We start from the raw sequence: 143,587 nt of genomic DNA, 5'->3' as shown, positions 1-143,587 counted from the left end.
GCCGGGGACATCGCTGATCATCCTGCGGAAGTGCAGGGAGGACATCTGAGGCTAATGGTCTCCCGTCGTGTGTCTCAGCACCAGCACTTTGCCCCACATCTGCCATATCAACAGTGCACGTGTGTGTGTGTGTGTGTGTGTGTGTGTGTGTGTCTCTGTGTGTGTGTGTGTGTGTGTGTGTGTGTGTGTGTGTGTGTGTGTGTGTGTGTGTGTGTGTGTGTGTGTGTGTGTGTGTGTGTGTGTGTGCTTTTTTTCTTCAATCTCATCTGGACTGCGCGTTCAGAGGTCGGATTGGGCATGTTCCCACGTCCTGGTGTCCCAGCGCACTCCTCTTAAATATAATCTCATCACAGAGCTCTTAGACAGATGGTTGCGTGTGGCCAGTAATGTTTATGGCGGGGACGGGGAGATGGGAACAAACTGATTTTAGTAAGTGGTGGTTGGAGCGCTTCTGTGCAAGGTGCAGTAACTGGAGGAAAGGTCAGACTCTGTCACACACGTGCTCATTGGCTCTTCTTGTGCCAATGCAAATATGGTCCCATTGTGTGTATGCAAGCACCATGAAATAAGGGTCACTGTCACATGTGTTGACGAATATACACGTAAAGGAAACAAAGGTCACTGTGTACAAAGGACAGTTACAGCTCATTTCTTACTGCCTGATTCAGCTAATGATTGCTGAAAATCTAAGCTAAGCTAAACGTGTCGTTTACAGAGGTATTCATAAGAGGCTGACAAGCTGATTCTAAACTTAAAAGATAATCCTGATACATCTTGTGTAAGTCCATGATTTTAAATCGGGTCCACCAGTGAAATCAAAAGCCAAATACCAAACTGGGTTAATAAATATAGCATTAATGTGAAAGTAAAGTCTTTGTGAGGGATCCTACAGAGGATCAAATTCTCATAGCCGTCTTGTTAAACACTGCAAAGAAACACTACTGAAACACTATATTGGCCTGGATGTCACGGCAGCGCACACAACAACCATGCAGATATCTGGAATCAATAATACAAACAGAACTGCAAGGCGTTAGTCTCCGCCTGTCTAACAACCCTTCCAACAGTATTTTTTGAAAATGAAGGTCCTCTCACTCGTGTGTCGACAAGGGCACATCCTCCAGGTGCGCTCTTATCCAGCTCCTCGGCTGCGCGCCTTAAAATAGACCTGACAGGGCTTCACCAGGGGGCCCTGAGGTCAGCAGAGAACTGTCCTAATATCCCCTCCTCTGGCACAGCCGAAAGCAGAGCTCGAGCTACCGACACGTCCATAACTTTAAGCAGGTACTTTCAACCACACCAGCAAAATAAAATAAATATATAAATAGAAATACTTGTTCCCCACTGATATATTGTGTTGCCAAGACAACCAGCAGATATGTCTCAAGAGGACACAGAGATGTCACATCTCCGTTGTGTACTCTCCCTGCAGTCCTGTGACTCCCACTGAACCGGTGCTGCAGATTCACATCACCAAGAAAAATCCAGTTACAGCTGTGAAATGAAAAGGTGACAGTTGCAGCTTGACGAGAACAATAGCATGATTCTCGTTCCGCATGGCTGCTTAATATAAGGTAAAAGTGAGTACAGCTTCTGAAAAAAGAGATGTGATCTTGCACACAACAGTTTATTGTATGATGGATGATGTGCGATCAGAAATTATTAGCGAAGCTGAACATTAGACGCCGTCACTGTAGAAAGAGTTGAATGAAACTGGCACGTCTATGTCTGTGGATGTCACTGCACAGCAGTACGGATGAGTGACTTAACTCCCTCCCACGCATCACTAGCAGATCTGGAGGAAGGTTAAACAGAAGTATGAAGAATGCACAGCTGTTCTATTCTGACGCCTCTGCTCTGAGTCCAACCGCTCAACCTGATTGCATTGTGCCTCAGTTTCAAATCGGATGAAATACGATGACATGTGTTGATTAAATGTGTGAACACAAGGAAAATCTTGTTTTCTTTCTGTCCCCAAGATTAACATGGTCTTTGGAGTGCACCAGTCATCTCTTTCTAAGTTTGGAAAAGCAGAGGTCTTAAGTGGAAATGTTGGATCCCAGCACTTTTTTCAGCAGTCATCAGCTAAGCATATTTTTGGCATGAAAAGGCTCAACAATAGGAGGGCACTTTATCGGGGGCACACCTCCATATTCCACAGGAGTAAGTCAGACGCAGACAGAAACGCACAGTCAGAGCGCAGTATATAGAGCAGATCAGTGGGAGAGCGGGGAGAAGTAGAACGTTATAATAGAGCTTGAGATGTATCAGGGAAGACAGCTGCGAGTGTGATGGAATCACTGCGGGTTACGAAATGCCAGTTCACGTGATTGGAGACAAGGCAGTAAAGGAGATGACAGGGTTTCAAGGATGGGAAACAATTTATGCAGATAAAAAGACATCATTTCAAATAAACAGGCCCCTCACAGTGTAAATCTAGGATATTACAGCACAGGATGAACAAAACAAATGAGACACGGTCCTACGTTCAATTCAATGTTACTTTAATACATTCATATATTTAAACCAAAAATGCATCATATCCATAGGCAAATGTTGATTAACTGGCAACCATAATGGCAGTTCATGAGGTAGACAGCTCTAATGGCAAGGCCTGCAGTGAGTTACCTTTGTATGCACAGCAGATAAATACATCTGTGAAGATTGTGAAAAGCAAATTGCATAAGTTATGTGCACATAACACTATCTACATACAAGACATATTCGAGGGGTCAGAATGTTTTCAGTCAGACTTGTGATTTCTCAACTGTTCCCAGATGTTCTTTAGCTTTGTTGGGTGAGCTCAAGACTGTGTGCTAAGAACTGTATCATTTGGCCTCTTGGTCTGTATAGTGCAAGTTCACAATTTTCATCTTTGGTTAATCTCTCTCTCTCTCTCTCTACACGCCCCTTTTGGTACCCTCTGATTTTAGCTTAGCGCACAGACGACACTAAACATTCACTTCCTGATTATCAGTCCAAATAGGCCGTAACAATAAATAAGAATCCCTCAAAAAAGGACTGCTCCTCATTTTTAAATAAAAGCCAACAAACAGTAAAAACTGATTATAAAAGAATGGTAAAAAGAAATCTTAGGTCAATTCTTTGTGCCTTGGTAAAACACAGAATGCTGAAACATGGAAGCATCAATACGGTATGGTTAAAAGTGACCAAAAGTGAGCAGTACAAATGTAAATCCCCACATGAGAAATAAAAAGGTCAGATTAATATATTAATAAACAACTTTCACATGTAAACAAGTTTTGCACAGTAGAAAATGAAGATTTTGCTCCCTTCTCACCTGCTACCTATCCATCTTCTTCCTACATAAAACTGATTCAGACTTTTCCCAAGTTAAAAACCAGAACCTTTCATTCTAGAGACTTGGTATCCACAGTGGCTAAGTACCAGGCTAAATCAGATCACATTACCCATTCTGATTGAATAACCCTGTGTTATTCCACCTAAGAAACATTCTTCAATTTTCAAGTGTGTAAAAACAGGATAACTCATCTAATAAAAAAGACAAACAGAGGAATGAAAAGATAAAGAAATCCTCCTGGGCAAACTCTTGGAGCAAGGCTTTCACTGAAACCGCATGGCAACACTTTCAGGCACAAGCTGTGATGGTGGGGCAACAATAAAAAGACTGAAGTACAGGCGCACAAAAAAAACGTAAGACTGGCAGAAACACATCAACAGTCACTAAGCATCAGATACACAGACAAGCATGGTGCTGTGGTGCTCTTCCAATGTGAAACAGTCCATTTGTTCCAATTGGAAGTTAAGAGTTCAGTGGTGATGGTTGTAGGTAGTGCGAGTGACAGCAAAATGAATCATTTCAGAGTGATTGAGTAGTTTAAGGTGAAGTGTTTGGTAGATGCCACATTGTCAAGGCACAACAATCAGATGTATGTGAGGTCTAACAGGGAACTGATATAACAGACAGTAGGAGCCACTGTATCAGTGTATTGTACGTGTCTCTTTGTGTGGAACACTGGTAATGACCCTGAACTAGAATGTTCTACCAAAATCGAGTTGACGTATATCTGGAGAAAAGACAACCATTACGTAGTTTCTCTTCACAATGCCAATGACTGAGCCTTGAAAAATGCCTCTCATTTAAAAGCACGGGTGATCTCCATGTGGATCCACTGTGAGTTTCAGCGGGTCCTCTGAGTTTACCAAGCATGTGAATGGGACATTCATTGTCATTGCTGCCGCCGGCTTGTGTTCACAACATTCACTATGATTAAAATACTGATTGACAAAGTTCACTTTCAAGCTGGAACGACAGAATAAAAACCTGCATGACGGTTCACTTCTGAATGGCTGATGGGAGATTAAAAAGGAGTACAGTCTTTGATGAGTCAGAACTAAAGAGACTGGAGGATCCTTGAGAATGTGCTAGGAAAGGCACATTTTCACCACGATGAGCAGAGCAAAGCAGTAGTAACAACCTTCTAGGAAAAACCCTGAGACAAAATGTATATCCCACACGAGATATACCAGAACCTGGGGACAGGACCAGGTTTACAATCTTTCAAGAAAGCTCACAGTGTCCGTGTGAGTCCTTTGGGAGTTCATAGCAAAACAAAAAACAAGTCATTAAAGTATTGCGAGCTTACCAAAAGCTGCTCTAAAAGAAATGTAAAATCTCCATGAGACGCAGTCTACGAGCAACGGTGAGTCAGTTTTGTCGGCCCTCCCTGTGTGAAAAGTAGTGCAGTGCAGGGTGAACGTCAGAGCCACGGCCATTGCCCAAATGTCAACATATCCACCCGCTCCGGCCATTTTGGTCAGCCTTCATTCTGCTCGTCATTAGCCTCGTGGAGAAATAAAGGACCTCCTGTTCCCTACTGTCACTCCACCTGTCACTGTCAGATGTGACGTCCGGTGAGGAAGTAGAGGGGCCGGTCCTCGCTGCAGTTGGCCGTCTGGAACTCGTCGCGCAGGCGGAACTGCCACTCGTCCTCCAGCTCCAGACGCACAATGGTCTGCCTCAGGGAGCTGCGGTCCTGGCAGATCACACAGAGGGTGGCTCCTACGCAACCACACAGACATACAGTATTAGCTTCAGAAAAGACCCGTGTTCGACTCAAACGCAACCCCACACACATACAGTATTAGCTTCAGAAAAGACCCGTGTTGGACTCAAACTCTCGACCTTAGACATGGGAGATAGGCGTGCTAGCAAGGAGGCTAAGACATATGGGTGCTAGCATATGTCGCTAGCAGGTCCCTCTTAAGGTGACAGGAAGTGAGGTTTACTCACTGCACAGCTCTGTTCGCGCTGGCTACCGTTACATAGCTACATACACTTACATTCGTTGCTGTTATATGTACAGTAATTTAACATTCAACAGTTAGCAGTTATGGGGAATGCTTTCAGGCCTTGGTAAGACTCGATGTTTCATCCTCACCTTTCATGAAGTGGAATTTCTTAAGGAGTCCGGACACCACAAAGGAGTCACACAAGTAGAGCAGCAGCCCACTGAAGACCAGGCCCTGAAGGTCCAGGTTTACGGAGTGAGGCCGCGAGCTCATGTAGCACACCGACACCTGAACCAAAACACCAATCACAGACTCAGTGAGACATTGCACAACTCTACCACTAATGGAGACCTATGGTTAGCTCCACTGGGCCACCCCCCCCCCCCCACGGGTCGCGCAAGAGTCTGCAGGTCTCACCTCTGGGCCGAGGTTGAGGTAGCTGTCGATGGACAGCACGGGGTTGCTGGCGTTGTGGACTGCCTTGGGGAAAAGCCTGTGGCTGCAGCTCTGCAGGAACTTCTCCAGCAGGAACTGGGCCGGGGCGGCCAGCAGCGTGTGCTCGTGGTCAGGGGCACACACGTACTGAGAGGCGCTGATGGGGGTGGAGCTCTCCAGGCCCTGCAAAGGGGGGAGAGATGGGCGGATTTAAGAAATGACCTTGATCAAATGGCATCTGAGATGTTTTATTATATGGTATCAGAAATGTTTGCAACTCTATATTAGAGTAGATGTCGGTGTGTATGTATGTTTGTTTGAGTGTGCGTGTGAGTGTGTGTGTGAGTGTGAGTGTGAGTGTGAGTGTGAGTGTGTGTGTGTGTGTGTGTGTGTGTGTGTGAGTGTGAGTGTGAGTGTGCGTGTGCGTGTGAGTGTGCGTGTGCGTGTGAGTGTGCGTGTGCGTGTGTGTGTGTGAGTGTGAGTGTGTATGTATGTTTGTTTGAGTGTGCGTGTGAGTGTGAGTGTGAGTGTGAGTGTGAGTGTGAGTGTGAGTGTGTGTGTGTGTGTGTGTGTGTGTGCGTGTGCGTGTGAGTGTGAGTGTGTGTGTGTGTCTGTGTCTGTGTCTGTGTCTGTGTGTGTGTGTGTGTGTGTCATGAGACCTCACCATGAGTTTGGGTTTGATGAGGAAGTCCTTGTGCCCTCCGAAGGGGATGTGCTTCTTCATCAGGCTGAAGTGGTTGAAGCGGCAGACAAGAAGCCCACTGCTATTGGCCCTCAGGTTGAAGTCAACCTCCTCACTGGTGTACCTGTGGAAGAGCAGAATGTAGCAGGGTCACGGAGGGGTCAAACCAGACAACAACACACATAGGCACATCTGTTTGCATATACACACTCTTTGTCTCACACAAACACAGGCAAACCTGCTTGCATACACTCACACTTGCACACATGCAAACCGACATGTATCAGAGTTACCAATTCACACTTCTGGCAACTTTTGTTAGCAATCATTACATGTTTATTTTGTACTATTGATGACAATGCAACATTTTTGAACTTGGCACTCCACAAAAACACTTAAAATACGGCAACCTTGTATACCATAGACAAATAAACTGGGTGTGCAAAAATACATGAGTGAGGGTATTCAAATATGCCACAAGCCATTACTGCGCTTATGAAAATAAACCACGCTCACCGGTTGAGGTCATACTGGACGTTCTGTGTCAGGTCCACGTTGAGCATGATGAAGTCGTGCAGGTGGCACCGGGAGAAGGGCACGGTGGTGGGCCGCAACGCCAGGCCACTGCTCCACTTGCGGACGCCACACATGGCGTACATGGCGATCTTGGGCGTGGCCTCCATGTGCCTCAGCACGGTCTTCAGGGAGACGCTGGTGACCTCAGGAGCGCTGCGGGGGAGGAGGGGATGAGAGGAGCGGGATGAGCTGACACACAGACACACAATATACGTACACAGTGCATATACAAGTATACAATGTATCGCATGTGTGTGTGTATGTGCTGTTGGGTTGTTGAAAAATCTGTCAGTATTTATGAATTGTTTATGTAACTGAATGGATGTGCACACACATGTACAATAACAGGACGGGAAAGCACAGGAATGTATGTATGGTGTCCCTACCCGCTACTGTCATGAGAATGTATGTGTGTTGTCCCTACCCGCTACTGTCTTGAGAATGTATGTATGGTGTCCCTACCCGCTACTGTCTTGAGAATGTATGTATGTTGTCCCTACCCGCTACTGTCTTGAGAATGTATGTGTGGTGTCCCTACCCGCTACTGTCTTGTGCGTAGTGATGAGCGTTCCACAGCACGCAGGAGTCGTCCATCATGAGGATGAAGGGCCAGACGTCCTGCCTTCGGACCCCCTGCTCCTCCTGACGGTTGCGCTCCAGCTCCAGGTTGTGGTAGGAGAGCTCCTTGATCATGAAGCGGGCCGCCCCTGGAGCACAGCACAGCACAGCACAACACAGCACAGCACAACCGTCAGGCTTCCATGGCTTTATATGACAGTGACATTATGGCAGTCTGCCCATGGCAATTCATCTTCAATAACACTATTTGACCGAAAACAATATGAATAATGCTCACTGAATGAATATGAATAATGCTGTAGACAGGGATGTTGAACCTGACAGACAGTCCCCTGGTATGATGCGGAGGTGAACACTCACCCACTCCAGAGCTGTTGAACATGGCAGGCAGCACCAGCAGGATGTGGTTGGGCCAGTACTTCCTGTAGAGGGGCATTTCGTACTGCTTCACCACCAGGATGTGCAGATGGTCGGCTCCCTCCATGGCATGGTAGATGTTCAGGAGGCCGTGCTCCTGTCGTCCCGTGGTGGGCGTGAAGATGGGGCTCTTAAGGCTGGGGTCCTGTGGAATAACAGACATTCAAAACAACCATGAGAAAGTGTTTCCATAAAAAAGTTCCACGTTGGTGGAACAAACTGCCTAGTACTACCAGAGAAGGGGCGTCCCTCTCTACCTTCAAGAAGCTTTTGAAGACCCAACTCTTCAGAGAGCACCTCCCTTCCTAACTGGCACCTTGACTAGTGCTTAACTTGCACTTCAGCAGTTACATTCCTGCACTTCTTTTTCCTTTCTAGGTCGTTTTTCTATTTCTTATGTAAAGTAGTATTTAGATAGATAGATAGATAGATAGATGGATACTTTATTAATCCCGAGGGAAATTTATTTATTGTTACACCAGGTGTTTTATTGCTCTTAGCTTGACTGTTCTCTCCCTTGTACATCGCTTAGGACAAAAGCGTCTGCTAAATTACTAAATGTAAATGTAAAATGTAAATGTAAAAAATATCTTAGTGGAGAAAGGTGTACGGATTCATTGTGAAACTTGATTTGGAGGATCTGTGTGAGGACTATGAGAGCAAGTCTTTGCTGTGGCCCGCGGTGGAAGCTGGGTCCAGTGGCACACACGCCCACCTTGTCTGAGAGCAGGGGAAGCCGCATGCTCTCCAGGTGGCTGCCCTCCTGATTGAAGATGAAGTGGCGCTCCTTGGCCTTGGGGATGATGAAGTGCAGCTGCACCTCCTCTCCCAGCATGGAAGAGCAGAAGGTGAAGGCATGGAATGTGCAGTCCGAGAGCTGAGGGCAGAGAGACAGGCACACACGCACACGCACACACACACAAACACACACACACACACACACACGCGCACACAAACACACGTATGACTCAGAGTGGCGACACAGACTCACAACCTGCTGAATCACTGGAATGTATCGTACTGGGAGTAAGGACGTTGTAATCGAGGTACACACCTGGGTGGCAGGGCCGGCCTCACAGTAGTGGTGACAGTGCTCACAGTGGTGAAAGGCATTGTGGGACGCATATGGGCTTAGTCTGATGGACACCGTGTCCCTTTTGGCAGGAGTTTCATTCACAGTTTCAGATTTCAACCCTGCACACAAACACATACAATTATAAGGTCATTACAAAAACCAAGCCCCTTACGCAGTTCGCCAGGGAACCATGTAAAGTGGTGGTGAACAGACAAAGTGATGCCTTTGGGTTGAATTACATGGATGTAAAAGATCTTACAAGACTCTCAATTTATTTGGCCATGACTTCCAAATTTTGAATTACCTTTCGGTTTGTTAGCCATTTTTTCAGAATATAAAATACTGGAGTGTCTGAACTTGGGGTCACGGGAGTAAGGGTCGAAGGGCATTTTCCTAATGTCCTCCATATCCGGCCACCTGGTGACGGTGGCGGGTATCCCATCTGCCACCTCTGCCAGGTCCTCTTCCAGCTCCTCCTCGTCGTACACGTCCACCTCCAGCAGGCGGATCAGCATTCGGAACAGGATTCTTAGGAACTGCAGGTAAGCTCCTGTCTTCCCCACCTACAGGGGAAAGAAGATGGAAGAGAGAACAAACCATCAGAGAACAAGAGACGTAGGACAGCTGGACAGGAGCTGCTACACAAAACACGGGAAGGGAGCTGAGGCGAGCAAAAAGCACTGTTTGACTTCAAATGTTTATGGAAACAAAATCCAAACAGACAATTAAACTGCTAGATATATACAGAAAAAGATATTTCACAATGTATTTATTACCACAAATGGTGAATGAGAATGAGAGGTGAGAGAGAAACTATAATGGTGATGAATTCCAGCAATGACAGCTCCAGCAGCTCTACCAGCGGAGGTTGCCATGGTGTATAAAGCCCATGCTGAGACAGAGGGAGGACTCTTACCTGTGGTGGTCCACTCAGGAGCAGGCGTCTGGGGTGGGGAGCGGCGGGGCCCTCGAAGTCTGCATGGTGCTTCTTGGCACAGGTCCACTTGCGGTAGTAGAGCGACTGCTCCAGCCCGCTCATGTGGTGGGGGATGGGTGGCCGCAGCGGGCTGCTCCAGGTGAGGTAGGCGTGGGGCAGCAGGGTCGTGGAGCTGGGCTGGTCCTGGGCGCCCGGCGCCAGCAGGGAGTACGCGGCCCGGGAGAGGACGGCCGTGCGCGGGTAGAGGTGGCTGCGTCCGGGGCTGTACCGCGCCTGCGTGGACTGGCTGGGCCGCTGCACAGTGTAGGAAGACGAGGGGGAGGAGGAAGAGGACGAGGAGGAACAGAAGGAGAGGGGACCCGGAAGGGGGGCCGAGGACGGGGCCTGGTGGGAGTCGCACTCCTCCTTGACCCGGTGGGGGGTGCAGCTGGCCTCCGCAGTGCCGTTGCTGCCCGTCTCTGTCAGGGAAGAGGAGTGCGAGGAGAGGGAGGCCTTCTGGGAGGTGTCGGGCATGCCAGAGGAGCTCACGCCATTCTCAGTCAGGGAGCCTGAGAGAGAGATGCATAGATGGACAGATAGATAAATAGAAAGAGAGAGAGAGAGAGAAAGATTAAATTATAAGACTTCATTTCTTTGTCACTACCTTTCCTATATGTCTCCAGATCTTAGAAGTAATCTTCACGATGTATCACAAGAAGTCATCAGTGATAGCAGATTGTTTGTGAACTAACCTGAAGCCCTCGTGACTGCGCTGCCATTGCTGTGCGGTCGCTCCAGGTCCATCTGCCCATCATCGGCAGGGCCGGAGCCCTTCTCCTCCTCCGGCTCCTCCGGGCTCCTCTTCCGGGGCTCCGGGATCACACATTTAGTCACGTAGGTGCAGGCCAGGCCCACCTCCTGCTCCAGAGCCGTGCGCGTCAGGTAGCTGGAGTCAATCAGACGCAGGTCACAGTACTTCAGGGACCTGCAGGGAGAACACATCAAGTTAATGTTCTGTTTGAGACCAGCCACTGCATTACAGGCACCATGCTCCAACAGGATCCGTGTTCCAACAACCATGATCTGTACTGCATGTGTACAAAGTGCATCAGACAGAGAATAATAGAGAAAACTGCCAAACATGAAGGTTATGGTGATAGTGGAGAGAGTGAAAGTAAGTACCTGGGGAACGTCTCCCCCAGCGGGTCTTTCCCTGTGAGGATGACGATGCAGGGCAGGCCTTCCAGGTCTTCATACGTCTGCGGCACCCAGTCCTCGTTCTTACAACCCTGCCAGGCCTGCCAAACACACAGTACATTAAGCGACTTCTAAGCAACTTAAGTGTCCAGAATATGATTTCATTAGTGGCCCGTGTAAAACATCTTGAGATTCATACAAATAATTTAGCCCTGAAAATGTTGCTTGTGGCTTCCAAAGCACACGTAATGACTTAACGACTCATTACCTACTTACCGACCTGTTTTTTTTTTTTTCATTTAAATACAGCTTGCACTGAAGTGCCGCCTAGATTTGTGTACCGTAAGTCTCCAGCTTCTCAGCGCATCCCTTAGCCCCCCCCCCCTCCTCCCTCCCACACACGTGCTCTTACCCTGAGGCGGTTGCAGAAGTGCCTGGGCAGGATGAGCTCGGTGGCGGGGTTGCCGAGCAGCACAGCGAAGCGGTACTGCAGGCCCAGCCTGTCGCGCGCATCCTCCAGCCGCTCGCGCGCCAGCATGGCCAGCTGCAGCGAGGGCACGCGCACCAGCAGCATGTGGCCGCGCCCGGAGCTCCCGCGCCCGGGGCAGCTGATCAGGTCCTCCACCATGGTCAGGGTCTCGGGCGTGACGTGGTCCCGCAGGGAGGGCGCCACCGTCAGGGCCATCATGGCCTCTGTGTACTGCTGGATGAGCAGGTAGCTGCGGATCACCATGCTGTGAAGATGGGGGTGCCTGGAAAGGACAAAGCAAAATTATATGATGAAGAGAATTCAGCTAACTATTAATGAAACATATCTATTACTGTCGATACGACCATAGAGTGGAGAGTCTGTGCAATATACACTACTGCAGAATGAAATAATGTACTGTGGACCACAGTCACTCACTCACACTCACTCCCTATGAAGTACACACATGGTGTGAGTCATGAGAGCCTTTGAATGAAGACCTTTTCCCCCTGGGGTGACTCACCTCTCCAGTAAGGTGTTCACCATCCTCTCAAAGGCATCGTCACAGCGGAGGATGGGGCTGGCCACACCCCACTGCAGAGAGCTGCTGTAGTCACTCAGGCCAAAGTAAACTAGGTCTTTGGGAGAAGGCTCGCCCTGAAAGCAACAAGAAGATCATATACATTAATCTCTCTGCACAAATTATATGCTTATATCAGTCTCAAAATGAGTATGGAAATAAACAACTTAAGATATAAATTTAAATAAAAATGACTTAGTTACTTTTTTTAAAAGGACTATATTTAACTGTACTAGTTTGCAAGGTACTAGTACTAGTTTGCAAAAACATACATGAAAATCGCAACTGTGGCATAAAGTCTTCCACTAGGTCAGTTGTGTCTCTTTTATAAATGCTCGGACAACAATATGAATTTCCACCACTAGGGTGTGCTAAACATCAACAACAGCCATTCCATCATCCCTGACAAACCGATCAGGGGCCATTTTAACTCCCTCTCACTGTACATCTTGCCATTCAAGGCAGACACCACCAAACTGGTCTTGGATCAGTGCCAGGTCAGATTGTGTGACTCACCAGGCTGTCGCGGCCGGGCCAGTGCACCTCGTTGTGGACGCTGATGCGGGACTGGCGTGTCTGCAGGGTGTGGGGGAAGCAGCTGACCTGCAGCACCAGCAGGTTGACCGCCTCCAGCACCTCCTGGCAGTTGACCACGCGGTCGGCCAGGCCCTGCAGCTCGCCGTGGCGCACAGACCCAGAGAGGGCGCTAGAGAGGCAGACACATCACCCAGGGTTAGCGAGTCAAACAGAAAGATAGTGAAAGACGGTGAGAAAATACACACTACTGTGCTATTTTATTAGCTAAATCAGTCACAAAATGTCACAAATGCCACATAGTCGTATGTATGTTTTCAACTGTGCCCTTACCTGTTTAGGTCGACATGAGAGTTGTCATGGATGAGGACAAACAGGGTATAAGGGTTCTGTTTCACTTTCCTCATGAAGGCCTCCATTTTAGTATGAACATCAGCATCCAGACGCACCACATATTTATCTGATTTCTGAAGGGCAGAAGTAGCGTCCTCCATGCCAAGGTCCACCAAAACACCTGAAAGACATGGACCAGATCAGTACGATGGAGCTGACACTCTAACACTGCCCAGAATTACTATGACGGGTATTGGGATGTCAGCTAGAGCAGCAAGCGTGTAAACGTCTGGCCTGACCTGATTGTCTGATGCGCTCGGTGGTCTGATGCATGAGAACGTGGGAGGGCGGCACCAGCACGAGGAAGTCCACCTTGCAGAAGCGCCCCAGGTCGAGGCTCTGGCTGCCGGAGTCGGCGATGGAGCACACCTGGGAGAGGAGGCTGCGCGCCACGCTCAGCTGAGGCGGGAGGATCTGGAACACCTCATTCAGCAGGTCTGCCCAAAACAAGAAGGCCGCGCTCACGTTAGCAAACACACAGGCACAGGCTAGGCTAGTCAGCCATTTCCAAACAAAGCTGCTTAACGGATGCTGATGCATATTTACAAATAAAGCTTGCAGACATCAAAGTTAAGTCATTAAAATAGACATGCTTTGTGAAAAGTTGCAGTTTGTGATAAGTAGGCCTGTCCTTTCAATTACATTTGTCTTTGAAAAGTCAAAACAGTGTACACATTCTTTGCTGTCACTGTTAAGAATAATGAATGCTGTTACTGCAGTTTGTTCTTTTCTATGCACTTTGCCAACCATCATTTGCCATTTATTTATGAGACAAATATAGTTGGTCTAGTGTTATATGATCAGGGGCTGCAGTCTGACCTGTATCTGAGGCTGGAACCATGGCAACTGCCTCCTGTGAATGGATGTAGTCCGTGACATCTCCCTGAAAGGGCTGGATGACCTGCTCCTTACGCCGACGCTGGTACTTGATCAGCTGCTTCTCCAGATTGTCCCCTACAGATGATACATTTCCAATTCATTTTCACTCAGTCCAGTGACTGTCATGAACGTGACGTATTTGTTTGAAAGTTGTGTGAGCACTGAGGTTTGAACTCGGTGTTAATGTGTCTGTGTAATGGCCCACTGACCTGAAGAGGTGCTTCGGAAGTGTGCGGCCAGGCCGCTGACTTTGCCTGTGATGAGTTCGTAGCTGATCTCCTTCAGGAACTCATTGGTAGTGAGCATCCCCTCAGCCAGAGCTCGAGCCTGGTATTTTCCTGAGAAACACCAAAAAAAAAGTAAGTTAAAAAGTATTTAGACTGATAGGTATTGTTATTTCTCAGTCTACTGAATCCCAACAATCCCACCAACACCAATCCCTAGATCAACTCTAATTTTTCAACCCCTATTTAACCTTCAGCTACTCAAAGACACTTTGTACCACTCAAATCCGTGCTGTATTTATCCGCGCGTCATATGAGACATGACACAGTTGACCAGTAGAGAAAGCCTACTTACCCAGCACGAGCACGCAGAACTCGTTGCCGCTCATCTTGGAGGCACAGATAATCAGCATGTAGTTTGGCAAGCACTGCTGGTGAGGGCCCTCGCACAGCGAGCGCAGGGACTCCGAGATGCCCTCGCCCAGAGAGCTGTGTGTGACCAGGACCTGCACGGTGCCGCCGGACACGCTGGCCTCCACGCGGGCCAACCAGGGCAGCTGGGCCGGGGACACGGAAGGGCCCGGGGGCCCACACAGCATGGCCTTCAGCACGATCTGCTCAAACTCCTCCCGCAGTGGGATCTGCTCTGGGCCTGTGGCAGGGAGAGAAAGAGATAAGAGAGAGACAAGTCAGTGGCGGAATACACACCAGGACACAGGCTTTCGGATTAAAGGTGAGCTCTCGGAAGAAACACAAGCCCCACTCTACTGATAGCTTTAATGACCTTGACCGTATTTGTGCGCACGCAGAGATGTGGTGTCTGCACACAAACTGATGACCTCAGGAAAACCTAACATGAGTTAATCTCAGACACAACACTGAATTGACTGAATTTACATAGTATGTATTACTTCAATACTCATTCGTTAAGGTCACACATTTTCACTTGCTCGTGAACATAATGATTGCAATGATCATGCAGCTAGAACTAACTGTGAATTATAAACAACAGACAACTGAATTCACTGATTTATTTCACTTCAGGACTGAGCTGAGCGAACAGACCTCTGGTCCACTGTTCGTATTCCCATGTCAGTGAGATTGGTTTTATTCACCGACACAGGTCAATACTGGCAGAGACTGGGGAAAGCCGGACAGAGGCTCAGGCTCGGTCCCACGTCAGATTTGGCAGAGTCAGCGTGCAGTGTTTGTTTTTTTGCTTGTTTACCTAGACGGGCAAGGTACTGTAAGGTGAGCAGGGCCATGGTTTCCACGGTGAGGAGCTGGCTGCTGGTCATGCCGAGGTTCTCTAGGGTCTTCTCAGGCAGCTGGCTGCCCTTATAGCAGCTCACCAGCAGGGGGCTCACCACGATGTCTCCCACATTGCCATAGAAGTATGGTAAAGTGCCTTGGCCTGAGAGGAAAACAACATGATCACTTAGCCCTCTGTGTGCTATTTCACTTCAGATCAAATGAGCATAAGCAGTACTCTAGTAGTGAATCTAATATATTTAGACTTATTCTTTAAGAAGACACCTTAATCCAGAGCAATAGTATAAGAATGATGCTTTATTAGTTTGTGTGGTGATAACACTACCAGTTGAGCTACAGAAACAGGATTTGAGCTCCCTACCAATGAGGATGACGGGCCGGACTCCAGAGATGTTGAGCAGGTTGTCGGGGACAATGACGGTTTCTCCTGCCGTGACTGGCTGGGGCTGGATCACCCCAGACACAGATAGAGACTGGGGACTGGCCAGCGCCAACACAGAGCCTGCCAGACCAAAAGGAGAGGAAAGTCATGCCTCTGGAGAAAGAGGAATACTGAGAGAAGAAGACTGATATCAAGAAAGCAGCACACATGAAATAGGAACGTTTGCCAAACAAACATTAAAGGCGGCGCCTCCACTCGCATGCATCAGGGTCAGTATATCAATACGTGGTTACTGAGAGGTTACTGTTGTGTCACCTATGAGCCCTTAGTCGACCCATCTCCCCTTTGACCCATTCGCTCAGCCAGTGTGACCTCCGACCCTATTGTCACCGTAGCAACATATAAATTACTCCTGATGGGAGAAAATGTCAAAGTCCTCTGTCAATGTCACCCATGAGACAGGTCAACGTGTGTAATCTAATTCAAGGCAAGGCCAGCAAACGAGCTCCATGGAAATGCATGCACAGTGACTGCATCTCCTCCACTCTCTCACTCTGTCCCTTTATACCTGACAGGCTACCACAGTCTGTGAGACACTCCATAAAGATCACCATGGCTTGGCGCACACATAAATGACCTTCCAGATTAACAAAAGAAACATTGTCACCTTCACATTCAAAGCTTTCCTTTGCAGAGGGCACACAAGCAACAAACAGCTGTTTACAGCTGCAATATCCTGGGATGTTGTATAACCATATCCCATCTGCTTAGCAGCTTTGATTCGTAAAAATGTCAAGCAAGGTGTTTTTTATATATATACGTGTGACTAAATAAGTACCTATTTTCCAGTAACAGACCATCAAAAATCAATTTTAAGGTGCCATATGTAGTTTTCTTTGTCGCAATATAGACATGTGTCTTTACTAAATGCAACCACGACGATATAAACAGTACAAAGATGTTTTCCAGCATTCCAGTATTAATGTATTATTCATCCTCATTTATTATATGTATCCAAATTCATCCTGTGTTTCCACTTTCCATTTTTGAGTGCCTTAAGATTATACACATACACAATACAAAATACATAAAATGCATACGAATGTTAGGAAAACACTGTATCATATCATGGCTGTGTTATTGTTGCAAACCTAGACATATTTGTATTTGCCCTCTGACAAAACAAGCCACCTAGAGCAACTTCAGGGAGCCACTGAGACGGCTGAGCACCCTAGGGCAACAGCTCTTCCTGCTCACCTGGACCACAGGCGAGGGGTCGGATGGCTGGGACCGGGACGGCTGTGGAGGGGACGGGCACCACTGACGCGGGGTGCCAGCTGCGGTGGCGCTTCTTCGGGGGACCGGAGGACATGGCTGAGGAGGCTATGGGGAGAGGAAAACGCAGCCAAATGATCCAGCGGTCAGTACAGTCTTTATGGCTCTGTGTTCATGGGAAATGAACCATGCACCATCTCACTGTGAAGCGTGTGTGTGTGTGTGTTCGTGCCCGTGTGTGTTTGGGGCTGTGTGTGGACTCACCTGGGCTGTCTCCTGGTTCCACGGGGCGGTAGGTCAGTGGTGGGATGCCCAGTGGGGGCAGATGGGTGGGGCTGAGCTGCACAGGCCTCGCCTCGACACCCAGGCCATTGGTTAAGCCATTCACCCGCAGAGCAGTGGGAACTAGTCAAAGCACAAGCACACACACACACACACACACGCACACACACACACACACGCACACGCACACGCACACGCACACGCACACAAACACACACACACACACACACACACACACCCACACACACACACACACACACACACCCACACACACACACACACACACACACACACACACACACACACACACACATACACACAAACAAATGTAAAACAGAGCAACATAAATATAACAGAGGAAGAGGATTCTAGAAAGCAGTGAGTGATTGATTTCCTAACCCTTCACAGGCCTATTGATAATGAACTGCAAAGGCACTTTCACATTTGATATTCCTGATCCATTCATTATAGAACACATTGATTGTTGCCTGTCAATCTCAGGGAGTAGCAAATGTGCTAATGGATGGACAGGCCTTAAAAACTCATTACAGGGTTTTTCCTGGGTACTGATGTCAGCGTTTCTCCAAGCTTAAGGAGCACCTAATCCAGATGACCTTCAGCACACTTGCTCCATCTGCCCAACTAGGCAGCCAAGTCCACACACACACACACACACACACACACACACACACACACACACATACACACGCAACCAGGTGCGGCCCTGAGGTCGGGAGCATAGGGTGACTCATTGGTGTACATTTAACTGATTGCAAAAAACAATGTAACACCTTCCCTCAATATTAGTTGTAGCATTTTTAACACTATTATTTTCACCATTGTGATTATTATAAAAATGATGAGATGGGATTTAATAATGGCCATGTACTTTTTGCGATTCTGTTCAGTTCAGTATGATCGTAAATTAAAACTATAAAGCCAGGATAAGCTCTTTGTACCTATTGGCAGTGTCTTTGTACCCTGTGTGGCCAGTGGTTTGATGAAGCTGCCCTCTCTGATTAGGTCTTGCCCTCCAAAGTGCCCCGAGGATCTCGACTGGAGCCGGGCTGGGGGGGAATCTGCAGAACCAGAGGGGTGCGTTTGGCAGTTAGACATTTGTGTGCGATCTTATGAACACTGTACATAAGTATGTAGACAATAATGATACAACAACTTAACAGACTACCTTCCTCAGAGGCAAAATATGTACTCTAAAACAGACAGGCATCTAATTTTCTTTCACAGGAAGAGTCAAGCTGAAAACCCATTTGGTGACCAATGAGGTAACCAGCATTGTCTTTACAACACAACACCACAATGCCTGTCAGTCTTTCAGCCAAGACTGTCGTGTAAACAGAAAGGGCCTAAAGGCAGATGTCCCTGATAGCACATGGAGAGTCCCCCTCCCCCACCCCTCCTGAGGGAACATGACCCCACTTGAGCTCAAGCCCACGCTATCTGCATCACTGGCCACCTAGCGAACCCCACTGGGCTTGTGGCCCTGCTTGCGGGACTCATCGGGGGCTAGGGGCTAGATAGAGTCAGCATGGATGGAGGTTGGAAGGGAGATAAAATGGCTGCCTGACCTGTGCTGGAGAGCGGCGAGGAGCTGTGGCCATTGGTTCCTCCATTCTCTTTGCTGCTCAGCGAGGAAGAGGAGCTAGGTTTGGAGGAAGAAGCACTGCTGGAGAACTGCCTCGTCTTACAATCTACAGACCGAATGAAAAGAGGAAGAAAAAAACTGTGATTGGCATTTGACCCCCACAGACTACAGGAAGTGGAAGGATGCGTTTGTGGTCTGCTGCTGAATATACCTTTCCAGCAGATTAGAGGTCCTTTGCACAGAGCACCCTGAGAATTCTTCACCAGGTAGTATTTTAAGTGCTTCTGCTTCTTGGGCTGAGTGGCCAGCTTCAGGTTAATGTGGTTGGAGAACTCAGTAAAATACCGGAAGCCCTTCTCACCACAGCCCACGCAATTTCCCGAAAATCCTGCAAAAGACGAAAACATTTACTTGGAAAAATGTAAAACAACCAAAGAGTTGGCAAAAAGCACCCTTCTACAAATACGTGTAAAATACACAAACACGGACTGCAAACATCGTTTTTTTTTTTTTTTTTTAAACTAGCGGGTAACCCTTTGCAATGTAATGGGTGAATGGTCTTTTTGCAGCAGCCTGCTTGTAGGTCCAAAAAGGATCTCACCTAAAAGTGCATTTTTCCCATTTTCGTCTGGAAGGAAGCGCTTGTCCACCGCACAGACCAGTATGTGCTCTGGGACGCTTGGGGACTTAGCCCCCACCAGCTCAAATCCAGGGGGAACGTCGATCGCCTCCATTGTCATGGAGACCAGCCGCAGGTCCTTCCCTGCCTGACAGAAGCCTGGTGAGATAAGAGGTTTGAGTCAGCACAGCACATAATGATTTCACTCTCAATCCTTCTGACGCAGAAGAAAGGCTGAACAAATCACTCCATTTGTTTCCTGCTGATGAAATGACTTTCATTGTAAGTGTAATGCAAAAAAAAAAACATGAAGGACATTAAATCTCGTTTCCTTGTACAACCTGCTCATGTACTCAGTATATACTCATCGAGTATATGATTTTATTTCTCTAGTCTCCACAGTCTATGACAAACTGTAGCTATTTTATATTTTACCTACACCAATATAAACTGTCCTCTCATCTCCATGTAGTACATTTCATTTAGTCATTCAATAAAGTTGCACAGTGCCGTAATCTGACATAGTTAAGCTGGGAGCAGCAGCTGGTTGTCTGTGGCTATGAAAGAGAAAGGCAGATACCGTCCATGAGGCAGCAGCCGTCAGGGGTGAGGCCCTGCAGGAAGGGCAGAGGCGGGCTGCTGCTGTCCGACTCGTCCTCGTCTTCCATGTCGTCCATGTCAGGAGAGGCCTGACTGTTGACCAACAGAGAGCCGTTGACCTCTGCGGACCGAAAGCCCAGCTCGCCTTTGGCTTTAATGTCTGACCAAAGTCCAAAGGAAGAAAAGATTTAGTGCATAAGGCTCGGTTGGTGTGGAAAGCAAAGAAAGCACAGTTGTGACTACTAAACCGTTTTTATTACATGAAATAAGCTGTTTGCATTATTTGTATAGTTTGGGTCATAATGTAGATAATAGGATTTGTTTCACTTTAAGTGACCCAAAGTATCATTATTTAAAATAACAGAACTACCTTACAGGTCTGGGCTTTGCGGATAATCATTTATCATTTGAATGAAGAGGACAAAACCATCGCTGACTCACCCTCTGTGTTGCTATGATAATGGTCTGGCTCCAGGTAAAGCTGTGTGAAAATGGGCTGTGGGTCGCCACTGCTCGACCGCAATGAGGCCTCGATGGAGTTATGGAGAGCCTCCTCAAAGCGAGCTGACTTCAGCTGCCCTGCATACGAATTCCCCATGATCTGTAACACAGAGCAGAGCCGCATTTTAAGCTTTAAACTTTAAACTTTATTCAACCCTTTTTTATCTCAATGTAAATAGACAGAACTAAAAGTAATCTATCGGTGCACTGTGGCCACTCTTTCATCACAGTGTCAATATTTATCCTGAAATAGGGATAATTTTGTGGGCAGTATAACACCACGTTGGTGTTGAACAGATAGATTAGACCACTGTCTCACATCTCAACCCCCCCGGACTCTCCCTCATCTTGTGTCCCTTGACCCTTCACCCCACCCAGGACCGGACACACTCTCTCGGACATCTGCTAGGGAGCGCTTAGAGAGTCGGGGGCCGTGATTGGCCGGCTGCAGCAGGTGGCAGCTGGACAGGGCACGGGGCACTCAAGCTCCCATTCAAACAGGACAGAGCACAGATAAAGCTAATAGACCGCAAAGCTGCTACTGAACTCAATGACACACACACATTGGCACATGCACACACTCATTCACACACACACACACACACACACACACACACACACACACACACACACACACACACACACACACACACACACACGGGCCCTAGGTTGAGGAGGAGATGGCAGTGCATGCGCACTGTTGCACAGAAAGGAGATAAAGTAAAGGTGTTGTCGAAGGCACTAATTGGCCAGAGCCAGGCCAAAGTTAATGAGTGAAAGGTTTGGTTAAAGCTGACCAATACCAATGTTGAGCAATCCCTTTAAAAGGAATGTGTCAGATGAGATTACAATGTAAGATGGGGTTTTGGACAGTGTTTCCAGGAGTTGAAGATAGATTAATTAACCTATAACATTTGCTCCCGCTTCCTTGCTAATACAGAAACACGTAGGCATAATACACTGAATTAAAATAAAGGGAACATAATATTTATTTGCCAGATAAATCAGAATTGGGCAGTAATGGTTTGTGATTGCCACGTTAAAATTTTCTTTGTCAGAGATTTTTCTTTTACCACGCCTATTCAAAATCCACGCCTCGGCAGAAAATTTAATTTATCGCCAAGATAACTCATCCAGGCAGAATAGGCTGTTTAAGGCAAAATATTTCCATTACTTGGAATTTGGCCCCACGCATAAAATCGCACTAAAGGACTGGTTTCATTAGATTAGTGTCCTTGAGGTCCAGTTGACCAGAGTTAGCATAAAACAGACTGAAGCAACAGGCCGTACACATCAGCTGTCACAGAAAGAGCAACATCCCGCCAGTATCATCCTCACAGTTATCCTCACAGGATCCCTTGACTGTTTGAATGGACGGATAGAACAGATTCTAAAGATTAAGTTTCAGTGTTTTGGACTGGCTCGAATTTATCAATAAACAGCCTTAGCAGAAAAAAATACAGACCCTCCCAGTTAGCTAAAAGAAGCCATCTAAAACGCCCCAGGAAGAAGAGACACACCGGGCGAGATTAAGGGACTACTACTCTGCTTGGCCAGAGATAAGAGGCTTAAGGAAGGGAGCTTCAGTATGTCTTAATGAACCAGAACTGGTTGGGCAAGGGACACAATTGGGCTGGGCATCTGTAATTAGTCTTGGCCCCACAAACAACAGACAACATTAACTCTGAGGTGGTGACTAACTATGTGCTGTAGCTTTGAAAAATAAATAGATGTAGGTTGTAGGATGTTTAGGCACAGTATTTTTGGTAAATGAGTCATCAGAGGAAGGGAACTCTTAATTATCCTGTAAGCCTTTACTTACCTTGTGTTTGTTTGCTGTTTTCTCAGATGGGAAGAAGCCGGTTCACCTCTGCTCCATGGTGGCTCAGTGTTCAGCTGGAGAAACGTGTGGTGTGGCCATTACGCTTCGCCTCCGTGCTCCTCACCTACACACAGCAGAAATCAGCAGCCCTTAGCAACAACACCCAAATACTTATGGACACATACACGGTTCATATCCTGGTCAGTCATTGGTATTAAATCCTGTCCTGGCAACACCACAAACTTTAGTCAGGCTGTGAACATAAATCGCAATAAATCATATTTGTTGGGCTACTCAAATGAACAACATACTGTCATTTTACAAATACAGAAAACTCTATAGTATTTTGGGGGGAAAGTAAATTCAGCACAATGCACATATCGGTCACAAATACCAGTGAAAGGGAGATTGATCATTTGCATTTAGCATTAACATAGATGTGGCTGTTTGGGTTTGATGCAACAGATTGTTCCAATCCTTGACATATGTCGCTGTTAACCGATAAGGGACAAAGATGGGTTATGTGATAGCATGGAAGTGTGTTCACAAAACGGTCTGCAGTCAAGTCCCTTTGCCTCCAACTGTTAGTGGTGACTGATGCCCCCCCCCCCCCTGCACACACAAGCTGGTAACAAATCTCCACAGAGGTGACCATGCAAGATTTTGCATGGGTAGAAATTGGATACAACCCGATCTGGACTGAGTGCCTGAATCCCCCATGAGGTCACGGAGCCGAGTGTGCACACAGTGTGACTCGAGAAAGGGCTCGTCAAACTGAACAACAACTAATTAAAGACTGAAAGGGGAGAGGCCGTTCCATTTAAAATCCAAATTGAGTGAAGACTGAAAAAATGAGATGAGAAACAAAAATTGCATCTGCCTCATTTCCTGTCTTAACTCTGTACTCTTGTCTCCTCTTGACTTTAATGGATTTGTGGAGCAGCAGTATGCAGTATAGCATGCGCGATGTGGATGAGGAGGTGGTATGAGGAGCTCTACGTCAGGCTTAATGAAGACCAGGGCACTGCCTTAAGGTCTCTGGGGTCTTGGATTTTCCTGCTCTCATTTAGTCCATTCTGTAAATTGCTCACATTCCTTCTCCCCTTTTCTATGACATAAGAGTACACACACACACACCGAACAAACACACACCACACACACACACACGCACACACACACACACACACACACACACACACACACACACACACACACACACACACACACACACACACACACACACACACACACACACACACACACACACACCACACACACCGAACAAACACACACCACACACACACACACACACACACACACACACACACACACACACACACACACACACACACACACACAGCCCCTTGTGGGAGATGAGTCACCCAACAGCCAGAGGGTCACATGTAATAAAACTTGACACAGGGTCACTGTCCAAACAGCCAAGATACCCCAACAAATCAAATGATTTGATTGATCCAAGAAAGATCTCAGCAAACAGAGGTTCAAGGCAGGGTTCAGTTAGCTTCCTGCTCTCGTGCAGCTCAGGAAAATAAAAGAGGTAGTAAATGTCTTCTACAGATCTGCTGAGCATGGAGAAACATAAAAACACATGGCATTTCACATCGCATGCATTCAACACTATGAAACAACACCGGAGCAATTGCCCAGAAACAGTAGCAAACCTTGGAGAGAACCACCAGAGAGAGAGAGAGAGCAAAGAGTGTGTAAAGGACTACATGGCAGGGGGAGGGGGCGTATGCAAAAAAAGGGCTAACATCTCTCCATGTCAGTCTAAATGAGGCGCTAAAAGCCAGGGCCATCACAACAACACGAGGCAAAAGGTAACAAATGACAGATAAACTAACATAGCAGTCCTGTACCTTCACTGCTTGTGTGGAGCTCACTCTACACAGCCCTGCTTCAGATCCCGAACAAGGAAGAGCTCCTGATTTGAGTCGATTGGTTAAATCCCATAGTCCACAGTGGCAAATTAGTCCTTGAAAAAATCCCCGAGGTCTGTGTTGCTGAGCCTCCTTAGGCCTGTACTAAATCGCTGGGTTTCTGGTCATGATATTCCTCAGTTTGGGCTGCGACGTCTCCTTCCTTGTTCCTGGAGCCTCAGCTGCAGCTCCTCTCTCTATCTCTTTCTTTTACCTGCTCCTTCTCTCTGTGAGTGTGTTTGTGTGTGTGTGACTGACTCCTCCAGTGTGACTCTGTCTCTCTCCAACACACACACACACACACACACACACACACACACACACACACACACACACACACACGCACACAAACAGAGAGACCCTCCCCCACACTTAGTCCCCTCCCTCCTCTGGCCCATTTGCTCAGAGAGGTAGGCTGCCCTCCCTGAGGACTCATTCATCTTGGCCTGTGCTGACCCCCTACAGTGACAGATGCTCTGATGGAGGGAGCCACGCTGCCAGAGCTGCCCACAAAAAGGGAGGAGAGAGTCGTGCAACAGCCAGCACACTCTCGTGGCAGTGAAGAATATGATACTCTTCAAACGCATGAGACTGTATGTATGGGTCACAGTGACACAGACGGAGTGTAGCCGTGTCACTGTGACCCAAACGTGTGAGATGGTTTCCAACAACGGGACACATTTTCCCATCTATCCCTGGGACCTCTCCATTTTGTGTCCCTCCCTCCCTCCCTCCCTCCCTCCTCTTTTTATTGGGGCCAATATAAAGGTAGGGCAAACCCATGGTAAACTGGGGACACTTGGTCAGGAATGTGGGGTAAAGAGACTATACATTTTGTCTCTTGCCCTGGCCTTGCAACACCCCACACAATCACACAGACACACACACACACACACACACACACACACACACACACACACACACACACACACACACACACACACACACACACACACACACACACACACACACACACACACACACACACACACACACACACACACACACACACACACACACACACACACACACACACACCTCCCTTTGGCCAAGGATTGACGATTCACCGAGAATTTACCCCTGCTATAAATACCAGAGCAAGGGCTCATGTGGTCAAAATAAATAAACTGGAGTACGTCACAAGTGCAAGGGAAGCTGCTCCAAGCAAGCAGATTCATCATTTCCTACGGCTGGCTATCCACAAGGGACTATCAAGGCGCTGGACAGGGCAAAGGGCTCAGAGGACAATTGCAGCATGATCAGTTTCTGTGCTTCAGGCACGCACGCCTCATTATTCATGTTCATTTCCGGCGACAAAATATTGTGACTCAAAAAGGCAGCCCTGTCACAATGTGACAATGATGTATGTACATAGGGAACATTATCAGAGCTGTTATAAAACATTTAAGCTCATATATTCATGACAAAATATATACAATAATACAGCAGGGTGTAAATAGGGTTGTCACCCATGGTAGACATTGCAGTGAAGGGCTACCACCTCATCAGCCCAATCATGGCAAGGTAGGTAAATAAATACACACTGTAGATGACAGATTTAATCAGCCTGGTGGGGATCCTGTTTTGACTGCAGCTTCATAGCACACTTTGTTAATTATTGATGGTGGCCACAAAAAAAACCCAAATCTGATTACTTGACACTAAGACACAAAGTGCAGCGACCTTCCGGATACACCCAGAGTGAACCCTGCAGTTCATTTCTCTGTTAAACAAGGTCCCTGAGAATCTGACAAGTAAACAATGAAATGGCCAGGTCAACACATAGTCACTACACAGCAACGGAAACAAACCCTTAAGGCCTGGCTTCTCCCGAAAAGTTCAACACCAGAAGAAGAAAAAGGAATTTTGTGTTCAGTGCTTTGTATTCAGTAGCTAAACGCCATTGTAAAAATCTCTGGTAAAAACAGGTCAATGAAATTGCAAATGCAATTCATTTATTAATTATTTACAGTTTTTCTCAATTGCTAACACACATTTTTTGAAAGCATGCCTCGTTTCCTCAAAACTCTAAACACAAATCCCAAAACCACTCACACAAAATGCAAAACCCTTTATACATCCTGCAAAAGGCAACTTTGCTTTCAAAACAGTGTTATGTCACCTCAAAAGGGTACTTTGTTTTCTAATGACAAACACAGCCCATTATATGAATAGACATTCTAAGCATCGATTGAACACTGATGTGCTCAATGGAAAACACTACTATGAAATGGGAAAACACCAGTATGAAGGCCTTATCAGGAACATTATGTTACTATACGCTTACTCCTGTAGTAAAATATAACTGTATAATGTTTTTACGCAAATATAAAACAACACACAAATATACAGTAACAACTAAAATATTTCTTTATTTTTTCCAAAAGTGCTGTAGCCTATACATCACAGCAAACACAAATGAATGTGTAAATGATTTGCACAGAACAAACAATAGGATATAGGCCAGTACAGTCAACAAAAAAAAGAAAGAAAAATGTAAAATAAAAAAGGACAAAAAACTACTGCATCCTGTTCTAGCTCAAGACAATATTGACAATGTGCTATCAGAAATAGACCTACACAGTGTTGTGAATGTTGTTGCATTTTGTGTGAGTGGTTTAGGGATTTGTGTTTAGAGTTTTGAGAAAACGAGGCATGCTTCATGTGTGTAAGCAATCGAGAAAAACTGTAACATTGGATTGGATTGCAATACAGTACAGTAATGTGTCAGTGCTGATAGGACGCAATCAGTTGTGAAAATGTATATGACTTACTTGCACATAGTCATAGCATAACTGTTTGACTGTCGGAGTTTCTGACAAAAGGCACCCTGTACACCTGCTTTATTCTCAAGGTGTTCCGCCTTAGAACACAGTCCACTGTGGCTAGGCTCACTGTATTGATGTTTAGGAATTAGTCTTGGTCATCAATGGTTGCACTTTGTATTTGTTTACGTAATTTTACAGATACAGTACAATGGAAAATACAAGAATACTATGCTCCTGATAAGGCATTCAAATTAGTGTTTTCCTGTCATAGTAGTGTTTCTTACCTATTCCCTCTTCTGAATGTCCAGAGAATGGATGCAACTGAGAAGCGGCTTATATTTGGTTGAACCCTCTGGCCAGCCTCCTGCATGGTCAAACCATGGTTGACCATATGGTTGACCACAGTGGCCCGAATCTCATCAGAGATAATGGCTCTCCTTCTTACTCTTTCTCTTCATCATCTTCCTCCTCCTCCTCCTCCTCCTCTTACTCTCACTCCTCTGCCTTTCTGATCACCTCTCACTTCAATGTTGCCATCAATTGTTCTCCAAACCAGGAGCTAACCTGTGGCCATCATATTGCTAAAGCTTTGATTTCAAATTGCACAACAGCCTTTGAAATGGAAGTTTTGCCAATTGAATAGCAGTGTGTTCTGTCTGAACACAAGGAGGTTTTGGCATTGGTGAAGTGTGCAAAGTAGAGAGGATGGTGTTTAGTGTTTTGAAGAAAGTGTGGTTAACAATTGAAATTTGTGTCTAAAGCAGATAATTGTGTGTTGTGAGTTGAAGAAAGTGCGGTAAACAATTGAAATCTGTGTCTAAAGCACATAATTGTGCTTATAGTTTAGCAGAATTGGTTTAGGGAGTTGGCACATGAGTTACAGGTTGTGGTCATTGTGCCATAAGTTCCAGTTTTTGAATGAAATCAATCGAGAAAAACTGTAACTTAAAAATACATCCACATGAAACTTCTTTATATTGCACTGCAACTGACTCACACGGCAGTGCTAAAGGCCCTCACCACAGTTTTGTTTAAACTCCCCCCCAAAACAAACAGATACCATATTGGTTTAAATTAGGCCACGCAGCTCTTCTCACCCAATCATAAATTGCTGGATGGAGCTAAACGAGTAAGCCAGCCAGCTTTGGACAATAACATCCCCCCCAATGAAGGGCTCAATTAGAGCCACTCAGTCATCAATGCAGCCATTTCAGCTAATCTTGTGTCTTTGTCAGATCATTGTGCTGAGGAGAGCTGTGAAGTTTCCAGTGCAGAGCGCATTTGGACCACACATGTCACATTTGTGAAAGGGACCTCTCCACTATACTGACAAGCAGTGAAAATCAAAGACTTAGGCAATAAATGTTTTGCTTAAATATAAAAAAATACCACTGCTTCTTCAATTGAGTTTGATTTACTCTAGATGTTGCTAAAATGATGATATAAAGCAATTCAATTATTAGTAATAAGTATTATTCTTTTTATTATATATATATATCAGAAAACCACAAGTAACTAATTCTGGCTTAGATTCATGACAGAGCAAGTTCAACTCTTTTTTGAGGAAGAGGTGCCATTTTGATTTATCTGGCAAGCCCCTGACTTTGACACAGCCCGGGCTAAATAGGTCTTCTGAAATGGAGAAAGGGTGCAAAAGAGGGGTTCCCCATGCTGAAAAGAGGTGGCCCTGAAAGACAATGAAGTGAGTGAAAGAGGAGGTCCGCCTCCTGTCCCATCCCTCACCGTGGATCTTTGAGCCCCCCCCACCCCCCCACCCCCCCACCGGCCCGGACAGCCACAAAGGGAAGCAGCTCTTCCACCGCCACCTGAGAAAAGATGTGTCATGGGGAGGCTTCTGCTGGCCCGGCTCTTTCTCCCAGAAGAAAAGTCTTTCAGAGAGAGAGAGAAAGAGAGAGAGAGAGAGAGAGAGAACACTGCTATGTCTAACCCCCCCACCCCCCCCCCCCCCACCCCTCAAGAGTCTCCCCTTTTCAGAGTCTCTCTCTCTGTTGTTTTGCATTGAGCCACGCTGTTGACTCATTGTCACAGTCTGCTACCAATGCTCTTAAAAAGGAAGAGGGCAGTTTCAGGAAGGTGGCTAATATGGAAGTGTAATTTCTGAGAGCAGATGTAAGGTGTGACAACAACAATGTGATTTTGCCCCCCTTTTCTATGGGATGACATATAAGCATCAGGTGGGTGGGAGGAGAAGAGAGAAGAGGAGAGGCGTGAAGGACACAGGCCAGGATGGCCTTCAGAAGCTCTCACTGTCCGCGTCAGGATATAAAAAAAAAAACCTGAGCGGCAGCTGCCTCTGGGAAACAACAGCGGGAACAATGCAGACGGCGAGCGATGAGATGTAAGAAAGAAAGAAAAAGAAAACACTTCCAGTGTTCCCTTTTCTACTCCCTTGCACCCGGGGCCTGATAGGTGCCATGTGTCGAGAGCACTGGAGGCCTGGCTCAGGAGGCCTGTCGCCTGCTGGCAGCGTGACTCAGCGTGACTCTCATTCACCTTTAAAAGGCCTCTCAGGAGGACCGCCTGCCGGGAGACCTGAAGTGCAAATTGAGGAACCGCCGGCAGCAGGTCGGCAAAAAATGAAAAAAAAAAAATACAAGGATGGTCAGCACTTCAGCTGAATGTCAATGCTCAAGTCAGCAAGAGCAGAGAGAGAGAGAGAGAGAGAGAGAGAGAGAGAGCTTGAGGGAGGGATTAGCCACAGGAGCATAAAGGAGGGGGGGAGGAAGGAGGGTTGACTCAGGGTTTAAGGGGGTGGGGGACAGAGCGAGAAACAAAAGGAGCATTTGGGCAGATGAAGAAGTCATCATCATTAAGCCCCTGGAAGTTTACTGTCCAGTTATAAAACCCATTTCAGAGTGACCGGGGGAGGGGGGTGGGGAGAGGGGGGGGGGTAGAGAGGGCAGCGGTGGGTCTCGGAGGTGCGGTCACAGCGCTTCAGGGGAGACTCTGCCTCTAATTCATTAGAGGGGAACAGCCGGCCTTTGTGTGTGCTTCGCGCTGATTGGAGGCCTGACCTTGCCGCACACCCTGGAAGAGCGGATGGGTTTAAGGGCAAGGCATTTAACCTTAAACTAAATCCTGCGCTGAAATAAAGACTCAGCACCATTTATTAACAAAGGATCCTAAACAGCCTTCAGGAGGCACTGAGTATAATGAACACGGGTCAGATCAAGGTGGCTGTAGAATTATATCACGTTATTTAGACCTCAAAAGAGAGAGATATTCTGAGTCTGAGTTTTTTTATAAATCTGGCTGATTTAGCAATCCTATCAATAAATGAGTAAATTAAATCAGAATGAATCGACATTTTTTTTATTTAATTACCAAATAGAATTGCGTAGTGATGAGAACAGCACCACAGAAGAACAGCCTAGTTTGTGTTCCACATGGCAATCAAAAAAGAGCACCTGGAGGAACTTTCAGAAGGAGATTAAACGGTGACATTTACCATGGAAACACTGAAGTGGCCAAATCTAATTCTTTTTTTATGTAACACTTTAAATAGCCTGAGACACGTGCTGTTTCTAACCCCTGTGATTCGATCGAGATGAAAACAATGAAGAAACAATGGAGATGCACAACCACAGTATATTCCCAGACCCATCTATCTGAGCATCTATCCAGTTGAATAAATAGAAGGAGCCACGAACACAGTGCCATGTGATCAAGGCAGGGTCATAAAGCCGGAGACCTGTGAGTGAACCCAACTCTGCATTTTACAGCTGAGAAAAGGGCTGACCGCTGCTCCGCTCAAGACCAAAACAGAAGAGAAGAAGAAGCCTGATGTGTTTATGGGCAAAAGGGGCTTCTTTTGAGTTTCAAAGAAAGGAAAATGCAAACAGCAGACACATAGTTTACACACAAATTTGCAATTCGTGTGACAAATGTTTTCTTTCGATACAGATGTGCCAAGAAAGTCAATGATTCACATGTTCCCCGCAAGAATCTGAAACTCATAATAAGCTTATCCGTGTTTAATATATTCACACATTTTCTGTTAGCATTTGCATTTCTGTACCATGTTAACATAGAAATATGTTTCCCTCCTTGTAATAATTTCTAAATGTAGATCACCAACACACACACACACACACACACACACACACACACACACACACACGCACACACACACACACGCACACACACACACACACACACACACACACACACACACACACAGACAGACTGACACACACACACACACACACTTACACACACACACACACACACACACACCACACACACACACCGAACAAACACACACCACACACACACACACACACACACACACACACACACACACACACACACACACACACACACACACACACACATACCTCTACCTCCTTTATGGCATGCTTGACCAGTCTGGTCCACTAGGTTCAAATGGCTTTTCAGACAGGCCTATTGGTTCTGGTGCATAAAGAGAGGTACTCTTGAAAGCTATGCATCAAGTCAAGAACACATTACCAAAACACTAAAGCGGCTCAAGTGACGGGAGCAGCGAAGGGTCGTCCGCTGTTCCCCAAATCCCAGCTGAATTCTCCTGTCTCAGCTCATTTTTCAGAACATCCAGAATCAGAATCAGAATCAGAACATCCATACCAATAGAAGGAGAGGTGAGCGTGCTGGTCTACAACAGTAGACTTAAAGCAGCAGTAAGGAGTTTTGGTCTGAAACTGGTGAGCTAACTACCTAAAAGGTAGTTCATTCAAAAACCGTGCAGACACTACCAACTGGCCAGTGTGCACTGTTAAAAGCTCGCTAACATGCTAACCGGTGTCTTTTGGCAATCTACTTGCCAATATCGTGCAGTGAAAGCTTTTTGTAAATTTTCACATGGTTAACACAGAACTACCTGGAGCATGTCCTGGATGGCTAGTGGAAATGATACCTTCACACGACCATATAGATCATCAAAATGTATTTGAAGATGATACCAAAACTAGTTGCCTGCAAAAACATACCTCAAAAAGTGGCAGTGTTACACAGTGTTGCTTTAAGGAAGAAAAATTATTTGTTCTTCCTTTATTATCTCTGAAGACAAAAGTGAGCTGGTTGTAACGATTCCATCTAATGACCTTTTGTGGATATCCCTTCCTACTGTGTTATTGTATTTTTGAGTATTGATGTTGTTTAATTATGAGGACTAAATTGCCAATAATTGATTATTTGCAGACAGATGGACCTATATTAACATTGTTTCCTAGAACTGTATTGATGGTTTTAAAAAATGCTTTCAAACAAAGGGTATGAAAAACAGACAAACACAAAAAACAAAAAAAAACAAAGACATTTCCTTTTGCATTTCCACGAAAGCGCTTAGCCGTCGATTTGCCGATCTGTAAAAGAAAACAAAGAAGGCCTCCATTCACTAGCAAGAGCATGTTGAATACACCAGAGTGACACAAAGACAATGATGTTCCCTGATGTCCTGAGGAAAGAGCCCCTTTTCCTGCCACTTCCTCAGTGGGCACTCAGCTGCATCCATCATGCCCCTCTTCCTGACCCCGGGCAGCCGTGCTGCTTCAGCGCTGGAGGCAACTCGGCTGGGGGTGGGGGCTGTTGCCCCTGGAGACAGGATGCACACTCCAAATCCCATCCACAGCCACCGACCCCCGCCCACACACACCCTTCACTCCTTGACAATTCAACTTAGGAGCAGGGTGCAAAGCAATAGGCAGTTCCTATTGTCCATAGTGGGCGCGTGTGCACACGTGCGCACACACACACACACACGCACACACGCACACACGCACACACGCACGCACACACACAAACACACACACACACACACACACACACACTGAAGTGACATTAAGTCCATTTGGAACTTTGAGCCTTCATTAGAGCATTGATCAGGCGCTGAGGCCCTGGGCTCCCAGCAGATGTGTCCCCGTGGCTTGTGAGCTGTGTGTGTTTGTTGCATGTGGCGAGCGGCTCAATGCGGCTTGTCAATGGGGAGATAAAGAAAGCAGGAGGTGGCTGTTAATTACTGACTGGGCTAAGGGCGGCTGGCTGGAAAATGAACCACCAGCTGGTCAACACCGTTGACACACACATCTCATCGTTCACGGTTCCAAACACATAAAGTAAAAAGAAAGCACTCGAAAGCTGATGTAGTCTAATGTTTCACAGAATGGTATGTGTTGGGGGGGAGCTCCCAGAGCTATGGGAGACACCAGCAGCCAGTGGCTGGCTCTCAGTGGGCTTATCTTGGGTGGGAAGGCCGTACGCGGTTCGCCCTCTGCTATCCCAGGTTAATATTTGTCCTTGTACTTATCTGTGCCCACAGGCATAGTGTTTGGATCCTCCCTTACAAACAGGGAACATGGAACGTGTAGACAAAATAGACAAGGTGGAAAACAGCCAAGGAAACGTGGGCTTTGGAAAAACCATGGTAGCACAAGGACAGTTTGAGCTTATCCTGACAGAGAAGGTTGTTTTAAAGCTGCAGGAACACTCCCACACGTCGGGGTTGCCATGTTCCCTGCTATCATTATTATTTAGTGATCGTCCAAGTGTACCGTTGTAATGATTGCAACGGTAGAGCACATCATCCTGTAAGTGGCTCCATCAGCAGTTGCAGTGCCTGTGGTATGGGACTATGCATTTACAAGGGCAGACACATACACAAGGAAACCATGGAAACTGAACCCTTCTGTTTTATTTGAAGAGATAGCGTGTTCGACTCCACGTACAAATAAAAGAGAGAGAGAGAGAGAGAGAGAGAGAGTTAGCGACACCAATAGGCTGTAACAGCGTGACCTGTTTTGGGAGGAACACACAGTCCTGCTGAAGGCTAGACTAGGCTAGGCTTGGCTAGGTCCTGGTCACCATGGCCTTGGACAGTCTGTCACAGCTCAGAGTGAAGCGACTCCTCTGCAGTCCAAGGCCTTGGCAAACCAGCGCCTAAGTGACCTTGGGCTTCAGCACACAGAATGAACTAGGCAGTGTGTTTGTGCATGTGTACGGCTGCGCACTGAGTGGGTAAGAACTAAAGAGAGAATGAGAGAGAGAGAGAGAGAGAGAGAGAGAGAGAGAGAGAGAGAGAGAGCGAGAGAGAGACAGAGATGAGGAGGAGGATATGCAAGGGCAGTTAAGCACACATGAACACAAACAACAAAACTGTTATGTTCTCCAGGACAGGCACAGAAGAGAGCCTTCTCTGAGCACTTCCTGAAGCCTGCCTGCATATTTTGGCTGATGTCAACATGTTTGTCAAATCTTCCAAGAGCCACCAAGGAAAAATGCCATTTTACAGGGATGCGCCCAAACATAACACTGATCCCCTGAGCACTCCAGATATCCATCCCTATTTTACTATTTTAAAGTTGTTGAAGCTCTTTCACTACGATCCTTTGAGAACCTTAAGTCACATCTCCCTCAGACACACTGCAAAGACCCATACTTACATACATACTTAATCATCAAGTCATTTTAAAAGTCACATATGAATATAGTTTCTAGACAACCATGTCCCTTTAAAATAAACGATGGAAGTTCAACTGGCAACAGACAGCATAAATAAATCAGAATACTTTATATGAGAGAGCCTCCAGTGATAGACGCAGAGGAAAAGCAAATATTTACCCTGATCTGTGTGGTTCTGGGAGTAATACAAGGACAAATACAACCTGCCTACAGATACATTCTGTAATAAACTGGCTACAACTAAATTACTTTAGAAGCAAGTAATAAAGATATGTTAGTAATGAAGTTATTAAAGCCTAGCAGATAGGACACATTTCCACAGAGAATGTGATTTTAGTGGCTCTTCAACAATGAGACACATGAGACATTATCTCTACTAAGGAGATACACCTTCAGCATTAAGATGCACAGCATCTAAAAGACTTTGTAAGAGGTCTGGCATTCTATAGGGATAGGTGTCCTGCGAGCTCAAGGGCTGTCGTCTCACTCAACAAAAAGTGTAACAATGTAATCAGCCATGTTAATCACATTTGCTCAACTCTGTGCTCCCCTCCCACCCGGGGGCAAGATGGCCGCCTCATCCTTCAGCGTGACATCTCTTCCTTCAAGCTGAGCTGCTGGCAACCCCCTGCCTTGTTCGGGACATGCTTCCTGACAAGTGACTGGAGGCCAGGTTAGATAAGTCCAGTCCACCCCCCCCCCCTGATGTGACGCTAGTCTGGAGGGAGAACGGATGGGCACCCAGCTCCTGCAGATAAGGCATGTCCTCCATGCTAGGGGCCTGAGTTAGCCTTGCATCTATCAGTGGAATGACCTGTGTGTACAGAAATGACCTCACAGCTGTGACCTTTGTGCAGGTGGTGTGATGATTACAGAGCGGGTCTAGCAACACCAAAAGCCCATGAAGCACACAAGCATTCTGGCAGAAACTGCACGGCCACACTGTTCTCTGAGCCAACCAAGGATGACGGGGATCCGCAAATAGTTCATGTCTCTGACTAATGTTATCTCTTTGCGCCTCTCCCAGTCTGTGTTTGTCCTTGAGGTCCTATAGCTACTCGTTAGAGATGGGGGCTTTCCTCCATGGGAAGGAGGCTGGCAATCAGGTAAGTGCAGAATTTGAACGAAAATAGCAACAAACTAGTTCACCAGGAATGTGGATACACCTCAAAGCAGGACAACCAGAAACGTGAAGTGTAGCCCCCGGCGTTGGCTCGACAGCATAGGATGTCATCCATTTGAGCCCCATGCATGACAAAGGCCTTCACGCCAGGCTGCATTTGCCTGTGGTAGTGCTGCAAGCATAAAACCAGGCCCAACCTGTGAGTGTTGCACCTCATTTCTGGCCACGTCATAAACACCTGAGTGTGAAGTACACTCACACCCAAGTGTGCAACTCCATGGTCAGGCATTTGTGTCAGGCGCTGTGATGAGGTGTTTCTCCATCCAAACATCATTAAAAGAGGCATACAGACGAGGAAGACATACCTTTGTTTCAAGGTCATTAGGTAGAGGCTAATATTTGGCCTACAAACATCACTAGATTCTACTCTAATTACTAATCTTAGTGGGGGATCTGTCCCAAATCACGTGAAATCATAATGAATTCAGAGTCAAGTTCAATATACTCGACTCATCTATAGTATGTATACATTTGTAAAAATCATTTCAAATCACTGATTAACAATAATAATGTATATGTTCCGTTTCATACAGACATATGCAGTTTGTTACACCAAAGTCCAAATTATGTCATTAAAAATAAATATGTTTATACGTTAGCTCTTCAAACTGCTACAAAAATGTTGCCACTAAAGCCTAATAAACATGACACATTTCAATAATGTGTTTCTGTGATCTCTGGACTTTGGACATGTTGGTAAAATGTTTTATTTAAAATAAAAAAAAAGAATGCAACCAAATGGGCATTTATGTAGATAAGTCTAGAATACTTTTTCCTTGTAAATGAAAACACTTCAGTGAAAGTTGTGGAGCCTCTATCACAGAATAGAACCAAATGATACTGATCTTCAGCCTTCACAAAGGTCCTCACAGCGAGAGTAAAGCATAATGAAGAAATGTCTCCCAATGCGTGTGTGGCTGAAACAAAGATGTTACATCTGATAGGAGAGGGCTTTGGAGAAACAACTCCTCCTCCAGAGAACGGATCAATGCCCATGAAAGCACAGGGTCACAGACCTTTGACATCTTCATTCAGACGGGGGAGGGTGAGGAGCTTTTGTGAAATTAGGCCTACAGAGGCAATTGTGTAACAGTGCCATACACTAACTCAGACTTACAGTGTCACACACTAATTCAGACTTACAGTGTAATACACTAACTCAGACTTACAGTGTAATACACTAACTCAGACTTACAGTGCCATACACTAACTCAGACTTACAGTGTCTTACACTAATTCAGACTTAGACTAACTCAGACTTACAGTGTCGAACACTAACTCAGACTTACAGTGTAATACACTAACTCAGACTTACAGTGTCGAACACTAACTCAGACTTACAGTGTCTTACACTAATTCAGACTTACACTAACTCAGACTTACAGTGTCTAACACTAATTCAGACTTACACTAACTCAGACTTACAGTGTCGAACACTAACTCAGACTTACAGTGTCGAACACTAACTCAGACTTACAGTGTCATACACTCACTTACAGTGCATTTGTATTTTTTCTTTTACCATTGGAAAAATTCTCGATAATCACACAGGTAATAATCTCACCAATCTAATAAGCTCTTTTAACATATTAACACCTTCTGTCTTAGTTATCTGATCCAATTGTTTATTCTCTCAATTCTCTCAATTTAAACTATTGCACTCATTAAGTGCAGAACCTATCTATTTTAAAATCTCATACAAAAGACAAGTATCAATTCCAGTAAACCGTCCAGCAAATATTACTGAATTCATTTCTGAAAATAATTAAACAGAGTCAACATATCAACTTTTGCTGTAAAACTGGACGTGAGAATAAAGAGAAGAATTACTAATTATTATTAATTAGGTTGTTTCTCTGTTTGCACTATAATCTTGTTGAAAAACAGTGACTGAAAGAATTTTCTTATCAGTCATAGTATTGAAGTGTCCGTCCCCCGTCCGTCCCCCCCCCCCCCCCCCCCCCCCCCTTTTTACACAGTGCTGACAATGCAGAAGAGTTCCAGGCATTCTTGACCCCCAATAAAAAGGACAGGTTAAAAGTTTACAAGCATCCATGCAGAAGACGGTCATGTCTCCAAAGCAACTAGGGGAGACGAGGGGTCAGGGGTGAGGGCAGATTCCCATCATGATCAGGTGGGAGGGATCAAAGGCCGTTGACCGCTTGGGAAACTTCAAGGAAGCAACCTTAACCGAGGGGTCTTAGCACTAAGCAACACCCCGCGCCAACACAAAACGATGTTTCAGCACAGTCAAATCAGAAACAGCTGTGCTACTGATGTTTAGGTGAGTCAATGGATTTTTCCTGAGTTTAGAAAAGCATTAAGGAACAGATGCATGTACATTATGCCAGATATTACATGCTGTGTTTTGAATAACACAATACAGCACATACACAATAACGTTCCGACTAATGCTACTGACATTCAGAAGCTCTTGAAAGAGAATTTGATTCCTGATCTGTGCTAAGGGTAGTACTGAGCCTTCTTATGCATCAGACAGTGATCTTTGGTACAGAAAGGACAGAAAAATCACTTTCCCTCCATGACTATCCAGCAAATCAAGGTTATCCTCATTACTACTTAGGTGTTTTCTCCATTCCATGTACCATGCAGGCTGTGAACGTTGTGTGTCGTACAAAATTGGCATAGACATTTTTGTATAATGTGCATAAACACACAACATTTTTGCTTACAAATATAATTCTAAAGCACGAAGTGGGATAGTATGTAGATAGCATGTACTATAGTTAATTATATCAGCAGGCAGTCACACCTAACCATGGTTATGGCTGAACAAGCATGCAGCATTCAAGAGCAAGCTTGCATACTAGTTCATGTGTATGAGGTCAGCATTCCATGTTGTTGAACGTGAACTTCATGGCCAATCATCGCTGCTCTGACCTGCACAGAACCTGAGGCATCTTCCCAGACCTGCCTGCTGCGCTCACAACTGATCTGTATTTGGTTTTATTATTTTAGAAGTAAAAAAATTATAATGAGAGTTTTGGTTCCAAAAGTAATCCAAAAGAAGCTGTTCAAATCTCTTTCACAAGTCTATCAACGCCTATGTCCTCACTTAGTTTTTTGATAAACTTCTAAATGATTTATTACATTCATTACCAAGCCAAATGAAAAAACTCTACTGCACCAACGCTGATGATTCTAAAAGCCCCTACATTATACTACTCAAACATGAGCTCCAGTTCATGGCTTGATAGGTCAGATAATAAGATGAACCATGTAAACAATAATAACCTATTTTACCAGGAAGGAGATGATTGGAGAAGAAAATACTACAGGCAATGAAATACTGTGGTTTGACATCATAGCAGGCCTAATTGCCAGCCAATTTAGTATGAGGATTAGCATTTTGCAGAGCACAATCTCAAATAAGTAATTATATTTTTTGCCCAGTGTTTGACATATCATTCACCTTCGTCCTTCAAAAATGCCTCCACCCATTTGAAAATAGCATTGATCTATTTGTAGAGAAAGAAGTATTGGGGACTGAAATCCATCCCTTTGTGATATTATTGATAATCAATTGATGCTATAAACATACGTAACCTCTGCTTCCACTCTCACTGTTAATTCACAAAGAAGTATCATACATACTTGTCAAAACAAGAACAGATAATGATGATGAATTAAACATTGTGTGTGACAAACGCACACCAGAGCAAAAATACTGCTTGTGGCTATGAGGATTGATTGAACACATGTCAGTTCAGAGAACAACAGAGAGTGATAGTGTGCCTACTGCACAGAGGCTGTCACAGGCAGAAGATATTCATGAAATTGTTACCTCGGTAACATCAGCCTAAAATAAGACTGAATGAACAATAGCAATTGATGTCAAATGCACCAGTGTTATCTGTGGAACATGTCCTCACTGCTTGCGAGACAACCTTTGTCTCTCCCCACAGGTTCTGCCAATGGATTACAAAGGGGCTTAAGGATAGCCAGGGTGCAGAATGGGGGTGTGCGAAAGCTTAGCTCTTGGGCCTGCCTGCTCACAGGAAACAGCCAACACGGAGCTGTGGCACAGTGGTAGCCCTTTCAGCCATTGAGGACATGCAATGGAGTTCTTTTAAAACAGCTAACCCGGCAGGCACTCCTTAGAAGTTGAGGTATGCTTCTGATATAGTTGAGCCTCGTGACAGGAGACTTTAAGTCGGTTGGTGCCAAGACATTCATGTACCCGTACTGAACAACAAACAACAACCTGAACAACAAACCAAAAAAAAAACAACATGAGGAAACATGATCGGATGATAATTATATAATACCAATACCAGGTGGGCAATTCAAAAACGGCAAGAGGCTACAAGATCAAGGCTTAAAAGAGTGGACATAAAAAACGATAAATATACTGTGTGAAACAGAGACAGGCTGAGAGAGAAAGACAGTCGGAAAGAAAGCAAAAGAGATGTCTTTTTCAAGGCTACCTTGTCCATTGGTGGCGGTGTTACAACAGCTATTGTTATCTCCTCCAGATTAACTCCCAAATGTTTCGCACAAACAAAGGCTGCCCCTTGGGAAGTCAGGCCACCAAACCCCCCCCCCACCCCACCCCACCCCCGAAGGGGCCAGATGGCCACCACTCAGAGACCCCTGACCCTGCCGCTCCTTTGAGAGCGCGAGCTGCAGGTGCTCAGGCCAAGAATGGGCCACCCGGTAAAGTTCATCTCCTAAGCCAATGGGAGAAGGGGGCACCCCACACTCGCACGAGGTCAAAAGATGGTAGTACAGTCAGCTTTGTGTATTACATTAGAAAGCTCTGCCATGCAACCTGATGTGCAGCATTAATGACAATGAGACTAAGACTTTTTTCTGACTCGCCTCTTAGTAATTGACTTTTACAGTTTCTGTAAAGAATTTGACAGTTTCTACTAAACTAAATGTGATTTATTTTAACATAAACAATGGCTTCTACTTTGCACAAGACTGACAGGCCTCCTTTGTTGTTTCAGTTCAGATTCACATCCAAATGCATTTTGCTGCGCAAACTTTCACAGAACAGTATTTGCTGAGGGCTCCGAAGTGTCTGTGACCTCCAGAAATTCTAAACATAATTAAGGGGGGGGGGGGGCAGGGGGGTTGTGGTGTGGCTAGCTATAGGGGTGAAATAAGTCACCAAGGAATGCAACCAAAAACAGGCCCTTGGGCCTTTGGTGTCCACAGACTGAGGGACACTGCTGAACGTTCATTTCAGATTAGGATCTGCTGAAGATGGACAACCTTGTGAGGTCCTCCTTGAAGTAGACATGTCTTGAGCAGGCATGTTGCCAAACCATTAATCATCTCTCTTGAAGACAGACTAAGGCTAATTGTCAAAAGAACAATTTTCCAGGCCAGGGCACCAAAACACTGACCAAAATACAAATGGATTTCAGATCAACTGCGTCAACATCATATTCTGTGTCAATCTCGTTCTAATTCAGAGGAATTTAAAAAAATGAAAGAAAATGATTTACCCAGTGATTATACTCATACCGTGACTATACCGTTTTTAGTCTTCTTTGAAATTAGTCTGAACAAATCAGCATTATGATAATAGGCTATTCTACTACAATGTTATAAACAAACAGTGATGTATCTGATGGCTTAGTAATGACATTCATTTAACGCAGATTCAGACAGAAGAAGACTGTCTGCCTGGCCTTTTTCTGAGATAGTTATAATTTTACGCTTTGAGGCAATGTAACATAGGGAGAACACCTTCACATTCATGCTTGGGAAAGTTATTTTTGCTAGATAAGATAATTATCAAATGATACGGTTTCACCTCTGAGAAAATGTCTCCACCAACCTGGCAAAAAAGTACAATAAAAAAGCAACATGTGCAGCACTAGATATAAACTCTTTATCGCAAACAACTGAAATCATTTTGTGCAGTAGCCACTTTCTTGCAAATGGCACATCAAACTCGCATTCAATTAAGTATGAGAGAACCCAACACTGTCAGTCAGAAGCCGATCTTAATAGTTTCATAACGACAACGAGTCAAATCATTTTTGGTCAACATTGCATAACGTGTTAATGTGCAAATAATAATCACATAACACTTACAGTGTGCGATGTTCACGGAAATTGAAATGTGGCGTAAGACAGAGTAGAGATCTGCTCAGTCCTCCTCGATTCATTCCGTGCTGAACGCAATTTCTTCCTCAGTCGGGTAGAAGGAGGTTCGACATGACGTCAAAGAACGAACTGTCTGTAGGCTACTACTTGCTTGGCTGGAAGGTGATGAGCTTTTTGCCCGAAACGTTTAGTAATAGAACATCTCCGAACAAAACAGACATTCAGAACTAATAAAACACGATCTGTCCAGTATTCTTCAAATGCTAAATGCATTGGCACGTTTAAAAGGAGAAAGACAACTCATAAAAGAAAAACATAAACATAAACGTTTTAGAGATAAACGTGACATCGTTAAGGCTATCATAACCATGGTGATATTAACCTATTATTGATGTTATTATTGTAATTTTTAGGCGACTCAAACCTCCAGCCTAAGCTTTTATATTGGAGTTTGAACAAGCTAACTGAATACGTAATGTCTAGAAAAAAAGTCACACTGTCACCCTCGATTTAGTGACGCTGCACATTAAGTGTTGACAGATTTAAAAGGAATCTCACCTCCGTATGAAAGATCTTTTATTCTTGATTGAATTACAATCATTTGAAACGGCATTTACATGTATGTGATTATGTGCATGTACCTATGTCTGTTCATACCCAGACTATGGTAGCGTGAAGGGAAATGTAAATGGTCATTCTTACATAAGACAACATGAATGTTTTAAATCCTGAATAATAATAAGACCAGCTGATGTGACAACTCAGTAATTAAGATGAATCAAGCTGGAAAGTGTTGAGGTTACCTGTCACATTTTAACAGAAAGTTGAAAATGGCCAAAGGGGAGGGCAGGCCTTCATTTGACCCAGGTGGGGCTGAGAACCCAGCTGGGCACCCAGACCAGAGAAACAGGTTCTGTTGAGGGGGGGGGGGGTCAAAATGAGCCAAGATTACAGGGTTTCTCATTTAGCTCCAGCTCCCTGAAGGTGACATTATGCAACTGTTTCTCCTTTGAAATCTACTGAGCGAGGTGCCAAATGTGTCATATTTAACAAAGGAGACACATCACATCCTGTTGGGAATTTCGATGATACATCTTGTTTGTGCTTTTAACATGTGTGCATTAGCTGGGCTGACCTTGGATATGTTTCAGTGGGTTGTTGATTTCGATCAAGGCTCCAACCTTTATTGGCACAAACCAAAAGGTCACAAGCTAAAATACACACAGCTCTCACTCTCACTATTCTCCTTTAAGTTGAGGAGGCACACCGTTTTTACAGTGCTTATGGAAAGTTTTTAGACTCTTTAAAGTCACTTTTTCAGACACATATTCAATTCGTTTTTTCCCCCTCATTTATCTACACCCAACAGTCAACAGTGGCAGATTTTTGTTCATTTATTAAAAATAAAAATAAAAATACTTTATTATCCCATTTAGATAAATACTCAGACCCTTTGGTATGGTACTTGCAGCTGAGGTACATCCTACATCATTGTTCCTTGAAGTGCTTCTACAACTTGACTGGCTTTGACTTGTGCCTAATGAAATGACTGGGCATAATAAGAAAAGACACACATCTGTCTATTGAAAGTGTCAATTAGAAGTAAAAGCCAAAACACGAGGTTGTGAGAATTGTCTGTAGACCTGCAAGACAGGGATGGGGAAGGTTCAGATATGGGTAAGGATATAAGCTGCCGCATTAAAAGTGCCCAAGAGCATGGTAGCCTTCATCATTCTCCAAAGGAGGACGTTTTGAACCACCAAGACTCCTCCTTGTTACCAGTGTCATGCCCGGCTCACAGGCATGCCAAATAACAGAGTCACACAGGATTTAACGCCAAACAGTATGATTTTATTTAGCAACTAGGGTTATATTACCAGGCCAGACTACAGTGAGATGGGGCAGTCAGTGAATCAGTAAGGTTGTCGTGTATGTATGCATGCTTGGGCAGTAGATGGAATGTTGTATCTCAGTAGGTACGGAGCGATGAGCATTGCGCAAGACGAGCATTAGGGAGCAAGGCTTCCACGCGATCTCTCTCTCTCTGAATCTCCCATGAAATCCGTGGGCGGTGCTCTTATAGTAGCAGACCCAGGTGTTCCCAATAACGAACGAGCTGGCCACACCTGCGGAGCATCTGTAATACAAAGACAAGTAGCTCTCCCAGCCACCAGAAGAGGCGGGGTCGTCACACCAGTCAAACTGAGTAAACAGAAATGAAGAGCCTTGGGCAGACATGTAACCAAGAATCCAGTGGTCATTTCCAGTGAGTACTTGAGTTCCTTGTGGAGAACCTTAGAGAAAAACGATAAACATAAGTGCAGCACAACCACTATCGGACCTTCACGGTAGACCAGCCAGACGGAAGCCATTCCTCACTAAAAGGCACATGACAGTGCACTGGGAGCCAAAAGAAACCTCAACTAACTCTCAGACCATGAGAAGCGAGATTCTCTGGTCTGATGAGAGACGAAGATCAAGCTATTTTGTCACAGTTCACTAGGGTGTGTGTGGAGGAGACCAGGCACTGACTATCACCTCACTAATACCATCCCTAAGGCAAACACCCCGGTGACAGCATCATGGTGCAGGAATGTTTTTCTACGACAGGAAAACGAGTGTGGATAGAGGGAAAGATAGATGCTGAAAAATATAGAGCAAACCTGACTGAAAACCGTCTCCAGAGTGCTGAAGATCTCAGGCTGGGGTGACACTTAAAGTTTCATAAAGACAACAACCCAAAGCATCCCACCAAGAAAAAAAACAGGAGTGTTTTTAGGAAATGTTCTGGAGTGGGCAAGCCACAGTGGAGACCCGAAACCAATACAGTGTCGCTGGAGAGATCAGCTTTGCCACAACGCACAACGCATGGGCCCATCCAACCTATCGGAACTTCAAAGATGCTGAGAATAATGAGATAAAAGTTCCAAAATAAAGGTGTGCTAAGCTTGCAGAAACATTTAAAAGACAACTTGAGACTGCCATTGCTGCTAAAAATGCTTTAGACAAATACTTAGCTAAATGAATGGTATTGATATTCCAGTTTTTATTTTTAAAACTGAATTTACAAAACATTGCAAACCCTGTATTTGCTTTGCTGTTGTGAAGCAGAATGTGAAGACTCATGAGAAATATTGCATTGAATTTATTTCAAGATGGATACTATTTCTCCCAAAAAATTTGAGTGACTAATGCATCTTTAATCTATGTATGTTGACTTGGCAGATGATGTCTGCACAGCAGCTTTAAAGCTAACATTTGTAAATCTGCATTGTGCTCCCAAATATGTGCACAGCTTGTTAGTTGGAACCTGAGATATTTTTACACCAATGAGTAAACCTGCCCTATTTGTGAGTCAAGATAGCACCTCAGTCTTCCCCAGTGAGTAGCGCCCACTACTGGAGACTTGGCTCACTTAACCCTAATCTGCAGGTAAAACCCATGGGCCTAATTTAAACTTGATATTAAAGAATGATCATGAACTTTTAAGCCTGTGCTGTGCAGGGGTTGTGGTTGCTCTGTTTTGTGTTCTAACCAAGCAACATGGCTACTGACAATAATGGTTCCTATCTGCATATACGAAAACAGTCCAGGAGAACTTGATGGAAAAGATAAATCTGAAGTATCATGGCAGGGAGTAGCAGACGCAATTTCAGTCTCTACTTCTACCAACAAAAAAAAACAGATGAACACAAATACTGAATGCAATAGCATTAGCTCACAATATTTCATTAAGACTTGCATCAAAACTGGTGTCTTACAAATACAGACCTAAAACACTGCTCACCATGGCTGAGATTTAATTTACAACATCCCATTTGCCTTATATTATGTACCACACCACTGTAAGTGCATTTTTGTGTTAATACACCTTCAAGTGTTTGGTGGAGTTCTTTTTACTTTGTGTAAGTTTGTTCCTGTCTGTCCCTCAGGTCTAATGACTGCCATATGCATTTTGGTGCATATACAAATTCCTTGTCCAAACGAGGAACATGAGAAACATATTAGCAGGACTATGGGGACATCATTCAGGCAGACATAAGCCACAAGGTAACATACATGGCCTAAACAGTAGCTAAAGGATGCTGACATACATAATTGACACCATGGGATTGGAGCATGTGATGACAACAAAAGGAAGACAGAAGGATGTATATAGAAACCCCCCTCGAGTCAATCACTTTTCCCTTAGTCTTGATAGAAAACAAGCCAGAACTGGTTTGGTCTGATAGCCACGTGTCGTTCACTGAAATTATGGGACTGTATGTGTGACATGAGTTGAGTTTGTAATAAGAAGGGGCCTTTCCGCACGGAGCTTTGGATCTGTTGCTTGACTCTTGTGGTGCTTGTAACTCTCCCCAGGGCTGTGGATACAGCTGCAGTCTCACACCTGTGGTGCCTGAAGGTTTTTAACCACACCACTAAATGCCACTTATTATTTGTATTTTATCAGACTACTTTAAAGCACTTTAAACTGCCTGTATGAGACGTGCTGTATAAACAAACTTTCCCGGACTTCAAGATAGACCATTTCTAAACATGCAGGAACGACAAGACCAGTTTTAGGAGTTCATGTGCGGCGTGGGAACACTGGAGTCAGAGAATTCTAAAAATGTTTAGAATGGTTCACCAGTTTAAACAGTTCAGTGCTGTTACCAACATGACACCATGAAGTACAAGTGAGCTTAGTGACTTAGCAAGAGTAGTTTTCTAATGTAAAAGCAGTTTTTCCAAACCCTGGCACTTTATTAACATTCCATGAACACGACTGACATGAACTAAATCTTTATTTACATGCAACCAAGTTATGTAGCTTTGCTTGTAGATATGTACACAAATGTGTAGTACTATAAAGAAGACATGTTTAGTGATAGATAAAGATATGTTTATTGACACATATCCATCAGTGCGGCCTCCAATGCAATGAAACATGCAAGTCATCCAAGACAAAACAGAAGAGATCATAGTTCCAGTGCTTCTTTACTGAACACGTATGTAAAACCCATTTGTGATAACTGTGGAGGTATTCATGATCTTTGTGTCTGATTATGTACACTGAGGGGGTTTGTGTCGACAGGACAGAAAGTTAACGTTTTCATCTGATTATGTTGGCAATATTGGGAGGCGTTCATGGAAGGGAACCTTGCCTTCATTAGGGTACGTTATCCATAACACAGGATGCTCCGCTCTGGGACTTTGGTTGATATAATATGCAACTTGTTGAAAATAAATGAAGGACTTTTCCATTTCACACCAGAGGTTCCAAATAAAACCACAACATGGAAGATAACCCTTTTGTTTAAAAAAAAGATACAGGAGTTAAGATTTGTCTTGTTTGGAGATTAACACAGACAGATATGGCAGTAAAATCGTTATCCAAAAAATTAAGGCACTAGGTGGGCCAAATGCTACACCAGTTAAGTCTTCTACAAATAATTTACAATTCAAACAGTGCAGTTTTACATTTGTTAACTTAATGTTTCCTTTTGAACCATTTATCTATGAACCAATGTAAGGCAATACATTACAAAAAAAAGAAACACAAATGAGACAAAGTAAAACAAATTACAGGAACAATGTACCCAAATGAACACACAATGTCAATGGTTTCTATGAAGATTTCATTAGGTCTCCTAGTGCCATTATGATGGGATTCCTATGGCTTGGAGCAAAAATAATAATAATAATAATAATAATAATAATAACAATAATAATAATTATTATTATTCTAATATGCATAGATTGTAATGATGATCTTGCATGCTCCTTGGAAGAAAAAAAACAAACAAAAAAACAAACACACACTCAGTACCCAATACTCTGCTCAATATCGCATTTCCTTTTAGCCTTAAAAGGGAGAGAAACATTAAGGCAGCCCAAGTTCATGAAAAGAAGGCATGTGAGTCCTTTGAGATGGAAAACAGATATGCTCGCTCGTGAGGGTTTTGTTCCCAAAACTGAAAAAAAGACCCAGTTTTAGTATCCCCAGATATACCCCTATTTCCCTGCTGCATCCCCCTATTGCATAAGACCTCCCTTATTGACCTTAAACATGCACCAAAGGCCAGAGATCCCCCGACAGAGCTGACGTACGCTTGACCCCCTGCACTGAGGAGCCAAGCCTTGGGGTACGGACGGGGCCGCTTCCCCAGGCTCTCATCCCGAGGTCAGAGCGAGCGAGCGAGGTCCCTGCCGTCCACCTGATACCCGGAGAACAGAGATGGTGTGGTGAGGGTGGAGAGGAAATCCCAGTCAAAGCAGAGAGAGAGATAGAGATGGGGGGGGGGGGGGGGATGCCTTGTATCAGGCACTGGTCCCAAATATCCAGCGTTGGTCAATATGTCTCTGTATTAACTTCTGTGTGAGTGAGAGAGTGTGTATGTATGTATGTATGTATGTATGTGTGTGTGTGTGTGTGTGTGTGTGTGTTTGTGTGTGCGCGTAGATTAATTGTGTGAATCCTTTTTAATGGTTTAAAAGGTATTTTTTGTTTGTTTTTCTTTTTTTTTTTTTTGAACGACAAAAGGTACAAAGTCCCAACAGAATCCAACGGATCAGATGGTTAGCTGAAAGACAGAAGAGAAACAGATGTCCCGTAAGAGGTCTTTAAAGAAGCAGACAAACACACACGGTTAGTCAAAGCTGCTGTATGCAATATTTAGTTTTTCTTAAGCAAACCTACCTCCATGATCTAATTGCGGTCACTAAAAAAAAAAACAACATGCTGACAAATCCCAGAAATGTGGAAACATTAAATTATTGTACAAGTGCACTGCATATTGACTATACTATATACTCCGTCAGTGGCTATCACTTGTGGATATTAATGAGCTATGTTGATTTAGAAGAGTACTGCCAAAGACAAGGAGGCCCACCCAAAGGACATTCTGCAACATGAAGCCAGTAAGTGATGGTTGGATATTTACAGGCATAGCTTGTAAACATGAGGTTGCTGGGTAATGCATGTGACCGAATACAGTAAAAACAAATCAGTTGGGCCTCGTATCCAGCAGGGGGCAGCACAGACTGAGCTGTCCAGGGTGAAAACATCTCATGAAAAACCAAACACCTATCAGCAGCTTCTTACTTCTTCCATCAGTTCTTTCACCAAACAAAACGGCCACCAAAAGCTCATCCTTTAGCTGTTCTGGAGTCAGTGCCCCGTTAGTTCCACATTTAACCACAGAGAGAACCAGACCCAGACCCAGACGAGAGAAGAAGTACCCCACCAGAGCATCACCAGAGAGGGTTAATAACATGAGAGAGCGAGGGCACGAGGAGCTGGCTATGGCCTAAAGGCGGGGTGGGGATGGTGAGACTCCTCTGAAAATAAGCTGTGGATGAGGACGAGTTCTGTCAGCATGTTGTGTCTGCATGCTCAAAGTCAGCCAGTCTGATGCTCGACTGCTTCCTGCTACAACACAGGAGATAAACAGCGGGTCACCAGACTATCCAGAGGTTCTGGCCGTGCCAGAAAGGACAAGCCGCACAGAACATGTGCTTTTTCCTAGCTACTGCAGAACCATCATAAACACAGGACCTGGAATTACACATATTAACTACACAGAAACTGCAAGTACTAGTTTTTTTTAGTGTACCTGACTTATTTTGATCTTTGATAAGGGTGTTAAACCAGGTTTAAGAGGATATCTTTTATGATGCTCTACTTCGCTCTGTAACTGAATAAAAAGTGCCTACATGAAACTAATTACAGCAGCACTATCACATGACTGCATTTTGAAACATAATCATATTTATGACAAACGCTATGAATTTGTCCGTTTCACTCATACAGTAATATAAAGCTTTGAAGAAATGAAGAGAGAGAGTGAAATGAGTGAAGGACTAAACAGTATATGGTACATGTATGTGTGGTCATAGTTACCTTGGCTTGCCCGTGATACTTTTGGGGTTCTTACGGAAGGACTGGTTTGCTACGGAGCGGGTGGACATGGTGCGAGGGGAGGCCCTGGAGAAAGTTGAGGGAGGGGTCTTGGGAATCTTCTTGCCCAGGTGACCGATCCACTTCTTCTGCTCATCCTGAGTCAGGGCCAGCACCAGCATGTCCCTCGCTGAGGTCACGTCGTAATTCACTGCATCACACACACACGCACACACACCCAACATGTCAACTTATGGCTATGAGAAATATCAAGGAAATTGGAATAAAAGGAACAATCAATTGTTACATTTTTGAGTCTGAGGTAAAACTCTTTGACCTAAAGCAAATAAAAAAAAACACAACTTCCTAAGATGTTCCAAACATAACCTAACCATACTTTCAAACTAAATCCCAAACACCCGCAAGCTCCACGAGATGATCATGATAACTTCACGGAGTAACTAAGATTCAAACACCGCCGTCGTCGTCTCAGCACCGAGATGTCCTTCCTCACCTTTGCAGGGAGCGATCATGTCCTCCTTCTTGTCCAGGTGGTCCTTGTGGCACTTGACGTGGCAGCGCCGGCACTCGAGGGCGGGTGGCGGCTTGAAGACATGCCACAGGGGCTTGGAGCAGGCCTCGCAGTTGGTGGGGAAGTGGTAGAGCGTGGGGATGAACTCGTGGCCTTTGTGGGGCAGACAGTTGGTCTTGTCGCCCTGGGGCACCGACTCCATGTCGGCCTCCTTCCTGCACTCGCCCTCGTTGGCATAGAGGATCTGAGGACACGAGCAGAGGCGCACCAATGACTCATGTTATTAGGTGCGATAAACAAGACATTTTACATTTACACCGTTAACAACAGTCCTGAAGTTAAGTTTCTCCTGGTAATACCGACGAATAGAGTGGCTATACAATTCCAGTTCTAATTCCACGACACTAAATGTGAGGAAGACCAACATTGGATACTGGTCTAGCATTGTGCAGATTCAGCCCAACATTCATCATATGATTATTTTTGTTGTTTTTAAGCTTTAAAAGGAGAATTCTGCCATGCGTTTTATACCGATGGGGTGTCGGCTCAAGGCTGTGTAAGGCAATGAATGAATATAAGCAGAAGCAAACATTCACAAATGTCCCCACAGCTGTGGATTACGTAATGCTATCGAGCCTTCATGGTTTACGCTGATGGGAATCTAGGTGTTGTGGTTTCTGTCATGCTAACACGGTTCGAGTCAAGTCAAGTGATGAGCTTCCCTCATGCGGCAACCAACCCAGCTGACCTTAAAAAAAAAAGCTGAGTCATACAGGAGTGGAGATCCATCATCCAGATTTAAAAGGACAAGGGGGCCTTATTTTTGACTCTGATGTTCCATTATTTTTAGCTCAAAAAGGCAGGTCAGCATTTAACAGAAAGGAAGTTTTGATATAGACTACAAAAGATAAAACTCATTAATCATTACCCAAATACACATGAAGTACTGTATGTCTTCGACTGGGATTTACTTACTTATACTGGTATCAATATAAGTAAGAATATATTTTGAAAGTATATAAGTTACACGGATACCAGACGCAGCAAGTTGTTTGTCATCTTTTATAGTCATTAGAAATTCCACGTCGCAAGCGAAAGAGGCTCGTCTTAGTCAAGAGGGGCCTCGGCATCACCGATAGAGATAGTGTAAGACCACAGGTTCTAGCTTCCTCAGAGGGGCTGTCGTGTTAAAGGGCCAAGAGATGGATTTCACCGAAAGTCATGTCTACTCTCTGAGACCTACCGCTACCGCTAGTAGAACCACAAAGAAAAAAGACCAAATCATTCGACCGACACTCTCCTCCATCAAAGTGACAGTAGGACACACTGACCTGGAATATCCTGGGAATCTCGTCAGTCTCAGCTCGGTACACATCACCCTGTGTGACTGGACGCACGTGGAACAGTTTGCTAGAGAAAAACGAAACAAAAACACACCAAAAAACGTCACAAATCTGTAATTTTCCTAGATCCCGGCATATTTAATTAAAAGAAATTGACAAGTAGATGTGAGAAGGTCTGATGTCCGGGTCCTTATGTGTTACTCACTCGATATCGAGTACCATAGAGGGGCTGGACTGCTCCTTGTCCTGCTCGTCATTGTAGAACAGGATTTTCTTGCTGCTGACCACAACATACTGCAAGACAACAAAGGCACCCAGGTTAAGAGCTGCCATCACCAGAGGCCCGTGCTGAACATCGCTCCTGCCAGTCCAACTCAGGCACAGAGGGGAAACAGTTCCACTGCCACCTTAAGTAACGTTAAAACTTGGCAGTAGCAACACACATCTTAATAATGCCTGGCCTAACATTGAAAAAAAAAAAAACACTATGACTGCATACTGACAAATTAAGAATTGAGAATCTTCACCTGTCTCTTCCAGCCGTATCGTTTTATGTTAGCACGGTTAGGTATCGACAGCCAGCCTTCCATTCGTGATTCTGTGGAAGGAGAACATGGAAAGCAAGTTAGGGCACTGTATTCTGCTCGCCTTCGTGACAACAACATGCTCCAAAAGAAAAACTTCAACTCAAACCTAGAACGAAAAATTCAAACCTCACACATTCAAAACAAAACCACCACTACTGGCAGCACACAGCCTTGTTAGGTCACACTTTACGATCATGTCAGCCTGCCGCAGATACGCTGCCTCCACTCCACTTGCTTGATCTTTGAGCCTGGCAGACACACTATGACGTGTGTGTGTGTGTGTGTGTGTGTGTGTGTGTGTGTGTGTGTGTGTTTAAGGTAAGTTACGGTCTCACAGTGGGAGTCGCATTACTCCTCCCCTCTGACAACCGTTGAGTTGAGGCACAGGAACTTAAAAACATGTCACGTCTCTATCGCCGACTCTATGGTCGGGGCGCGACCAATCCAATCGTCTCAAGGCGTATTGCCGAGCACAAAGACTTCCTGTTTAAGTGACGGCGGTGGAGGAGGAGGAGGAGGAGGAGGAGGAGGAGAGAAAGCCAGCCGCAAGAGCTGAAAGCAGCCTCTGTCCTCCGCTGGCTTTGAATGGCCATAACCAGAGCAGCATTCGGCCGCTACGTTAAAGTGTTACCAGTGAACTTTCAAGGCATGCTGTGATGCGGCAGCGGTAGTTAGATAAAAGCAGTGTAGGGAGTTTTTTTTTGTTGTTTTCTTTCTTCCTCAGTCTGACCGTAGTGGTTCATTCTCGCAGCACACACACACACACACACACACACACACACACAGACACACACACGGAGTGGTGGCGACATGCTTACAGAACACTACAGTGTTGAAACAAAAAAGAAGTGATGCCGTTTCATAAAAAAGAAGAAGTGGCTGTGCGGGTGTCAGAGGCTTTTGAAAGGTGCCCAGAGGTCAGAGGTTAAGCACACAGAGGGAAGTGTGATGAGAGCAGAGACACTCTGACAGGTGAAAGGCCTGCCCCTCTACGCTTTGGGAGAAGTCAAGGCTTTTTCAAAAGGCAAGGGCTCTAAAGTCAACAGAGCATTGTTTAGTGGAGACAAACAGAAAGTCTGTCTTTGTGAGTGAAAGGTCTTAGTAGATACATAAGTACAAAATGTGAAGTTATTTTACTGTTCAATGGTAAATTAAGCCATATTTGGAGCATTGAAGAGGTGACAAATATATATATTTGATCAGAAGAAACAGAGAGAAAATTGCTATATTGTGGTATTCAATGTGTCTAAAGGGGGTTTCAATTTACACATTGAAACGGCTGCATTTGATAAAATGTAAACTTCAGCCACCGCAGACACACTGCTAGACAAATCAAACTAAGCTGTTTAGCAGAGTCATAATGCATCAGGCTCATAACTCACACCGTGCAACTCTGAGACCAACACTTTCAAATGCATCACTGAACATATAGGCAAGACAAAAATACGCATTTACATCAGCAAACATCCACAACAACACTAATCAAAAAGAAACCAAACATTCTGACAGCAAACAGCACAGGCCAAGCATGGAGGGAGCATACCGTACTCCGAGCTACTCACAGAGGAGACAAAACAGAGGAGATAGAGAGGAGGAGAGCAAGGAGAACCGACTGGAGATGAGGGGAACAAGAGATGAAAGAGGAGTTGAACACACAAGACACCAGCAGTCAAATGTACAACACCGACCTGGAAACATTGCAACCCTACACCCTGCGTTCCTTCGTGTTAATGTGCCTATCTATCTAGATGTAATGCTAATCCTCCAATGCTGTATACTAAACAAGGAGACTGGGGAAATCTATGGCACGTTACCATGACGGTTACGTTTGATAACCAAGGCGAAGCAGCAGGGCTGAGAGAAATAAACAAATTAATTTACAATTACAACTGACCTTTCTGCTTTGTCTTAAGCAAGAAAGACATTGGCAGGCTAAGATTGTGGTCCATCAAACTCTGAATCGTACATGACTGTATATTTCTGGTATAAAAAAATGACTGTTAACAGCACACTGGCTTTTTAAATGAATATATAGAACCCCGGAACGCTAGCCTAACACATGCTGCAGACCTCAATCTGCATAACTGATTAGGAAGACTTGAAGTGTAAAGAAACCCACTGAACCCACAATCTGTGGGAAAAAACTTTAACAATGAAGCTGTGGGGGGGGGGGGGGGATATGGCATGACGTTACAGATGTACAGCATTTTGGGAAGAAAATGCAACAGGGAACAATGACTCTCCATGCCGAATCTCTCAGCAGATGAGCATTCGCCAGGAGAGTCATCACCCCCCAGGAACGACTAACAACTAACACATGAACATCTATCCAGGCATGGGCTTCATTAACACTAACAGCAACATCCTAAGGAGTGAAAACTGAACTTTGCAGCGCTCTGATCATGACGCCAACAAACAAAAGAAGTGTCTTCCAGGCGAGGGTGCATCCTCGTCCGGTTCCTCTTTGTCTACCTGCCCCTGGGTTCTAACACACACCGCAGGTGGGGCTCTCTTTCCCGCCGTGCGGGGGGGGGGGGGGGAGGAGGAGACCTTACCGGCGATGTTGCTGTCGGTCTCGTCCGTCTGCAGGCTGGTGACGCTGGAGTTGTCCATGCGCAGCTGCAGGTCGTTGAGGCGCTCGCGCAGCTGCTCGATGTCGCTCTCCTTGCTGTCCAGCTGCATCTGGAGCTCCGTGCGGTACGCGCTCTCCTCCGCCAGTTGCTGCGAAAGGAAGTAACAAGGAGCCAGTTTAGGAGAGGAGCCCTCCAGCATCCATCTCGACTCTTACAATGGGTTGGTTGCCACTCAGGTACTGAATAACAGGCACACAACACAACAAAACAGATGGCTAACCATTTCTATGGTGCGTTAGAATGAACGGCAGAAAGATTCGATTCGATTCGGTTGTGTTCACACATAACTGTTTCTTTTAGGTGGTGGGTGCAGCCAACGCTGTCTAAACGCACAAATAAATAAGTAGTCTTGGAGGCTCTTGTGAAATGTACAGTGGTGCTACTGTGCTCAGTTGCATGGGGTCCTAAAGTAGAGCGAGTGATGCTTACCACCTGCAACTCGCTCAGCTCCTTCTGGTATTTGATGGCCATGTGGTTGAACTTCTCCTTCTCCTGGTTGAGCTCCAGCTGCAGCTTGCGGTTCTCCTTCTCCTTCTTGCGCAGGTCGGCCGTGCTGCCCTTCTTCTTGTGGTCCAGCTTCATGTCCTTCCTGTTCATGATCTCGGCCAGCTTGTTCACCGCCTGCAAGGGGGGGGGAGGAAAGGGTGAAGCAGGAAGTACCAAGATGGGTCCCACGGATGGGAGAAGACCATTCACGTCAAACAAAACAAGCTTCAAATGAAACCATGAACCACAAACCATGAATTAGTATGAGCTTTAACTCAATTAAATTAACCACTTCATAAATGCCTAGAGAAATATGCAGGCTCCTATTTAGGTAGTCCAGTATGGTGTGTAGCCGATTTGAGTCAGCGGTACCTGGGTCTTGAGCGTTCGCTCTGTGTTGAGCACCTTCTCATAGTTGGCCTTGATGGCGTTTGTAGTTTCCTCTTTCTGGGCCTCGTACTCTGCGGAGGTGTGAGGAGAGGATGTTGAGTGAGATGCTCCGTGTATAGAGCGGAGGGACATAAGACGGACGGGACGGAGCAGGGCGAACATAACTACCTTCTGTCTGAGAGCGGATCTTGTCATCCAGTTCGGACTTCTCCTTGCTGAGGGTCTCCACGTCTTTGGTAAGGGTTTTATTGGATTCCTCAAGCTGGGAAATTTAACAAGGGGAAAAAAAAAAAAAAAACATTCACACTTCAACCATCCCATGCAACTCTGCACCGTTCTAACGGTCTCCAGATGGTCTAACCGACATTCTGAGGAACAAGCATCACTCGGCCAACGCTCTGGGTCAGAAGTTCTGCTCTAACCTTTTTTAATTTTTTTTTTATTGTTTGTTTTTTTGACAAACAGATCTAGACCAAAAACAAAATAGTGTGATTCTATTGTGGGAGTAGCATGTACGGCTTTTACTCTGGTATGTTTTCACTGGTGTCTTAAGGGTAAACTTTATGCGGTGAAATCTATTTATGGATGCAGTAAATCACTGTGTGTATGTGTTTGGGTACGCGTGAGAGTCTGTATGTTTATGTTTACATATTGGTAAGACTGACCGTGTGTGTGTGTGTGTGTGTGTGTGTGTGTGTGTGTGTGTGTGTGTGTGTGTGTGTGTGTGTGTGTGTGTGTGTGCGAGTGACAGAGTAAATGTGTGTGTGTGTGTGTGTGTGTGAGCGAGCAAGTGACAGAGTAAATATGTGTGTGTGTGTGTGTGTGTGTGTATGGTTGACACTAACTCGGGCAATGGTGGAGTCCTTCTCGTTGCACTCCTGCTTGTGGCGGGACATGGCCTTCTTGTTCTCTTGGCTCAGCTCGAAGTACTGCTCCTCCTGCAGGGCCCGCGCCAGCTGCTCCGACTCGGCCTTGGTCACGGTCAGGTCCAGCTGGGCCGACAGAGAGTCCCTGCACGCACACACACACACACACACACACACACACACACACACACACACACACACACACACACACACACACACACACACACACACACACACACACCACACCCCAGACCAGTCGAGAGAGATCAGCACAGATCAACACAGACAGGCACACATCAAAGACATCCGAGTTCGGGCCAAGAAGCACACGATGGCACACAGACAGGGACATTCACCATCATCTAGTACTGTGCTTTTTTTTTACAGATCTGTTGCTTCTGTCTGATCATTTTGAGTCCTACAATCGCATTCCTCAACGCCGTTAATGGGTGGTTTGTCAGATCATTTCACAGGCACGACTTCTGTCCAATCCTACTTTAAGTGCTCTTATAAAGACAGCTATGCTTTAAAAAAAAAAAGTTAAAAGGTTAGACACAAAAATATGCATCAAAGGAAAGTTGAGAGAGCAAAGGAAGGTGCTGTCAATCTGAATAACACCAGGCTGATTGAACCCGTCCCTTTCTCTTTTTATTCATGCCAGACCGGTATGTGGGAACGCAATTTAATTTGAGGGCAAGTCAAGCTAAGTCTTGCCACCAATCGTTGATTGCTCAACCAGCCAGACTCTCCCACAATGCAACATCTAATCTGTGCTTGGGGGTGGATGAGACAGAGGAACGGGTACAGTAGCAGTCATAAAAAGAGCTGACTGGAAATGGCACACGTCGGGTCATGTGGAGTTAAACCGGGGCGGCGATGGTGGGCGCTCACCTTTCCCCGTGCATGTCCTGCACCTTCTTGTGGGCGTCCTGCAGCTGCCTGTTCTTCTCCTCGATCTCCTCCTTCAGCTCTTTCACCTGAGTTTTGTAAAGCGTCTGAAGAAGGGAAGAGAGAGAGAGAGAGAGAGAGAGAGGGAGGGAAGAGGTGGAAGGACAGTCTTAACGCACGCATGACTGGCCACCAGTGATGCAGCATGGGATTCCAGTGGAGAGACGCGTGGATATTTGGAATGTGCAATAAGAGAGGCACAAAGGCATTCCACACACAGTTACCATGTCTTACCAGATGATGAGATAGTTATTAGTGGGAGTTAAGAGCAACCAGGTCACACTTAATTGAGCTGATGGATGAGAGCAGCCATTTTGAGCCACTGGTAACAGGTTTCCTGCTTAGTCATTAGCAATGGTACTGGCTGCCTACGTGTGTGTGGGGAAAGAGCAGTGAGCTTACCGAGAAATACTGTTCAGCCTCCAGCTGGTCTTGGAGTTCTCTCATCTGGCCTTCGTTCCCCCTGTATTGCCTGAAGAGAGAGCCAGAGACTCAGAGTCAGAAACCTGTCAATGTACACCATCTCCGCACACAACCACCATCACATCACACACACACACGCAGACTTTCCCCCCATTGTAACAGTGACATAAATTAGCCTATAATTAGCTGGTGCAGTGGGCAGGCTGGTTTACGGTTTCTCATACTGCAGACAGGTATTACAGGGCCGGGGGTCGGGAGGATTAGCATAGGGCAGGGCGGAGTCAGACATGAAGTAATCCCTAATCCTGTGGTGTAAATATTGGCAGCCAGCAGATTTGGCAGTGTTTGACTGTAAGCTGGAATAATAGCCTTTTCTGCAATAATGACCTGTAATGGACAAGTAAAGTGCACTGTGTCACAAAAGGACACGAGGGGAAACGGGGCACAAGCTGAACTGAGCTCTGAGGAACAGGCATCTCCAGGACAGCCCTGAGGCAGGGGTCTGTGTGGACCCTTTCATGGGGGTGGCGGGGGGTGGGGTGTTACATACTTCATCTCTAACCAGGTCATTTCTTTCTGCAGCGGCTCCTTCAGTCATCTAAGTGCTAAACTGAACCAGCAGCCTGAAGCGGGAGTCCTGTGAGCGGGGGGAGTCCAGGTGCGTGTGCTGGTGTGAGGTTTAGCGGCGGGGTTAGGGGCTCTTACTTGGTGAGCTGGGCGAGCTGGAACTCCAGGGAGCGCTTGTTCTCCAGCACCGCGTTGATCTCCTGCTTCAGCTGCTTCTCCGAGGCCTTGAGCCGGTCGGCCTCCACCATCCAGCTCTTCAGCTCGCTCTGGGCCAGCGCCCGCTTCCCCGACTCCTGCTCCAGCTGAACCCGCAGCGCCTTCACCTGAGGGGGGAGGACCAAGCGCACACATCGTCACGGGCCCAGAAGTGCAGCTCTATGGTCCCCTAGAATGACGACCTAGCCTACGATACGAGGCGATCTATGGTCTTAGCCAGGGAACGAAAACGAGCAGCAACTCACGATGATGGCCCAAGTGTAGCTCATTGGTTCTTAGGGGGTCTTGGCTCAAAATACACCAGTACAACTTTGACAGACGGCACTATACTACACAGCCGATTGGCTTAGAGTACTTAAAACAGTGCTGTAAAAGATACAATTTTAGTTTTTTAATGACGCAGTGGTTGTTGCTAGCCTGCTCTGTATCGGTGTCCGCAGGGTGAAGCGGGGCGGGGGGGGGGGTGGTGCTCTCACCTCGTCCTCTAGTCTCTCCTTCTGCTTCATGAGCTGCTCCATCTTCTGCACCGACTGCTTGAGGTCGAACTCCAGCATGGAGCACTGCTTCTCCACCTCCACCACGCGGCTCTCGGCCCGCATCCGCGACACGCTCTCCTCCGACACCTTCTGCTCCACAGCTGCACGTCAACAGGGAGAGACAGAGGAGGGCATCAGTGGGAGAGGGATTGAAAAAGGCACGAGTCAAAATCAGCTGCTTCACTCATTCCACGTACAGTGATGGCTCATTGTGAATCTATGAACTCAACCCCTACGAGATTGCTAAACCTGTTTATTATATGTGGGAGTATGTGTGTGTATGTATGTATGTGTGTGTAATATATATATATATTGCTGTATATACACACACACACACACACACACACACACATATATACCCTATATATATCCCTCTCTCCCTGTTATATACAACTGAACAATCCATGAGGATATTTCTAAATCAGGAAATACAACTGCAGCACAGTCTGCTTCTCGCAGCAGAGATGAAGGCAGAGTAGATCTGGCGCGTGCTCCATGTGGCAGTGTCTGGACACGCCAGCAGCAGCAGATCGCTCACAAGATTCTCTGAGGGGGCCTGTGGGTGTGGTGGACTAGGGCAGGTGGTGAGGTGCTGGGCATGCTAGGACGGGAAAACACACACACACACACACACACACACACAGGTACATACCGTGCATGGCAGCTGACTTGGCCTCCTCGATGGACTCGTACTTGTCTGTGAGCTGTGCACGAGTCACCCTGTGCTCGGTGAACTCCTGGTCCAGGCGCTGCTGCAGCGTCTTCAGCTTGTAGTTCAGGTCGATCTCCAGGTTGTTCTTTTCCTAGAGATGGTGAGAAAACCCACGTCTCATATTTAGCCAACGTGTTTTAATTCCTTGTAATTGGTCGTGTGTGTGATCAAATAATGGCTTAACTACACCCCTAGCTAGGTGATAGGGTATTAAGGTTCACTAGGGTACAAACACATGCACCGTTATCAGTGTTTAGATGCATTTACCTTCTCAAGAGTATTGCTCCTCTCTTGTGCCTGCTTCCGTTCGGCCTCCACTTTGCCAAAACCGAGCTTCAAGTTCTTGTTGTCCTCTTGCAGACCAGTTATCCGTGCTGCGGAAAAACACACCACATTATAAATCAGCACCGCTACCTTTTGACCGACCTTAGCTCCACTCCGCTGGGCCTGCAGCGCAAGCCAGTCAACAGAACAGTGCTTAACAAACTGTGACATTTAGTACTGTCAAAAACAAGTGTATGGGCCTCATATGGCAGCCAGACTGAACTGCTGTGTTGAGGTGTACCGTTCTATTCAAAGCCACTGACTGGGCCACATCAGGGCAGAGCTGCTCACCCCAGCACACGCTGGCTTTGGGCTCTACATTCTAATTATGTGCATTAGCACACACGCCACTCGTGGGGTACCATCATCACAGACTTGCACGCGGTTATCTGAAAACATAGGCTTGAGAGTGTGTGTGTGTGTGTGTGTGTGTGTGTGTGTGTGTGTGTGTGTGTGGGCCGTGGGAACGTGGTGGCAATGGTGTGGTCGTCACCCTGGAGCTCGCGGATCTCCTCGGAGCCCTGGCTGCAGTTGCGTCGCTCGGAGTCCAGCGTGCTCTGCAGCTGCAGCAGCTCCTTCTCCAGCGCCAGCTTGCCGTTGTCGGCGGCGCGGCTCTTCTCCTGCAGCTCGCGGTTCAGGCCCTCCAGCTGGCTCATGGACTTGCTCATCTCAGTGTGGCTCTTGCGCAGCCGCGCCGCCGTGTCCGACTCCGCCCGCAGCAAGTCATTGGCCTCTTCCAGCTGCCAATCAATTTTGGGGGCACAGGTCAGAGGGCAGACTCGGCATTACGCAATGCAGATTCAAAACTGAGTCACGCATGGTCATGTGACCTGCCATGCTCGGAGGTGACACACTGCTCAGTGTGACTCACTCTAATGACCTGACATCTTCTTCTGTTGTAACATTATAACAAGCATCCCCCGCATCCCTTCAGTGGCCGACATTATCTTTTATTTTTTTCCCCTCACTGAAGTCCTAGATAAATTACTTTTCTGTATGAGTGTAATACCCAGACGCTAATAAGTGTCTAATGGTTCCCACTGCATGCTTAGCATCACCTGCTGCAGAGGCATCACAGGCCTGGGACTTTCCATGAAGGGCATGAATTTGATATTGGAGCCACAACTATGTTACGTTAACTAGATCATTAGTTTCGGTTTAAAAAAAAAAATGTATTTGACCGGCTGTCCACATTCCATGATCCAGTCAAAGATCCCGGACCAGTGGTTGTGGAACACTCCTGTGCATTATCTGAAAAAGCTGAAAAGCTTGTAATTGAAAAGGGCATGCTGGCATTAATTCACTTACTTGATTCTGCAGCTGTGCTATCTTGTCATTGGAGGCCTGGGAATTCTGGCTGATTTTCCTCATGTTTTCCAGTTGCTCTTTCAAAGTGGAAACTGAGGAGAAATAAGGGAAGGGATTAGGTGCAAACCCCTGGGTCCTCGCCATCATACCCACTGAGGCCCTTGTAGGCCCAGGTCGATCAGAGCAGCCTGACCTCTGACCTCCAGCTCGCTCGCCAGCGCCCTGTTCTATTCTGCTACGTCATGTCATTTCTAGTGATGCACGCGCTTTCTGTTTACAGGCATGGCCCTGCTATCAGGTGAATCAGGGCCTTAATGCACGGGGATCCACTTAGTGTGAACCGCTCGCGCACGCGCATGCCACTGCCCGGCCCTCCAACGCTGCATCTGCTTACAGTAAAGCAGGCAGTTAGCGCAGGGGAGGAGGGGGGGGGGGTTGTTCACCAGGGGTCAGACAACCAGGTCAAGCTGCTTTCTGCTGCCAGTAATCCACTTGGGCTAAACATCTGTTTGGGCCCGCAGTTGGAGAAGGAGGGAGGGAGGGAACGAGAGAGAGAGAGAGAGAGAGAGAGAGAGAGAGAGCAGGAGGGAGGACAAAGGCAATAGAGGAAATGGCTAAGCTTGAAATGCGAGTCCAAACAGAAACATAGGGATACTAAAGGGATTTGGAATCCACTAAAATCCAAAAGCAACTTGAATACAAACAAACAAACGGCACTGCTGCAGTTCAGCTGTGACATTACGATGTGTACAGTATGTTTTTATGTGCTTATTTCTATAAGACACTTCTATATGCTAACAAGGTTTTAAACCCTTAAAATACATCACAGAGGCCGACCCAACCCAGACCAGGATAAGACAAAGACATGCCTGAGAGAGAGAGAGAGAGAGAGAGAGAGAGAGAGAGAGAGAGAGAGTAGGAGGAAGGGGAGGGACAGAGAGAGAGGAGACCAAGAGAAAGCTCAGACCTTCATTCTCCACATTGCGCCTCTTCTCCGCCTCCTGATCACCCTTTCTTTGGTATTCAGTGGCACGATGCTGGATCATGATCTTATCCTTCTCCAGCAGGGACAGGGACGCGTCTGCGTTTTTCCTCTGATTGATCTGATTGGTGGAGAGTGAGACAGCAAAAGATCACAAGTCACTCATCCAAAAACTGCTCCCAGACATTGTTCAGCTCGGGGCCGATCACGAGACGAGCTCACTTACCTCCTCATCTAGCTCTTTCATGATTTTGTCTAATTTTGTATTGGAGGTCCTAAAACAAACAAAACATGGTTCATCAGTACAATTGTTTCACTTAAAAAAACACCAAGGGTAATCGGAAGTAGCTTAGAGTGTGAGGTGTGACCCATATCGGTACCGACCTGCACTTCTGCTCCATCTCATCCTTAAGCTGCATCTCACTGTGGAGCTGCTCCTCCAGCTGGTAGATCCTCTTCTGCAGGTTCTCCAGCTGTAGGGCAAACGGAAAACACAACCAAATCATTCTCATCCCCACACACACACACACACACACACACACACACACAGTCAAACTGTGCTTTAGTTGGTAGTAGACTCATGTAACAAACAAGCCCAGCTCTTGGGGTACTTACATGGGTTTTGTCCTCCTTGGTGGAGCTGCCACGCTTTTCGCTCGTCTTTGTGCTCGTCCGAAGACACCTAAAGAATACCACAGCGAAATGTTTACCCACGACAATGCAATGTGCTCCCACTGAATAGCCAATAAACTTGAATGAATATAATGTCAGCATACTGTCCCCCCAAAAAATAAAGTATACATTTGGCATGCTACCAAACACATCATCCTAAAACGCACAACTTCCCGTAAGGAAAGGCCCGGAAACAAATTCCTATAACAGTCAAACTTAAATATAGCTGGGAACAGCGCATGACTCCTTGAAAAATGAGCACAGACTAAACACTTAGCGATGTGGTCTCTACTCGGCCCCGGGCACACCTTCCTCCTCCTCCTCCTCCTCCTCCTCTTAAACAGGGCACTCACACTTGGTTACTGTAGTAGGTGAAGCCCACAAAGGGAAGCTGGTTGCCTAAAAAGGTCTTGGGTATGGGGAAGGTCTCCTCCTCGCCTCGGTCTTCCTCAATGTCGTCAAAGTTACTGGTGTCCACGTCGCTGCTCAGCTCCGGCACCACCGGGGCAGCCGCTGCAGGCACAAGGAAGAGAACGTTAGGGGCATGCTTTGGAGGGTGGAGACTAAAAGGCCGTTCTATTTTTAATTTTATTTTTTAAAAGAAACTAAACAAAAACAAAAAAAAAAACACAAACTAACATTTTGTGCACTTGCTTTCTAAAAAGACTGCAAGGGTTTTCAGAGCAGAATTTTCCATTATGCTTGTATTTACGTAAATGCCGTTTGGAGTTATAGTTCACGAGTCTTCTCTCTGCACTTAATGCGCAACAGCATGTTTGGAGATGGTGTTACCGTCTCAATGTCATTACATGTTGTTTCCATGCCCGCCATGTCACTATACGCCAGCAGGAAAACACCAACTCAGCAAGCAGTTTGACTGGTAATGATGTGCACAAAAATTGTCTTAAATTGAGGGGGGGGTTTGAAGAGATTTAAAAGGGCTTTACAAACGGTGAGATCCCAAAATGGAGGGGTGCTACATTACACATCCTGTTCCAACTCACACCCAAGCTGGCGGGGAGAAAGGGGGGGGGGGGGGGGGGGTTGTTAAAAGGGTGGGGGAATGACAATGCTCCCTGGCGAATGACTAGCTGACCCCAGATGCCCTGAGGTGGATTCTGGGGGATGGTGCACATGTTTGAACACTGGGAGAAGAGTGCCAACTCAGTGCGGCTGGCAGCTGGTTCCCCCGGCAGCAGCCAAACTGCTGACTCCATCAGAGCCACTAAAGGACTTATGGAGGCATTTTTAATTCTGTCCATTCCAGCAAATAACTCGGCACGGAGCGCCGCAGGCAGGCAGGCAGGCAGGCAGGCAGGCAGTCTGCTTGTGCTGTGCCTCTGTAGCTGTCTAATACACATCAGGTGAGTGGCCCGAAATGAAAGGCCGGCTTATGGTTCTACTCACTGTCTCTGATGTTGTCCCACGTCCACTGGTCGTTCTTGAAGAAGGCGTGCCGTTTGATTTCGTCGACCCCGTTGCGGCCGAGTCGCACCTCCCTTGGGACAGAGAGAGGGGAGGCATGTCAGTGACGTATTGTCAACACACACACACACACACACACACACGAAAAAAAAAAAGAGTACAACCTCTAAAACAAAGACGCGATTCATAGAGAAATCTCTTAAACGAGTCGGAAAATCACAGGCAATCAAGTCATTTCCCTACTCATGGGATTTACCTGTCTGTTAAAAAGGCGCAGATGAGGTTCTTGGCGTCTTTAGAGATCTCACTGTCGTCCGGGAAAGTCAGCGCGTTCTTGTGGTTCATGATCTTGCTGTACGTCCCGACCAACGAGTCGGCGTAAAACGGCGTGTCACCTGCGGGGTTAAATCATCAGGAAATCCACTTTACGGGGGCAAAGGGCCGCCAGACTACAACACAATTAACTCAGGAAGCCTGAGGTTCCCCGCCGGCTCTCCAAGGCAAACATCCAGGCTTTCACCGGGTCAAATGAAATTAACTACAGGATGCTGTAGGTACAGTGTAAAAAAATCAACACCACACAATTCTCTTCTTTTGTGTATCTTAGAGCTCTGGTTCACATACACTGTGAGGTAAAGCAGTCTGAATGGTTTTCCAATGCATGTTTCCAAACTCTGAATGTCATATTCCATGTCTCACTCACTCTGTGCACCCAAACAAAACAATGACTAAAGGTTAGCCACAGCGGTCTCTTAATGTTCCATTTTAGGACACATGTACATGTCCAGCCTGCTAATTCTAATTGTCTCTTTCAAAACATATGTTGTGATTGTAAATAACAACTTACCAACTAGCATTTCATACAGGAAGACTCCAACCGACCACCAGTCGCATTCTCTGCCATAGTAGCCATCTCCTCCTTGTGATTTCAGTACCTCAGGTGATATGTAATCAGGCGTTCCTACTGCAGTGTCACATCGTACCATACCGTCCTGTTACAAAACATGATGGACAAAAACAACTTAGCCAACAACAGGTGACCAAAACCATGTAGTATAGATTTACAGTATAACACAAATGTCATGTTTTTCCTGCATCTACTGCTACATTTTTATCATTCAATTATGTACCTTATTCATTTTCATACAGGTTCCAAAGTCGGCCAGCTTCAAGTGACCTGATTTGTCAAGCAACATGTTGTCAGGCTTTACATCCCTGTGGGGGGGAAAGGTTCAAATAAAAAAAAGATGAGTTGATGTATAGAAACTGACAGCTACCTTGGGCTAGAGCAAACCTTTCACCATGTCTGGAAAGCCAGCCCAAACAACCATAGGCGGGGGAGTTACAACAAAACAAAAAAAAAAAAAAAGAGAAGAAGAACGAGAGAAAGGAAGGTGAAGAAAGGAGAAGTACAAGAGGAGGGCGTAACCTGTGGATGAAGCCCATGGAGTGGATGCCATCCAGCGCCAGCACCACCTCAGCGGTGTAGAAGCGGGCCCACTTCTCGGGGACATCGTAGTTGCTCATCAGGTTGACCAGGTCTCCGCCTGGCATGTACTCCATGACCATGTAGAGGTAGCGGTCGTCTTGGAATGCATAGAACAGCTGGGGGGGGGGGGGGGGGGGGGGGGGGGGGGGGGGGGGGGGGGGGGGGGGGGGGGCACGTGACATCAGCTTAGTTAGTTAGGGCACTGACTGATGCCCCACATGAGTAATAAACATGATGCCAGCTTAAGCCCTTTGGCTCATACAAATGATTCGACTACACCTTCTGAGGCCTACTAATTCATACAACATAAGTCCCAATTTGATATGTTTATATATGCCACGTAAACAGGTTCATATCAACAGCATACCTGCACCACCCAAGAACTGTTAGCAAAGGCCATGATGTCCCTCTCTTCCCAGAAGAAAGCTGAATCAGACCTCTTGATCATCTCAAACTTGCTGAGAAGTTTCATGGCGTACACCTTCTGTGTGGCTTTATGCCTTACCTGCGGATCAAGGTAGAGTGGCCATGAGCTCAAAGGCAGGTTATCACACAAGGCAAATGGAGAAGAAAAAAAAAGCCACCCCACTGAGTAGCAAGACCTTTAACTTAAAACAAATACAGTGTCATTTCAGTCTTGTGAGTTGTGCCGTTACAAAATGACAAGGAACCCCCCTACAGGTCAGTACTGCATAGATCAGATGTCTCTCTTTATAATGTTGTTTTGCCCACAGGATAAAACAGAGCAATGTCAAACAGATGTGGGCCAAATTGAGGTATTTTAGATAACGAGTGAATAGGCCCACCAGCTGCACTTCTCCAAACGCCCCTCTGCCGATGACCTTCACCACTTCATAGTCCTCTGCCTTCATGCGCAGATCACGGATCTTACTGATGGTGTCCTTGTCTGTGGGCACAGGGATTGAGGGATAGAACAGTTAGCATACAAACCCTTAGTGACAACAACTTGCACAAAGACGTGATTCTATTGCTTTAAAAAAAAAAAAAAAAAACAGACATCACTGATGATGCTGTTCATTTACTCTGCCTTGAGGCACATCTCTTCAACTTCATTTTCTAAAAGGTTTCCACTGAGTCACCACGCTGCCTGATGATCTGGCTAGACTAGGCGGTGTGCCCACGGCTGTATTTCGTGAGACGATCTGTTCCAGAGTGCAGCTCACCGACTGACGAGGCTGCCTAGGCCTGATGCCGGCTCTCCACGTGCCCGTCACGACCGGACCGACGTGAAAATGAAGAGCGACACAAAAGGGCCGGCAGCGGTACGAGCGGCGGTGCTCGGACACCTCCCACCTACAGAAGCTGACCGTCATTAGGCTGCCATTCGTGTGGCCACCGTCACCAAAGCTCAGCCGGGGGAGGCTTTCCTCAGTGATATCATTTTCACCGTGTTTATGAAAGAGGTCCGCAGGGAGTGACTAGCAATGACTCACGCATCACTGAGAGCCTCTATCAGGACGAGCGCACAGAGAGAGAGAGAGAGTCTGAGCTTTATCTCATGAAACTACTCTGCCTCCCCCAGGGAGAGATAGCATTCAGCCAAATATGGTCAGGGCTGAACGGCAGGGCTGTTTCTCATATTTGCATGTATTACAACCGGAGAGATGATTTGGGGGTGGGGGGGGGGGGGGGGGGGGGGCTTTTGCATGGGTTCACCCAAGTTCAATTGATCTAAATATAAAAAGCGGGGTATTTAAGAAAAGAACATTAGAATGTGAGCCGTTTCAAGTTGCAGCCCAGTTTTTGCACTGGATAATCCCATCGGCCAAACACTACGGTTTCGGATCTCGCAGAGTGGTTCTTTTGAGGGGGGTTTAAGCATGACCATTCTGACGTTCGCACGCACGCACACACACACACACACACACACACACACACACACACACACACACACACACACACACACAGAGCGAGTGAGTGTGTGTGAGTGAGCCTGTGCAGAGGCAGCATGGTAAGCCATTTTCACAAGAATTTGCAGACACCGAATCAATTTCCCTCGACATGCATTGGTGGTGAGGAAGCGCTGGAGCTCAAGTGATGTGTGTCAAATACCACTGAGGGGAGAGTGCTCGACTACATACTCCCGTTTCCACAAAGAAAGGAGCGCTGAAGACCCCCCGAGGCAAGCAAACCACTAGTGACCAGTCTCTCCGACAACAAACGTCAACCCATTCATCCTCACTGCCAATGTTCAAACACTGCTACAAGACCTCTCAGAGTAAGACATTAAAAGGGACACTTCTTCAACTCTTCAGGCGTTCTCTCCCCACCCCCCTCCACAAAAATAAGATGTGGTGTACCACATCAATCACAATAAAACACCTCCGTGCTTGTCCTCAGTTGTTCATAATCCAGCTTTGAGCAGTTATTTTCCCTGTGCATCTGTTTTCATCTACGCACGTACAGTAAACAGAAATTAAGAAACTAATTTACCTCGCTGTATGACCAATAAACGGCACGACTTAAGAGGTCCTCCTTTGAACGTGGGAGTCTTAACTTGTCAGGTCATGGAGTCACTAAGGTGACAATACGTGTTCAAAATGAAAATGCAGCTATCAAGATCAATGCTAAGCAGGTTGCCTAGAAGAATTAGCAGAGTGTGAGTGTGAGTGTATACACTGGAGAGGCTGCTCCACCTTCTTCCATTGGGGTTACTTGGACTGCGATACAGTAACTGGGCAAAGCCACTGCTCTGAGCCAAATTCCCAGTCGAGCTGGTGGCACAATTCCCAGAAAATCAAAGCCTCGAATCATTAGGTGTTATCCTAATGGAAAAAAACGCATTTGCAGATGATGTCCCAGCTGCTGATAGGATGAAACTTATTGGCACTAATAGACGGGCACTCTGTAGGATTCTCCTGTGAAGTTCCTCCCATAGAAGCTGATCCTCTGGACATACTGGCTGTGAGGAATATCAGAGCCTGTAGCATAAACAGTGCTACCGGGCTTCAAAGCCTAAAAGAAAGGGTAAATGTGGTTTGGCATGTGGTATTCCCCATACTCTGTGTTCAGGTACATGCAGGCCTATGTCAGGCCCATTTACTCTCTTCATGTTACATAGCAAGACTTTAAAGCCCCTCTGAAAAGGCTCAATCATGCTCATTGAGCTTGGTCTTCTACAGCATTCTTCAGATCAGGACATTCCGACATATAAAAAAAGCCTTCTTTTCTTTTATTGCAAAATTGAATAATTCAACTTTACACTGCCTGAGAAAGGAATACAGCTGCCAACTCTAAACAGCTAATGGGTCACTTTTCCAGAGAGCTACACAGTTACTTTTTCAGACCTTCGAGGTGCAGACACAACAAAAGAGGCGTAGACGGATTCCTCAACTGGAAATGGCAAGTTTGTAATTACGCAGAGTGTCCCAGACAGTACAGCTTGTGGTCCGTCTATCTGGCTGTGATATGATTAAAACGGTGAGTCATACACATCAGAGATATAAACTCTGGTTTCAAACAGAGGCTTCTCTCCTGTAATGGCCGGCGTGTGAGACGAGATCATGTGGAACGCCATGTGGGTCATCCAGCCGCTCTGAAAGCCCTTTTGTTGGTGGAGGAGCACAGGGCACCCAGACACAATGCTGTGAAGGGGCCGGGACGGGGGGTGTTGACCCAAAAAACACCCCACCGCTAACCCAAGCTTATATTGTTTAGATGGGTTTTGAGTGACAGACCACTTTCCATCAAGACAGATCCAGAGTGTGATTGTGTGCGAGGGGAAATGAAACATGCAAGGTACTCACATCGGTTCAAGAAGTTGTCAATGCTCTTGTTCTTCCTGAGGGCAGGAAAGTCCAGGTCGTAAACCAACGCATCCAAGCCATCCTGAAGAGGAGAGGAGAGGAAACATGTTTAGTTGCTACATCCATCCAACTGTGATCATTAACAATTTAGAAACAAGACACATAAACAAGGTGGCTTATGCTTTGGCATAGCTTAGAAAGCCCTTCTGTGGTAAGAAGAAAGTAATTTGGGGCTTGTTTAGATTCTCTTTTTCCAAGAAATACCCCTCACAATATCGGTCATCCCTAGAATACACTCTGGGTCCTACCCATGTCCCAGTTACAACAGAGAAAAGGGGCAAAAATACCCAACCTACGAAAGTGAACAACCGAAACCAATAGCAGGCCCATATGATCAAACAAATCCTCGATTACATTACAGTCTTTGTGGCTTTGGGTCAGAAATCCCTTGGTAGAGGCTTAAGCACTGGCCAGCTCAGTCTCGTTTGGTTCCAAAGCCAAGATCAAACTTCAGTGGCATTGTAAACATTTGTAATTCTCTAAACTGATTTTGACCTGATTGGTTTTTTGCAGATTTCACATGACATCATTTGCATGGCAGTTTAGTGAAATCATGTAATATTGGGAATCTACCAAATAACAGTGCGTGTTTCTTAGTCAATGATGAAAATACATGGAGGTTGTACTACATGCTTAAATACATGGGTGTAGTCCACTTCTAACAACATGCAACAATTCTATCTGCCCAAGCCAATGACATGAGCATCAGCGGCAAAGAGGCTCAAACATTAAGCTAACACACAAAGTACCACATTTGGCAATTCATCAATCAGACATATCATAGCAGAAATACCCGAGACAGAAACGGAAATATCGGAATTGAAATCATGCCTACAGTCAGGACAGGCAGTGGTGATTGGACATGTGGGAGGAGGTATGCCTCCTTCTTTTTACAGGGAGATTCAGGACAAATGTTCACTTCAGTTCTGTTCCCTAAGTACCGCCATTACTGTGTTTTACTTTGAATATGTGGAACTACACCCTTTTTCACTGTTACTACTGTCCTATCTGAGCACAATCATCTCCTACCTACCTCTCAATTTAATTAGCCTAAAATATAAAAGCTGTCATAATATCACCTAGGAGGGGTTAATTCAGGACCGAACAAAACGACAAGAGTACACCCAAAAGATCTGTTGTAGTTGATATGTTGCGGAAAAATAACAATCTATTGGCGTATTTGGTTAGGCCGACTATCCTCATCATCCTTTACAGTGTGTCCCAAGCCCTGGAATTCCTTGTCCCATTTACACAGCCTGTTCAAAGCGGGAATGTTGCACTGTTATTCTGCCTCGACGTACTGTATAAAACGTACAAACACAAAATGGGGAGATGGGGGGGGGGGGGGGGGGGTGACACAGCCTGCCAACTAACCAAACTGAAGCAAGAGTCTACTGTGCTGCCAGAAGACCTTGTTCACACAAATCCGATATGATTAGCATTAACGTGTTGTACATGACGCACACCAACTAGTCTGAACATTGCTATAAATGTGCAAGACTAACAGGAGCCCACTGACATTAACCTCACCCATCATGGTTTTTAAAGTTACAAGAAGGAAATGCTCGTCAACGCCTTTGTTATGGCACGTTCGAGACAACTGGTAAATGTCGTTCTAGTGCAATTTTCCAAGTGGTCTCGAACCCAGCATTCTAAGTCACGCTAGACACCATGTTTGGTTCAGTGTAAACAATCAAAGCTGTTAGAATCCAGAAACTCTGTTTAAAAAACGGGATCTGAGATTCAAACAGATAAAATATCAGAGGCCTGACAGTAATCTTGGTCATTTACAGGGGACAGTCCCATTTTGCACAGTGCATGAAAATTCTGACACAACAACATTGGCAAAGTGTTCCCATGACAACTGCTAACAGGCAATCAGCCAACCATAAAACCATTAAAAAGGTGACTGACAGAGGAAAACATACTCAATCAATTTAATAGTACAATAACATAACAAATTCAGAGAAAGACTTTAAGAGCTGTATAGCAAGACTCAAATAATAGATTCCCCATGTTCCACCCTATCAGCTTGTAGTACCAGCATCTGAGTGTAAACACATTAAGAGCTGGGAGCCGGAACTGAAGAGGCGAGCGATCGGAGATCTGACCAGGCTGTGGCATAAGTGACATCAGCAGGATTTAACCTAATCTACTGTAATCCCGGGTTGTCTCGCACAAGCAGGGCACTCAGTCAAAGCAGTGGTTTAGAGTGGAGAGCAGTTACTGCTAATACGTACACATGCCACACACCCCACTATATAGGACTACACATGGTTCCTCAGTAATGGTATAGGTAACCAAATGATGAACTGTTATTGAGGGGGGGAGTAAATTCACTCCAGAAACCTTCTGAAGTGATCCTACCAATTCATTAACTTTCCATGTTCACTCAAGACGTTAGATTTTGTGCACATGTCCACATATACCGACACAAGACGGCCGAATGAAATAGCGAAGGCAGCGCTCGAACACAACCTGTGAATCAGCAGCTGAGGCAGGCTAACTGCGAGCGAATCCTCTTAGGACTCTCACTGCTGAGAAGGCAGGCCTGTGCGGGACAGAGTCAGGGCTCTCTCACAACACAGCAGGCACACATGGCCATTTCACAGGGCTAGAGAGAAGAGAGTGGGATGAGAAGAAAAAGAACCAGAGGAGAAGGAGAGGCAGGCAGAGAGAGAGAGAGAGAGAGAGAGAGAGAGAGAGAGAGAGAGAGAGAGAGAGAGAGAGAGAGAGGGGGGAGGGACTTGTGAGATGGATGAGAGAGGCAGGATAGTCATGGCCCAGATCCACTCTCAAAGCAGCACTCACACATACACAAAGATAAGATTAACCAGAAATATCTTGAGCCATATTAATGTCTGAGGACAGAATTAGCCACATCCATATTTCAAGAGTAGCAACAGAACAAGGGAGGCAAATCTGGGCGAGGGAAAGGGCGGTTATAGTCAAACAACAGTCTACAGTTTTAAAAAGCATTTGCCTCCAGCTCTCTCTCTCTCTTTCTCAACACACTCTCTCCCTCTCCGCGAGTCCAGGATGGTAATCACACAGCTCCATGCTCAGCAATGCACGTTTGCATAACTTCCTGCCGCAGAGGACTCTGGACAGCCACAGTCACATTCCACAGCAGGACGGTACACGTCAGAGCGCTAGGCTATTTTAAGAATGTGGCCAAACAAGTCCTCGACATAGTGAGAGAAAAAAGAAGGGGCCAAGTACAAAGTCACAAAGCGAGTCTTCTTTTCAATTAGCACTCATGAGTCAAGATGGAACAGTTATGCGAGGGCCATGGGGGAAAAAGGAAAAAGCAAAAGACCAAACGAAAGCGAGGAAACGGGAGGAAAGTCACAGGAGTGGAGCAGAGAGAAGCAAAGCCTCGACCAATGGGCCAAGGCCGACAAAAGCAGTCTCAGAGGGACCGGGTTAGGAATGAGACCAGTTTCCAAAAAAAGACACGACAGCTCGACCATGGCAAAAGCAAAAACAAATAAGTCCTCATTCTTCATTTGGTTTTTTCAGCATGTCGACTGTCGCACTAATCGTGAATACAATGGCTTTTTTGTGAACTCGGAGCATGACAGCACTGAGTAAATACAAATTACTAATTGTGATGGCTCTATTGATAGTCAGAGAGGGTGCCAGAAAAGCTGAGGTTTAAATAAATAAATAATTGACCAAGATAACTCAATCCTAAAGTGACACACAATAGCAGTTATCTTACAGTTCAACTGACTGCTTGTCTTCAGTTCAACTTCAGCTAAATAAAATTTAAAAAAATAAAAATCATGCAAAACACTCTGAGGGAGCTTATTTTATACATAGAAGGTTATTTCCTCTTATATTTTCTCCTAGGCAACATCTTTAACGGCCAGCTTAAGGAGACATTTAAAAAGCTGATCTTATTGGATCTTAGTATTAGGCTAATTTAATTTTATGGCATCATGGCGACTTCTCTGTAATACAGAACGCAGCCCATCATGCTTATCTGAAACGCAGTCTCAGAACTACTGTTTGCGTGAGCCTGTTAGATGCCAGGACCTAGGCATCCCTGCGTGCTTTAAGGGAACACTTCACTGACTCGTCACTTCAATCAGATCAACAGTCTCTCTAGCCTCTAGGATTCATCCCTGGGCAATGGAGAGGCGGTTGATCAAGTTCTAAATCGTGATTTGCAGTATTACCATTCCCACCCTCCCTGCTGTTTCACATTCCAGGCCCTTTATTCTCGGAATTCTTGACTGGCAATTACCTCAAAGTTGCCCATGTGGCTCAATAACTATGTTAACCTGGGGAGGGGGAAGGTGCTCTTCATCTGTGGTGAGAACGTCTACGAGCCTACTGTCTGGAGAATATGTTACAGAACGGTTACAGAAATCTGGGAATTGTTTCATCATTCTCTCAAGAGTGGCAACGCTTATAAGCATTCCTGCGGTATCGGACTCCTGTCTGAATGTCAGGTTTTTTTAATAGAAGAGTGGTCTCATTTGCCATGTCCTTGTAGTATCCTATAACCTGGTGTCCACAAGAAAAGAAAAATCCATACAAAACAGCCACCTGAGTAACAAATTTCACAGTATCAATTAGTCATTAACAGCTGTTAGCAGTTCATTTTATAACTTTATTTGCCTACTACACATCGTGACAGCTCATATTCACTGACTGGCTGCCGACAGTCTACCATGCCATTGAGATTAGAGCTCCCTCGGCAGTTTTTATCTATGAGATTTTAGTACAAAGCCATTTGAGATCATATTGAGAGGGGCAGAAAGAAAGAAAGAAATAAAAGCCCAAATAATGATTTGATATGAAAACAAAGGCTCTTCACTAGTGTTATTTTAGTGATTAGTGGGCAGGGTCACAGACTGGCTTTAATCCGTCTTCTGCCCCAAGCAGACGGTGCTGTCTGCCCGAGAGCAGATGGACCTCACGCTGACGGTGGGAGCATGCAGCCGCCCTTCAGCTCCTCCTCCTCCTCCTCCAAACTTCCAAATGACACAAGCAATTTTCTTTCCATTACTCGAGACGGGAAGAAAAGACACAGAGTGCTGTTCCGCTGAAAATACCACCAAAGCACAAGGACCCTGCTCTAGCCTTCTGTGTCAGAGTTTCTTTCAGGGGAGCAGGAAAAGTGCAGAGTGTCACCAACAGCGTCACAGAAGACACATGGCCACAATGTTCATTAAAACGTCAGTACAGTGCAAGGCCTTCAGGAAACCTAAGAGTGAGAAAAGTCAAACAGTCCTGTGCACCATAACTAACTCCTGGGGAGATCGACATATCAGACCTCTACCAACCGCTAGCATCTACCTAGTGCCCCTGACACTGTGCTGTGGTGTGTGGCTACAGGTCATTTTCATGTTTGAGTACTGTCTGCTGCATATTTGGTGTCCATTTGAGGCATACATATCTCTAAATACCCAAGAAATGCAACCAAGTCATGACTTTTGGTTAGATGAGAGGTAATTGGATCAAATAAATAGCCTATTAACGAGTTTATTCACAATACTCAATCTGCCTTCAAAGAGTCAATAAGCACGGTTCGACTAATCAGAAGAGGCAGGCTAATATTAGACACACTTGCTCAGTGAGAAATTATTCAAGGCTCTCTTTTTGCTGATGTTACCGTGAAAAAGAGTGGCTAAGTAGTTCAGTTATTAGAAAAGCACATGCAAATCGGTCACTTATTTATTCAAGTGGCACTCAGAAGTGCATAGAAAAACAAGAAGGTCTGGCTGCTGACATAAAAACGCAGCAATTATTTTTATTAAACCTTGGGAAAAAAATCCATACAACCACTTTTTTCCAGCCATCCTCGGTTTAAGTTGAAACTTTCCATGGGCGACCTGACCACATCATTGCTTTCCAGATGACTGGCAACGCTGGGAAGGCAGGGAGGCCTCTGAGGAGCGGTACCTCTCGTTTCCTATCGCCACCTCCAGCTCAAGGGCAACCAAATTTGGGCACTCAACCATGCCTACATCCAACAGGACTCACTCAGTATCTTACACTGAGCACAAAGGTTTGTCTTCCTGTAGACAGTCTGGGCCTCTGGAGTGGATACATCTAAGTACAAAATAAATAGAACGAAATGTGCTGTCTTGTTAGTGTCAACTTACAACTTTTTAATTATAGGCCTTATGCACATTAATGCTCTTCTAAATCAACCAACTGTTACTGATCTCCTCCTCGGCTGCATCCCTGGCATATTCAACAGCACATCGGCTGCTCACCTCTGGGGACAGAGTTGATACTAATCCAGTATAATTAAAGGGCAATGACATCTAAAAAAAAAAAAAAAAAAACAGCCGAATCAAGCATGCATGCATTCCATTTCCTTGTGAGGGACCCAGCCAGAGAAATCCACTGTCATAACTGCCATCATGTCAAAACATAATTGATTTCCTCCAACAGAGGCGCATTCATGTGTTTCTGGTAGGGCTGGAATTCCAGAGAAAACACAACCGTGGACAGCACTGACAAATCTCCTGACTGCGAATCTGAGAGAGATGACCCGGTAAAGAACATGCCCCTGACCGACATGACCAATCACGCCATGGTGATCAGAACATGCCCCTGACCGACATGACCAATCACGCCATGGTGATCAGAACATGCCCCTGACCGACATGACCAATCACGCCATGGTGATCAGAACATGCCCCTGACCGACATGACTAATCACGCCATGGTGATCAGTGCAAAATCTACAATAGTAGGCACAATGCCATTTCAAAATTGAGTAATGTCTTGTATGTGTAGCAGTCGAGCCTTGTGGAAGATTAGGTAGGTAGGTAGGCAGGCAGGTGGGTAGGTACGCAGGCAGGTGGGTAGGTAGGTAGGAAGGCAGGTGGGTAGGTAGGTAGGTAGGTAGGAAGGCGAGTTGGTAGGTAGGTAGGCAGGCGGGCAGGTAGTCCTCTGACTAAATAAGAGGATTAGAGAGGCTTTTTACTGCCCTGTGACTGCCACAGATGACGGATTGTATTATTTATATTATCAAAGCATTTGATTTCTTCATTGCTGTCAGGGCGTAACGAGAATTTCAAGAAATATAACAACACAAAATGTTTCCTCTGGAGGTGAGCAATTTTCCTTTTGTCTGACAAATTGGGATGAAGGACCAGTAACTGAAAAGCCTTCAACAACACTGCCCACCGGACAGGATCATATAAACAGGGGTCTGGCGCAGTGTCTATCAGCTGGGGGGCACGGGAGGCTATGCATAGCTCTGTCCATTGTTGGCAAAGGATCTGCAAATGAAAATGAGCCCAGAGGGAGTGAAACAGCTGAGGAGTGCAGTTTGGAGAGGATGGCCAGGATCTGACGGGACAAAGGGGGGCAGATGCGGAGCTAAGAGCCCTGGCAGAGGCTCGCTCTCATTCACATCTCCACTCACACACAGCTGACAGCCAGTGGCTAGTGCTGGATACGGTTAACAGTCCGTCATATCACTTGTATCTGTCTGATCTCTAGTCACTGGCTGAGAATAAAATGTAAAACACGGGTTACATGAGAAAGTCAAATTGCTAGATTTCTGAAAGGATTTGGCGATCCCTGGTTCTGTATCTCATCTCCAAATGTCATCATTAGAGCCTGATCAATACAACAGTGTCCTTCACTGACATTACCGGTGTTGTAGTGATGCACAGGCACCCACCCAACACGTTATGAGAGCCAATCCGCACTGCCCGACCCGAACCCGACCCACAAACCACTAACTTTAATTATGACTAATGTGATTGCATCCATATCATGGAGTAAGACAAACGTTTCCTTATTTGGTGCACGCTTGGTGCATGAGGACCGACAATCACGTAAAGTAACTAAATAGCACGACAGTAATCGCTTCAAAAAGCGCAGTTTTTAACCCTTGTGGGCTAATCCAATGTAGTCCACAACATGCATTACCAACACTGGCTACAGGCTACTGAACAAGGTTTCGCACAAGTTACCACTAATAGGCTACAGCAAACATTAGCATAATAAATAAATTGCAAGGCGTAGTCTATACCTTAGACTATCTCATGGGTTCTTTATCACAAGATTTACATCCAGCGTCTGTGAAGTCACGTGTGCTTTTCTGCTTATCTACATAACAAAAATAATGTCAGCCATGCCTGGTTTTACTGCAGTAACATTACAGCTAGTACTATATCAGTCTCCTCATATCTTACATTCAGCAAAATAACGTTAGCATTAGTGACAGAGACTAACTTGATTGTTGGTTTATTTGTGGAACAGTGAGACAGTTGTATTGAGTAACTGAACAATGGCCCTATCATTTTCTCTGTTGTCATATCTCACACATTTTCTGGCTTTTTCACTGACGGTTTCTAAGTTAGCCACAAAACTAGCCTCTGCTATGGTTAGCCAGTAGAAAGTAACTAAAGAGCGGTTAACATATAGCCTAGTGTCATTCTGCAACAATGACATGTCAAACCTTCAGTACAGAACAGTTTCCAACTGGAAGATCATGTTCAAGACTGGGCTGGGGCCATTCTGTTTGCGCACGCAACGTTTTGCTGTTGTTGACCAGTGTGTTACTGAGCGACTCACAGCAACATACAAAATTCCACCGTCGCATTCAACCGTAGAAATGATCCCACAGGGAGTGAACATCAAATTAACGTTGAAGAATATTGAAACAAGTAGGTTAGGTAACAGTGAGAGCTGATTCAGATACCCCTTTGCCGCCTCCCTTCATTTCAGGTTCTTGCATGTTTCAACATCGCCCTTTATTTTGAGTACTGCAAATTGGGTTTTTTAAAGGGTGACAAATAGTGGTTACAATTTTTTTTCTTGTAGCCTAGCTTGTATAGACACAGTGAATACATTGATAGTCGGCTAGTCATTTTGACAGATTAGGTTTGAGGTTTTAACTATCAAACAACAACAACAACAACAAAACAATACCTGTGCTTATTATATAAGTAATTAATAAATAAATGGAGAGCTGTTGCATACCACATCATTATTTAAACAAAATGATGTCCCACCTTGATCAAAACTTTTAAATCACTATGCGAAATGTTGGGGAAAATCTTTATGTTGTGTGTTTCTGTAAAAAGAATAGGCCTTAATATTGACCAATATATCATATCAAATATCGAAACTGGTATCGGTCTTAAAAATCCTGTTGGTCAGGCTCTAGTCATCATCAAAGCCAGATGCATCTGTTAAGAATTTTACTTTCCAGCATTAGTCACAAACATGTGGGCACTGATAAGAACCTCACCCAAGGCAAGATATCAGTCCACTTGGTAGATGAAGTAGCATTTTAATTTAGCCTCTGTAACTCCGAATGTATATGTGACCCCCACACCGGTTCCGTTTTGCCCGATCATCAGCTTAATGACACTGGAATAACAAGGTAGCATGGCTATGTGAAAGCATAATGTAGCCTATATTCTCTGTAAACAGAGCAAATGCAAATAATCTGTCTTTGTAGTGCCTCTCACAAGCCGGCGTAAAGCAGTGCGGCTGGCTGCACACCACAGATAAGACCCTCTCCAACAGATCTATCTGGAGAGAGGATAAGGCTGAGCGTTTGTCACTCTTTGCAGAATGGCATGCAATGCTCATTTGTAAACATAACAGTACCCACAGGACAGTAAAGCGTGGTCTCCTTGGAGCATTAATGTGGTGTGTTTTGTTTCCAAGAGCCAAAACAACCGTCTGCGACATAGATAGCTCTCCTTTTTCCTGATTCACATGGAAAGGCATATGTCCATACATTAACAAAATCTCCAGTCTGCATTCAGTGACAAGTCAAAATACCGATAGTGATACTGCCAGTATATGTAACCTCTACCTGTGACAAATTTGTCAAGGCTAGTCATTACTGTGAGAGGAGCAAAGGGCTAACATGAAAGCCTAGAATATGGGCCTGCAGAGGTTAAGTCTTCTGGGACTTCAAACCACTGAAAACCTCCCAAATGTTAAATTGTGTCAAATCCTCAGTTCATGCCATAATGTCCAGTAGTCCTCTTCTATAATGGAGCCTTCTCATGTCTCTAATGCCTGACCATGACAAATGGACGACTAAAGAATCCAGTGTAAAATGACAGCATGGACCTGGGGATTGTGGGCCTCACTTCAAGGTGAATCCTTCAGCTTAGACCCACCATACATACAAAGGAGACCGCTTTAAGTGTTCTGGGTTGTTTATCTTTACAGCTTTGGAGTGTGGCAATTCTTGTCATGATACAGGGGCTTTACGGCTGTGTCCAGGTTCACAAAGCCAGCACTAACGGTCACACCAATGGCCTGCATGAAACCACAACTCTCCATTTTTCTAGGAAGCAGCCCCAGTAAATCTCACCTAACAGTTTACTCCCTGCTTCACCTCTCCACACCTCAGAGCTCTGGATAGTGTTGTTTTCCTTATTAGTGCACGCCACCTCATAGCCGTAGTGTTTTATTCTTTGGTCATAAAGAATGACTGAGACACACACAAACAGCACTCCCAGCAAGCCCGAGACAAGAGGTTATTTGATTTGCACGGAATTTTATTAAGTAGTGGGTGGAGTAGCAGGGTGGTGGTGCTAAGGGCTGAGCAAAGGCCTCCATTCATCGATCTGACGAGACTTCTGAAGGGAAAAAACAACACCCTTGTGTTCAGCTGCCTGCTATATAGTCCCCACAGATCATTAGTATTCATGTTTGGGCTGTGTGCATGGTTAGGTGAGGGCAAGTTCCCAGGCAGAAGCAAGCGACACATTCCACCACTGGTCAACTCCGCTGCTTCGAGAGGAAAACGGAGGAAATGGAGCGCAAAGGCTTTTCCTCTGCACAAAATTGTTATGTGAAATGAATATTCAACGTACTCCTGAGTTAGAGCACAGACTCCAGATGCAAGTGTACTGCACGGCTTACTATGCAGCAACAATCAGCATGCGGATGGGAGGTAACATTTTACAGGCTGATACACATGATGTGTTCAACGACCTGCAATAACATGCTGGATTCATACTCCAATCAAAGAAAAAGGGATGTTTAAATAACAGATGATAATAGACAAATGCATCTTTTCAGACTTCCTGAATCAAATGTCCCTTCCTCTGCTTTCATTCCACCCCCACATCACAGTGACCTACAGATCATCTATAAAGCTAATGCCCCGCAGCCAGAATTCCAGCGAATGGACAGAAGCCAGAAGAGTCCCCTTTATGAAAGCGTAATTATACAGGTCAGAGCAGTCAGACTTTGGGGCGGTTCAGTGAGATGATGCTATGCGGTGCCCCACCAGGACACTGGGATCAGTAATAACGCCTGAGCCCCACTGCCTGTGCATCCTGCGTGCCCACGGGAAGGAGTGGGAAAGGGGGGGGGGGGGGGTTGCCTTGCATAATCCATGTACCTCATAGACGAACTGCAGCCTAGAGGTGTGTGTGTGTGTGTGTGTGCTCGGATCGCGCTGCACGTGGCAGCCTCCCCAAACAAGTCGCATCATGAGCTGCGAGGGCCACAGGAAGCAGTGGAGGCAGATGCACGAGCAGGTGAATTGATGCAGATGAGAGGGCAAGCTCAGGCAGGCAGGGGAATTATACGAGTTGAAAAGAACAGACCCCACTTCGTCGGCTCTTCACGCAGGACCCAAACATTAACTTATCGAATGCCTTCGCCTTCGCTAATACAGTCTTTCCGGTGACTGGATAAGATAGCAGAAATCTCAGTTTCTCAAATGTCTGCTCAATCATGCTGAAAGGTATGGCTGAGAACCTCAAATGGTTGTCACAATGAATATCATAAGATGTCATTAAAGTGCCTGCCTGCTTCATGCACATACAAATACAATTATACGCATCTGAGACTCTTCAGTACGAACGTTCATCGTGAAACATTGTTTTGTGTGTCAAGTGGGTGTAGGTGACCATAACAATTTGAATAGGAAAACACAGAAAAATAACTAGAGAAACATAAAGAACTACGAGTTCACGTTGGATGATGTACATTCTAACGTACCGTCAAATAACAATCTTCCTATACTCTTTCCGAATGAAGGTCTTCAGTATTGTAAAATGTTATCGTGATTACTCAACTTGCATCTCACTGTAAATTAGTCACATAGCAAAGCTGTACTTCAACTTACCTTAACCTCAGCTAGCTAACATCTAATTTGTGCATTTTGGTAACTAGCAAACGAGTTGCGTTGGTTGGTAGGCAAGTTCCCAAATTAGCCAGCTAAGGTTAACTGCACAGGAAAAACACGTCCATTAGGTAGTTTATGGACTAACGTTTGTCATCCACATTAGGTGGCAGGCTAACGCTAACTTATCCTTCCCTTGAGCACAGTCTTTCTATAACAATAAACCCGTGTTACCAAATGAAACAGCAGACTACTGGTTACATTTCGTGCTGTAGGTATCGATACGTTAACGTCACTTCAAAGCCTCACTTCTTTTCAAAACAGTACAACTGTATAGGATTAAAAATGATATGTAATGGTGATATAACATCAACAAGATGCTTACCAGTAAACAGTCGGTGTTGACTTCTGATTTAGGATCCTTCAACATGGAATCGATTTTCTCGAAACGAGCCGCCAAACTTTCCTCCGAAGACATTTTTGCTGTCAAACTGAGTTCCACGCCGGCGCTAGCAGTGAATCAAATATTGTGGCTAGCCTTATGAGCTAGCTAGCTTACTGATGAGCTCTCAAACTTCTTCCTTCGCGTTGACTCGTGCAGTTAACAGTAGTGGATGTATGATCAAAGAAGGGTTGTGTGTCTTTTCAGTTTTTCACACTCATTGTAAGGTAGAAAAGAACACCGGATGACCAAAACCCACATTTTAGGAAAAACATAAGACTTGTTGTTTCCGCAGAGTTAACGTTGGTATCGCCAATGACAACTTCGCTAGCTAGCTAGCAGGACAAAAAAGGGAAAAAGTAGAAACTAGCTAGCTAGCTAGCTGGCTAGCAGCAACAGATTACCAAGGCTCTCCAGACTGCCGCAGTGGGACCAAGTGGTGTGCAGCACAATTTAAAAGAAAATGATCTGGTTGCGTCCATACACCAAGTAGATAAAACAGAAGTTACAAAGATGGCTTGCAGGGTAGTCACATTACTCCAGGCCCGTGTCCATATCAGTGCCAGGCCCTTGCAAAAAAAAAAAACCCACAAACGAGACTGACAGCTGCAAAGTAGAAGTGGCGAAAAAAAACTTCGCCTTCCAAAATTCGATCACTTTAAAACACCATCCTGTTAAAACGCCCCATTGCAGTCCGTCCGTCTTATATGTAGCATCTTCACAGCACAACTATTTTAAACCATACATGCGGAAACCTACGTTTATACTTTAAAATACACATATATTTCAGGCGATGTTATTTTTCGAAAAACAGACTGTGCCCGATTTTCTCGCACTGCCTGGCCAACATGTCCGCCTTCCTGTTCAAACACCCCGGAGAATCAACTTCGAAATTTGACTCAGTGCGCATGTGTTGAAGTAATGAGGCGCGTTCGGGACTAGAAGAGTTGTCGTGCAAGGGCGCGCCTGTATGGAGTACAGTACAGTACCCCACGATTTGCAAACAAACAGAATGTAATTTTCAAATGCCCCAGGATTTCCAAATATGAATACCATGCTTTACAAATACAAAACACAAACGCAATAGCTATGTTCGAAATGCAATACTGCTGTACTACATACTGCATACTGGCACAGTTATACACTGTGTACTGCGCACTACTCCAACCCTAGTATGCAGTATAGTATGTAAGTATGAGAACTATCAAGCACGCTGTCAAACTAAATGCATCAGTTGGGCTATTTGTTCTGTTACAAACGAACAACACACGACTTCCACAAGTATGTTTCAAAAATATTCCTACAAAAAACATATTAACTAATAAATATGCAACTGATACTTAATATATTTGAAGCCGGAGTTGAAGCTGGAATTGTAACTGCCCACCACTTTTTTTTCATTGGTTTTACAAATGCAACACATTTGTTTCTACAACTACACAAAAACTACGACATTGGTGGATCATGTGACTTTTGGCACTGTTTTTCCTGCTTGTATAAGTTGCAAATGTAAACACTTATACGAGTTGCAAATAAACGCATCAAAACAGCAAGTGGCGCTACAGCTTGGTAAAGATGGTGGGTTGTGTTAGGGGGCTATGTTTGTCAGCAGGATTATGCAAAAACTACCAGGCTGATTTTCATGAAACTTGGTGGAGGGGTGTAGCATGGGCCAAGAATGTTGGCAATAAATCCAATTCTGATTCTGATTCTGATTCTGAATCTTGGAGTGCTCTGAATCATGGAGCGGATCCAATAATTATTTTTCACTTTAGCTGACATGTGGCCCTGGCAGAGGTCTGCTCCGTTTCAGAGCAATTTTCTGTAAATAATATTGGGATTTTGAATAATCACACCTACCAAACTCTATCGGTAACAATGTAGTCTGAAATGCTCCCATTTTGCACCACACACTTTTATCATCTGTTACATGGGAGCTAATCAAAGCGTATTACTCAGTACACACTTAGGACGTCAGGCTATGTAGCTACTATATAGTGGTTAGTTAAACTGGTGGGTGTGTGCACGTTTAAAATGGTGCCCAGTGGAGTCATTCTATGAATAGCCCTGGATTTCCAAATAATAATAATTAGGCCTATTAGCCCCGGATCATTCCAATCATGCATTAAAGCCTTCTGAAACAATACACTGTTGATCAAAACCAACAACATGGACATATGCGTACAAACACTTACACAAAGTATAGAGTTAGGGTGAGGTCCAAAAGTCTTACAGCCTCTGAGTGACTTTTCCTTAAGTCAATTGTTTTATTATTTGAGCTGTGTAAAAAAGTTAAAAAGAGTAAAAAAAAAAGTTGTTATTCTTCCATCCATTTTGTCCAACAGTTTTTAACATGTACTGGAGTGAAAAAAAGGTTTTTATCTATTTTTTCAACTTTTTTAAATCCAACACAGACATGCCCTGAAATGATTGAATGATGATTGATACTATTGCAGTAAGATTGACATTACATTCTCATCATGCTCTTACATTCATGTGATTGGCTTAAATTGTAAGAGACATTGGAAAGGCTGCAGAGAAAGTCCTTTTGAAAAAAATGCATTTGTGAATCAAGCCCGCGTCAGGAAAGTGTCAAAAATCCACAAGTAAATGCAGGGATGTTCACAAATGGCAAGCAGTTTGTAAATGCACGTTTGTTAGTCTGTAAATAAATGTAACAGCGTTTACATTTTGTGAATCATTTGAAATTGATTTGTGAATCACATTATACATTTATAAACTGTGTGACATGTATTTGTGAATTTTGAAATTTGTGAATGTTCTGAGTACAGAACCTCTCTTGCCCAGAGACTTAAGTGACTCATCTCCAGTGAGCAACAGTGGATAAGGAGCACAAGGATGACCCCAATGGCATTACATCTTCCAGAACATGCAAGAAAACCTGCTGGAACAGCTGCACCTGCTATTGCATAGGTTTAAGAGACACGCTTACATCATCAACAATCAGTTTACCCACTACACGGCACTGAGACAAGGCTTGAACCTTGAACCTTGCAAGTACAGTGCAGAAATACAGGCAGCCCACTTGAGGCCATCACACGAGCAGGTAACATTGCAAACGGGTGTGCTTTATGTGCATACAACCCCCTGCTGGATGTCCTTCTGCACAGTGTCCCTCTTAAGGCAAAAGGGCCAACCAGCAATCAGGTAGCACTTGTCACCAGTGCTTGATTAGTTGCAGAGTACACACACCCACAGAGGTGTCCACTATCCATTTTTATAATGATGGTCCTTGCACACAGTATAAACTGGGAGGGAATTTTTTGTTCATGTTTTGTACTGAGCTGTTCAGATGAGGATTCACTGCTGAGATGTGGAAGGAAGGGTGCCCCGGATGGTGTGGGAGACAGAGGAGGGCTGACAGACTGGTCGGCAAAGGGATAGACATTCCTGATGCCGCAAAGCTGTTTGCTGTTATGCAAAAGACAGAAACAACTACCAAGTTGTTCTTTGTCAATGAGGAAGCCGTCGAGAAGGCAGTTTTGGAGATGCCCAATGATGTGCTACCAGTTATGTCCACTAGGAGGATGCATCAGGCAGTGAAACCAAGCCCATGGAGAACTGACACACAGGGACGTCAGATGCTTGTGCAAAGCATCACAAAACCTGAACTGTTTTAATAGTGTTTCATGTTCAGTCATCATCAGACACACTGTGAGGGACTGAGGCGGTCACGCCACGTTTTTAGGATGTGGCGACTGGACTTGGTGGTGAAGATGGGGAAGAACGTGCAGGAGATGGTGGCTTCTTATGTTCGAAAATATTTTCTTTTTATTTAAAAGGGGGAATCTCTGGTATCAGCCCCAAACATGTGCCCACAAAATAAACAAACATCACAAATGCACTTGAAGTACATATCTAACGAGGCACAATTCTCAATGCACATTTCTCTAGGAACAATTCTCAATGCACATTTCTCTAGGCACAATTGACTAGGCACAATTCTCAATGCACAATTCTCAATGCACATAAACTAGGCACAAAACCTGTGTTCACACAACTAAACACTATTTTCCCTCCACCTCACAACAGGTAAGGGTTTTTCTCGCACATGCTTGCATGAGGCACCCTTCAAATAGGCCGACCAATTGTCTAAATTGGTCCGATTAGCTCCCCTTGGAGCCAACCATTGTGGTGGGGGAGCCCGGAACCAACCATTGTGGTGGGGGAGTCCACCCCACATTAGGGCCAAACTTCTCTCCGCTGAGTCATGGTGAGAAGGGGGAAAATTCACCTTCTCACACACGCCCATAGCCACAGAAGTTCAGTGGCAAAGTCTTGAAGTTGTTGGCAGATGGTGTGTGCTGAAGTACGCAAGATGTATAAACATGCAAGGTCTCATGCCAGTTAACCAAGCTATGAACTATCCTAGCTATCTCTAGCTTAGGGAACCATCTTAACAGTGGCCAGCTGCTAGCATGTGTGAATATGAACTCGTGTTACAGTTTTTCTCGATTGCTTACACACATTTAGCGAATCATGGGTCAACTTAATCTAATGCTCACATCTTCTTTGTACAGCAAGAGTCTTCTCTGGCGAATGGGTTAACTATATCTTATTGCTTTCACACAAATGTCTTGAGTTTTAACACACTTTTCAAAACAGTTAACACACTTCTCAGAGAAAGACACAAAACAATTGAATAACCATGTCAACACATTGCAGACACTAGTAGCAGCCTACTGAAACTGCTCTCTATATTCTAAATATCGTCAGCACCTGTGTGAACTCTCTGTGCACAACTAATCAAGTAGTTCTCAACCTCTAAAATAGGTCAATGATTGAAGTTGATACCAAGCATGGAACGAGGAGGCCACCACCAACAACCTCAGCAAAGACTAGGACGAGGACAAGGAAGAGGCCATGGTAGAGGTAGAGGGGCCCCTGTCAGGGGACGTGGCATTCGTGTAAGATGCTCTAATGAAATTAGGGCAACAGTCATTGATCACGTAGTCAATCATGACATCTCCATGAGAGAGGCTGGCCAAAGGGTTCAGCCAAACCTGAGTCGTCATACTGTGGCATCAATTGTTTGTACATTCGGCATTGACAATGACACTTTGCTGGCCTTTACAGTCAATTTACCGTACTATGTTTCACTGTATTTGCACTCTTGGCAACAACCATTTCTATACTTTTGTAAAGTATGTTGCCACAATACAATATAGTACTGTAGTTTGACTAAAGTAATTTACAACATATACGGTAGAATTCTGATTACTGCATATTTACAGTATTTACAGCCTATTGCACAATTTTTACAGAATCAACACACTGGCCCACACTGGAGTCAGGGGGAGAATGTTCACTGCAGAACAGATTTGGCATTTTTGACTTCTTACAGTATGTAATGTGGAAAAATGATTGCAATAAATATTTTTGTGTCAGAATCTTTGCCATTTTGTACACAGTAGAACAAATGTAAATCAATGGTGTTGACAGGTCCTTGTTTAGAATACCTTTTATAGTATTTAGCAATACAAAAACAGAACTACAATATTTTACTGTATACAAATTTTCAGATTTCAAATACTTTCTGACAGTATATTCCCTAAGTAAAAGTGCTCAGTACAAAACCCAAATTGTAGTATGTTGTCAGTGGTAAAATAGTCAATACCGTGAGGGTGTTGCACAAAAGTTGAAGTGATGGTTTCAGAGGTTGATATTGATAGTTGTATTTTAAATTACTTTAGTGAAACTACAATACTACATTGTATTGTGGCAACACACTTTACAAAAGTATAGAAATGGTTGTTGCCAAGCGTGCAAATACAGCGAAACATAGTTCAGTAAATTGACTGTAAAGGCCAGCAAAGTGTCATTGTCATTGCGGAATGTACGAACAATTGATGTCATAGTATGACGACTCAGGTTTGGCTGAACCCTTTGGCCAGCCTCTCTCATGGAGAGATCATGATTGACTACGTGATCAATGACTGTTGCCCTAATTTCATTAGAGCATCTTACACGAATGCCACATCCCCTGACAGGGGCCCCTCTACCTCTACCACGGCCTCTTCCTTGTCCTCGTCCTAGTCCTTGCTGAGGTTGTTGGTGGCGGCCTCCTCGATCCATGCTTGGTATCAACTTCAATCTATTGACCTCTTTTAGAGGTTGAGAACTACTTGATTAGTTGTGTACAGAGAGTTCACACAGGTGCTAATGATATTTAGAACATAGAGAACAGTTTCAGTAGGCTGCTACTAAGTGTCTGCAATGTGTTGACATGGTTATTCAATTAGGTTTCGTGTCTTTCTCTGAGAAGTGTGTTAAAACTCAAAGAAGATTTGTGTAAGGCAATGAGAAATAGTTAACCCATTTGCCAGAGACGACTCTTGCTGTGCACAGAAGGTGTGAGCATTAGATTAGGTTGACCCATGATTCGCTAAATGTGTGTAAGCAATCGAGAAAAACTGTAACTGTTTTGAACAGAGTATCTAAATATCTGCCAAAAATGCTGTAGTTGCACAGAGTTTTACTGGTGGTGAACATTGACTGAGTCCGGTATCCAGGAATTTCGGAAGAAATGGTCATTGACTGCATTTTATATCTAAGCATAGAGAAAAGTATCCACAGTTTAGATCACATAGTCTACTGATATGCTGGATGTGTTGAGTGTTTTGAGAAAGTGTACATGGTATTGAGCGAAGTGTGAAAATTATTGGAAAAAACTGTTCAATTAATTTTCATTGATGATGTGGGTTTCAACCTGTCCAAAAGAAGGCGCCGGGGCAGAAATACCATCGGCCAGAATGCCATCGTCAATGTCCCTGGCCAGCATGGAGGGAATAAAACTTTGTGTGCTGCTTTATCAACCGCCATGGCATCCTCCATCACCATTCCATCCTTGGCCCCTTCAACACTGCCCGTCTCCTCACATTCCTGGACACACTCCACAACATCCTCATTCCACCAGACCAGATGACGCAGAGCACCCCAGGTACGTTGTTATTTGGGACAACGTAAGTTTCCACCGGGCTGCTCTGGTCCGCACCTGGTTCATCGACCAACCACAGTTTTTGGTTCTTCCCCTCCCACCATACTCTCCATTTCTCAATGTGATTGAGGAGTTTTTTTCAGCCTGGAGATGGAAAGTGAATCAGTGCAATCCTCAAGCGCAGCTGCCACTTATACAGGCCATGGAGGTGGCATGTGGCGATATAGCTCCTGAGGCATTTCAGGGCTGGAATCGCCACACTAGGCGATACTTCCCCCTCTGCTTGGCCAGAGAGAACATTGCCTGTGATGTTGATGAGGTCCTGTGGCCAGACAGAAACCAAGGACAGGATACAGCCTAGTTTTTTTGTCCTTTTTTATTTAACATTTTTCTTTATTTTTTTGTTGACTGTACTGGCCTATTTTCTTTTGTTTGTTCTGTGCAAATCATTTACACACCCAGTTGTGTTTGCTGTGATGTTTTAGGCTACAGAACTTTTGGAAAAAATAAAGAAATGTTTTTGTTTATTTGTGTGTTGTTTTATATTTGAGTAAAAACATTATACAGTTATATTTTACAACAAGAGTAAGCGTACAGTAACACTGAACATGAAAGGGCATAAAGCTCCTGATAAGGCCCTCATACTGTTGTTTTCCCATTCATTGTAGTGTTTTCCATTCAGCACATCAGTGTTCAATTGGTTCTTAGACATGTCTACTCATATGATGGTCTGTGTGTCATTTGAACAAAAAATACCATTTTGAGGAGACATAACATTGTTTTTAAGGCAAAGTATTTTGCAGGAGATATGTAGGGTTTTGCATTTTGTGTGTGTGGTTTTTGGATTTGTGTTTAGAGTTTTGAGAAAATGAGTGTAAGCAATTGAGAAAAACAGTGAAACAGATTATTCTATAATTTGTGCTGAAAATGTATTCAGTTTTATTTGCTTTTTTTTGTTTGTTTGCAGCCTTGTTACCAACTATACTATACAACAGTGGTGCAGTACAACATTTGCGTTGAAATGTACATATATGAAGGAAATATATAAATAGCTGAAGACATTTTCCCACTATTACTGCTGCATATGAAAGTCATGGGCCATCAACGAGACAAAGTGACCCAAAAAAGGCAACTACAACAATCATGTCTATCCAAAGTGACTCACAATAACATCTTGCATTGCCCAGGAATTGAACCCAATTCAGTTACTTGTTAGTCAACAATACTAACCACTGTATCACTGATCACACCTGGTAATCTTGTCACACAAAACTGGCATCTACAGTATTGTGACAGGTGAACCAACAGAAAAGTTTGTTCTTGGTGTCATGACAAGAGCTTGCCTTATAATATTTCTGGAATATGGGGGATTTTAGGGGTGGATAAGATGTGCTAAAGATTGTTTCTAAAGATGCAAGGCAAGGGAGAATGTTGCGTTATTGTAAATTCTAAGTTTATAAAAATGTCACCATGGATCAGCATCAGGGCTGCAGGACACTTCTAGCGGTAGTCTCATGTGTTGTTGTTTCACTTACTGTACTGGGAAAGTAAAGTGTCTGCACACTTTATTTGTGCTATAGTGTACCACAGAAAATGTAGCATGGCGCTGTCTTGAGGCATATAGCTGAATTTCATATTTACTGTATTTCATTTTATATTACATATTGTAATACATATTTTTTGTGTACGAGGTGTCATACATGTTTCTTTACTTTTGCACTGCAACACTAAACTGTGCAAAAATAGAGGATACAGCAACACATAATATACAGTATGCATTTTGCAATGCTTCAAGTTGGCTGTGTTTTGGTGGTTATAGTGCATTTTACACCAAAGGTTAACTGATTTGCTAAGGTGTGTGTCTGTAAAGTCCACTGGGTGAGGTGTTTGGAAAAAGTGTACATGGTATTGAAACAAGAGTGAAAATGATTGGAAAAAATTGTAATGTGATCACATTGTAATTTCTTTCATATGCACTACTTCTAGCTTGACTGCAAAATTCAAGTAAGGATAATCTTTAAATGCTTCTCTGCTTTGGGAATAATTTAGATCTAATTTTACATCTAATTATTTGGTGCAAATAGTATCGATTATGGTTACTTTTGCAAAAGAGAAAAAAGGCTTACTTCAGTAACTTCATGACCTTGATTGTTAAAGGTAGCAACACCACTATGATATTCCATGAACATTAGGTCCCATATCAGCTCATACATAACGGGTGACTGCTGATTTTGAAAAATCAGTAAAACACCTTACAAATTAGACAACTGAACACAAAAAGGACAACTGTCTTGGTTGCTGATGTCAGTTACTAGATATTTGAAAACAAAAAACAATTCAAACAATTCAACTTTATTCGCCATGTATACAGATACTAGGAATTGTTTTTGGTTTTCTCCATGCAGGCTATAGTATCACAGATAGAACAACAAGACAACACAGAACAACAATACAAGGACAGATAGTACCAGACAGTATGAGCAAAATAATAAATAAGAAAAGGCTACATTATTAAAATATCAAAATAATTACTGCTCTTTTTACTATTCAAATTCATTTAACTATGAATCAACTGTATGTTGTACGTTGTAGGTAACAGCTGTTTGTCTGGTAAAGGCAAGGTGGTTGAATTGAACTGCAGTTTCATAAACGCGTGAAGCCCTACGTCTTTCAGTACAAGGCCACCATCACGTGGACAACGCACAAAACGACAATAGCCGCATTCCCCTCCCAAAACCGTAAGCTGCCAGGCCGAGTCAATGGAAACAGAGAACATCGATTTTGGTCAGCGTGCAGTTGCAGCGTCATTGTGAGAGGCTGTTTGAATGAAGTTGATAGTGTTCACTGAAATCTGCAGCAAGAATTCGCGCCCCGGTAACTGGAATCAGAGTTAAACAACTCAACAAATCATAGCAAAACATGCCCGTCTTTACAGGTACGCCGTATTCCAATTTCTTTTATCATTACAACATCATAGTTGAGCTCTTATGGGGAAATACAATGTTTGCTATGTAAAGAGCTAACTTGCTAGCTTCCAAGTTTATAAGGCCTGTTATGCTCCGTATTCGCTAGTTAGCAAGCTAACAACAGGCATATAACGTTGCGGTTTGCTAACATATATGGTAGACGTATTTTGTATTTATACGTGGTCCATAGAATGTAACATTAGATGATGTAGCGCGCTCGTTCTGTTATCTTAGTTTGCTTTCTGTTGTCGTCTTGTCAAGTAACCAGCGCGTACATTAGCTTTAAACTACCAGTGTGACATGACTGGCACGTTAGCCTTAAGTCAAAATTGTGTGCTAGCCTGCTAGGTGTGGACAGTTTCCTGAATGACAGTGTGCAGAGCGAAGTAGTTAACATTTCAGTTTACTACTCGACATTTGATAGCATATCAAACCACTTTAATGTTCTTTCACCTTAAGGCCCACGTGTGTGGATATCATTTCCTAGCTAACGTTAGTCAACAAATAACTTATTTCAGCTAGTTGTAGCACGCCAACTCGGCTAGGCTAGCCTGCTGCTACATTACTTTAACGTTAGCGGGTAAGTTTGAGATGCGAAACGTTGATTTCTAATCGATGTCTTTTAAAACTTTTTTCATTTGTACTTCAAGATAGTGCACTCACGTGTAATCTCATGAGAGACGTTCATATCTCACAGTAACCTATCACATTTTAGCATGAGTCCAGATTCCTTGATCGCTAGTTAGCTAGCCAAACAAGCTTTGTAACTGTCAGCTACCTTGCCCAGCTAGCTAGCTGGCTAACGTTACTAAACAAAACATGTGTAACATGTAAAGAGTACCCGACCAATTTTTCTCATTGGTCAGAAGCAAAGGCCATAGTAATTTAGCAAGTGAATAAGATTGCAAGTGATAAATTAACCTGTATTTTGTAGGCAGTCTGTATGCTTATTGGCTTGTGTTAGAGTTCATTTTAATATGGCATGGGAGGCTGCAAAAGTAAGCCGGTAACGTTAGGTTACACCAAAATATTAGCATTGTCTGCGTTAATAATTGGTGTAGCCGGGGCGACGACTTCATTTGTGTCTTATCATATCTTACAACAACAAAACTACGCATCCATCACACATTTGCCATCGGAGTTCCAGGAAATGTGACTAGCAAGTGTATGAAACTTTGCTGTGTCATTCTTGACTCTATGCCAGCTCTGTACTCTAATGCCAATTCTTTATGCTAAAGTTATGTTCAGTAAGGTGCATGTTTTGTTTCTGGAACGTGGTTGCAGTGAATGTGAAATGGGGAAAGGAGAAGTTCGATGCGGTTGAGCTTAACACTGAAGAACCACCCATGGTCTTCAAAGCCCAGCTGTTTGCTCTGACAGGAGTACAACCAGACAGACAGAAGGTTATGGTCAAAGGAGGAACCCTGAAGGTAAGGTCTGGTTCAAAGTAAGACATTCGTCCGATCCCCCCCCCCCACACACACACAGTTTACATCTAACCTCTTTCCTTTCTTTCTTTCTGTTAGGATGATGAATGGGGGAACATCAAACTAAAAAATGTATGTATTGCGTGGGTTGCAATGTCGTCATCATTTTCCTACAAATTATGCCATACAGTATTGGATGAAGCTTTGTCTTTCAATGATTTGTCAACGATGTTCATTTGATTTGTCCTCACAGGGCATGACCCTGCTCATGATGGGCTCCGCCGAAGCCCTGCCTGAGGAACCTGCTGTCAGACCCATGTTTGTGGAAGACATGACAGAAGAACAGCTTGCTTCTGCTGTGAGTTTTATAATGGCATGATGGTTTAAAATAACCTTTAACACACTTTCAGTCATTAGATCATATCTTGATTAGGAACTGTAACAAAAAGGTTTGGGAATATAAAGCAAACTTGTGATTTTTCCTGTTAGATGGAGTTGCCATGTGGTTTGACAAACCTGGGCAATACCTGCTACATGAATGCTACAGTGCAGTGTCTGCGGTCTGTTCCTGAGCTCAAAGTTGCCCTTCAGAGGTAGGCTCTATGAAGCCTCTTTCACATATACGATACGGAACAATGCCAGATTATAAACAATCTGTAATCGATAACGAATAGCCATTCCTATTTAGCCGTCAATCAAAGCAAAGTTGCGTGTGTTCTGACTCCACATAGCCATTAAACAATCTTTAGAGAAATAATGGGAAGTCAGTTGTGTAAATTTACGGCGCCAAGAAGGCTGCAGAGACATCCAGTATACGAAACGTAATATATGGGAGAAATGAATCGCAATACATCACATAATCAATATTTACTGTATCGTAAAATGTAAAGGATCACCATAATGTATCGTGACCCACGTATCGTGATTCGTGATGGTATCGTCGCCTCTGTGGCAGTTCCCACCCCTTCAATAAAATACTTAATATCTCATGAAGCATGTTCATTTTTCAATGATTTATACAGTTTTGGTCCCATCTTTTCTGGGTCATGTTGTGAACACTGTATCCTTTGATTTAGGTATTCTGGTGCTCTCCGATCTTCTGGAGCGAGTGCACCATCCCAGTACATCACGGCAGGTCAGTATATGCTCAGAAATAATATAGGAATGGGGATTGCCCTTAATGAGTTTGGAGTTCTCTCTTTGCTTTAGATTTGGTTATTAGAGTGTTTTCTTTTCTTACCCTCAGCCCTGCGAGACCTATATGAGTCGATGGACAAAACCTCCTCCAGCATACCACCAATTATTCTCCTGCAGTTCCTGCACATGGCCTTCCCACAGTTTGCTGAGAAGGGTGACCAGGGCCAGTATCTACAGCAGGTAGATAAGACTGACACTCAGTACTAGTCCACAACAATAGCATTTATTCACAAATCACACTTGCATGACGCATGGTCTTATTTTGAAGGAAGATGCCATGGGAGAATTGATATTTGATATTCAGATATATCAGATACCAGACTTTTTTGTCTCGCAAATGTTCACAGTCCATCGTTGCTCAGTGTTTATGTTAAACTGGTTAACAAACAATGGTCATGTCTAATAGGCACACTCACAGACGCATGCCTAATCACCTAATTTCGAGTCCTCATCCTTTAGTGCTAGTGCTGTCTAGTAGACTACGTCCAATGTATTATTTTGTTGATAATAAAAATACTCTCACAAAAGCTTCTTGAAATCCCAGAGACATAGAAATTACTCGCATGATTGCAGCAGCGACTGTTCTTTCTGAGCTGCCTTAACTGGACTGTAGATCCTTTGCTGTGGAACATTTTAATGGTACTCTCCCAGACACACTGGAATAAATTAGGTCTAATGACCAGTGTGGAGACATTGCTGAAGGATATTTGAAATAGTAACATTATCTAGATGGATTTTTTGATGTACCTATTATGTGTAGTCACACAATGCGAGTGGACAGGAGTGTATAGGACTTGCATGGAATGGATTGACATGATCTTAACATTTTGTATTCATATCAGTATTTTTTTGTTTTCATTTTTATGAATATATAAGTATAGACAGACATGCATAACAGCCCTGCTACCATTGATGATTGCAAATGGTATTCAGCAACGAGTGCTGGCGGTATCAGTTCCAAATGCCTGTTTTAACAAGTCACTCCTCCTTGAGGTGGTTTAACACCTGCATATGTTTCCAGGACGCTAATGAATGCTGGCTGCAGATGATGAGAGTGCTTCAGCAGAAGCTAGAACCACAGGAACCTGAAACTCCAATGGAGGTGAGTGGAACCTCAATGAAGAATTGATGGCATTTTCAGAAGCAGGTCCTCACATAATCGTCTGCAGTTTTTATAGAAAAAAAACATAATTTTTTTGTATTATTATTTTTTTTTTTTTAAACCAATGTTTGGTTTTCATCTCCTCCTACAGACCGGGGATGCAAGTGGGGCAGCCACAGCCTCCGCCAAGAAGAATTTCATCGATCAGTATTTTGGGGTGGAATATGAAACCACGTATCCTTTCTAATGTACTATTCATAAACCCGAACATGCTCTTGTCAGTGTGTACATTTTGACAAGTAATTTTGGATTGCTTCCTTAACTCCTGTCTTTGCTAGTATGAAATGCACAGAGTCAGAGGACGAGGAGCCCACCAAAGGCACCGAGAGCCATCTCCAGCTCAGCTGTTTCATCAACCAGGAAGTCAAATACCTGGCCACTGGGCTCAGACTGGTGAGCATGGAACCAGACCGCTACATTCTCATGATTTAGATATAAGGTTGAAGATCCAGTAGGTGCCCACAGCAATTTCACTTTTATATTTCACTTTTCCTCATTCCAGTGACGATGTTAACATCATTTTTTTATATCCATTTCCAGAGACTACAAGAGGAAATCACGAAACTTTCTCCATCCTTAGACAGAAATGCCCTCTATATGAAATCAGTAAGTTTATCCGGATGTTTTTTTTTTTTTTTAAATTGTATTTTTATAAGTAGTTTATATTAAACTACCTTAGTTTTTAATGGCAAGTGTTTAACAAAGCGTGCCACGTTGTCTGAGAATATGTGGCTAGTCCTTTCAGGGCATGCTGTTCATTTGACAGGACCGTCTATATGTTCGCTGCATTGACATGTTTCGTGTGAAGGCTTCTCAACGTGTACTCTACTCTTAATGTTCTAGTCGAAAGTCAGTCGACTGCCTGCATACCTGACTGTTCAGATGGTTCGCTTCTTCTACAAGGAGAAGGAGTCCGTTAATGCCAAAGTCCTTAAGGTAAAAATAAAAAATTTTAATCTCTACCCAAAAAATGGCAAATCTCTACCCATACATAGTAAATGTGCAGTACAGGTAATTTGGGTATTTTGATGCACTGTGTTCTTTGTGTGTCTTAGGATGTCAAGTTTCCTCTCATGCTGGATGTCTATGAGCTCTGCACAAAAGAACTGCAAGATAAAATGGTGCCACTCAGGTCAAAGTTCAAGGAGATGGAGGACGATAAGCTTGAGAAACAGCAGAAGAAGGTTAGTATCCTCCCTCCTGCTCATCTTTGTCAAGTTTGTTATATCGGCAACGTCTTCAGTTGTCACGCGACTACCACAGGTCGGCTCTGTGAGCCTCAGCCACTTTAGCTGTCAGAAGCCCTTGTCTGAATAAGACCTTGCCTGAATTGTGCAGATTGAATAACTCCAACATGTTAATTACTGCTTATGTTGTAATTTAATTAGCAGATCATGTAATGCTGAAGATTTACTGACTTGCTTCTTTGTTTCTGGTCTTGAACAGTTGGAGAACAAGGCTGTTGTTGCAGCAGCAACAACAAAAGAGCCTAAATATGAGCCTTTCTCCTTTGCAGATGGTGAGCACACTGCCCTAGGGGCTCTGCATGTAGTTTAATCGCTCCCATTGTTTCATTCAACATATGGCATAGGCCACCATAACCACCACAACCACCACTCATCTCCGCATCTCACTGCTGTTCCCCTGCTGTACAGATCTGGGCTCCAACAACAGCGGCTACTACGACCTGCAGGGGGTGCTGACGCATCAGGGACGGTCAAGCTCATCGGGCCACTACGTCTCATGGGTCAAAAGGAAAGAAGGTAAGGCATCCAACAGCCACATTGAAAACATCTTCACATCTACATGTTCTTCCCCAGTAGCATTTCAGTTCTAGAATGTAGAACATTTGGGAAAGGGGATGTTAAGAACCTAAGAACTACTTTAGATTTAGTTGTGTAGCCTCTGCACTGTAACACACAGACTGAATGAAGAGGAGGTGATGAAGGCGTCTCCATGTTTAGTGTATTGGTGTATGCAGGAGACTCCCTGTTCTAACTTTGAATCACTCTGTTGGAGCACAGTGACCACTGCAAAGGTGTTTGACTACAGACTGCTAATGTAGCAAATATTCCTACTACTGCGGCCAGTCAACCGACCAGCCTTGCAGGTATAAAATAATCATGACGTCAGATGACTCTTTCAGTCTTGTTTCCAAAAACAAGACCCAATACAGAGCCAGCCTGAGCACTGATATAAGCGCCTTGGGGACAAGAAAGGTGAGGGTGGCTGCAAAGGGGACTGTCTGTCACATGGAAGGCTTCAGTGATGCTCTGCTCAAAAAGGCCAAGTCGGCAAGCTATGAGGCAAAGCAGTCAAGAGCAAGTGCCAATGCAAATAGATAGATAGGGTAGATACTTTAATAGGAGTCTTTTTTTAAAAAAAAAATTTATTTATCCCCATGGGGAAATTCCACTCATCACTCATTGTCAAGAATATATGATTGTATTGTTTTCTTCATAGCTGAATGGATTATGTTGAATAACTGGATGATATGGTGGTGAGTGGGGAAATGACTGTGTGCAAAGCCCCTTCCAAACTGAAACTCCCCTGGTACTCAAAACTTTCATTAAGGTTGGCAGGTCTGTGTATGTGTTTGATTTCCTCCTGTTTGGGCTTTTTGTGGCAGATGAGTGGGTGAAGTTTGACGATGACAAGGTCAGTGTGGTGAGCCCTGACGACATCCTGAAGCTGTCCGGCGGAGGAGACTGGCATATAGCATATGTGCTGCTGTACGGGCCCCGGCGTCTCGAAGTTCTGGAAGAGGAGCAGTAAACGAAAAAAAAAAAAAAAAATCAAAACCAACACTTCAAATTGCCATTTCAAAGCACTGTCTGCATAGATGTGCAATAAATCCCAGTGTCTTTAAAATTTGACCTTATTTTTTTATTTAATTTTTTTTTCGTTTTGTAAAGTGACATGAATGCTTCTTAGTCTAATTTGTGCACCACCACTGAAGCGGCAGGTTGAGGGTGGGGAAATCTTTTCCCCTTTAAAGAAACAGGTTGTGACAGTGATCAGTCCTCAAATGTAATCCAAGGGAAGGGAGTGCAAGTCTATTTCCTGTTTCTTTAATGTTTTATATATAAACATTGTATATTTTTGAAGCCTATGATGGTGTTCATGCTTATACCGTAGTACTATAGTATTCAACGGACATTATAGAGAAACATTTTAATGGACTAATTGGTTTGTACAGAAACCTTTGGCAAGGTCACATTAAATGTTTTCCCAGGATCCCTTGCTGTTGCCCATTTATTGGTGGAACTTCACCTGCTTTCTCTGCTACAACAGTGTGCAAGGAGCTTGCTACTCATGAACTGTATCTTTTGAACACCTGAGATTTAAAAATCAACTACACTTGCACATGTGGTTCTTGTTGGGCTTATATCTTGCTGGGTATGTTGCTGTACACGCCCATGTTTTCAGATCTGCGTCACTTAATGTCTCTAGAGGAAATACACTTCGACCACATTTGTGTAAAAATGAGACAAAGGCTAACACCTTTCTGTTATAAGTTATTGACTGCTGGCTTTTCATAAAGGGTAATAAACTTATGCAAAGAAATTATGGCTGGTCATTGACACACATTTGAACCGTTTTCATGTGAACATTTATTTCAAAAAAAGAAACATCTAAAGTTGACATTTTACAAAACATTTCATGAAACAATTAAATGCCTTGACACAGCATAATCCATAAAGACAAAGCTATTTAAATGGAGGTAATTCAATAAAATAAAAAAGGGGGGGTGGATGGGCAGCTATGCTATGTTTCATTGAGAATCTCTGCGATTTTGGAGAAGCCAGCAGTGTTGAGCGCTGTGACGAGGTTCTCCACGGTGGCCTGGCCACCCACACGGTCCTGCCACGCCACCAAGAGCATCTTGGCCTGCATCTCCGCATCTTCGTTGTCTGCCTCAATCTCGCGCAAATCCACCGCCTTCACTTCCAGGTGCTCTGCCAGGGTCTTCCACTGGCCCCCCAGCTTTGCGGCCACCTCATCCATCTGCTCATTGGACACCATCTTATTCTGCAAGTCTGGGCCTGGGGGTAGACAGACCACATCAGAAACAATGAGGCATTCTAAATTCTTTTTCTTTATGCAAGATGATAAGTGTGAAACGAATGTGAAATATACACAGCTTTTGTATTTCACATTTAATGCTTCAAGTTGGGTATGACATTTCTCATCATTATGCCAGCAGACTCTCATACCGTTACTGAAGAGGAACTCTTTTTTAATTTTGTTATATGTTGGAAATAAGTTATTTAACAATTGCCCTTTGTGGAAGATTGCCTATTGTGGGAGGTAATCTGAAACTCACTGTCATTGCTTTCTTTGAGAAGGTTGTCGCCATTATCCTCATCGTCTTCCTCGCCGGTCTTGATTTCCTCAGACGGGAGGTCCTTCTGCGGGAGGGTTAGGGTACCATTAGCTGATAAGTTGTAAGAACTTAATGCAACAAATCATTATTGTATACAAATGATGAAGTGTTGTTCGGGGGGGGGGGGGGATCAACTCACCGGAAGCTCTTTGGCCAATTTGATGACCATGTTCTCTAAATAGTCTGCCAGATTCTTGAACTGTTGGTTGGTCGGTTGGAAAAAGTGTGGACTCCTTCTGGACAGCAGCCGCAGAGCACGCCAGCCGTAATTTGAGTTTCGCACAACTCTGCAACGTAGAGAACAAACATGTGAACTCCTATTCAGGCAAATGGCTGAACTACCACACACACATCTTTCCAAAATATAATCAAAGTGAACAACAAAGATTCATTGGATGCCTTCAAGAAGCTGGTTCACACATACTTGTATTCCTCTTCCACCATGTTGGACGGTTCTGCTTGTTCAATGGCCTCTTCGAAAAATTCTTCCAGGGATGGCATGAACTCTCTGAGGAACACAATAATTCCCATGAGCTTCTCACAAAAACCTCTGTACTGGCTACAGTACACATTAATGTGCTAGCCATAACTGACTTCCAATATCTGAAAAAAATTAGTCAGACGATTTCCAACAATTCAAGAAACCATACCGATTATCTGACTTGCATGCGTCCATGTTGTCATGACTGAGGTTCCATAATCGTGTAAGTTCATCACTGTGACGATAAAACACAAATAAACAACATCCATTAATTTTCAGCACTCCAAAAGTCATCGGGGAGGACGGACATCAACAGAAAGAAAAGGTTACAGACAGCCTGATTTCCCATGGAAAAAATATATTCACAAATATCATGAATTGCACTGAGTCTTCAGGGGAATCTTCTTACTTTCCCATAAAGACCTTTCGGTCAGGGCCCTTGCCCAGAAAGTCCTTTGGAGCTGGTCTCTTTCTAGTGGGGCGTGTGGGTTTGGTCTCTGCCGGTCTAAGAGGAGGAAAATCAACATGATAAAACAGTAATGCATGATGTACCTTCTCCCTGGCCGTATTCTTTAGTTATCTGTGAGAAAAATAAATTATCCCTATGAACGTTTTGCACATACCTTTCTTTCACAAAGCTGGGACATCCCTCATTTTTCCATCCATTCCAGTTCTCTTCCTTATTCAGAATGTGCTGCAGACATTTCAGATAAGAGTTGATGTTAGAGTCTTACCATTACCTTGGAAAGGAATTTTGGGAAGTCCATCCACAACATGCTTGATGGAGTCATTTTTAAGGAACTTACCTCAACCATAGCAGCGAACTTCCCTCCATCAGGAGGAGTTTCTCTGAGCAACTGGGGTGGACATAAACACACATTACAAGATCAGGTTTGTTCTGTTACACATAGCATGTGAACTACACCATTAAATACAAATACTGAATAAATACACACCTGATAGACAAGTTTAGTGGTCTCCTCCATCCATGAACACTGATCGTCATTCAAAACACAGCTGGAGCTGGAGAGGGGACGGTAGAGCCGACATGTAACTCATCCCAGAGTACTACTTAGTCATTTTCGGGGGCACACGAACATAGCAAAAGGAGAGAAGATTTCCCCTGCTTACCTTTTGAATTTGACCTGGCCCTTGAGGTACTGAAACAGGATGAGGTACTGCAGGAGGATATGCCGCCTGAAGTTGCAGTCGCTGAGCTGAAGATCCATCAGCTGGGAAAACGGCAAGATCAAGAGGTTCACGTTTCTTTATTCTAATGACTAAAGATTAGCAAGTGTCTGAGGCATGTGGTAGGACTACCAACCTTCTCGCTGGTGAGGAATTTGGCAAAGTAGACATGCTCGCCCCCAGGTGTCCTCAACTCATTCAGCTTGCGCTTTGATGCCTGAGTGTCGTCCAGTTTATAGCTTTTGAACACTGCTAGTGTCTCGTCAGAATACTACGGCAAAATCAAGTACATAATAAAGTCAGTAAACAACCAATCGCATCACAGAGAGCCAAGTTTAAAAGGGATGTTTCCCCAAACAAGGATTAATCCCATATGTAAACTGAAATGCCCCTTCAACGTTACAAGAATGCAAGTTCTAGAGTAACTATTCGGGATTAGGGCTACTCCTGCCGTCCGGAAACCATCCCTTTTTTATTTTCTGTCTTTTTTTTTTATAGATTCAGGGTAGCACCTTGAGGAACGTCATCCATGAGAACTTGTCGTAGCACTGGACAGGGTTTCGGAAGTAGTCCTGGATAGTCCAGAATTTTCTGTAGAGGTTGTAATCAATGGGAATGGAACTGCAAAAAGAGAACGTTTTTGGTCAAATAAAAACTCACTATAAATACACCACCATTCAAAAGTCTGGAATCATCCAGAATGACACGTTTTCAAGGAAAACACAAATTTGTATCCATCGACTAAGTTAACTTGCAATTATTTGTAGGGTATCACCACACAAACAGAGAAAATAATGCGGGCAAGAACTAATTTATGCTGAGGAGGTTGCTGGCTTTTCTCTCAGACTATTCTCGTAATGACATAAATTGCATAGGGGGCTTTACCATGGCGCTGGCTCATCCTCATCACCCATCTCGCCCTCCTCAACGTCCATGCCATCCTCCTTTTCCTCCGAGTGCTGTGAGAAGACAGACATGCTCAGCAAGAACATTTTACCAAACACACTCAGCACAACAAAAGCACATTATATTACAAGCCACGCTGCTATACTTACTCGTTGGCCAAGTGTGCTCTCCTGTTCATTCTTATTAAAAACAGTGATGTTTTCAAGATTAAATTGACTCTGCAGGTTCAGACCTGTAAAACACAGGAAGCAACTCTGATGAACAACACACACCTCCACCCAACATTAGCCTACATGTTCCAGTAACATACAAGAAACATTCACAAAATCACAAGAACAACACCTACAACTCCACAGGACACTCATACTCATGCAAACTCAGATCTATGGAAGCAAACATTGAAAATGCCTACGCTCTAGTCCTTTATATTCAAGGGGGTACCTGATTTCTCAGAAAGAGGAAATAGTCTTGCTAGGAAGAGCTGGATTCGACCACAGAAGACCGTGTTCTGAGACTTGGACAGCCTTCGCAGAAGATCTACATAAAACAAATAGTTTTCATGAGGCAGGCTTTTCATTGCAAATATCCACTGTTAGAAACCACATGAATGACTGCTTAGTTATATTTTGCTCCTTGCAGAAGGTCAAAATATCCCAGTGTGCAAGACGTTACAAACATTAAAAAACTTGCATTACCGTTACACATTCTTAGCAAGTAGTTCTTCCCAGCAGAGTAAAAAGAATTCTGTGGATGAGAGAGTGAGGTGGTTATTGAGGGAACAAGACGTAATACTTTTTTCACTGTTTATTTAAATTCCAAGCGTAGGACTAATATTGCTCCAATCTATAATCTATTTTCAAAACTGCACAAGTATACCCATCAGACACTGAACAGGTCTAAACCTACCGACTTCCATGTGGAGACATTTTTCTCCACGAAAGAAAATATTTTGTCACATTGGTCGAGCGGGAGACAGTCAAGCACATCGCCTAACAACAGGAAAGGTGTGGTTGCCGAGCAGACTCCTAAGTGATGAAAGGATGTACAAAAATGTCATTCAACTTTTGGCATGACATTGGATATATGTCTATCACCATCTACAGCTTTTACAGCTGTGGAGTTAATTTGGAGTGTCACCACTTCTTATCATGATATGTGTTGTATGAGAGGCAACACACCTTCAGTGACCCCATCAATACTGATGTAAATAAGAGCAAGGGAAACATCAGAGTTGGCCTGCTTCACCTGCAAACACAAAACATTACAGTCAACAGGCGCAAGGTTTCAAAGGTCTTAAAGTGCATTGTCCATGCAGGTCTACTGGGCCAACTCACAATCTCCATCTCAAGGAATCCTCGTAAGGCTTGGTCGAGTGTGCTTTTCTTCTCTGCTTCACTAAAAGGGTGAGAGATGAGAAATTAGGGGAAAACAAATCACTGCAGACTTTTAGAATATTAATGTCTGATACGAAGGTGGTAACGTTAGCCTGATTTGAGCAACACTTACTTTCCAGGAAGATGACTGAACGCATGTATTAATGGTTTGCTGTTTTTAATGTCCAATGCACTTGTAATTGCAGCCTGTAAAATTTAACATCACAAGATATCATATTAAATTATTTGGAAATCGAACATCGTCACTTACACGTAAGCACATTCTAGCCCCCCGAAGTACACGACAAAATATCAACCATTAACGTTAGTTATTGCAGCGATATGAGTAAGTTAGCAGGCTAGTCAACGAGAACATAAATTGATCGCTAGTATTTCTCTGTATCGGGCTAATCGACATCAAATCAACAAAACTAACAAGTCAAGTTGTGGATTGGTTTATTAAGGAAAGTAGATAGTAGGCTGAAAGTGTATGGTTGTCTAAGTACTGTTGACAAATATGTAGCGTTAGTATAGCGCTACTATAACATTAGCCTAAACCCAGCTAGCTAACTTAGCTAGCTAAGTACCGTAGCCAGACAGCTCTACTGGGGAACCAAGTAGCTAACTGGGTAGCAAGTAGCTTGCTAGCTAAGGTATCCTGGTCAACTTTCAGTTTATGGAGAACCTGCACAGTGAACCTGTAAATTAGATTCTAGTTAAATTGTGACGATATCCACACAGCCATATTATATATAATAAGATTTCACTGCCACACACCGTAAATTTATCCTTAGCTTCAACAAAGTTCAGCAGAGTCGGAGACATCTTGATGCTCCCTGTGAATCGGAAGAGTTTACCTCCTGTTCCGGAAGGTACAATATCAAAGTAAAAGGCATGAAAACATTGCCATTAGAGGTAGCAGTAGCTAGTAAGCCATACAATGAATATATGCATTTTATTCAAAGGAAAAAATATAAATCACTCTAAATGTGTGTGTGCTCACGCATGTTTTCATATACTTTCGACTTTTATATCATTTTAATACTTATGTGGAATGTATCACTTACGTCCAGTAGATGGCAACAATGTTTCAGCAAATTGTTGATGCTTTTGGTTAAACGTCTTTAGAGGAAGTGTTGAGTGGAGACAGCCAGTGCACGGTTCTTCTGCTCTTAACAGCATCACCCAAGGCTGCTTGTGAGTTGAGAGTCTGCGTACAGCAATATTAGGTAGGCTGAGGCTGGTATTGTTTATCAGTACTGTGACCACTACAAACAGGCCTAGGCCTACACTACAGAAATCTAAGTCTTGACTTATTGGCATGGACATGATTCCTGTTTTATCCCCTAATTTCCTTATCTTTTCAAGAGAAATTCCCCTTTCAGAATGTGTAATAATTTTGTTATTTTTGAAGAGTAGGCAACAAAAAAAGCTATTACGGATGTTTTCATTTCATACGGAAGTTGCATATGTACAGCATGCCATTACAGTTAACTAGCTTCAAGTTGTCATAACCTATTAATACTGAGTATACTTTGTTTAATTATGGTTAAAGTATATGGTATATGGCTTACAAAACATTAGAAAAACATTACACACAACAAAAGTATCAATTTAAAATACAAATTAAAATAAAAAACAATCAATTAAAAACTATAATAATATTAATAGAAATAGTCATAATAATAAGTACAATTTCATTCCTGTTTTGGCCTCGCAATTACCCCTTCAGTTATTTGCTCTCATTGAAACATGGATAAGTCCAGAAAACACTGTACACTTGCAGCACTGTTGATTAATTATAGGTGGAACAGGCTTTGTAGTCTCTAATGACTGGAAATTCACACAGCTGCTGCCTGCGCACAGCTATGACTCGTGAATATCATGTTATCATGACAACCAATCCTTTCAAGTTATACCTGTTGATTATCGTCCACCAGGACAACTTGGTGGCTTTGTGAATGAGTTAGACATTCTGCTGTCTGGACTTCCAATGTATAATTTATCCATTACTAATTATCGGTGATATGAATATTCATATGGACAATTATCAGACTTGTTCACAGCCCTCCTACTCATAAAGCTGGTAAAGATCTAGATCTTATTCTGTTGTGCAATTGTACTTCAGAAAAGCTAATAGTCACTACATGTATCTGACCATTACTACCACCATTATTAGACTCTGTGCATCTCCTGGAACATCCGAATACCTGTTCCCCCTGGCTCACTGATAGTTCTTGTAAAGTACGTAAGGAACCTAGAACTGCTGAGAGAAAATGGCATACATCCAGTGTTGATAACTGTCAGTCTCTGTTATCTTCCTTTTCTTCCACAGTCACAGCTGCTAAAAAGGCATTTTACATGGAAAAGGCTGACAATTCTACAGATACTACTACTTTCACGAATCTCCTTAATCCTCCACCTCCGCCATCAGTCAGCTCCCTCTCAACTGATGACTTTGCAATGTTCTTTACTGAAAATGTGCCGCCATTAGTGCGCAATTCTCCAATCCTCCTAAACAGGTTTGACTTTATTTGGACATTGGAGCACTGTTGGATACATTCTCCCCTCTCGATGAGGATGAAGTCTCTATGCTTCATAAGTTCTACGACATATACCCTGGACCCCATTCCAACCACCCTTCTTCAGTTTATCTCGCCTACAAATTGACCTGCCATCACACATGTAGTCAATGCTTTCTTCTGTTCGTGAAACTTTCCTACACCATTCAAACAGACTCAGGTTATCCCTTTAAGACAATTTCACTTAACCCTTCTGATGTGGAGAAATGCTATATCCCTTCTTTTTTTTGGTCAGATTCTTGAAAAGTTTGTCATCAAGCAAGTTTCTGATTCCCTGTCTCAGAATAATTTTCTAGACCATAAGCTGTCTGGTTTTAAGAGTGGTCATTCTACTGAATCTGTTCTTTATTTGTGACTGAAGCATTTAAGGCCTCTGATCAGTCATGAGTAGTGATTCTACTAGACCTATCAGCAGCCTTTGATAAAGTGAACCATGACATCCTCCTCTCTATGCTGCCCGAATGGGGAATTTCTGAGAAAGCACTCATTTGGTTTGAATTGTACCTCAGTGGACATTCATTCAGTGTGTCAGGGCAGGGACAAGTATCACCAACTCTCCACTGGTGTACATCAGGGATCGGTACTTGGACCCCTCTTATTTTCTATCTACACCACTTCCTTAGGTGAGATAATTTGTTCACATGGGTTCTCCTATCACTGTTATGCAGATATCACTCAACTGTACTTGTTCTTTCCCCCAGGATGACTCCACAATATCGGCTTGATTTTCTCAGTGATATTTTAGCTTGGATGATGGATCGTCACCATCAGTTCCATCTTTCAAAAACTGAGCTCCTCGTATTCCCAGCCAACCGGGCTATCCCACAAAATATTAACATTTAGCTTGGTTTATCTTCATTGACCCCAACTAAATATGCAAGACACTTGGGAGTTATATTTGATGACCAACATCATTTCTCTTCTTCTTCTTAATTTCAGCTCTTTTCCTTACCTCGACCACTTCACTCCTCTGATGAGCGTTTGTTGTCTTTGCCGTCTCTCCGTAGCAAGAGGTCGCAGTCGAGACTCATTTCAGTTGTGTTGCCTTGGTGGTGGAATGACCTACCTCGTGCTTTCCATTCCAGCGACAGCCTTGGTATATTTAAAAAATGCTTAAAAACTCACTTATTAAATGATCATCTCTCTAATTAGTTAATTTGCTTGAGGCCTACCTTATAGTTTTGTTACTGTTATTATTATTATGAATATTATCAATTTGTACATGACATTGTCGTCCCCCCCCCGCCCCCAATTGGGCTAGTATTACTTCCTTATGTTTTTTTTTGTTTAACATTTATCTGGGTTTTTTTATGTCTTTTTTATGTTTTGTAAGTTGCTTCGGACAAAAGCATCTGCTTAATATTATAACCATAACCAGTAATTCTTCAATAGTAAAAGCCAAGGTAAAGCCACCATAGTGGCAAACTTCAAGAGGAACTTTAAGTTATTGTTGATGACTGAATGCATCCCCGAGAGACAGCTTGATTGTAGTCCAGTTGCAGACACATTATTTTTCAGTTCTACTAAATATAACATATACATTGTGCAATATGTGATTAAATAAAGAGACTGGAATTGTTATACCTATAAAAGTAGATGCGTCAACAAATTCCTCTAAGGTCTTATCTTTTGGTTAAGGCGATATTACTCTCTCATGTGTGTTGACTGGACATGCTTTTACAGTTCTATAGTTGAAGGGCAGAAGTTGCTGACTGAATGGCTAAAGCTTTGTTTATGCCATGTCAGCTGAAGAGAGGAAACCGGCTACACTTTTGGGTGTTTTGCTACATGTCGTTAAAATGTGGGTTAGCTCAGTTACTCTGTGTCCGGGGAAAAGAGGAACTGGTACCGTTCAGGTTAAGGCAGTGGTGCAATTTTTGGGACATAAACACTTCACACAGCATTTTTTTGCAACTGGTTTATCACCATTACCATTATCTCTCTTAGGAAAGTTCTGACTCAAAAGTGAGTCCGAAGTGATGGAGTAGCTCCACGGTTATCCTCTGTTTCTAAACAAGAGGAGGGTTAAGTGTGTGTGGGGTCTTAAAAACCCTGGACCTTTCAAAACACACACTTTAGAAATGGATTGGCCCCCACTGACAGCACACCCACATAATGCACAGGACCCACTCACTGTGCCTGAGCAACCGTCTATTGCCTCTGTGCTACTATTAGGAGACTTTGACCCCTGCTGCCAAGAGCTGATGCAGAACAGACAGGGGAGTGTGGATGTGTGAAGTCCCGTTGACCATCCCTGAGAAGACTCTGCCATCTGTCAACACAGGGAATGTGCGGGAGTAACTCCTCCGTCCTCCTCAGCGCGCAACCTCTCTCTTCCTTCACCGGCTCGTCTCCACACGGCCCTCCATTAGCCCCGCCATCTCCTGCCAACCACCCCACCATATCCTTTTTTCAAAACAACAGCCGAATGGATAGAAAAACAGTTTCTGTCCATTTAAAGCACGGAGTCTACACCCAAATCCAGTGCACACAAACATTTTGGGGTTTCAAAAGAGCCCCTCATTGATGTTCCCATTTCAAACCACAGTTGATGACGGCAGCTGATGCATGAACAGAATGGGTGGATAGGAAATGAGGAGGCTTCAAAAGTGTGCTTGACTGAAGGGACCAAGGGCAGGAGGTGTGAAAATAAGGGGAGATGAGAAGATAAGTGGCTAGTAACAGAGGGCGACATCAAAACAAACATGCAGCACAAAATGACAATGTGAGGATCTTGAGGGACACAGGGGGAAGCGAAGGTTTCGTGGAATTGACACAGGAGGATGCTGTTATTGACAGCTCTGTCCATGTGTTTATGTGCATCTGAGGTTCAAGCGGCTGAGACGTGTTGACACATGAAACACAACGGAAAGGAACTGGTCATTTTTCACTGACAGATTCTGTGGAAAACAAAGAGAGGGGGAAATTGGCCTGTTTTTCCTTTTGCACCTTAGTGAACATAAGCAGCATCTAGTCAACCAATCATTTGTTTTAATACATCCTCGATGATCGTTGAAACAAATGGCTTTGAAAAGATATGTGTATGTAAAGTCAGGGCTTTGAGACCTGTGAACCACCATATATGATGTGTGGTTAATTGTGAAAAAAAATAAAATTAACTAAATTCATTAAAAAGACCACACACACACAAATTTCCTTTTTAAAAGCAAAAGATTTATAGAAGTCAAACCTGCTGCAAGCAGGTAGGAGCCCTTTCCAACAATGACGTTTCCTTCCATTACCTAAAAGTTCAGCCAAGAACAACCAGTGGATTGATGCTATGTCCGCTCACGGTATCTTTTTCTAAGTTACATTATGAAGCGTAGTTCTTCAGCAATCAAGTGAGTTACACAGGGTGGGGGGCCATTAAATATACATTTAAGACTACGTGAGGCAGCCCATGTCCTCTATACAATGAAGTGTGAAGGTGCCAGCAAGGAAATTAAAGCTCCGTTTTGTCAGCAGGTACACTTCTGGTTACGCACGTACATCTACCCATGCATTGAATCATGTCTTTACCTTCTGGGCCCCCTGCAGTGGGGTCGTGAGAAGGCTTTGGAGGCCTCCCAGCTTTGTTGAATAATATGTCACTCAATAAATAATGGAGGAAGTTCCATTTTTAAAAGAAGGTTGCAGACAGCATGATATTTGAGACGGCATTCATTTGATGTGGAAAACACATTTTTACTGTTGTTTTAAGGAAACTCAAACACCTCTGGATAACAGTTTACAGATAACACTACATGCAGAATAATTTTACAAAAACTTCTTAAAATCATGCCATTAGGATATAAAAAAAACCGATAACAAAATCATTGAACAGGTCTTATAATGAAATATATATATATAATTATATCATTTCAATACAAATCTATTATACAGAATGTTTTATATGAATATTTAAGACAACATTAGCTGGGTTTCCATCCAACTTTCTTATACGGGTTTTGACCATTCCAATAAGAAATTCTGAGTGGAAATGGGATATCTGGAAAATCTTCTAAGTCGAAGGCGGTGTATTTACATCCGATTCACCTAGGGTATAATGAAACTAAGTTTGCTGGAAATGGATTTATTCACATAAATTTGCTGACAACCTTACAATTTGGTCCCACCACTGTTCACAACTCTTCCCTTTATTTGCATAACAGAGCTGATGGAAATACGCAGACTTGCATTGTCTTTAGCCGAACTTTCATGAATGCATGTACAATATGCAAATGAGTTGGATGGAAAACCAGCTATTGAACAACCTAAAAAAAAAATCATGAAGCACCACAATGAGAAAAATACAGCATATGGACATAAAGACTAGACACCAAAAAGGGGATAATTTGATCCAGTTTTGAACCTAACGAGTGCAGGCAGCCATCATCTTAATTAAGGATTCACACCACAGCATACAACCTCATCCACACAGAGACAATGAAGCCGCCTCATTAGTGCCTGGGCCACTGGCTGGTCTCAGTCTCCTCTGCTCCGGCAAGCTGCTGAGAAGACCCAGAATCCGCTCCATGGGTCAGCATGCTCCACCGTGTTGAGAGGTTCTCTCGCCTTGGGTATAGCAGGTAATCGTAGGCCAGAGCAGCAGCAACCCCTCCACATATAGGGCCAATCCAGTACACCTACATCACACAAATGATAGATTCAAAAAAATTAAGTAAAAAGAATGTCTGGATGTACATTTTAGGAATTGTTGCTGTATATTGTTCAACAAAGCTGCTAATTTCATTCATTTGACTCGAGTAAAACCACATTTTAAACGAATCCATTAAATAAAACAAACGCACATTGTATTCACAAATTCACACCCTAACGTACGCACCCAGTGGTTTTCAAATGACTCCAGAATGACTGCGGGCCCAAAAGAACGGGCAGGATTAATACCACACCCAGTGTAGCTGATCTGTGGAAAGAGAGTTAATGGTTAAGTGCATGGGAATCTTCAAAAGACTTTTAGGAGCTGTATATCAGCACAATCAGACATATAAACTTGGCTAACAATCTTAACAGATGGATAGTGAACAGAATGATTATTGATGTGTGCATTTTAAATTGCAAAATAAACTTAGTTCACCATCTTAACAGACGATGAGCAGACGGATTGCTGATATGTTCATTTTATCAGGTAGTTGTGGTAGTCCATGTTCTTTTATAAGCACAGAACAAACTAATTGTCCTCTGTTCCTTTGCCTCCCTTTAACATCTCAGACCTTTTTCACCATTTTTACAACCCTCTATCGGTTTTCTCCATCCTATCTCTTTTCAACACCCACTCCCTCACATGACCTGATGGGCTAAAATGTGACCCCGCTCAAAGTGGTCCTCTTTGACCTTGCTTTTGACACTATTTCTGGGCACTATCTACTTTTGATCGTGGCCCCCTCATTCAAGTCAGTTTAACTGAATGTATGATGTTTTTGCAATGCACCATTTTGTTAACCCTAACAAAAAACAGGGCCTTAACCTTTGTGCTATGCCAAATTTGATTTGAACTAAGTTGGTCTTCACGGTCATAGTTTTTCTGTTCTGTTACTCTCAACCCACAAGTGAAATGAGAGTTGACAGACACCAAACTGCATACTCCTCATTCTCTACAAGATAGAAAATAACTACTAATGCGTAGGTCATGAGTTATTAGATGGGGTGTACTCACAATAGCGAAGTGAGCCAGACCCACTGAGAGACCTATTGCAAGAGGAGCCGAGCCGTTCACGTCACTGCGCCTTGAGTCGGTGGTGGCCAACACACACAGCACCAGCTGGAAGGTGCCTAGGAGCTCAATACCAAACCCTTGGGCGGCAGTTACTCCAGGTGCCAACTGTGGGGGAAAAGATGAGAAAAGGAACAATTGTATTTAAAAGACCCTAATGAAGCGATACATCCAAGATCATTAAATCTTGACAAAGTCAGGGATGAGATTATGTATTCACAAGCTGCCAGGCAACAATGTGAATGATGGAATGTGGATGTAGATGTCTATAGTTGCCACTCACCCGGTTCAGTCCTAAAGAAACACTGTAATCAGGTCGGAGTCCATACATGAGGGCACTGGCTAAGACAGCCCCCACCAGCTGAGCAAGGATGTACAGCACAGCCCGCAGCGCACTGATCTGGCAGCTGACCAGCAGGCCCAGTGTGACAGCAGGATTGAAGTGTGCTCCACTAACATGCCCCAGACTCTGGGCAAGGGTGGCAATGGCCAACCCAAACGCCAGCGCTACCTTGACCTCCTGGTCAGGGCCATCATTGTTCTTGTTTCCAATGGCTGCTGCAATGCCAATGAATATGAAGAGGAGCATTCCTATTAGCTCTGCCAACACAGCCCTCCAAAATGACCAGCTTTTCACCTCGCTTGCCATGGCCAGGCTGTTGTAGCTTCTTCTAAGCGAGTTCAAAAAACAAAAGCCCGCACTGGATGAACAGACATCTATAGCACTGCTGACAGTGGCACCCCTCAGCTTTTACACCCACAAACTGTGAAAGGCTGTGGCTACACTGAGCATGTGTACTTGACTAGTCAGACAAAACGGAACCATCCTACTGGCCAAGGCCAAATACAAGAAAGAAGTTTTGTATATTATTTTACAAATCTCATAAGGCTGTAGACACATTTCTTGACGAACATGCCAAGCTTCACATTCAGCTTGTTGAGCTCTGGAATGCAAAGGCAAATGCAGCCCTGCCCCAAATAAATCTCTCCATCATCATGACAAATGTTGTAATTAGATACACATAAAAAAGCCATGTAAGCCTTTGCCATTTATCTTGATATTTTATTGGCATGTTCACAGAAAATGGGCTCCTTAAACATGCAACATTTACTACTTGGTCCACTGGTCTCCTTCAGCACCACCCAGCAGAGGTTGTCGCTCATTTTGATAATGACCATGGCATAAAACCTTGAGCCTCTGGGGGAGGTCACCCGGTATAGGGGACAGAAGCAGGTGGTAGATGAGGGCAGCCATGACTCCCCCGCTCATAGGACCAACCCAGTATACCTGAAAACAAAAGTTTTTTTAAATGTCATTTTTGCACACACACACACATAGGTGGGTCTTTGATAGTAGTCAGTCTGTTTGGGGGTGAGGGAATGCCTCTTCAAATTCTAGAGAGTGCTTTCTTTGAAGATTACAATTACAGGGGACAACACATAGGCACACGTGGGCGCACACAAACACGCGCGCAGTCACTCTCAAGCAAACTCACCCAGTGGTTCTCAAAAGTCTTCAGTATGACTGCTGGCCCGAATGAACGAGCAGGGTTAATGCCACACCCTGTATAACTTAACTGTAATGAAAGGAATGCACAGAACCCTATAAACAGAGGGCATTCAGTTCATTTTGAATGGTAGGAACTGACATTTTAACCTGTACCATTCCAACAGAATTGCACATTTGCTGAATCTGTATAGGGTCAACAAAGCCCTGGTTTTACAGCGCTCTTGTTAATGGTCAGAGCAGCGTGCACTCACGCCTCCTAGGTGTCCAAGGCCCACAGAGAGCCCGACGGCCAGTGGTGCTGAACCGCTAACATCACGTCGTCTTTTATCTGTGGTGGCAATGACGCACAGGACAAGCTGAAGAGTGAGCAGAAACTCTATGCCAAAGCCCTGTGCAGTGCTGACTCCATTCAGCTAGGTGTTCAGAAAGGGAAAAAAAACAGAAACAAAAGGGCTTGTCAGACAAACCTTCTACAATTAATATATAAAAAAAACTGCCAACCACACTTTTAGACCACATTCTACGATCAATCATATATATATATATATATATATATATATATATATATATACACACACACACACACACACACACACTAATTGAGGCACTTTCACATCACTGTGTTATAATTTAAGGTTTTTTTATTTGTATGAAGAACAAGCCAACCACGCTCTTTGACATCCTTAACTACTTAAAAAGGGTACATAAATAGACCTACATGGAATAACATGAGCTTCAGTGGCTATTTCCCCACTCAACTTGTATTCATTCAACATTAATACAGATGTACCATATTGTGTTAAACCACTTCTATGAGATGAAGTTAACACACACAGCTGAAGTGACAACATAGCTTGTCCAGCTGTACAGTCTTCTGCAAGACACCAATCAACCAGGACAGATTAACCAGGGCATGACTGTTGTCTATAAAAGTTAACCTGACCCCCAGATACATGCCTATACTCTGGGTTTTAGACACATAGTTCTGCATCAAATTCTTTGACAGAAACAACCAAACAAACAACATTTGTCTAGACTCCTTGCATACCTGGTTCAAACCTAGAGCTTTTATGCTTTCCGGCCTCACTCCTAGAATAATGCCACTGGCTATGACAGCCCCCAGCATCTGAGCGAGGATGTACAGCACAGCCCGGAGCACACTGATCTGGCAGCTGACCAGCAGGCCCAGTGTGACAGCAGGATTGAAGTGTGCTCCACTGACATGCCCCAGACTCTGGGCAAGGGTGGCAATGGCCAACCCAAACGCCAGCGCTACCTTGATCTCCTGGTCAGGGCCATCATTGTTCTTGTTTCCAATGGCTGCTGCAATGCCAATGAATATGAAGAGGACCATTCCTATGAGCTCTGCCAGGACAGCACGCCAGAATGCCAAGGTTTTCACCTCGCTCAACATGGTCTATCAGGTCCTTTAAAACAGGCTCGAAATGGAAACGGGAAGAGACATGGATGAAGCAGAAAACAGATAAGTCAGTGACTAGATGATCTTAGCTGACATATTTGAATCTTTCTTCTGGGGCGCTGCACTGATTATCTCATTAAAGGTGCAGCCAGGTACAGCTGGTCTCACAAGCCAATCAGCAGCATTAGCCACAAATCAGTTGCACCTGATCTCTTAGTGCAACTGGTAGTACATTTCAGTTTTATGAATTAACATAGACATTTTCTTTACTTCCTTTCAGAAACTGTAGTAGCGGTTAAGTCATGTTGGAATCCTGGAGTCTGTCAGTAGCATGCTGTCAGTAAACACAGTGCAACACACACACACACACACACCATGGTAACAGTCCTGAGCAATCAGGTGACACAGAGATCCTGATTAGAGCGCACAGAATGCCAGGAACACAGCAATCAGCCACCGGTACAGATTGTATCTGCCCCAGTCCCTGTGTGAGCGCTGGGAAACGCGTGCCTGACGCATTCACTGCCTGGCCTCCAGGGACATCTGACATTGGTGTAAACAATAAATGACCTGTCCTCCACCTTGTCAGTGTATGATTGGATTCAGTCTATGGCACTTAACAGTAATCATATATGTACTACGGAGACGCGATGGGTGTGGAACGTCTGTGAATAGGTCTTATTGTCCATCTGTTGATTCCAGATGTCTGAGTAGCACGTTAGGGGTGAGGGTGTGACCAGTACGCTGTTTTTGAAAATGTGTACACTAACAGATATTCAAGCTTCCACTGGGGAGATCGGTACGCTGTGTATTGCAAAATAAATAATAAACGAATATCAGAAATACGCCTTTTTTCCCATGGGAAGCATTAATATTTTGGCGTTGACACAATGGAAGTATTTTGTTGAATCTTTAATGTGAGGGCCTTTCTGTGGTATTTCCACCCTGGACATTTTCAGAGGCTGGCCAGTGGCCACAGAGCCACACAATGTACTTCAGGCATTTTCAACAGTTTCCTGGTTTGTGTCTAAAAATAAAGAGGCTGTGCTGCTATGACAAGCAGGGTCAGATACTCTGACCAAGCTTTATCGCAGGTCATAGGGGTCAAAGGTCACAGTAGTCTTCATACCATTTGCTGAAAGACTTTACAGTAGATTGAAGCTACTCGTATGCGGGGTCTAATGGGAATAGCTTTAAGAGTGCTGTTCAGTGGGCGTAGACATTTGGCTTAGGGTGAACCCTCAACTCTAAATGTATTCATGATGGAGGTTGACTCCCAACCTCCCACTGTGAAAAAACATATTATGGTTTGAGTAGTTTGGTATAGTTTTGCTGTATCTGTTCTGTTTCTCGCATTGTGATGTTAAGCCCTCAGGCCAAAAAGAAAAAGAGAGATAAAAGGCCCGTATATCATTTTCTTTACCTCTACACAGAAGACAAAAACAAAAAGTCATCAGAGAATTCAGAGTATAGACATTATTTTCACCACAAAATATGTTTGAACAAATACACGGAATACAAAACTATTATTTCAGCAGCAAATATTTCACCTGGGAAATATTTAAGGCAGATAGCTGTGCTTTTATATCTGTGGTTAGAGAGTCCAGATGGCCTTTGTTTTTCTACAACATAACTGAAGGTCAGCTTATTAAATTGGGCATACTACTTTCTCAGCACTAGCTGGGGAAACTGCCATGTTTTATTGCATGCTTTTTTATCGCAGGACTATGAGGAGGTCGATGGAAGTATCATCTGTCTTTCTAATTCCAAATATCCAATTTTTACACTCAGCTCTTTGAAACGAACAAGGAACCAATGCTGCCAACTGTGCCTCATCACCAAGTGTATGGTCTGTTCATCATTTCATCTGTAAAAGTAAGAAACAGGCATTACAGGGACGAGTCCATGCATTTAGACCACCAGATGGCAGTAGCCAAACTGATGAAAAAACAACATGCTATAACTGTTTGGGTTGAAAACCTTCCAACATAAATATAACCTCACCACCAGCAATGTGTGATAAGGTACATGGTCAGCTGAGTGCACTTCACATCCTTTTCATTTGCTTTTGTCTTACTGTTTTGCAGTTCCGTTGCAGCTACCCAGAGCAGGTCTACACAATTCTACTGACCACTACACCACTCAAGATTCTCAGGTGCCTGTTGTTTTTATATGAGAGTGTGAGAGATGCGATGATACTGTTGTTTTTATATGAGAGAGTGTGAGAGATGTCATGATATTCACAAAATGACAACTCTTGAGTATAAGGCTACTGAGCAGGACAAGGAGTGGCATGATGCTTCTGCATCTCCAGCAGTCATAGAGCCATGAGGGCATTCCATTCCACTGACACTCAGTTCAAGAGTAAATTTACTACTTAAACAACACAACAAAAGCAAATCCCTTTTACGCAAATGGTTTTTAACAAAGAGAGAGTATGGGAAATGGGAGGCATTGAGCCACTTCAAACAGCCCTTTGTGACGGGTCAGACAAAATGTCTGGCCGAACTATAGCATCAAATCATTTAGCCTAAAAATCTATTCAGTCTGAGAATTTTGTCAGAGAACACTTTTATTTTCAGTAACAACGGGAAATATTTTTTCAATAACAAGTGGAAGACATGTAGCTGTGACATATCCAGCATATGTATTCTCATTTACTTACAAAAGTGAAGACACAGTGTCATAGTGCACACAGAGTACAAATATAAAATGATACAATACACATTTACATTGAAAATAGTTTACAAATATATGTGATTCTACATCTAGAATACTGATGGTGGAACCCATTGATTGAAACAATAAAAAGTTATCTTACACAATTTGAAAGGCTGTTAACAATTTCCAGACAAACAAGAGTATGTGAATGTAGTGTGAATATTTCTCCCGGACTAAACAGAATTATTTTTCAGATGGGTTTTTATAAAAGTAGACATTTTCCAGACATAAAAATAATCTTCACATGTAAGGACGGTCACTTGGACAGACTGTACACTAAATGGAGGGGTTGGCAAGCTTTCACTTTGACGACATCTCGACACCCGTGGTGTCTTCTGCTCCATTGACATCGTATTCTCTGGCGGGTCCGCTGACGAGCACCTTCATGCGTTCAGGGAAGTCATCCATTTTAGGATAGAGCAGGAAGTCATACACAAGAGCAGCAGCCACGCCTCCACACATGGGCCCGACCCAGTACACCTGTAAACAAAAAGCACGAGCGTGAGATCGCCGCAGTCAGAGATGGAGAACGTAGAACCTCTCAAACCTCTAGAACCGGACTGTCTCTTTAAGTTCGAATTAATCATGAGCACGGCATTAAATCAAAGGCTGCACTGTTCGTGTTCGGTCATCTCAGGGAATACCTGACAGTTTTCTTGACACTCAAATCCATACGGTGCGGTTCTTAGGCTTACCCAGTGGTTGGTGAACTTGCCCAGAATGACAGCAGGCCCAAAGGAGCGTGCAGGGTTGATGCCACACCCAGTGAAGCTTATCTGGAAGGAGTGAGGGAACAGAGGGAGTGGTCTTTGAGTGTCTCACTGCAGCATTACAGGCACATCACAGGTTTCTTTTCAGCACAGCCACGGAGTTACCTCATGGGAATATAAAACACACTCTACACTGCATGCAAGGGTGCGAGTGATATAAAAACACCCCTCGCAAACGGCCACTATTCACACAAGAACAACAGTAGCACTTTTGGAAAAAAATACGGTTGTTTGCTCAGTCTCTCACACACACACACACACACACACACACACACACACACACACACACACACACACACACACACACACACACACACACACACGCTCGCGCGCGCGCGTGCATGTGTGCGTGGGGAAGTGTCGATGGTTCCGCTATGAATTACTCACGGCTGTCAAGTGGCCCAGAGCAACGGAGAGACCAATGGCCAAGGGGGCGGAACCTGTCACATCCCTCCGCCTTTTATCTGTGGTTGCTATGACACACAGGACGAGCTGGAAGGTGGCCAGCAGTTCGATGCCAATACCTTGACTTGGGGACACATCATCAGCGAGCTGCATGGAGGAGGAAGAGAAAGAGAGAGAGAGAGAGGGAGAGAATGAAAGGAGGAGGGAAAAAAACAGTAGACAAAAACAGTTTGTCAAATTGCATCAGATGGATGAATGGATTTTCATAATTGCCCTTTTTCTCATCAAACAAGGTCTGGCACAACCTGGTACTGACAAAGGGGACACAAGAATGCAGCCATTAAGGGTGTCTGATATGCAAATTCATTCTTTTTTTTGCTCTAGTTTTAGGAAGGGACAGACAAAAAAGTGTTTTCAAGATCGGGGCCAAATATAGATAAATGAGTGAAGCTAAAAATCCAAGCTATAACAAAGACACGTTGAATTAACAATTAAGCATGGGTTAGTTCATAATGATTTACATAATTACATGTCAAGATGAACGCCACATGGTAGTAGAACATGTTTGGATGGTTTAAGAGCAAAACACAGAAAGAAGGAGGCCAGCAAGTACATCAACAGGAATGAGTTTAAACAATAGCACATGATGCTGTCGCTAGCAACAAGCACATTTAAAATGGTCTAGCTGCATCACTACAATTAACTTAAGTGACTCCCCTCTTTCTCTATGAAGATATATTTTCTTGACAGAGACACGCGTCACCCAATGCTGGAGTGTGTTTATTACCCTCGTTTGACTTAGTGTGAGGGAACCTTAATCAGGGAGGAAGACGCTTTCACTGAGCTCAGCAGATAACTTATTATCAGCTTTTGGGACTCTTAGCACACACAACCACACACACACACACTCACACCCACATAACTACACACACACACTCACACATAACCACACACACACACACACATAACCACACACACACACACTCACTCACACACACACACACACACAAACACGCACACACACCCACATACACACACACTTGCAGTGCCCTCAAAAACAAGGTGTCTCTCATCAGGTCATAAACTGCAGTTCAGCACACACATGTACACAGTGCACAGCACAGAGTCTGTTATTTCGGTTACAAAGCCCAGACAGAGGCGTGCTCCACATCAGAATCTCCATGTGAATGTGACCAGTGAGATAATGGGAAGAATAGGAGAAAGTTTGGGTGGGTGTGTGTGTGTGTGTGTGTGTCTGTGTGTCTTTGTGTGCCTGTGTGTGTGCATGTGTGTGTGTATGGAGGGGGGTTGTTAACTCACGCCATTGAGTCCCAGCTTGTCGTTGCCCGCGGGCCTCACTCCGTAGATGATCCCGCTGGCCACAGTGGCTCCCAGCATCTGTGCCACAATGTACATGACGGCGCGCAGCACGCTGATCTGGCAGCTGGCCAGCATGCCCAGGGTGACAGCCGGGTTCAAGTGGGCGCCGCTGATGTGGCCCAGGCTCTGGGCCAGCGTGGCGATGGCCAGGCCGAAGGCCAGCGACGTCTTCACCTCGTCCAGATGCTCGTTGCCGATGGCGGCGGTGATGCTGAGGAAGATGAAGAGGGTCATGCCCAGCAGCTCGGCCAGCACGGCCCTCCAGAACGCCTTGCTCTTGATCTCGCTCTTCATGGCTGCAGGGGGAGGGTGGAGGGAGCCCGTCGGTAGCAGTGCCTGTCTGTGTGTGTGTGTGTGTCTGTCTGATCACCTCAGAGAGGCTGACTACTAACAACATCACGCTAAAAGGCCTCCTTTTATAGGCCTGTGGCTGATAATGGTGGGGAGGCGGGTTCAGCCTAGAAGAGGGAAGGGCATGCAGAATTAATAAGAAATCCTGAAGGCCTTTCCTCTCTCTCACAAATTCTCTCCCTTCCTCCCTCCTATTCTGTCTCTCTCTCACTCACTCAGTTTCTCTCTCTCTTTTTCTCTCTTGCACACACACACAAGTCCGCACACACATACTCACACACACACACATACTCACACACACACACACACACTCCTACCCCAAACCCATACATTCTCTCTTCCTTCCTTCTGAAATTTGTGACAGTGTGTCAATGTGGTAGTTTAAAAAAAAAAAATTTAAACCACAAAAAAAAAAAAAGTAAGAGTTTACATTTTGTTGCATTTCTTAGTAAAAGGTCAAAAGTGTGACTGTAGGAGTGATACTGAACATCAGTTCTAGTTCTGGTAAAACTGATGTGTCTGTACAGTAAAGATTTAATACAAATCCTCCCTGATGTCACATTCAAGCACCCACGAGTCACTGATTCATGTATGGATTCCAGCTAACATTCCTGTCAAGGCCGTCACTTTCGTGAAATAATGCAGTTTCCCTGATAAGCAAAAATGAGTAGAGTCTGTTGTCCTCGGTGCTTGAAGAGAAAAAAATAGACTAAAGAAGCGACTATTGGTGATGCTGTATCAGTCATGCTATGTTTTTACTGAGATTAATTGAGACCAACTTTAAGTGGCGATTTAACTTAAAGAAAAAAGAAAATCAATGGCTATCAATAATTAACGTAAATCATAACTATGCATTTAAAGCAGCACCGTACAACAATTTGCCACTTTTTGAGATATTTTTATGAGCAATTCTTCACATGAGTTTGAATGGAATATAGTCATGTAAAAGACAGATATACACACCTATCATTCCCACTAGCTGTCCAGGCTATGCAGTATGTAGGTCTGTGGTTTGGGTTAAAACACCCTGCGGAGATGTAAAAAAAAAGCCACAGAAACAGCACGACATAGCTTGCCAGTTTTAGTACATAATTCCATAGTTTCCAAAACATTATTAAATCATAACGTTCACCTTTTTATCAGAGCAGTGTATCCAGTCATTTTTGGGTAACTGTGCCTTAACTACTCTTTGGCAATGATTTACTCCTCTTCCATCATAAGACAATGACGGGTCATAAAATACCATTCATACCAACCCCGAGATATACGGTGTTCCATTACCCATGACCTTTTGGGAGGATTACAGATAAAGAAACACACAATAATGACTTGGACACTCATAGACATATTGCATAAACTGAGAAGATGTGTATAATCTAAACTGTGAGATGAAGGAGGTAATACATGTAAACTGTGTGAGATAGTAAACCCTGATGAATAGAACTAATAGATGTTTTGAGGACACCAAGTTAAAAGGTTGTGCTATTCAGGTGCCTTATAGTTGTTGCCAATTAGGCGGGGCTGTCATAGAAATGATTAACATGGCTCTTATTGTTCCCTTTGATCACTGCATCCTTGCTACGTCCTTCAAAGGGAAGACAAAAAACCATTGTTAAAACATATCTGGAAAGACATCTGCCTAGCATCCTTGTGGGCAAATAGAGTTGTATTACATTAGTTTGAAGGTTTATAAATACAAATCTAAATCTCCAATTATATATATATATACCTATATAAAAAAAAAATACAAGTTTAACTACCGGTATGTACATTAATGCTATGGTAAATGGTGAAAATATAATATATGGATGAGATATATGTCTAATGTGCTTCTGTAGTCACAGTAAAAAGCAGTGTCAAGTTTAAGTGCTTCTGTCAAAAATGTCACTGGTAATGATGGGAAGTTCTACCAAACTACTAACTGAACTAAATATTGTTTGTTTATCATTCTACATGATATGAATTTATGATTAGCTGAAACCACAAGCCACTCACTTAACCAAATGCAACCGCTGTTTAAATAATGCTACAGTGGAAGGATATTCACATACATGAATGTGCAGGAATTCTTTCTAAGAATCTGAGCAATTTAGCACGTAATCACATTTGAGAAATGTTTCAGAGGTGCCTGCATATTCGTGTTTCTGTTGAAGCTGACAAAGAACACTGTCAGTGGTGTCTCTATCAAAAACTTCCTGTTGTACTCTCCTAGTGATAACCTTTGTCATAGTTGTGATTTACCAACTCCAAATGTTTAATTTAAAACCAATTAGTCCACTGGCACTTGTATGTATGTACATCTGTATCAGTTGACGCATGTCATAATAAACAAAGCTACACACACTCTAGCAGGTGCTAGCAGTGTTTTCAGTTGGTCTGGCTACCTAAAAGGGGTGAGAGGGGAGTAATGTGCGGAAGAATGTTGAAATGAGATAATGTGATGCACAGACCACAGTCATGAGGTTGCAGATGGGATCCTCAGGGGCCAGGGTTACTTTTGGCATGCCCGTGTGATGCCAGAATTTACCCAAAAATAAAGGTAAAATAAGTCACTGCTTGAAAGCATTCATTGTGCATTCCTTAAATATTTTTAGCTTTGATGCAAATCAAAGAGTTAGAGAAGACGTATTCGTCTGTTTTGTTGGTTTAGCCCTGAGATGACTGCGTTCGTCCTGCTTCCAGACTGAGTCTTGCGCTGTGCTGCGCTGCTCTGCCATGCCCTGCCCAGCGAATTACCCTGGAGGTTGGCAGGCTCCCTGTTCTCCTCAGCTGTGGCCCAAGCTAAGATGAGCTGTTCAAGTTAGAATGGCTGGAGACCTACAAAGTTAGTTTACAACCCCGTCATGCATATATATACATATATATATATATATATTTATATAAATAAATACCTTTGTTCATGTATTTAGTGGTTGGGTGGGTTTAAATTATTTGCCCCCCCCCACAACCCCCTTCTTCAGATGTGTTTCACGGTCTATGCCTACATGGAACTTTTATGAGATGACAGATTTCAAGATGGGGATCGGGGTTTTTCTGCCCTTACATATGTGTCACTGACCTGAACAATAGGAAGCTTTTAAAACTGCCCTACTTTCATATGGTTTCTGCAAACGGATCAAAGGTGGACGTCGTCCACAAGCCTGCCCAGCGTAGCAGAGCAGCAGTGCCAAAGGCAGCACCAAACTGCTCTTTCAGCAAAGTTTGGGAGGAGTTTGGGTTCTCCAGTAGGGGTGCGGAGAGAAGCCAGTGACCTATGAAACACTGTGTGACAGACTCATTTTCCTAATTGCTCATATTTATCTAATTACTTCATGAAGTCATATGAGTGGGTAACATCAATGCACAGAGCCAGGAACCTGTAACAAGAAGAGTTTGTTGTTTGCCTCATGGGAAATAAAACTGTAGAAAAGTAAAAGCTATTAAAACCAAAAGCAACACTAACTGTCATTATTAGTACTACTGCGTTTACTACTACTATTAATGATAATACTAACAGTGACTGCAGTAGTCAAGAAGCTGAGATGTAACTGGTTTGGGGACGACTTTCAAAATTTAAAAAGATAATTACAATAACTTGTAATGTTATGTTAAATACGCTTGCATCACCTTTTGAGTGACATAAAGTGGAAATGACAGACCTCTGATGATATCTATAAATGGACTCGCTGGCGGACCGGCCAGGGTGTCTGAGGCATGTCTTTCTTGAGATCATCACAGTGTAACGTTGAGCGCTGTGTACAATGGCCGCTCCATTAAATTGTCCCAATTGGTCTCAAAGGACTCTATTCAGCATTGAACGACAGAAACATTAGGCTCCAAATGACTATCATGAGGCCAGACACTAATGAGGACACAGCTCAATGCCGCTCTCAATTTCATTGCCAGCTCACTTACGTAATACATACCCAGTGACACATTTACATTTTCAGTAGACACGGCTTATGCATTATGGGCTCAACCTGCCTGTCACTCAATATTGCCTGCTGACTGAGACAAATTGTTGGGAACTGTTCAGTTAGCAAGTCTGTCACCCTTTACTCAGAACATTGTTATATGACGTACACACAGACCACTCAATTCATCTTAAATCCGAAACTAAATTGTTGCTGAGTGTGTAGACCCCATACATTGAATTATATAATTCTTGTTCCCATCTGACTGACTCGAAATTCATGAATGTAATTCATCTCTAAATATATGGAAAACACAGGACATCCCTCAGAAATCAGCTTGTAACCTCAAAATCTGTGCTGATTCATGTGCTATGTAGTGGTTAAAACCCCCAAACTGCAAGGAGAAGGTAACTGTCATGTTTTTTTTTTTTTAACAGAACATCTTTGGTTAAACATTGGTGTACTTGCCTAGCACAGGAAGTACTAGCAATAATAACGTTCTTGCACAGTGTTGTGCTTATCGGACTTCCAATGTGATTAGCAGACTACATTGTCTAAGCTTTTGAAGTACTCACCAGAATAAAAGACTTTGATTAGTTGGCAGTTTTATCAAATGTTGTCAAATGTACATTATAAACCTATGAACTTAACTAATACAATTATTTCAGAATGAATGAAATGAACTGTGCGTTGGTCTATGATTTTGTATTGCAACATTTTAACTCAATGACTATGTGCATGAGTGAATTTACCCTCCCCCATTAGATTCCTGGAAACCTTTGTCAAATCTTAGTCAAACACAACAGCCATACACTCACACACAAATCAAAATGTAATTTAAATCTGATTTGACGCTCCAGTTTGAGTCAAGCTTTCTGCTATCTCAGACACCCTTTCCAAAGAAGTAAGTCCGTAGTACTTTTGTTCGCTGACTCAGTTCAGAGAAGGCTTCTGATGAAATGTCAGTGGTATGGAGAGGGCCTTCGCGCACAGGATGTGCAGTGTCCATACAGCTGCTTGACATCCAGTGGCAGCAGACAGGAAGTCACCGATGGCAGTCTGTCCATCTTTTAAGAGATTGCTCATGTGGCCCACCGCACACTACTCAGATCTCAGACGCATTGTTGCTTTTACAGGCTCTCTCCATTGTCTGTGGTGTCTTTTAACTCTTGGCTTCCTGAGCGGCACAGCGTGGACACCACCCGGGTCTTCTCCAGCAAGGAAGAATATACTCACACTCTCTCATACATACACACACACACACACACACACACACACACACACACACACACACACACACACACACACACACACACACACACACAAAGCTGAATGGCTTGGTTGGAGGTCTTCACTGTCATGGAAACGGCCCACAGATCTGTCACGCTGGGCTTTCATCCGCCCATAACGTTTTTGCACGGCCTCGTTGGGATCGGAGGGAAGGTCTCACAGGAGGACCAGCCTGGGGTGCTGAAAGAGAATGCCCAGCAGAGGCAGGGTCCCAGCTCTGTCTCAGGAGCTGTACTGTGTGTTAGCTCTCTGAGGAGACAAATGTCATCCCAGACTTACACCAAGAAGGAGTTAGGGCGTTTGAATGTTATGACAGAATTTCATTTAATTAATGAATGCATTAATGTCAGAGCATGGAGTCATGGAGAAACCATGTCAATAACTCTACACTGTTTCGAGAACATCTCGAAGCAAAGAAAGTAAACAGAAAAAATGTCCATACATTGCAATAACTTTGAATTAGAGATAATATTGGTCCTAAAAGATATTTGCCCTTACTCACCAAACCAAGAGCAATATAGATCTGCTGAACCAACATTCAGAGGAGCCGCTAACCCCTTTCCTGGTAAAACCACTCTGTGTCCTCACCTATCATGCTTTTGTAACTTTTCACCCATGCCATGCCATTTAGAAGGCTTGAAAACAAGCGCATTAATGAATAGACTGCTGATACGTGCCTGATGGGCTTAAGACCTCTGTCCAGAACTCTGCTGTAGCATACCTCAAATTCCCTGTGATGAGGCCAAGTTCTGTCTTTTATTTGCTACTTAGGCATTGACATAAAAAATACCTACATTCAAGATCATCGTAAAAGTAAACCAGAGAGCCACAACTAGTAGTAATAGTTCAGAGGTGTCTGTTATCAGGATGCCTGCAAGCAGTTGCACCCGCAGGATTACATTTCTCAGTATGCACAGGAACTCCTGCCCGCGTATAGGCTACATTTAAGTCCAATTTATGCTTAGTCTGGCGACAGAAATGACGTCTTGGTCGACACCTTTAACTGTCGCCTGGAAGTGTCTGCTAGCAAGAGAAAATTTTACTGTCGCTGACAACGTCACATAGTGTCGCGCAAGTGTGATTGGCTAGATAGACGGCACGCGCTGTTGTGTGTGAAAGCCACCGTTGGCTTCGTCCACCTACGTCAGTATGTCGAGTGTCACTCGACCGTTTAGCGGAGGAGACTGTTCGCTGAAGCATAAATGCAGCAACATGAGCGACCCTCTCTTTTTTGTCGGCGACCATATGCTGAGCGACACTTTCCAATAAGTATAAATCAAGCTTTAGGCATAAATAAGTAACAACAATATGCAACCACAAGACTAAATGGAGCCGCTACAATAGGCTATCAAACAGCCAGATGAGACGATAAAATTAATTATTTTATTAATTAATTATTCCTACCTATTTGAAGTTCATTCTACGTAGCTGGCTGCTAGCTTCCGTCCTAACAGTAATGCTAGCACTAACGTAAGCAGACTCCGTGCTCGTGCTGCTTTCAGCAGAATCAGTGGCGTAACGTAGTTACGATGGGCCCAGGTGCAGGCTAATATGACGGGCCTTAGTCAGTGGCGTAAGGCAGTGATTCCCAAAACATTTTACAGTCCTGTACCCTTTTTTTGTCATGTTTGTAAACGCCGCCACCACGCCCCCTCTCCCCGCGCACATATTCCTCCTATAGCACTTGTCAGTGTAATTTCTTCGCTGAACATGGGTCTACATCAGTATTTTTGGCAATGCGACTTGGCTATTCATACTATTTAGATTGACATAAATATGTCTACGGGCCCCGGCTACGGGCCCCCTAGACCCACGGGCCCAGTTGCGACCGCACCTGCTGCACCCCCTATAGTTACGCCCCTGAACAGAATCTATAACTGCTTAGAATAGCCTGATTTCTATTTTCTTATTTGTTTGCTAAAACTGAAGATAAGCTAAAGCCCGCTAAATCCAACATTTGCCGACATCACAATTAAGTGCTAGTCAGGCCAGTGACGTTAACAACATTTGGATACTTTAAATGTACAAAAAAATGCATCTTTCTCGAACACACTATTCAATTAAAAAAAAAGAACCCAAAGACATGATCTACTGTTGTCACAAATTTATTTTCAAGATAGAATGTTAAAAAATGAGCCTATAGCCTATGTAACATGTTCCCTTCCTTTTTTCATTTGTTGTTCTGCATATTACAACTAGTGCGGCCTGATCTCCCTAACTGTCAAAGCGTCTAAATTGAATCTGAATGATTTTGTTATTAAATGAATGAGTGATCAACAAAACAACAAAACCTTTACATTTCCTAAAAGAAAAATGTTTACATTTGTATAATGTAGAGAGGATGACAGAAATTTGACATAATTAATTTACTTGACTGCTTAGGGTTACAGCAAAAGCAAATGTGTTTGTTTCATAGATGCAGGTTCACTGAGAATATTTTTTGCATATGGTGTTTTTGTGCTGCGCATGTGTTGTTATCGTGCATTTTAGTACAAAAAGCAGAACTGAAGATGGATTAGGGTTTTCCTGACAACAAAGGCACATTCAGAATTATGGAAATCCTCAGGATATTACTCGGGACCTTGTTCAGTCCCAGGACCAAAGGGGGACGTATTCTGCATGATGTTTTTATTTACAACATGACGTGAACTTTCTGTAATAATACCCAGAATTCCTTTGTTTGTGAGTTCCAATGTGACAAGACGAAGTGAGCAACAAGTTGTTCCTCAAACGTCCAGAAACTGTTTTAGGGCTTTTAGGTTCTGCGGTTCGAATAAAGTTGAGAGTCGAGGAGTAAGCACCGATATCCCAGAACTATGAAACAAACATCTCTGTGAGAGTTGCTCTGGGAAACTTGGTCCTTGCCATGAACTCCTAGTCTAAGGTGTTTGCAGCCTTCACCATCTGGGGAGGATGGACTGTCTGTCCTCATACCAACGCTATCGAGGAGGAAAATAACAAAAGCTGGCTCTGAGGGAGTTTCTGACATCAATATCCTTTGTGCTTATCATTAACAACTGAAAACAGATTTATGCTCGATTGTGTGACAAGGCACAGACAATAGCTGGCTGACAGCCCTCTCCCTGATCTGATCACGCACACTCACGAGGAGCAGGGAGCAAGTTTTTGACCACATGCTTACACACACACACACACACACACACACACACACACACACACACACACACACACACACACACACACACACACACACACATACACACTTACGCTAGTCAGTGAACATTTATCAGTTTGTAGAATGATGGCCTGGCCAGCATCTTGCAACTTTAGCAGAGTTGTTTAAAGACAAAAAAAAACCCAGAAGTGCACTCATGACCACAAAACCCTACAAACAGACAGTTCCTGGAGACATGTAGTAGGCCCGGAGGAATGCATAACGCCCATCAGAAAGCCTAACAGTGTATTAAACTAGACGGACACTGGGGGGGAGGGGAGGGAGAGACAAGTTAACATGCCATTCTCTCCCTGAGGACTCCTCCTCCATGTTCCAAGTGTTTGGAACATCCTTGGAGGAGAGGTGCGGTGCTGGGCTGTGTTATTGGACAGGTGTTTCTGTGATATACAGAGAGGTACTCCTCCACACCCCCTTATTTATGTGCGTCTGACTGTAGCTCCATGGCATGAGGGGGGTAGTTCCCCTGTGGTGACAACCCCAGCTCACGTTTAAGTGCCTCGGCTGGAAGTCAGAAATTACTGCCCGGTCCAACTCGAGAGGAGGAACCAAACATTCAGGGTGGTTTATCTCCAATCGGACAGGAATATTTATGGGAACACTTCACTTTTCAATCAGTGAAGATGACTAGCTGTTGAGCTATAAGTGCGCAAAACATATATTTAAAAGGTGGGAGGTTGGTTAATGTTCTGTCTGGTTTTATATACAAATATAAGATATTTTACAACCAGTATTTAACAATAATTCTGCTTAAATACTATGAATACAATTTAATGGTTTGAATTATTGATGTAATGTTTCGTGCTTCAATTAATCATTTTGTTCATTATTATTTTCTTTTCTTGCTTCCAGTGAAATTTTGAACATATTGTACATGTTTAAAAGGTTACATGGCTGGAAAGTTACTGTTACAAATAACTAACAAATAACTGGCTTATCTTCAAACATCATCTTCTTTTAGGAAAGTTTAGTAACGACTACACAGCCCTTACAAGTTTATTAATCTCACACGCCAAGTGCCATAAGGAAATGTCCTTGATCCACTTCCAAGGGCTTGGTCTATTGTCCTGCTATTTAGGAATGCAAAGACTGAAATGGAGATGACTGAAGTGTGCGTCACCTGGGCAAATCATTGTGATCATTTTGAGCAGACCCAGACAGACACGCGTAATGGTTTCCTCACAGTTTAAGGGCTTCTTTATGGGCAGGTTTACCTGCAGAAATGTGTATAGCAGAGATATGGACAATGAATGACAAGGTACCAGATTGTGTATTTCTTTGAATTAAAGTTTCACCACTGGCTCAGGGTTGATGGAAAATTGCAAGCTGCATAGATGCATCATCCTTCATGGAGAGTGTATTGTACATAGCTTAGCCATAGCCTCATAGGAATGTGCACTGTCGAGTAGGTGGTTTAGCCTTGATACACATCAGATAACAAAAGATGTTATTTTATGTATGCTCTGCCACCTTTACAGGGCTTAAAACTCACCTGCCAGACTCACAGAGAAAGGTCAGTGTGATATTGGATGGCAGATTCTATTTAATGTAAAGTACATTTTTTTTTTTTAAATCTGTTTCAAATTCTGATCTCTACAAAAGCAGATGGTAGAAGTTAGACAGAAAAACAACCCCACCAAGTAGAGCCATAACTTAATTCTGACACTGCTTAAAACGTTAATTACAATAAATAGAAACATATGGATATTGAACTGTGTATTTGTGTGATTTTTCTTTTGTAGAAGGGTGTTGGCAGTTGGCAACAGCAAGACAAATGTAGATCCAAATGTTAGACTTGACAGGAATAATGATAATTTCTGAGAAGCAGATACGGCACTAGATCCTCCCACGTCAGGCCAGCACACTTATGGGCTGGCATGGAGCTCCTTCAGCATGTACAATGGGGAAAGGAGAGCAAGAACATGAGAAAGGAAAAGCATGTAAACATCCTATCCCTCTTTTCCCCAGATTGCATGGATAACACAAATAATGAATTTCCGTTGTTTTTTATTAAAAGACTAAACAAATCTATATGTTCCCTTAAACCAAATCTAACGAACCATATAGCAAACAAGCCCCCAAGGAAAAAGGGGTCAGAGACCTCAATTTAAGCAGATATTTTGAGTAAAAAGAAACTACTCAAGGCAATCTGTCTGGAGAAGGTATTTGAGACACACAGATAATCAAACAACTAATGAGGCCTCAGGCAAGAAATAATGCCTTTCTCTTGGTCCCTTGGACCAGACATTTCCCAAAGGATTGTCTTCTTGCGATAAGACGGGATGGGAAAAGCACAGAGAGTTTTTATTAAAAATGTCATGCAAAGCTTACTTCAAGATTAACTTAAACTTAAACTGAGACATAGACATTGGTCTTAAACTCAGTAGAGCAATGTTGCATTTAACCTAATCTAAATAGATGAGAATTCAGTGGTGATTATTTGGCATTAGGGATACATTTTGCTCCGTTGAAATGTTAGAAGGAGAAATGTTCACCCTCAAAACGCACTAGTTGTTTGATGCCTTAGTCCAGCAACAAACTGGTTGGTGCTGGTCAGCTATCCTAAACAGGGGATGTGACATCTGCAAACATATGTTGCCTCTCCCTTTGAAACTCGAGAAACAAACTCTGGCAAGACCGAAGACAACACAAAGATAAACAAACCAAATCCTTTCCTTTTCAGAAACAAAACAACAAAAACAACAGCAAAAAGTTTAACTACTTTTTCCTTCCCCCTTCCCTGCTTTGGGAGATTATCAGACACATTGTGCACTTATCTGATCGCATGAGTCAATTTCCATGCTTCTGATAAAGGCGGAGATAAGACAGAATAAACACCATGGAAGCTGGTCCTTGAAACGCTGTAAGCTCAGAGAAGCAGACACTTGTATAGATAGTTGCCCCCAGGAAGCAAGTGGGAACTACAGTTTGAATAGTCAGCGCTGGACCGATTTAACACAACTAGCACCAACAATTTCAAGAAAATAAAACGTAACATTCAAACTATTTAAAAATAACAGTGGACCACTAACAGTGGACATTGGTGAGAATAATAATGACTCCAGTGGGAGACATATATGCATGAATATATAAGCCAGTTTTTGAGTCTTTGCCATTTTACATTTCCATAAGATGGTACAGAAGTCACACCACAAACACCTCCTCCTCTGTTAGCAATCCAATAGCAGCCTCAGGCACCACTAACAACACAGCCTTCTAGCAGTACAGTGGTGAAATACCGAGAGCCCAAGAGCAAGAGCAAGGCGTTATGTTTCTTGTCCATCCTTTGTCCTTTGGTGGAATGCGGTCTACTCCTCCTGACCTTGGCCGAGCGACCTCTGTATGTCCCTCTCTCTCACACTGGATCCCAATTTCCCGGGAGCACATTTTCAGACAATGGATGGAAGTTGTGTAAAAGCAAAAAATAGCAACAATTGTAAATCACGTGCCTTAATATTTTTCTAATTAGACAAAGAATGTCTGGATCACAGATCGGAAGCACGGGCAAGGTCAATGAGCAATAATCATTTGCAAGAATCGTTCCCAGGCCAAAAATATCTTCCACCGCTGCAGCATCATATATAAATCCCGAGCAGAGCTCACTCTCTGCAGGCTGCTTTTGTTGTTTGGCTGTTGTAATGTGCATTGATTTACTGTCACTGTTTATGGCTGTCTAAATAGCTGTCTAAACAGCCATAGAAATAGCATTACTTAATGTGCATGCATACAGTATATCACGACTACACCTACTGTGATATTTCTTGAAAACAAATAAAAATAAGTACTTTTGCAACGACAAGACAACAGCACCCATCCCTCCATCCCCCACCCACCCCACACACACACAAACACACATTTTGTATTGGGCATCCAATAATGTTACCTCGGGGGTGACGTTCACAGTGACCTTCTGATTCGAAAATGAAATTTGCATGACCACAGAGCAAATACATGATGGCTTTTAGGGACAATGGTGGGTCTGTTTTTATGTAGCCTAGTGTAAAAAACAACAGCAGTATCTAACTGGTATCTTATAAACCTCTAGCAGATGCTTTACAAAACATGTATTGTTATCAGCATCTATGCATTCTGGGCATCAAACACATGGTCCTGATGTTGTTGTCTCTCAGCTCTACCTATTGAGAAGAATTCACACAGGCGACAGCATACAGCAATACATTTACTTTTAGTACCACCTTAAAGTGAATTCTATAACATCACATAAAACAAAGATTCAATTAAAAAAAACCGAATGATTGTATTATCATGATTTAAACATTTTAAAGCATTTTAATGTAGTAAGGCATTTCATTCTATAGTTGTATGGTGATTTTGATTGAATACAAATTTTGTTCAAACACTTCGCATGTCTTAAAAAAGGTACCATTCAACTATTTATTGGAGCTTTTCTTTTGCTGTTTTCCTGAACTTTTGTTAACTTGTTAAGTGTGAAGGTTTGTTTTTGTTTTGTATTTCAAACTAAAGAGAAGATATTGGAATAGCAGTCTGCAAGTCATTCTGCAGCTCAACAGGTTGGGCAGCTGATTAAGCAGCACGGTAGTAGTACTGAGGTCATGGGATTCATTCCTGAGAGATGCATAATGATAAAGTTTGTATGCTACCTGTAATGTCACTTTTCTTAAATAATGTAGACTACCCAAAGGACTTTATATAGGCCTGCTCTGCACCCCCTAGAGCTTTTCACAGTAAAGGGTGTATTTCTCTACAATGTGGGATACACGATACTATGCAGGACATCTGCTCTACAGTAAGATACGGTTTAATTTATGTACAACTTCAGATAATGCATTTGTGCATATTACAACAAATTCACACATATTTCTAACAGAGTAGCTATGGTGTCCTGGACGGATGGATAGCATATTCGTGCGGACCATCCATCGTCATCAATCGGTTATTACATCTGAGGAGTTGTAACTAAGTGATGCTGCTCTACCTTGTTAGGAAAACAAACAACCAAAAGAAGCACGCCACCACAATGTCAGGCAGAGCAGGAGGCGCGTTAAAGGCATCCGAAACCCACTTCCTCACGCTGCTCCGTCAATGGAGACCACTGGCTGGAACAATAACGAGGCTCAACGAGAGGAATTTACCGCCACGCACTGAGGATGCAGACGCAGAAGGAGTGCATCACATGACTACACAGTGGCCGGCTTTCCCACAGAGCGCTAATGGCTCCCTGTCCATGTTCCTTAAATGTTATATAATGATGGGGAGTGTTGGCATGTGTGGACACAATGGAGTCGAAGTGGCTCACACCCCTGATCAGCGCTGCCTTATCTCTTCCCTGGAGGAAACGAACCGTGGTACTCCGGAGACAAAGGGGAGAATCTGCAAATTCCTTGACTGATAGAACCCACCGGGGGGCCATCATCAGCAGGACACACTGATGCTATTTGTGCTCACGTGGATCTTGTCTCTTGTGCTCTTTAGGAAGTGAGGCATACTCTTCAGGGCAGCTGTTTGATCGTTGGAGGTAGTGAACTGTTGACGTAAACCCAAAAAGAAATGAAATAATCAGTTATTTTGAACAGACTGCGGAACAGAAAAAAAACACATTTTACAGAAAAGATGGAGAGACAAATGTAATTCTCTGTTATGGATAAGAAGAACAATGTTTTGGAATATACGATGAAACATGCAATGGACAACAATCTTTTGAATGGATTTCCTCTTTATGGGGTAGCAGAAGAATGGTACTCAAGAAAAAACAAACAAACAACAAAAGAATTCAAGTCGCTGGTACCTAATGGTGATGGAAAATATGTGACTAAACCAAGATACCATAGAATATGGGAACAATTTGTAGCCTCAAGCTTGGATATTTAAGACTGGGATATGCGATAGTTTACTGTGGTTTCTGATCTAAAGTTTCAATGAAAACTACACAAAAGCCACGTAAATTCAGGCTTACAAAGAGTTTGCCAACTACAGCAGACTGCCTATAGAAACATATCTTAAAAAGACAACAATGTGGACTGTTCTATTACATCTCAACATGAGGCAAATCTGTGCTCTTTGTACTCTCTCTCACTCTCACTCTTTCTCTCTGTCTCTCTCTCTCTTTCTCTTTCTCTCTCTCTCTCTCTCTCTCTCTCTCTCTCTTTCTCTTTCTCTCTGTCTCTCTCTGACCTTTGGTCAGATGTGATAATTTCCACGGTTGTTTGAAGCTTGAAAGGCACTTCATGTCTTCAGAATATAAAAAAAAAATTGTAAGAAGATTATAGAGAATACCCAAAGAGCATTAACATTGTCAGCAGCTTTTAGTGCTTACAATCATCTGACATCATCATCGTTTGGTGACATCACTACATCCCCCTGACTCAGAGCCAGAGAAGTGACATTGAGATGTGACGAACGTCACAAATGAGCAAAAAGACATTTGCAGTGACACTCGATTAACATTCATTTTCACCCTAAAAGTCTCACCTCTGGTGCTCCGTGCCGATGACCTGTCAGTAGTTATAGTAATTGACTTTATGTATATAAGTTTATAAGTATGCTCATTCTAGTCGGAATAAACTTTATAATTCTCAAAATTCTGATCCTTTGCTTTTTTATTAACAGCATTTACTTGTACTTTTACCTTCAATACTTAAGTACATTTAATATCAGAAAATTACTTTTAAAACTTAAGTACAGTAAAGATCAGATACTTTAAGACTTTTACTCAAGTAGTATTCTAAAAGGTTACTTTTACTTTTACTTGAGTCATTTTCCAGTAAGGTATCTTTCCTTTTACTCAAGTATGGCTTTTGGGTATAGACCACTGGTTAAGACTCACACAAACTAACAAAAAATAAACGAGCACAACCAAACTATTGTGACTAACAACCATCATCAGGTCTATGCCACCCTTGCACAAACAATTTGGCCCAACCAAATTGTGAACAAAGAAAGAGAAAACTACCTGACATATTGAACTGAAACAACAAAAAGACAAAACAAACTTTCAATGCTACACTCAAAAAGTTGTTGGACTTACTACACCTAGTTATGTCAACAATTTCCACCCAGTGTAGTTAAGTAAAATCAAATCACAATACCTTGATTCTGTAATATTATTTATTACCACCAACACAAATATTTAAAACCACAAACGTTTGAACTTGTTTGCCGTAAAAACACTAATGGCAAACATGTTTAGTACTCCATTAGTGAGTAATACCTTAAAATGACTCCTGCATATCAAAGAAACCATTTTTTCAACATGTAAAGTTTATATTTATTTCCCTAACCCTAAATATAAATGTTTAGATTAACATGTTCCCCTTTATGCTATAAAACTCTCAACTTTCCCCCAATGAAAATAAACAGACATTCATTACACTGACCTAGCTCACTAATGTAATTCTAACTCAAATGCATTTACTAACACCAACTGAACAACTCCTTGAAGTTCCAACTTAACTGACTTGGATAAACAGCTAGTGAATTTATGTTGGACTTACTAAAACCTAGTTATGTCAACAAATTTCCACCCAGTGTAGTTAAGTAAATTAAAATCACAATACCTCGATTCTGTAATATTATTTATTACCACCAACACAAATATTTAAAACCACAAACTTTGAACTTGTTTGCCATAAAAACACTAATGGCAACATGGTTAGTACTCCATTAGTGAGTAATACCTTAAAATGACTCCTGCATATCAAAGAAACCATTTTTTCAACATGTATAGTTTATATTTATTTCATTAACCCTGCATCTAAATGTTTAGATTAACATGTCTCCCTTTATGCTATAAATTTATCAACTTCCCCCCAATGAAAACAAAAAATCAGTGCATAGAGTTTTCTAAAATGAATACACAAAGGGAAAAAATTGTCTTAGAAATCGTGTTTATGGTGCTGCGACCAAAATGTCTCTCATCCTCCTTGCTACAAGTCTCCATTTCACACTGTTAATCGCCTCTTCGGCCACTGACATGGATTCAAACCTCTCATTTGTGTTTTTCGACTTTATGTTATTCTCTCTTCCTGTTGTTAACATTTTAAACTCTGTTAAACATTTAGTACATCTGATCCACTCTTCACTAACAGTTCACCATGCAGATACAAAAATCAGTTTTCTGCCAGATGATTTGGGATGTAATCGATCCTGCAAGTTCCCTGTATACTGCTCAGGAGCACAACACTTGTCTAAACTGTTCCTTCATATAGTTTGTTCTGTAGCGCTTGGACCTTTGTTGAGAGTTTGTTGCCATCTAGTTCCATCACAAGTTTTTGAAGAACCTCAAATGTGTACTTCAGGTTTGTTGGATAGCTCAAGTCCAGTGAGTACATGAGAGCAAACAAATGGCGAGTACATTTGCAGTGTTATCAAGATCATGGAGCACTTCCACGCCTTCAATGATTATTCCAACACATGCCAGGCCATCTGCAGACTCTGCACCTTCCATTTTTTTTATATTTTTTGGTGTTTTCAATTGTGTGTGTGTGTATGTACCAATGGTGCATTTCTTTCCCTGACCTCTGGATTTTTTCTGAAAAGTAAGTATTTTTTTTTGTGGGTTAATGGTCAGGGCCCAAGTCTGCCATAGCGTGTGCAGGAGATTCAGGTTCTGTTGTAGTCCCTCTGCTATTGGGGTAAGCAAAACCAATGTGCCAGACTGAATCAAAGGCTTTTTGAAAATCCACAAAACAGGCATACATCTTTGCATTATTTTGTACACTTAATTGTCAATTAGTGTGTTTAATGTGAAGATATGATCTGTACATTTACATTTAGCTTTAAACAAGATAAGGATTACCCCATGTTTTTTGGACTAGATAGTTTAAGGGCTCTCTCTCTCTCTCTCTCTCACCCCCTCAGTTGGGACTTATTTGCAGATGGTGCCAGAATTTTGGTGCTCTCTTTTGGATGTCGAAAAGGAGTGGGAATCTTCCCAACTCTACAAGCTCTACAAGCTATATTAGTGCAACTCCTGTTTACACACAGTATGTTCTTGCAAAATTCCAAAAATGAAATCATTTGGGGTGGCTTTTACCCCATGTGCACAATTTGTCTTCATATTTTGTTCCCCAAACTTCACTCCCAATGTATTAGTATTAGTTTCAACCCCCCGATCTGTTTGTAATTTCAGAGCCACACGTCCCTCTTTTAAAATATCTTCAAATACACGAACCACCTCTGTCCCAGTCTTGGTTTTTAAAACACTTATCTAGGCATGTTTACTGAAGACATCTATGCACGTCATCAGGTATTTGACGTTGTCATTCTCCTTTGAGTACATAATCATATCCACAAGATCTGCTTGAAATTGAAGGGTCTTAGTATGCGGCTTTCAGAAGTTCTGACATGTTAGACACCTAACAACAAATGACACAACCCCGTATACAAGCATATGGTTTTATTAAATAGCCAGAGACACCTTTTTACAATAATGTGATCATCTACAATAAGTATCCAAATATTTTAAAAATGTAACACATGTATCAAAACGTTTATCTACCAGCGTATCAACCAAACTCTCTACTATTGTGTAAACATCACTCGTTTTACTTTTACTTAGATTAGCGGTACATATATCAACAACATATGTACATACAACAATAATATGACCCAGCTTGAAATCACCCTGATGACCCAATATCAGGTGTTCTAAAATGACCCGTAATGAAATATGCCACGGTCTTGTTACATTAGCACCCCTATGTACAATATCCACCCAATCAGTAGATAATGTCCTGGCTGTACACATTTGTTTTTTGAGACCAAGTAGTCGCTGTCTAGACACTGTAAAAGTTGTAGTAATATATCGTGAATCATTAACTATGGTATTACACAACAATGCATAAAGTTCATATTTCACACGTCTCTTGACATGCTCAGCTGCCCTCTTGTTTCGATCTAGATAATTTCCCATCTTGTAGTAGTGTTCAGGTATGCTTTTTCATGACCCGCCAGGTCTCGAGTGCTGCTTCAATGCCGAACCCAACATGCTTCCATCGCTGCTTCAATAACGTCTCCAGTGGGTCCGTCGATGAAGTCATATGGCGCGTCAATGTGGTAGTCACCTATTTCAGTCTGTGCCAGCTCCCAGAGGATCATATCCACCGCCCCTAGCATTCTTAGCATGATGGGTCTGACCCCTTTTGTAGTACAGACGTGCGCCAGGACCTGCAACATAGGCGTCTGATAAAGTCTGTTTTTCACCCGGTCACTGTTGTCGGCATAGAACATCGACGCCTCTTCAAAAAGACATCGATGCTGCAGTTGGCTCAGATGATCCACATCACAGCCATTACAGACCTCCTGTAGCATTTTGGTGATAACACGATTTAACATGACAAATACACACGCTTTTGGGTGATAGCTCTGCCTTGTGATTATGGCTGTAGTCGGCATACCGTTTGTCCCGCTTGCGCTGATTCCACTGTTTGCTGAGTCCGTAGCAACGGTATCAAAAGTTGTAGGCCCCTTTCTATCCATCATGCGGGTCATCTTGATTGGGCTGTCATCAGGCGATGTGGAAATTGAGGTCTCCCCATCTGACTCGTCTTCTGAAGTCATGTATATACAATGCTGATCGATTTCGGGTGGTAGATCAGCTGGTGTAACCCTGTTTGTCAATACTATGTTGCTCTCGGGGTTTGCGATGGTTTCGGAGTCTGTGTCTTCCATAGTATCATTGACTGTTGCGGTTCCGGAATCCGTCATTGATGTTGTGAGGCCAGTAGTCGTAGAAGGCATTGTAATTGCTGTAACTGCATGGATCGGTTGAGTCCCTTTTTCAATGCTTGAAAAGGGTGTGTGTGCGTGTGTGTGTGTGTGTGTGTGTGTGTGTGTGTGTGTGTGTGTGTTTAGGAGTGCAGGAGTGTGTGCTTGAGTGTGAAACAAAACAAACAAAAAAGACAGGCCACTGCTGTCTGTGTTCGTACTTGCATGTGTGCATGTACAACGTTAGAAAACCTATATTAAACAAAAGAGTGTCCACCATTACAAAACCTAAAAAAAAAATGTAAACCATGGGGTTTTTTTGTTTTTCATTGTAGTTTAGTTGGTAAAATCTTGTGACAGACAGAGGTCCTGCTTGTTTTGAAGGGGATAGGTTCATTGGGGCAGGGGCGGACTGGGGGAAAAAAGTGGCCCGGGAGTTACTGTCAGACCGGCCCACTCAATACACAGCGCGCGGCCCAGTCAGTACACGGCGCGCTGCCCAGTCAGTACACGGCGCGCTGTCCAGTCAGTACACGGCGCGCTGCCCACTCAATGCATCGCACGTATCGACCAGTCAGTGGCCTACTTGGAAAAATACTCATACACTTAACTTTATTTTGGATGATTACAAAGCAATTACATCATATATGTTTGTTTTTTAATAACATTTGGATCCACCAATTTGCCTGGATGGACACATGGAATAAAATGATACTGGCTATTGTAACACTCCAAGGTAGGTATAGTTTGCTAGATGAATATGCTTAACTCTGGGCTAGTATCAGATGGTTATACTGTACGTACGGTATAACTACAAAACCTTAAGGAATCTGTCAAAGTCACTGTCATCTTCAGCCTACATGAGTGGTAAATAGGGATTATTATGTAAGTATGTTAAACCATTGACACAACACTATCAGCAAACTATGGTAGTATTTAGTATTAGTGCCCCAGGTAAAAAAAAAAAACTACACTTAAGTACATTACATTTAAGTGTACTAAGTATACTTTTTTGTACTTAACTTTCCACTATTGGTTAGTACACTCAAAGTGTATTAGATAAATATACTTTAAATACATGTGCTGAATTGAAATACACTATTTTTGTATATTAAAGTGTAACTTAGGTGTACATTGTACCCTGGGTCTTATCTTGGCTCTGGGGCCCCTGGCTGCTGCTTTTAGCAGCAGAATCATCAATCTAGATAACATATTAACATTGTTTACAATGTAAGTGTTGTGTGTAACACGGTGATTTTAGCATAACAAGCTAGCTGGTTAACTTAAGTTATTAGAAATTATAAGATTTCCCTCTTTACACCTACCACCATGGATAGCTTGCTCATCGATTGTAAGCAAGTAACTACGGCTAACATGTTAAATAGATTATCTCGATGATGACAACAGCGCCAGCTTGCTTATTTTACCAGATCATAACGGTCTCAATTTTGGACATTTATCTACCTAACGTTAGCTAGGCTAGCTTGTAGGGAACGTTACCTCATCTGTGAAAAGCAAGCTAACATTGACCAAGTCAACAACTTACCTTCTTACCACTGTCAACAGTCGGTGGTTTCCCAAATAAATCAGAGATTTTTGCATATTTTGATGCACCTTCCCCCAGACATCTTTTTTTTTTCTCCCTGCCACCTTTGCGTTTTGGTGCCGATGACATGCTCTCACTCTCAAAAACAACTTTGTCTGCTAGCGAGTGACGCAAGTGTTGAGTAGGCAAGGCAAGGCAACTTTTTTAAATGTATTTATTTATGGAAGTCAATGTGCTTTACATATACAATAACAGAAAAGGCCACAAATAATTAAAATAAATTAAATAAAATGTAGGCTAGAGTGATTGACATTTAATAACACAAAACAAAGTTAGACTGACGGGAGATTAGATGAGTAAAGCTTTCTTTTGAACTCCACTAATGATGTTTTAGGGCATTTGAATTTAGACCAGAATTTCAGAACGCGAAATAACAGCCGTAAATGGCCCAGAGTTTTCAATCAGGCTAGGGCTGACTGCACACTTCACTACGGTTGCGTGCCCTGGCGGGGCGTGTATGTATGCAAATCCAAATTTAAGAATCCTCATCCTCAATCCGCACAGCTGAGAACACTTTGGCTGTGTAAGAACCGATTTTCAGGCGTACATTAATAAGGTGGAGATCTTTTCTTACGTTAAACTTCCGAAGTCCGTAAGAACACATTTCAGAAGACACTTCAGAATTTTTTTGAAAAATAGGCACCATGAGTGTGAATACAGATCGCGAGGAGGAGTATAAAACTCAGTCAGTGCTATTGCTTTCATACAGTTCTTAAAGCAAACTAAACGAATTCTGTGCAATAAGGAATCTGTAAATTCGACCGGCGATCTAGAGGGTGGGCCGGTTGGAGAAAACAGTGGGCCGGTATTTTGGACAATCCCAACCCCGTCGGCCCACCGGGGATTCCCCCGGTATCCCCGATGGCCAGTCCGCCCCTGCATTGGGGGGATATTGACAGTTGTGGAGACGTCCTCTGAATTATGTCTGTCTGGTTATGGGGGTTACATTTTCACCTCAGAGTACAATACAGGACTCTGTTTATTGGCTTAAAGTGTAAATTGGGGGTTAGAGGCACTGGCCCCGTACAGTTCTCTGCAACAGTTTAAAACGAATGTGTTTATACATATGTGTTCACAAAAGGGCCCCCGACACCTCTGGTTCTGTGTGTTTGTGTTTGTGTGTGTGTGTGTGTGTGTGTGTGTGTGTGTGTGTGTGTGTGTGTTGTGTGTGTGTGTGTGTGTGTGTGTGTGAGGATTTGTGTATATTTACAGCCTTAGATTCTATAAAACCTAAAACAAATTTAAACCGTGGGTTTTTTGTTTTTTCATTGTAGTTTAGTTGGTAAAATATTGTGACAGACAGAGGTCCTGCTTGTTTTGAAGGGGAT

The 143,587-nt window shown here is 43.7% G+C and overlaps 7 protein-coding genes across 10 annotated transcripts; 1 reads left to right on the top strand and 6 right to left on the bottom strand.

Moving 5' to 3' along the window:
* Positions 1-2,362: 2,362 nt before the first annotated feature.
* Positions 2,363-42,100, bottom strand: greb1l (GREB1 like retinoic acid receptor coactivator). 4 transcript variants are annotated; one of them, XM_031562901.2, is made up of 33 exons: positions 42,005-42,100; positions 22,587-22,710; positions 20,705-20,864; positions 20,244-20,423; positions 19,646-19,822; positions 19,256-19,432; positions 19,028-19,150; positions 18,401-18,520; positions 17,424-17,564; positions 17,142-17,267; positions 15,864-16,004; positions 15,459-15,644; positions 14,586-14,882; positions 14,216-14,344; positions 13,947-14,081; positions 13,367-13,564; positions 13,068-13,248; positions 12,717-12,906; positions 12,144-12,277; positions 11,564-11,903; positions 11,137-11,252; positions 10,707-10,939; positions 9,955-10,523; positions 9,343-9,601; positions 9,018-9,157; positions 8,679-8,840; positions 7,907-8,108; positions 7,506-7,674; positions 6,908-7,120; positions 6,374-6,515; positions 5,692-5,892; positions 5,424-5,562; positions 2,363-5,044 (listed from the first exon to the last, which is right to left on the bottom strand). In XM_031562901.2, exons 3-33 carry the CDS (start codon positions 20,859-20,861, stop codon positions 4,881-4,883), a joined length of 5,841 nt encoding a protein of 1,946 aa, XP_031418761.1. In that variant the 5' UTR covers positions 20,862-20,864; positions 22,587-22,710; positions 42,005-42,100; the 3' UTR covers positions 2,363-4,880. The 4 variants fall into 4 exon arrangements, with proteins under 4 accessions (XP_031418761.1, XP_031418762.1, XP_012683436.3 ...); XM_031562902.2 differs by lacking the exon at positions 42,005-42,100 and adding an exon at positions 24,467-24,739; XM_012827982.3 differs by lacking the exons at positions 22,587-22,710; positions 42,005-42,100 and having other exon boundaries at positions 20,705-21,064.
* Positions 42,101-48,532: 6,432 nt separating this feature from the next.
* rock1 (Rho-associated, coiled-coil containing protein kinase 1) lies at positions 48,533-83,595 on the bottom strand. The gene is made up of 33 exons (XM_012827918.3): positions 82,638-83,595; positions 70,105-70,186; positions 67,144-67,244; positions 66,705-66,842; positions 66,278-66,453; positions 65,979-66,063; positions 65,696-65,840; positions 65,105-65,243; positions 64,831-64,922; positions 63,777-63,936; positions 63,367-63,433; positions 63,136-63,224; positions 62,978-63,026; positions 62,737-62,872; positions 61,770-61,861; positions 60,955-61,201; positions 60,405-60,511; positions 60,078-60,228; positions 59,366-59,526; positions 58,812-58,996; positions 58,086-58,155; positions 57,627-57,730; positions 56,715-56,880; positions 56,038-56,131; positions 55,852-55,940; positions 55,423-55,614; positions 54,916-55,081; positions 52,301-52,371; positions 51,979-52,067; positions 51,762-51,840; positions 50,413-50,674; positions 49,902-50,109; positions 48,533-48,582 (listed from the first exon to the last, which is right to left on the bottom strand). The coding sequence occupies exons 1-33, from the start codon at positions 82,728-82,730 to the stop codon at positions 48,579-48,581; spliced, it is 4,089 nt and encodes a 1,362-aa protein (XP_012683372.2). The 5' UTR covers positions 82,731-83,595; the 3' UTR covers positions 48,533-48,578.
* Positions 83,596-92,350: 8,755 nt separating this feature from the next.
* Positions 92,351-99,971, top strand: usp14 (ubiquitin specific peptidase 14 (tRNA-guanine transglycosylase)). The gene is made up of 16 exons (XM_012827920.3): positions 92,351-92,587; positions 93,903-94,048; positions 94,145-94,177; positions 94,299-94,403; positions 94,535-94,638; positions 95,122-95,180; positions 95,292-95,422; positions 96,264-96,344; positions 96,496-96,578; positions 96,683-96,797; positions 96,945-97,010; positions 97,248-97,340; positions 97,460-97,588; positions 97,851-97,923; positions 98,060-98,167; positions 99,034-99,971. The coding sequence occupies exons 1-16, from the start codon at positions 92,572-92,574 to the stop codon at positions 99,177-99,179; spliced, it is 1,488 nt and encodes a 495-aa protein (XP_012683374.2). The 5' UTR covers positions 92,351-92,571; the 3' UTR covers positions 99,180-99,971.
* Positions 99,972-100,000: 29 nt separating this feature from the next.
* On the bottom strand, positions 100,001-105,621 carry thoc1 (THO complex 1). Its single transcript, XM_031563135.2, has 21 exons — positions 105,517-105,621; positions 104,873-104,946; positions 104,701-104,761; positions 104,545-104,611; positions 104,273-104,391; positions 104,062-104,110; positions 103,808-103,903; positions 103,516-103,598; positions 103,346-103,419; positions 102,973-103,081; positions 102,597-102,731; positions 102,404-102,504; positions 102,229-102,295; positions 102,079-102,129; positions 101,896-101,966; positions 101,682-101,777; positions 101,442-101,507; positions 101,216-101,299; positions 100,931-101,078; positions 100,732-100,816; positions 100,001-100,450 (listed from the first exon to the last, which is right to left on the bottom strand). The coding sequence occupies exons 1-21, from the start codon at positions 105,562-105,564 to the stop codon at positions 100,173-100,175; spliced, it is 1,962 nt and encodes a 653-aa protein (XP_031418995.1). The 5' UTR covers positions 105,565-105,621; the 3' UTR covers positions 100,001-100,172.
* Positions 105,622-110,480: 4,859 nt separating this feature from the next.
* Positions 110,481-114,005, bottom strand: LOC105900500 (aquaporin-1-like). Its single transcript, XM_012827817.3, has 4 exons — positions 113,318-114,005; positions 112,978-113,142; positions 112,147-112,227; positions 110,481-111,946 (listed from the first exon to the last, which is right to left on the bottom strand). The coding sequence occupies exons 1-4, from the start codon at positions 113,681-113,683 to the stop codon at positions 111,761-111,763; spliced, it is 798 nt and encodes a 265-aa protein (XP_012683271.1). The 5' UTR covers positions 113,684-114,005; the 3' UTR covers positions 110,481-111,760.
* A 71-nt stretch (positions 114,006-114,076) lies between these two features.
* Positions 114,077-116,086, bottom strand: LOC105900624 (aquaporin-1-like). Its single transcript, XM_012827968.2, has 4 exons — positions 115,593-116,086; positions 114,796-114,957; positions 114,531-114,611; positions 114,077-114,322 (listed from the first exon to the last, which is right to left on the bottom strand). Exons 1-4 carry the CDS (start codon positions 115,956-115,958, stop codon positions 114,146-114,148), a joined length of 786 nt encoding a protein of 261 aa, XP_012683422.2. The 5' UTR covers positions 115,959-116,086; the 3' UTR covers positions 114,077-114,145.
* A 2,773-nt stretch (positions 116,087-118,859) lies between these two features.
* On the bottom strand, positions 118,860-121,643 carry LOC105900625 (aquaporin FA-CHIP-like). Its single transcript, XM_012827969.3, has 4 exons — positions 121,181-121,643; positions 119,843-120,007; positions 119,381-119,461; positions 118,860-119,165 (listed from the first exon to the last, which is right to left on the bottom strand). Exons 1-4 carry the CDS (start codon positions 121,532-121,534, stop codon positions 118,986-118,988), a joined length of 780 nt encoding a protein of 259 aa, XP_012683423.2. The 5' UTR covers positions 121,535-121,643; the 3' UTR covers positions 118,860-118,985.
* Positions 121,644-143,587: the final 21,944 nt, after the last annotated feature.

Source organism: Clupea harengus, chromosome 25 (assembly GCF_900700415.2).
Source record: "Clupea harengus chromosome 25, Ch_v2.0.2, whole genome shotgun sequence".
Taxonomy (NCBI): domain Eukaryota; kingdom Metazoa; phylum Chordata; class Actinopteri; order Clupeiformes; family Clupeidae; genus Clupea; species Clupea harengus.
This window is presented reverse-complemented; position numbering and strand designations above follow the sequence as displayed.

Excerpts from the sequence above, each read along its gene's own strand:
- greb1l (XM_012827982.3), bottom strand. The coding sequence starts at position 20,888 with ATGCGGCTCTGCTCTGTGTTACAGATCATGGGGAATTCGTATGCAGGG. Across the intron at positions 14,883-15,458 it reads ACAGTACCTTGCCCGTCTAG|GCCCAGAGCAGATCCCACTG; the intron begins GTAAACAAGCAA and ends TCCCTGCCACAG. Across the intron at positions 5,893-6,373 it reads TCATCAAACCCAAACTCATG|GGCCTGGAGAGCTCCACCCC; the intron begins GTGAGGTCTCAT and ends CCCCCTTTGCAG.
- rock1 (XM_012827918.3), bottom strand. The coding sequence starts at position 82,730 with ATGTCTTCGGAGGAAAGTTTGGCGGCTCGTTTCGAGAAAATCGATTCC. Across the intron at positions 66,454-66,704 it reads ACAGTTCTTGGGTGGTGCAG|CTGTTCTATGCATTCCAAGA; the intron begins GTATGCTGTTGA and ends CCCCCCCCCCAG. Across the intron at positions 63,937-64,830 it reads GTGGGACAACATCAGAGACA|CGGCTGCCCCGGTGGTGCCG; the intron begins GTGAGTAGAACC and ends TTGTGCCTGCAG.
- usp14 (XM_012827920.3), top strand. Across the intron at positions 94,639-95,121 it reads CTCAAAGTTGCCCTTCAGAG|GTATTCTGGTGCTCTCCGAT; the intron begins GTAGGCTCTATG and ends CCTTTGATTTAG. Across the intron at positions 96,579-96,682 it reads GGGGTGGAATATGAAACCAC|TATGAAATGCACAGAGTCAG; the intron begins GTATCCTTTCTA and ends TGTCTTTGCTAG.
- thoc1 (XM_031563135.2), bottom strand. The coding sequence starts at position 105,564 with ATGTCTCCGACTCTGCTGAACTTTGTTGAAGCTAAGGATAAATTTACG. Across the intron at positions 104,392-104,544 it reads TATTGATGGGGTCACTGAAG|GAGTCTGCTCGGCAACCACA; the intron begins GTGTGTTGCCTC and ends TTCATCACTTAG. Across the intron at positions 103,599-103,807 it reads TCCTCTTTCTGAGAAATCAG|GTCTGAACCTGCAGAGTCAA; the intron begins GTACCCCCTTGA and ends TGTGTTTTACAG.
- LOC105900500 (XM_012827817.3), bottom strand. The coding sequence starts at position 113,683 with ATGGCAAGCGAGGTGAAAAGCTGGTCATTTTGGAGGGCTGTGTTGGCA. Across the intron at positions 112,228-112,977 it reads GTCTGGCTCACTTCGCTATT|ATCAGCTACACTGGGTGTGG; the intron begins GTGAGTACACCC and ends CTCTTTCCACAG. Across the intron at positions 111,947-112,146 it reads AGTCATTTGAAAACCACTGG|GTGTACTGGATTGGCCCTAT; the intron begins GTGCGTACGTTA and ends TGTGTGATGTAG.
- LOC105900624 (XM_012827968.2), bottom strand. The coding sequence starts at position 115,958 with ATGTTGAGCGAGGTGAAAACCTTGGCATTCTGGCGTGCTGTCCTGGCA. Across the intron at positions 114,612-114,795 it reads GCCTTGGACACCTAGGAGGC|TTAAGTTATACAGGGTGTGG; the intron begins GTGAGTGCACGC and ends CTTTCATTACAG. Across the intron at positions 114,323-114,530 it reads AGACTTTTGAGAACCACTGG|GTATACTGGGTTGGTCCTAT; the intron begins GTGAGTTTGCTT and ends TTTTGTTTTCAG.
- LOC105900625 (XM_012827969.3), bottom strand. The coding sequence starts at position 121,534 with ATGAAGAGCGAGATCAAGAGCAAGGCGTTCTGGAGGGCCGTGCTGGCC. Across the intron at positions 120,008-121,180 it reads ACAAGCTGGGACTCAATGGC|CTCGCTGATGATGTGTCCCC; the intron begins GTGAGTTAACAA and ends TCCTCCATGCAG. Across the intron at positions 119,462-119,842 it reads CTCTGGGCCACTTGACAGCC|ATAAGCTTCACTGGGTGTGG; the intron begins GTGAGTAATTCA and ends CACTCCTTCCAG.